Below are 144179 nucleotides of genomic sequence, written 5' to 3'. Positions count from 1 at the left end.
TAAACATAGCCGTAGCCGGCATGGGAGACGACTGAAAACTCGGGCCCCATAAAACGTTTTCCGAGCCCCTTTCGCCCATCCAAAAGTACCCCCAGAGGAAGACTTTGGGTACAAGTGAACTCCCCAGGGGAGCCTTTATGCAGCCCCACATGCAACTGGACCCTCCCTATTCGCTCTTTCACAGCAACACTAAACATAGCCGTACCGGCATGGGAGAAGACTGAAAACTCGGGCCCCAGAAAACGCTTTCTGAGCCCCTTTCGCCCATCCAGAAGTGCCCCCAGAGGAAGACTTTGGGTACAAGTGAACTCCCCAGGGGGGCCTTTATGCAGCCCCACATACAACTGGACCCTCCGCGTTCGCTCTTTCACAGCAAGCCTAAATATAGCCCTGGCCCGCATGGCAGTCGAGTGAAAACTTGGGCCCCAGAAAATGCGTTTTGAGCCCCATTCTCCCATCCAAAAGTGCCCCCAAAGGAAGGCGTTGGGTACAAGTGAACTCCCCAGGGGAGCCTTTATGCAGCCCCACATGCAACTCGACCCTCCGCATTCACTCTTTCTACGCAAGCCTAAATATAGCCCTAGCCGCAAAGGGAGAAGACTGAAAAAGCGGGCCTCAAAAAACGCATTGCGAGTCTCTTTCGACCATCCAAAAGTGACCCCAAAGGAAGGCTTTAGGTACAAGTTAAAGCCCCTTTATGCAGCCCCACATGCAACTGGACCCTCCCTATTCGCTGTTTCCGAGTAAACATAAATCTAAACCTAGCCAGCATGGCAGAAAACTGAAAACTCGGACACCAGAAAATGCCTTACAAGCCCCATTCGCCCATCCAGAAGTGCCCCCAAAGGAAGGCTTTGGGTACAACTGAACTCCCCAGGGGAGCCTTTATGCAGCCCCACATGCAACTGCACCCTCCGGGTTCGCTCTTTCCGAGCAACACTAAACATAGCCCTAGCCGGCATGGGAGACGACTGAAAACTCAGGCCCCAGAAAACGCTTTACGAGCCCCTTTCGCCCATCCAAAAGTGTCCCCAAAGGAAGACTTTGGGTACAAGTGAACTCCCCAGGGGAGCCTTTACGCAGCCCTACATGCAACTGGACCCTCCGTGTTCGCTGTTTACGAGCAACCCTAAACATAGCCCTAGCCGGCATGGGAGACGACTGAAAAATCGGCCCCAGGAAAATGCGTTACAAGCCCCATTCGCCCATCCAAAAGTGCCCTCAAATGAAGGAGTTGGGTACAAGACAACTCCCCAGGGGAGCCTACACGAAGCCCCACATGCAACTGGACCCTCTGTGTTCGCTCTTTCAAAGCAACCCGAATCATAGCCCTAGTCGGTATGGGAGAAGAATTGAAAATACGGCCCCAGAAAACGCATTCAAAGAACCCTTTCGCCCATCCAATAGTGCCCCCAAAGGAAGGCTTTCGGTACAACTGAACTCCCCAGGGGAGCCTTTATGCAGCCCCACATGGAACAGGACCCTCCGTATTCGCTCTTTCACAGCAACCCTAAATATAACACTGGCCCGCATGGCAGACGACTGAAAAATCGGGCCCCAGAAAACGCGTTCCAACCCCTTTCACCCATCCAGAAGTGCCCCCAAAGGAAGGCTTTGGGTACAAGTGAACTCCCCAGGGGAGCCTTTACGCTGCCCCACATGCAACTGGACCCTCCGCGTTCACTCTTTCACCGCAAGACTAAATATATCCCTCGGCGCAATGGGAGAAGACTGAAAAAGCGGGCCTCAGAAAACGCATTGCGAGTCTCTTTCGACCATCCAAAAGTGCCCCCAAACGAAGGCTTTGGGTAGAAGTGAACTCCCCAGGGGAGACTTTATGCAGCCCCACATGCAACTGGACCCTCCGTATTCTCTCTTTCACAGCAACCCTAAATATAGCCCTGGCCCGCCTGGAATTCGAGTGAAAATTCGGGCCCCAGAAAATGCGTTACAAGCCCCATTCACCCATCAAGAAGTTCCCCCAAAGGAAGGCTTTGGGTACAAGTGAACTCCCCAGGGGAGCCTTTATGCAGCCCCACATGCAACTGGACCCTCCGGGTTCGCTCTTTCCGAGCAACTCTGAAGATAGCCCTAGCCGCAAAGGGAGAAGACTGAAAAAGCGGGCCTCAGAAAACGCATTGCGAGTCTCTTTCGACAATCCAAAAGTGACCCCAACGGAAGTCTTTGGGTACAAGTGAACTCCCCAGGGGAGCCTTTATGCAGCCCCACATGCAACTGGACCCTCCGTATTCGCTCTTTCACAGCAACCCTAAATATATCCCTGGCCCGCCTGGAATTCGAGTGAAAACTCGGGCCCCAGAAAATGCGTGACAAGCCCCATTCGCCCATCCAAAAGTTCCCCCAAAGGAAGTCTTTGGGTACAAGTGAACTCCCCAGGGGAGTCGTTACGCAGCCCCACATGCAACTGGACCCTCCGCGTTCACTCTTTCTACGCAAGCCTAAATATAGCCCTAGCCGCAAAGGGAGAAGACTGAAAAAGCCGGCCTCAAAAAACACAATGCGAGTCTCTTTCGACCATCCAAAAGTGCCCCCAAAGGAAGGCTTTGGGTACAAGTGAACTCCCCAGGGGAGCGTTTACGCAGCCCCACATGCAACTGGACCCTCCTTATTCGCTCTTTCACAGCAACCCTAAATATAACCCTGGCCCTCATGGCAGACGACTGAAAATTCGGGCCCCAGAAAACGCGTTACGAGCCCCATTCGCCCATTCAAAAGTGCCCCCAAAGGAAGGCTTTGGGTACAACTGAACTCCCCAGGGGAGCCTTATGCAGCCCCACATGCAACTGGACCCTCCGCGTTCACTCTTTCTACGCAAGCCTAAATATAGCCCTAGCCGCAAAGGGAGAAGACTGAAAAAGCGGACCTCAGAAAACGCATTGCGAGTCTCTTTCGACCATCCAAAAGTGCCCCCAAAGGAAGGCTTTGGGTACAAGTGAACTCCCCAGGGGAGCCTTTATGCAGCCCCACACGCAACTGGACCCTCCGGGTTCACTCTTTCCGAGCAACACTAAAGATAGTCCTAGCTGGCTTTGGAGACGACTGAAAACTCAGGCCCCACAAAATACATTTCGAACCCCTTTCGTCCATCCAAAAGTGCCCCCAGAGGAAGGCTTTGAGTAGAAGTGAACTCCCCAGGGGAGCCTTTATGCAGCCCCACATGCAACTGGACCCTCCGTATTCGCTCTTTCACAACAACCCGAAATATAGCCCTGGCCCGCCTGGCAGTCGAGTGAAAACTTGGGCCCCAGAAAATGCGTTACAAGCCCCATTCGCCCATCCAAAAGTGCCCCCAAAGGAAGGCTTTGGGTACAACTGAACTCCCCAGGGGAGCCTTAATGCAGCCCCACATGCAACTGGACCCTCCGGGTTCGCTCTTTCCGAGCAACTCTGAAGATAGCCCTAGCCGCAAAGGGAGAAGACTGAAAAAGCCGGCCTCAAAAAACAAATTGCGAGTCTCTTTCGACCATCCAAAAGTCCCCCCAAAGGAAGGCTTTGGGTACAACTGAACTCCCCAGGGGAGCCTTTACACAGCCCCACGTGCAACTGGACCCTCCCTATTCGCTCTTTCACAACAAGCCTCAATATAACCCGTGTCCACAAAGGGAGACGACTGAAAAATCGGGCCCCAGAAAATGCGTTTCAAGTCCCATTCGCCCATCCAGAAAAGCCCCCAAAGGAAAACTTTGGATACAACTGAACTCCCCAGGGGAGGCTTTCTGCAGCCCCACATGCAACTGGACCCTCAGTATTCGCTCTATCACAACAACCATAAATATAACCCTGGCCCGCATGGCAGTCGACTGAAAAATCGGGCCCCAGAAAACGCGTTACAAGCCCCTTTTGCCCATCTAGAAGTGGCCCCAAATGAAGGCTTTGGGTAGAAGTGAACTCCCCAGGGGAGCCTATATGCCGCCCCACATGCAACTGGACCCTCCAGGTTCACTCTTTCACCGCAAGACTAAATATATCACTCGGCGCAATGGGAGAAGACTGAAAAAGCGGGCCTCAGAAAACGCATTGCGAGTCTCTTTCGACCATCCAAAAGTGCCCCCAAAGGAAGGCTTTGGGTACAACTGAACTCCCCAGGGGAGCCTTTATGCAGCCCCACATGCAACTGGACCCTCCTTATTCGCTCTTTCACAGCAACCCTAAATATAACCCAGGCCCGCATGGCAGACGACTGAAAAATCGGGCCCCAGAAAATGCGCTACAAGCCCCATTCGCCCATCCAGAAGTGTCCCCAAAGGAAGGCTTTGGGTAAAACTGAACTCCCCAGGGGAGCCTACACGAAGCCCCACATGCAAATGGACCCTCTGTGTTCGATCTTTCCGAGCAACCCGAATCATAGCCCTAGTCGGTATGGGTGTGGAATTGAAAACACGGCGCCAGAAAACGCATTAAAAGATCCATTCACCCATCCAGAAGTGGTCCCAAAGGAAGTCTTTGGGTACAACTGAACTCACCAGGAGATCCTTTATGAAGCCCCACATGCAACTGGACCCTCCGGGTTCTCTCTTTCCGAGCAACACTAAACAGAGACCTAGCCAGCATGGGAGACGACTGAAAAATCGGGCCAAATAAAACGCCTTACGAGACCCTTTCGCCCATCCAAAAGTGCCCCCAAAGGAAGGCTTTGGGTACAACTGAACTCCCCAGGGGATCCTTTATGGAGCCCCACATGCAATTGGACCCTCCGCGTTCACTCTTTCACCGCAAGACTAAATATATCCCTCGGCGCAATGGGAGACGACTGAAAAATCGGCCCCCAGAAAATGCGTTACAAGCCCCATTCGCCCATCCAAAAGTGCCCTCAAAGGAAGGCTTTGGGTCGAAGTGAACTCCCCAGGGGAGCCTTTATGCAGCCCCACATGCAACTGGACCCTCTGCGTTTGATCTTTCCGAGCAACCCGAATCATAGCCCTAGTCGGTATGGGAGAAGAATAGAAAATACGGCCCCAGAAAACGCATTCAAAGAACCCTTTCGCCCATCCAATAGTGCCCCCAAAGGAAGGCTTTTGGTACAACTGAACTCCCCAGGGGATCCTTTATGGAGCCCCACATGCAACTGGACCCTCCGTATTCGCTCTATCACAGCAACCCTAAATATAACCCTGGCCCGCATGGCAGACGACTGAAAAAGCGGGCCTCAGAAAACGCATTGCGAGTCTCTTTCGACCATCCAAAAATGCCCCCAAAGGAAGGCTTTGGGTCGAAGTGAACTCCCCAGGGGAGCCTTTACGCAGCCCCACATGCAACTGGACCCTCCGTGTTCGCTCTTTCACAGCAACCCTAAATATAACCCTAGCCAGCATGGCAGAAGACTGAAAACTCGGGCCACAGAAAAAGCGTTTCAAGCCCCATTCGCCCATCCAGAAGTGCCCCCAAAGGAAGGCTTTGGGTACAACTGAACTCCCTAGGGGAGCCTTTTTACAGCCCCACATGCAACTGGACCCTCCGTGTTCGCTCTTTCCGAGCAACACTAAACATAGCCCTAGCTTACATGGGAGACGACTGAAAAATCAGGCCTCAGAAAACACATTGCGATTCCCCTTTTGCCCATCCAAAAGTGCCCCCAAAGGAAGGCTTTGAGTAGAAGTGAACTCCCCAGGGGATCCTTTATGCAGCCCTACATGCAACTGGACCCTCCGTGTTCGCTGTTTACGAGCAACCCTAAACATAGCCCTAGCCGGCATGGGAGACGACTGAAAAATCGGGCCCCAGAAAACGCTTTCCGAGCCCCTTTCGCCCATCCAAAAGTGTCCCCAAAGGAAGGCTTTGGGTACAAGTGAACTCCCCAGGGGAGCCTTTACGCAGCCCCACATGCAACTGGACCCTCCGTGTTCGCTGTTTACGAGCAACACTAAATATAACCCTAGCCGGCAAGGCAGAAGACTGAAAAAGCGGGCCCCAGAAAACGCATTGCGAGTCTCTTTCGACCATCCAAAAGTGCCCCCAAAGGAAGGCTTTGAGTACAAGTGAACTCCCCAGGGGAGCCTTTATGCAGCCCCACATGCAACTGGACCCTCCTTATTCGCTCTTTCACAGCAACCCTAAATATAACCCTTGTCCGCATGGCAGACGACTGAAAAATCGGGCCCCAGAAAATGTGTTACAAGCCCCATTCGCCCATCCAGAAGTGCCCCCAAAGGAAGGCGTTCGGTACAACTGAACTCCCCAGGGGAGCCATTATGCAGCCCCACATGCAACTCGACCCTCCTTCTTCGCTCTTTCACAGCAAGCCTAAATATATCCCGTGTCCGCAAAGGGAGAAGACTGAAAAAGCAGGCCTCAGAAAACGCATTGCGAGTCTCTTTCGACCATCCAGAAGTGCCCCCAAAGGAAGGCTATGAGTACAAGTTAAAGCCACTTTATGCAGCCCCACATGCAACTGGACCCTCCGGGTTCGCTCTTTCCGAGCAACAATAAACAGAGCCCTAGCCAGCATGGGAGACGAATGAAAACTCGGGCCCCAGAAAACTCATTCCAAGCCCCTTTCGGCAATCCAAAAGTGCCCCCAAAGGAAGGCTTTGGTTCACTTGTAAGTGAACTCCCCAGGGGAGCCTTTACGCATCCCCACATGCAACTGGACCCTCCCTATTCGCTCTTTCACAGCAAGCCTAAATATAGCCCTGGCCCGCCTGGCAGTCGAGTGAAAACTCGGGCCCCAGAAAATGCGTTACAAGCCCCATTCGCCCATCCAGAAGTACCCCAAATGAAGGCGTTGGGTACAAGTGAACTCCCCAGGGGAGCCTACACGAAGCCCCACATGCAACTGGACCCTCTGTGTTCGATCTTTCCGAGCAACCCGAATCATAGCCCTAGTCGGTATGGGAGAGGAATTGAAAATACGGCCCCGGAAAACGCATTCAAAGACCCTTTCGCCCATCCGGAAGTCCCCCCAAAGGAAGGCTTTGGGTACAACTGAACTCCCCAGGGGATCCTTTATGCAGCCCCACATGCAACTGGACCCTCCGTATTCGCTCTTTCACAGCAACCCGAAATATAGCCCTGGCCCGCCTGGAATTCGAGTGAAAACTCGTGCCCCAGAAAATGCGTTACAAGCCCCATTCGCCCATCCAGAAGTGCCCCCAAAGGAAGTCTTTGGGTACAAGTGAACGACCCAGGGGAGCCTTTATGCAGCCCCACATGCAACTGGACCCTCCGTGTTCGCTCTTTCCGACCAGCTCTAAAGATAGCCCTAGCCGGCATGGGATAAGACTGAAAAAGCGGGCCTCAGAAAACGCATTGCGAGTATCTTTCGACCATCCAAAAGTGACCCCAAAGGAAGGCTTTGGGTACAAGTGAACTCCCCAGGGGAGCGTTTACGCAGCCCCACATGCAACTGGACCCTCCGTATTCGCTCTTTCAACGCAACCCTAAATATAGCCCTGGCCCGCATGGCAGAAGACTGAAAACTCGGGCCCCAGAAAACGCGTTACGAGCACCATTCGCCCATCCAAAAGTGCCCCCAAAGGAAGGCTTTGGGTACAAGTGAACTCCCCAGGGGAGCCTTTATGCAGCCCCACATGCAACTGGACCTTCCGGGTTCGCTGTTTCCGAGCAACACTAAAGATATTCCTAGCTGGCTTTGGAGACGACTGAAAACTCGGGCCCCAGAAATTGCATTCCGAGCCCCTTTCGCCCATCCAAAAGTTCCCCCAGAGGAAGGCTTTGAGTACAAGTGAACTCCCCAGGGGAGCCTTTATGCAGCCCCACATGCAACTGGACCCTCCGTATTCACTCTTTCAACGCAACCCTAAATATAGCCCTGGCCCGCATGGCAGACGACTGAAAAATCGGGCCCCAGAAAATGCATTACAAGCCCCATTCGCCCATCCAGAAGTGCCCCCAAAGGAAGGCTTTGGGTACAACTGAACTCCCCAGGGGAGCCATTATGCAGCCCCACATGCATCTAGACGCTCCGAATTCGCTCTTTCACAGCAAGCCTAAATATAGCCCCTTGGCGCAATTGGACAAGACTGAAAAAGCGGGCCTCAGAAAACACATTGCGATTCCCCTTTTGCCCATCCAAAAGTGCCCCCAAAGGAAGGCTTTGGGTACAAGTTAAAGCCCCTTTATGCAGCTCCACATGCAACTGGACCCTCCGGGTTCGCTCTTTCCGAGCAAAACAAAACAGAGCCGTAGCCGGCATGGGAGACGACTGAAAACTCGGGCCCCAGAAAACGCCTTACAAGACCCTTTCGCCCATCCAAAATTGCCCCCAAAGGAAGGCTTTGGGTACAACTGAACTCCCCAGGGGAGCCTTTATGCAGCCCCACATGCAACTCGACCCTCCGGGTTCACTATTTCTACGCAAGCCTAAATATAGCCCTAGCCGCAAAGGGAGAAGACTGAAAAAGCGGGCCTCAGAAAACGCATTGCGAGTCTCTTTCGACCATCCAAAAATGCCCCCAAAGGAAGGCTTTGGGTCGAAGTGAACTCCCCAGGGGATCCTACACGAAGCCCCACATGCAACTGGACCCTCTGCGTTAGATCTTTCACAGCAACCCGAATCATAGCCCTAGTCGGTATGGGAGAAGAATAGAAAATACGGCCCCAGAAAACTCATTCAAAGAACCCTTTCGCCCATCCAATAGTGCCCCCAAAGGAAGGCTTTCGGTACAACTGAACTCCCCAGGGGAGCCTTTATGGAGCCCCACATGCAACTGGACCCTCCGTATTCGCTCTATCACAGCAACCCTAAATATAACCCTGGCCCGCATGGCAGACGACTGAAAACTCGGGCCCAAGAAAACACGTTACAAGCCCCTTTCGCCCATCCAGAAGTGCCCCCAAAGGAAGGCTTTGGGTACAACTGAACTCCCCAGGGGAGCCTTTACGCAGCCCCACATGCAACTGGACCCTCCGCGTTCATTCTTTCACCACAAGACTAAATATATCCCTCGGCGAAATGGGAGAAGACTGAAAAAGCGGGCCTCAGAAAACGCATTGCGATTCTCTTTCGACCATCCAAAAATGCCCCCAAAGGAAGGCTTTGGGTCGAAGTGAACTCCCCAGGGGAGCCTTTACGCAGCCCCACATGCAACTGGACCCTCCGTGTTCGCTCTTTCACAGCAACCCTAAATATAACCCTAGCCAGCATGGCAGAAGACTGAAAACTCGGGCCACAGAAAAAGCGTTTCAAGCCCCATTCGCCCATCCAGAAGTGCCCCCAAAGGAAGGCTTTGGGTACAACTGAACTCCCCAGGGGAGCCTTTTTACAGCCCCACATGCAACTGGACCCTCCGCGTTCATTCTTTCACCACAAGACTAAATATATCCCTCGGCGAAATGGGAGAAGACTGAAAAAGCGGGCCTCAGAAAACACATTGCGATTCCCCTTTTGCCCATCCAAAAGTGCCCCCAAAGGAAGGCTTTGAGTAGAAGTGAACTCCCCAGGGGATCCTTTATGCAGCCCTACATGCAACTGGACCCTCCGTGTTCGCTGTTTACGAGCAACCCTAAACATAGCCCTAGCCGGCATGGGAGACGACTGAAAAATCAGGCCTCAGAAAACACATTGCGATTCCCCTTTTGCCCATCCAAAAGTGCCCCCAAAGGAAGGCTTTGAGTAGAAGTGAACTCCCCAGGGGATCCTTTATGCAGCCCTACATGCAACTGGACCCTCCGTGTTCGCTGTTTACGAGCAACCCTAAACATAGCCCTAGCCGGCATGGGAGACGACTGAAAAATCGGGCCCCAGAAAACGCTTTCCGAGCCCCTTTCGCCCATCCAAAAGTGTCCCCAAAGGAAGGCTTTGGGTACAAGTGAACTCCCCAGGGGAGCCTTTACGCAGCCCCACATGCAACTGGACCCTCCGTGTTCGCTGTTTACGAGCAACACTAAATATAACCCTAGCCGGCATGGCAGAAGACTGAAAAAGCGGGCCCCAGAAAACGCATTGCGAGTCTCTTTCGACCATCCAAAAGTGCCCCCAAAGGAAGGCTTTGGGTACAAGTGAACTCCCCAGGGGAGCCTACACGAAGCCCCACATGTAACTGGACCCTCTGTGTTCGATCTTTCCGAGCAACCCGAATCATAGCCCTAGTCGGTATGGGAGAGGAATTGAAAATACGGCCCCGGAAAACGCATTCAAAGACCCTTTCGCCCATCCGGAAGTGCCCCCAAAGGAAGGCTTTGGGTACAACTGAACTCCCCAGGGGATCCTTTATGCAGCCCCACATGCAACTGGACACTCCGGGTTCGCTCTTTCCAAGCAACACTAAACATATCCCTAGCCGGCATGGGAGACGACTGAAAAATCGGGCCCCAGAAAACGCTTTCCGAGCCCCTTTCGCCCATCCAAAAGTATCCCCAGAGGAAGACTTTGGGTACAAGTGAACTCCCCAGGGGAGCCTTTACGCAGCCCCACATGCAACTCGACCCTCCGTGTTCGCTCTTTCCGAGCAACACTCAACATAGCCCTAGCCGCAAAGGGAGAAGACTGAAAAAGCGGGCCTCAGAAAACGCATTGGGAGTCTCTTTCGACCATCCAAAAGTGCCCCCAAAGGAAGGCTTTGGGTACAAGTGAACTCCCCAGGGGAGTCTTTACGCAGCCCCACATGCAACTGGACCCTCCATATTCGCTCTTTCACAGCAACCCTAAATATAGCCCTGGCCCGCCTGGAATTCGAGTGAAAACTCGTGCCCCAGAAAATGCGTTACAAGCCCCATTCGCCCATCCAGAAGTGCCCCCAAAGGAAGTCTTTGGGTACAAGTGAACGACCCAGGGGAGCCTTTATGCAGCCCCACATGCAACTGGACCCTCCGTGTTCGCTCTTTCCGACCAACTCTAAAGATAGCCCTAGCCGGCATGGGATAAGACTGAAAAAGCGGGCCTCAGAAAACGCATTGCGAGTATCTTTCGACCATCCAAAAGTGACCCCAAAGGAAGGCTTTGGGTACAAGTGAACTCCCCAGGGGAGCGTTTACGCAGCCCCACATGCAACTGGACCCTCCGTATTCGCTCTTTCAACGCAACCCTAAATATAGCCCTGGCCCGCATGGCAGAAGACTGAAAACTCGGGCCCCAGAAAACGCGTTACGAGCACCATTCGCCCATCCAAAAGTGCCCCCAAAGGAAGGCTTTGGGTACAAGTGAACTCCCCAGGGGAGCCTTTATGCAGCCCCACATGCAACTGGACCTTCCGGGTTCGCTGTTTCCGAGCAACACTAAAGATATTCCTAGCTGGCTTTGGAGACGACTGAAAACTCGGGCCCCAGAAATTGCATTCCGAGCCCCTTTCGCCCATCCAAAAGTTCCCCCAGAGGAAGGCTTTGAGTACAAGTGAACTCCCCAGGGGAGCCTTTATGCAGCCCCACATGCAACTGGACCCTCCGTATTCACTCTTTCAACGCAACCCTAAATATAGCCCTGGCCCGCATGGCAGACGACTGAAAAATCGGGCCCCAGAAAATGCATTACAAGCCCCATTCGCCCATCCAGAAGTGCCCCCAAAGGAAGGCTTTGGGTACAACTGAACTCCCCAGGGGAGCCATTATGCAGCCCCACATGCATCTAGACGCTCCGAATTCGCTCTTTCACAGCAAGCCTAAATATAGCCCCTTGGCGCAATTGGACAAGACTGAAAAAGCGGGCCTCAGAAAACACATTGCGATTCCCCTTTTGCCCATCCAAAAGTGCCCCCAAAGGAAGGCTTTGGGTACAAGTTAAAGCCCCTTTATGCAGCTCCACATGCAACTGGACCCTCCGGGTTCGCTCTTTCCGAGCAAAACAAAACAGAGCCGTAGCCGGCATGGGAGACGACTGAAAACTCGGGCCCCAGAAAACGCCTTACAAGACCCTTTCGCCCATCCAAAATTGCCCCCAAAGGAAGGCTTTGGGTACAACTGAACTCCCCAGGGGAGCCTTTATGCAGCCCCACATGCAACTCGACCCTCCGGGTTCACTATTTCTACGCAAGCCTAAATATAGCCCTAGCCGCAAAGGGATAAGACTGAAAAAGCGGGCCTCAGAAAACGCATTGCGAGTCTCTTTCGACCATCCAAAAATGCCCCCAAAGGAAGGCTTTGGGTCGAAGTGAACTCCCCAGGGGATCCTACACGAAGCCCCACATGCAACTGGACCCTCCGTATTCGCTCTATCACAGCAACCCTAAATATAACCCTGGCCCGCATGGCAGACGACTGAAAACTCGGGCCCCAGAAAACACGTTACAAGCCCCTTTCGCCCATCCAGAAGTGCCCCCAAAGGAAGGCTTTGGGTACAACTGAACTCCCCAGGGGAGCCTTTACGCAGCCCCACATGCAACTGGACCCTCCGCGTTCATTCTTTCACCACAAGACTAAATATATCCCTCGGCGAAATGGGAGACGACTGAAAAAGCGGGCCTCAGAAAACGCATTGCGATTCTCTTTCGACCATCCAAAAATGCCCCCAAAGGAAGGCTTTGGGTCGAAGTGAACTCCCCAGGGGAGCCTTTACGCAGCCCCACATGCAACTGGACCCTCCGTGTTCGCTCTTTCACAGCAACCCTAAATATAACCCTAGCCAGCATGGCAGAAGACTGAAAACTCGGGCCACAGAAAAAGCATTTCAAGCCCCATTCGCCCATCCAGAAGTGCCCCCAAAGGAAGGCTTTGGGTACAACTGAACTCCCCAGGGGAGCCTTTTTACAGCCCCACATGCAACTGGACCCTCCGTGTTCGCTCTTTCCGAGCAACACTAAACATAGCCCTAGCTTACATGGGAGACGACTGAAAAATCAGGCCTCAGAAAACACATTGCGATTCCTCTTTTGCCCATCCAAAAGTGCCCCCAAAGGAAGGCTTTGAGTAGAAGTGAACTCCCGAGGGGATCCTTTATGCAGCCCTACATGCAACTGGACCCTCCGTGTTCGCTGTTTACGAGCTACCCTAAACATAGCCCTAGCCGGCATGGGAGACGACTGAAAAATAGGGCCCCAGAAAACGCTTTCCGAGCCCCTTTCGCCCATCCAAAAGTGTCCCCAAAGGAAGGCTTTGGGTACAAGTGAACTCCCCAGGGGAGCCTTTACGCAGCCCCACATGCAACTGGACCCTCCGTGTTCGCTGTTTACGAGCAACACTAAATATAACCCTAGCCGGCATGGCAGAAGACTGAAAAAGCGGGCCCCAGAAAACGCATTGCGAGTCTCTTTCGACCATCCAAAAGTGCCCCCAAAGGAAGGCTTTGGGTACAAGTGAACTCCCCAGGGGATCCTTTATGCAGCCCCACATGCAACTGGACCCTCCGGGTTCGCTGTTTCCGAGCAAAACTAAACATAGCCCTAGCTGGCATGGGAGACGACTGATAACTCGGGCCCCAGAAAATGCATTCCGAGCCCCTTTCGCCCATCCAAAAGTGCCCCCAGAGAAAGGCTTTGAGTACAAGTGAACTCCCCAGGGGAGCCTTTATGCAGCCCCACATGCAACTGGACCCTCCTTATTCGCTCTTTCACAGCAACCCTAAATATAACCCTTGTCCGCATGGCAGACGACTGAAAAATCGGGCCCCAGAAAATGCGTTACAAGCCCCATTCGCCCATCCAGAAGTGCCCCCAAAGGAAGGCGTTCGGTACAACTGAACTCCCCAGGGGAGCCATTATGCAGCCCCACATGCAACTCGACCCTCCTTATTCGCTCTTTCACAGCAAGCCTAAATATATCCCGTGTCCGCAAAGGGAGAAGACTGAAAAAGCGGGCCTCAGAAAACGCATTGCGAGTCTCTTTCGACCATCCAGAAGTGCCCCCAAAGGAAGGCTTTGAGTACAAGTTAAAGCCACTTTATGCAGCCCCACATGCAACTGGACCCTCCGGGTTCGCTCTTTCCGAGCAACAATAAACAGAGCCCTAGCCAGCATGGGAGACGAATGAAAACTCGGGCCCCAGAAAACTCATTCCAAGCCCCTTTCGGCAATCCAAAAGTGCCCCCAAAGGAAGGCTTTGGTTCACTTGTAAGGGAACTCCCCAGGGGAGCCTTTACGCAGCCCCACATGCAACTGGATCCTCCCTATTCGCTCTTTCACAGCAAGCCTAAATATAACCCTAGCCAGCATGGCAGAAGACTGAAAACTCGGGCCACAGAAAAAGAGTTTCAAGCCCCATTCGCCCATCCAGAAGTGCCCCCAAAGGAAGACTTTGGGTACAAGTGAACTCCCCAGGGGATCCTTTATGCTGCCCCACATGCAACTCGACCCTCCGGGTTCACTCTTTCACAGCAAGACGACATATGGCCCTAGCCTCAAAGGGAGAAGACTGAAAAAGCGGGCCTCAGAAAATGCATTGCGATTCCCCTTTACCCATCCATAAGTGCCCCAAAAGGAAGGCTTTGGGTACAAGTGAACTCCCCAGGGGAGCCTTTATGCAGCCCCACATGCATCTAGACGCTCCGAATTCACTCTTTCTCCGCAAGCCTAAATATAGCCCACGGCGCATTGGGAGAAGACTGAAAAAGCGGGCCTCAGAAAACGCTTTGCGATTCCCCTTGGACGATCCAAAAGTGCCCCCAAAGGAAGGTTTAGTTACAAGTGAACTCCGCAGGGGAGCCATTATGCAGCCCCACATGCAACTGGACCCTCCGGGTTCGCTCTTTCCGAGCAACACTAAACAGAGCCCATGCCGGCATCGGAGACGACTGAAAAATCGGGCCAAATAAAACGCCTTACAAGACCCTTTCGCCCATCCAAAAGTGCCCCCAAAGGAAGGCTTTGGGTACAAGTGAACTCCACAGAGGAGCCATTTTGCAGCTCCACATGCAACTGGACCCTCCCTATTCGCTGTTTCCGAGCAACCATAAATATAACCCTTGCCAGCATGGCAGAAGAGTGAAAACTCGGACACCAGAAAATGCCTTACAAGCCCCCTTCGCCCATCCAAAAGTGCCCCCAGAGGAAGGCTTTGAGTAGAAGTGAACTCCCCAGGGGAGCCTTTATGCAGCCCCACATGCAACTGGACCCTCCGGATTCGCTCTTTCCGAGCAACACTAAACAGAGCCCTTGCCGGCATCGGAGACGACTGAAAAATCGGGCCAAATAAAACGCCTTACAAGACCCTTTCGCCCATCCAAAAGTGCCCCCAAAGGAAGGCTTTGGGTACAAGTGAACTCCCCAGAGGAGCCATTTTGCAGCCCCACATGCAACTGGACCCTCCCTATTCGCTGTTTCCGAGCAACCATAAATATAACCCTTGCCAGCATGGCAGAAGAGTGAAAACTCGGACACCAGAAAATGCCTTACAAGCCCCCTTCGCCCATCCAAAAGTGCCCCCAGAGGAAGGCTTTGAGTAGAAGTGAACTCCCCAGGGGAGCCTTTATGCAGCCCCACATGCAACTGGACCCTCCCTATTCGCTCTTTCACAGCAAGCCTAAATATAGCACTGGCCCGCCTGGCAGTCGAGTGAAAAATCGGGCCCCAGAAAATGCGTTACAAGCCCCATTCGCCCATCCAAAAGTGCCCCCAAATGAAGGCGTTGGGTACAAGTGAACTCCGCAGGGGAGCCTACAAGAAGCCCCACATGCAACTAGACCCTCTGTGTTCAATCTTTCCGAGCAACCCGAATCATAGCCCTAGTCGGTATGGGAGAGGAATTGAAAATACGGCCCGGGGAAACGCATTCAAAGACCCTTTCGCCCATCCAATAGTGCCCCCAAAGGAAGGCTTTGGGTACAACTGAACTCCCCAGGGGATCCTTTATGCAGCCCCACATGCAACTGGACCCTCCGTGTTCGCTCTTTCCGAGCAACACTAAACAAAGCCCTAGCCGGCATGAGAGACAACTGAAAACTCGGGCCCCAGAAAACGCTTTCCGAGCCCCTTTCACCCATCCTAAAGTATCCCCAGAGGAAGACTTTGGGTACAAGTGAACTCCCCAGGGGAGCCTTTACGCAGCCCCACATGCAACTGGACCCTCCGTGTTCGGTTTTTACGAGCAACCCTAAATATAACCCTAGCCAGCATGGCAGAAGACTGAAAATTCGGGCCCCAGAAAATGCATTCCGAGCCCCATTCTCCCATCCAGAAGTGTCCCCAAAGGAATACGTTGGGTACAAGTGAATTCCCCAGGGGAGCCTTTATGCAGCCCCACATGCAACTGGACCCTCCGTGTTCGCTCTTTCACAGCAACCCGAAATATAGCCCTGGCCGGCATGGAAGTTAAGTGAAAACTCGGGCCCCAGAAAATGCGTTACAAGCCCCATTCGCCCATCCAGAAGTGCCCCCAAAGGAAGGCTTTGGGTACAAGAGAACTCCCCAGGGGAGCCTTTATGTAGCCCCACATGCAACTGGACCCTCCGGGTTCGCTCTTTCCGAGCAACTCTAAAGATAGCCCTAGCCGCTAAGGGAGAAGACTTAAAAAGGGGGCCTCAGAAAACGCATTGCGAGTCTCTTTCGACCATCCAAAAGTGCCCCTAAAGGAAGGCTTTGGGTACAACTGAACTCCCCAGGGGAGCCTTTACGCAGCCCCACATGCAACTGGACCCTCCGTATTCGCTCTTTCACAGCAACCCGTAATATAGCCCTGGCCCGCCTGGAATTCGAGTGAAAACTCGGGCCCAGAAAACGCGTTACGAGCCCCATTCGCCCATCCAAAAGTGCCCCCAAAGGAAGGCTTTGGGTACAACTGAACTCCCCAGGGGAGCCATTATGCAGCCCCACATGGAACTGGACCCTCCGGGTTCGCTGTTTCCGAGCAAAACTAAACATAGCCCTAGCTGGCTTTGGAGACGACTGAAAACTCGGGCCCCAGAAAATGCATTCCGAGCCCCTTTCGCCAATCCAAAAGTGCCCCCAAAGGAAGGCTTTGAGTACAACTGAACTCCCCAGGGGAGCCTTTACGCAGCCCCACATGCAACTGGACCCTCCAGGTTCGCTCTTTCACAGCAAGCCTAAATATAACCCGTGTCCGCAAAGGGAGAAGACTGAAAAAGCGGGCCTCAGAAAACGCATTGCGAGTCTCTTTCGACCATCCAGAAATGCCCCCAGAGGAAGGCTTTGGGTATAACAGAACTCCCCAGGGGAGCCTTTACGCAGCCCCACATGCATCTAGACGCTCCGAATTCAGTCTTTCACCGCAAGCCTAAATATAGCCCTCGGCGCAATGGGAGAAGACTGAACAAGCGGGCCTCCGAAAACGCATTGCGATTCCCCTTGGACCATCAAAATGTGCCCCCAAAGGAAGGCTTTGGGTACAACTGAACTCCCCAGGGGAGCCTTTATGCAGCCCCACATGCAACTGGACCCTCCTTATTCACTCTTTCACAGCAAGCCTAAATATAGCCCTAGACTGCATCGGAGATGACTGAAAAATCGGACCAAAGAAAACGCCTTACAATACCATTTCGCCCATCCAAAAGTGCCCCCAAAGGAAGGCTTTGGGTACAACTGAACTCCCCAGGGGATCCTTTATGCAGCCCCAGCTGCAACTGGACCCTCCGGGTTCGCTCTTTCCGAGCAACAATAAACAGAGCCCTAGCAGGCATGGGAGACGACTGAAAAATCGGGCCAAATAAATCGCCTTACAAGACCCTTTCGCCCATCCAAAAGTGCCCCCAAAGGAAGGCTTTGGGTACAAGTGAACTCCCCAGGGGAGTCTTTTTGCAGCCCCAAATGCAACTGCACCCTCCCTATTCGCTGTTTCCGAGCAACCATAAATATAACCCTAGCCAGCATGGCAGAAGTCTGAAAACTCGGACACCAGAAAATGCCTTACAAGCCCCCTTCGCCCATCCAAAAGTGCCCCCAGAGGAATACTTTGAGTAGAAGTGAACTCCCCAGGGGAGCCTTTATGCAGCCCCACATGCAACTGGACCCTCTGTGTTCGATCTTTCCGAGCAACCCGAATCATAGCCCTAGTCGGTATGGGAGAGGAATTGAAAATACGGCCCCAGAAAACACATTCAAAGACCATTTCGCCCATCCAATAGTGCCCCCAAAGGAAGGCTTTGGGTACAACTGAACTCCCCAGGGGATCCTTTATGCAGCCCCAGATGCAACTGGACCCTCCGGGTTCGCTCTTTCCGAGCAACAATAAACAGAGCCCTAGCCGGCATGGGAGACGACTGAAAAATCGGGCCAAATAAATCGCCTTACAAGACCCTTTCGCCCATCCAAAAGTGCCCCCAAAGGAAGGCTTTGGGTACAAGTGAACTCCCCAGGGGAGTCTTTTTGCAGCCCCAAATGCAACTGGACCCTCCCTATTCGCTGTTTCCGAGCAACCATAAATATAACCCTAGCCAGCATGGCAGAAGACTGAAAACTCGGACACCAGAAAATGCCTTACAAGCCCCCTTCGCCCATCCAAAAGTGCCCCCAAAGGAAGGCTTTGAGTAGAAGTGAACTCCCCAGGGGAGCCTTTATGCAGCCCCACATGCAACTGGACCCTCCTTATTCGCTCTTTCACAGCAAGCCTAAATATAGCCCTGGCCCGCCTGGCAGTCGAGTGAAAACTCGGGCCCCAGAAAATGCGTTACAAGCCCCATTCGCCCATCCAAAAGTGCCCCCAAATGAAGGCGTTGGGTACAAGTGAACTCCGCAGGGGAGCCTACACGAAGCCCCACATGCAACTGGACCCTCTGTGTTCGATCTTTCCGAGCAACCCGAATCATAACCCTAGTCGGTATGGGAGAGCAATTGAAAATACGGCCCCAGAAAACGCATTCAAAGACCCTTTCGCCAATCCAATAGTTCACCCAAAGGAAGGCTTTGGGTACAACTGAACTACCCAGGGGTTCCTTTATGCAGCCCCACATGCAACTGGATCCTCCGGGTTCGCTCTTTCCGAGCAACACTAAACATAGCACTAGCCGCCATGGGAGACGACTGAAAATTCGGGCCCCAGAAAACGCTTTCCGAGACCCTTTCGCCCATCCAAAAGTACCCCCAGAGGAAGGCTTTGGGTACAAGTGAACTCCCCAGGGGAGCCTTTACGCTGCCCCACATGCAACTGGACCCTCCTTATTCACTCTTTCACAGCAACCCTAAATATAACCCTGGCCCTCATGGCAGAGGACTGAAAACTCGGGCCCCAGAAAACGCGTTACGAGCCCCATTCGCCCATCCAAAAGTGCCCCCAAAGGAAGGCTTTGGGTACAACTGAACTCCCCAGGGGAGCCTTTATTCAGCCCCACATACAACTGTACCCACTGTGTTCGCTGTTTACAAGCAACCCTAAATATAACCATAGCCAGCATGGCAGAAGACTGAAAACTCGGGCCCCAGAAAAAGCGTTTCAATCACCATTCGCCCATCCAAAAGTGCCCCCAAAGGAAGGCTTTGGGTACAACTGAACTCCCCAGGGGAGGCTTTACGCAGCCCCACATGCAACTGGACCCTCCGTGTTCGCTCTTTCCAAGCAACCCTAAATATAACCCTAGCCAGCATGGCAGAAGACTGAAAACTCGGGCCCCAGAAAAAGCGTTTCAAGCCCCATTCGCCCATCCAGAAGTGCCCCCAAAGGAAGGCTTTGGGTACAACTGAACTCGCCAGGGGAGCCTTTCTGCAGCCCCACATGCAACTGGACCCTCCGTGTTCGCTCTTTCCGAGCAACACTAAACAGAGCCATAGCCGGCATTGGAGACGACTGAAAACTCGGGCCCCAGAAAACGCTTTCCGAACCCTTTCGCCCATCCAAAAGTGCCCCCAGAGGAAGGCTTTGGGTAGAAGTGATCTCCCCAGGGAAGCCTTTCTGCAGCCCCAGATGCAACTGGACGCTCCGGGTTCGCTGTTTCCGAGCAACACTAAATAAACCATCGGCACAATGGGAGAAGACTGAAAAAGCAGGTCTCAGAAAACGCATTGCGATTCCCCTTGGACCATCCAAAAGTGCCCCCAAAGGAAGGCTTTGGGTACATCTGAACTCCCCAGGGGAGGCTTTCTGCAGCCCCACATGCAACTGGACCCTCCGGGTTCGCTCTTTCCGAGCAACACTAAACATAGCCATAGCCGGCATTGGAGACGACTGAAAACTCGGGCCCCAGAAAACGCTTTCTGACCCCTTTCACCCATCCAAAAGTGCCCCCAGAGGAAGGCTTTGGGTAGAAGTGAACTCCCCAAGGGAGCCTTTGCGCAGCCCCACATGCAACTGGACCCTCCGTGTTCGCTGTTTACGAGCAACCCTAAATATATCCCTAGCCAGCAAGGCAGAAGACTAAAAACTCGGGCCACAGAAAAAGTGTTTCAAGCCCCATTCGCCCATCCAGAAGTGCCACCAAAGGAAGACTTTGGGTACAACTGAACTCCCCAGGGGAGCCTTTATGCAGCCCCACATGCAACTGGACCCTCCGCGTTCACTCTTTCACCGCAAGCCTAAATATAGCCCTCAGCGCAATGGGAGAACAATGAAAAAGCGGGCCTCAGAAAACGCATTGCGATTCCCCTTGGACCATCCAAAAGTGCCCCCAAAGGAAGGCTTTGGGTACAAGTGAACTCCCCAGGGGAGCCTTTACGCAGACCCACATGCATCTAGACGCTCCGAATTCGCTCTTTCTCCGCAAGCCTAAATATAACCCTCGGCGCAATTGGAGAAGAATGAAAAAGAGGGCCTCAGAAAACGCATTGCGATTCCCCTTGGACCATACAAAAGTGCCCCCAAAGGAAGGCTTTGGGTACAAGTTAAAGCCCCTTTATGCAGCTCCACATGCAACTCGACCCTCCGGGTTCGCTCTTTCCGAGCAACACTAAACAGAGCCGTAGCCGGCATGGGAGACGACGGAAAAATCGGGCCAAATAAAACGCCTTACAAGACCATTTCGCCCATCCAAAAGTGCCCCCAAAGGAAGGCTTTGGGTACAAGTGAACTCCCCAGGGGAGCCTTCATGCAGCCCCACATGCAACTGGACCCTCCGTGTTCGGTGTTTACGAGCAACACTAAGTATCACCCTAGCCAGCATGGCAGAAGACTGAAAACTCGGACACCAGAAAATGCATTCCGAGCCCCATTCGCCCATCCAGAAGTGTCTCCAAATGAAGACTTTGTGTACAACTGAATTCCCCAGGGGAGCCTTTATGCAGCCCCACATGCAACTGGACCCTCCGCGTTCACTCTTTCACCACAAGCCTAAATATAGCCCTCGGCGCAATGGGAGAAGACTGAAAAAGCGGGCCTCAGAAAACGCAATGCGATTCCCCTTGGACCATCCAAAAGTACCCCCAAAGGAAGGCTTTGGGTACAACTGAACTCCCCAGGGGAGCCTTTACGCAGCCCCACATGCAACTGGACCCTCTGTGTTCGCTGTTTACAAGCAACCCTTAATATAACCCTAGCCAGCATGGCAGAAGACCGAAAACTCGGGCCACAGAAAAAGCATTTCAAGCCCCATTCACCCAACCAAAAGTGCCCCCAGAGGAAGGCTTTGGGTACAAGTGAACTCCCCAGGGGAGCCTTTATGCAGCCCCACATGCAACTGGACCGTACGGGTTCACTCTTTCACCGCAAGACTAAATATAGCCCTTACCGGCATGGGAGACGACTGAAAACTCGGGCCCCAGAAAACGCTATCCGAGCACCTTTCGCCCATCCAAAAGTACCCCCAGAGGAAGGCTTTGGGTACATCTGAACTCCCCAGGGGAGCCTTTATGCAGCCCCACATTCAACAAGACTCTCCGGGTTCGCTCTTTCCAAGCAACACTAAAGATAGCCCTAGCCGGCATGGGAGAAGACTGAAAACTCAGCCACCTAAAAAGCGTTTCAAGCCCCATTCACCCATCCAGAAGTGCCCCCAAAGAAAGGCGTTGGGTACAAGTGAACTCCCCAGGGGAACCTTTCTGCAGCCCCACATGCAAGTGGACCCTCCGAGTTCGCTGTTTCCGAGAAACACTAAATATAGCCCTCGGCGCAATGGGAGAAGACTGAAAAAGCGGGCCTCAGAAAACGCATTGCGATTCCCCTTGGACCATCCAAAAGTGCCCCCAGAGGAAGGCTTTGGGTACAAGTGAACTCCCCAGGGGAGCCTTTATGCAGCCCCACATGCAACTGGACCCTCTGGGTTCGCTCTTTCCGAGCAACACTAAACATAGCCCTAGCCGGCATTGGAGACGACTGAAAACTCGGGCCCAAAAAACGCTTTCCGACCCCTTTTGCCCATCCAAAACTGCCCCCAGAGGAAGGCTTTGGTAGAATTGAACTCCCCAGGGGAGCCTTTACGCAGCCCCACATGCAACTGGACCCTCCGTGTTCGCTGTTTACGAGCAATCCTAAATATAACCCTAGTCAGCAAGGCAGAAGACTGAAAACTCGGGCCACAGAAAAAATGTTTCAAGCCCCATTCGCCCATCCGGAAGTGCCCCCAAAGGAAGACTTTGGGTACATCTGAACTCCCCAGGGGAGCCTTTATGCAGCCCCACATGCACTGGACCCTCCGGGTTCGCTCTTTCCGAGCAACACCAAACATAGCCCTAGCCGGTAGGGGAGACGACTGAAAACTCGGGCCCCAGAAAACGCTTTCTGAGCACCTTTCGCCCATCCATAAGTGCCCCCAGAGGAAGGCTTTGAGTACTAGTGAACTACCCAGGGGAGCCTTTATGCAGCCCCACATGCAACTGGATCCTCCCTATTCGCTCTTTCACAGCAAGCCTAAATATAACCCTAGCCAGCATGGCAGAAGACTGAAAACTCGGGCCACAGAAAAACCGTTTCAAGCCCCATTCGACCATCCAGAAGTGCCCCCAAAGGAAGGCTTTGGGTACAACTGAACTCCCCAGGGGAGCCTTTCTGCAGCCCCACATGCAACTGGACCCTCCGTGTTTGCTGTTTACGAGCAACCATAAATATAACACTAGCCAGCATGGCAGAAGACTGAAAACTCGGGCCACAGAAAAAGAATTTCAAGCCCCCTTCGCTCATCTGGAAGTGCCCCCAAAGGAAGGCTTTGGGTACAGGTGAACTCCCCAGGGGAGCCTTTATGCAGCCCCACATGCAACTGGACCCTCTGGGTTCGCTCTTTCCAAGCAATACTAAAGATAGCCCTAGCCGGCAGGGGAGACGACTGAAAACTCAGGCCCCAGAAAACGCGCTACAAGCCCCATTCGCCCATCCAGAAGTACCCCCAGAGGAAGGCTATGGGTACAACTGAACTCCCCAGGGGAGCCTTTTTGCAGTCCTACATGCAACTGGACCCTCCGGGTTCTCTGTTTTCGAGCAAACATAAATATAGCCCTAGCCAGCATTGGAGACGACTGAAAACTTGGGCCCCAGAAAACGCGTTATTAGACCCTTTCGCCCATCCAAAAGTGCCCTCAGAGGAAGGCTTTGGGTACAGGTGAACTCCCCAGGGGAGCCTTTATGCAGCCCCACATGCAACTGGACCCTCCATATTCGCTCTTTCACCTCAAGCCTAAATATAGCCCTCGGCGCAATGGGAGAAGACTGAACAAGCGGGCCTCAGTAAACGCATTGCGAGTCCCTTTGGACCATCCAAAAGTGCCCCCAATGGAAGGCTTTGTGTACAAGTGAACTCCCCAGGGGAGCCTTTACGCAGCCCCACATGCAACTAGACCCTCCTTATTCGCTCTTTCACAGCAAGCCTAAATATAGCCCTAGCCAGCATCGGAGATGATTGAAAAATCGGGACAAAAAAATGCCTTACAAGACCCTTTCGCCCATCCAAAAGTGCCCCCAAAGGAAGGCTTTGGGTACATCTGAACTCCCCAGGGGAGCCTTTATGCAGCCCCACATGCAACTGGACCCTCCTTATTCGCTCTTTCCAAGCAACCCTAAATATAACCCTAGCCAGCATGGCAGAATACTGAAAACTCGGGCCACAGAAAAAGCGTTTCAAGCCCCATTCGCCCATCCAGAAGTGCCCCCAAAGGAAGGCTTTGGGTACAAGTGAACTCCCCAGGGGAGCCTTTATGCAGCCCCACATGCAACTGAACCCTCTGGGTTCGCTCTTTCCAAGCAATACTAAAGATAGCCCTAGACGGCAGGGGAGACGACTGAAAACTCAGGCCCCAGAAAACGCGCTACAAGCCCCATTCGCCCATCCAGAAGTACCCCCAGAGGAAGGCTTTGGGTACAACTGAACTCCCCAGGGGAGCGTTTATGCAGCACCACATGCAACTGAACCCTCCGGGTTCACTCTTTCACCGCAAGACAAAATATAGACCTTGGCGCTATGGGAGAAGACTGAAAAAGGGGGCCTTAGAAAACGCATTGCGATTCCCCTTGGACCATCCAAAACTGCCCCCAAAAAAAGGCTTTGGGTAAGAGTGAACTCCCCAGGAGAGCCTTTATGCAGCCCCACATGCAACTGGACCCTCCGTGTTCGCTCTTTCGGAGCAACCCTAAATATAGCCCTAGCCGGCATGGGAGACGACTGAAAACTCGGGCCCCAGAAAATGCATTCCAAGCCCCTTTGCCCATCCAAAAGTGCCCCCAGAGGAAGCTTTTGAGTACAAGTGAACTCCCCAGGGGAGCCTTTATGCAGCCCCACATGCAACTGGACCCTCCTTATTCACTCTTTCACAGCAAGCGTAAATATAGCCCTAGACTGCATCGGAGATGACTGAAAAATCGGACCAAAGAAAACGCCTTACAAGACCCTTTCGCCCATCCAAAAGAGCCCCCAAAGGAAGGCTTTGGGTACAACTGAACTCCCCAGGGGAGCCTTTATGCAGCCCCACATGCAACTGGACCCTTCAGGTTCACTCTTTCACCGCAAGCCTAAATATAGCCCTCGGCGCAATGGGAGAAGACTGAAAAATCGAGCCTCAGAAAACGCATTGCGAGTCTCTTTCGACCATCCAAAAGTGCCCCCAAAGGAAGGCTTTGGGTACAAGTGAACTCCCCAGGGGAGCCTTTACGCAGCCCCACATGCAACTGGACCCGCCTTATTCGCTCTTTCACAGCAAGCCTAAATATAACCCTAGCCGGCATCGGAGATGACTGAAAAATCGGGCCCCAGAAAACGCATTACAAGACCCTTTCGACCATCCAAAAGTGCCCCCAAAGGAAGGCTTTGGGTACAACTGAACTCCCCAGGGGAGCCTTTATGCAGCCCCACATGCAACTGGAACCTCCGGGTTCACCCTTTCTGCGCAACCTAAATATAACCCTAGCCGCAAAGGGAGAAGACTGAAAAAGGGGGCCTCAGAAAACGCACTGCGAGTCTCTTTCGACCATCCAAAAGTGCCCCCAAACGAAGGCTTTGGGTAGAAGTGAACTCCCCAGGGGAGCCTTTATGCAGCCCCACATACAACTGGACCCTCCGGGTTCGCTCTTTCCAAGCAACCCTAAATATTGCCCTGGCCCACATAGGAGACGACTGAAAACTCGGACCCAAGAAAACGCATTACAAGCCCCATTCGCCCCTCCAGAAGTGCCCTCAGAGGAAGGCTTTGGGTACAACTGAACTCCCCAGGGGAGCCTTTATGCAGCCCCACATGCAACTGGAACCTCCGGGTTCACTCTTTCTCCGCAAGCCTAAATATAGACCTTGGCGCTATGGGAGAAGACTGAAAAAGGGGGCCTCAGAAAACGCATTGCAATTCCCCTTGGACCATCCGATAGTGCCCCCAAAGAAAGGCTTTGTGTACAAGTGAACTCCCCAGGGGAGCCTTTACGCAGCCCCACATGCAACTGGACCCTCCTTATTCGCTCTTTCACAGCAAGCCTAAATATAGCCCTAGCCAGCATCGGAGATGACTGAAAAATCGGGACAAAGAAAATGCCTTACAAGACCCTTTCGCCCATCCAAAAGTGCCCCAAAAGGAAGGCTTTGGGTACATCTGAACTCCCCAGGGGAGCCTTTCTGCAGCCCCACATGCAACTGGACCCTCCGTGTTTGCTGTTTACGAGCAACCATAAATATAGCCCTAGACGGCATCGGAGATGACTGAAAAATCGGGCCCCAGAAAACGCCTTACAAGACCCTTTCGCCCTTCCAAAAGTGCCCCCAAATGAAGGCTTTGGGTACAACTGAACTCCCCAGGGGAGCCTTCATGCAGCCCCACATGCAACTGGACCCTCCGGGTTCACTCTTTCTACGCAAGCCTAAATATAGCCCTAGCCGCAAATGGAGAAGACTGAAAACTCGGGCCCCAGAAAACGCATTGTGAGTCTCTTTCGCCCATCCAGAAGTGCCCCCAAAGGAAGGCTTTGGGTACAAGTGAACTCCCCAGGGGAGCCTTTACGCAGCCCCACATGCAACTGGACCCTCCGGGTTCGCTCTTTCACAGCAACCCTAAATATATCCATAGCCAGCATGGCAGAAGACTGAAAACTCGGGCCACAGAAAAACCGTTTCAAGCCCCATTCGCCCATCCAGAAGTGCCCCCAAAGGAAGGCTTTGGGTACATCTGAACTCCCCAGGGGAGCCTTTATGCAGCCCCACATGCAACTGGACCCTCCGTGTTTGCTGTTTACGAGCAACCATAAATATAACACTAGCCAGCATGGCAGAAGACTGAAAACTCGGGCCACAGAAAAAGAATTTCAAGCCCCCTTCGCTCATCTGGAAGTGCCCCCAAAGGAAGGCTTTGGGTACAGGTGAACTCCCCAGGGGAGCCTTTATGCAGCCCCACATGCAACTGGACCCTCCGGGTTCGCTGTTTCTGAGCAACTCTGAATATATCCCTAGCCGGCATCGGAGGCGACTGAGTACTCGGGACCCAGAAAACCCGTTCCGAGCCCCTTTCGCCCATCCTAAAGTACCCCCAATGGAAGTCTTTGGGTACAACTGAACTCCCCAGGGGAGCCTTTTTGCAGTCCTACATGCAACTGGACCCTCCGGGTTCTCTGTTTTCGAGCAAACATAAATATAGCCCTAGCCAGCATTGGAGACGACTGAAAACTTGGGCCCCAGAAAACGCGTTATTAGACCCTTTCGCCCATCCAAAAGTGCCCTCAGAGGAAGGCTTTGGGTACAGGTGAACTCCCCAGGGGAGCCTTTATGCAGCCCCACATGCAACTGGACCCTCCATATTCGCTCTTTCACCTCAAGCCTAAATATAGCCCTCGGCGCAATGGGAGAAGACTGAAAAAGCGGGCCTCAGTAAACGCATTGCAAGTCCCTTTGGACCATCCAAAAGTGCCCCCAATGGAAGGCTTTGTGTACAAGTGAACTCCCCAGGGGAGCCTTTATGCAGCCCCACATGCAACTGGACCTTCCGGGGTCACTGTTTCTGAACACCCCTAAATATAGCCCGAACCGGCATGGCAGACGACTGAAAACTCTGAACCCAGAAATTGCGTTCCGAGCCATTTTCGCCCATCCTAAAGTGCCTCCAGAGGAAGGTTTTTGTACAACTGAACTCCCCAGGGGAACCTTTACGCAGAGCCATATGCAACTGGACCCACGTGTTCGCTGCTTCCGACCAAGCCTAAATAGAGCTCTAGCCGGCATCGGAGGCGACTGAAAACTCGGGACCCACAAAAGGCGTTCCGAGAAACTTTCGCCTATGCAAAAGTGCCCCCAAAGGAAGGCTTTGGATACAAGTGAACTCCCCAGGGGAGCCATTTTGCAGTCCCACATGCAACTGGACCCTCCGTGTTAGGTGTTTCCGAGCAACTCTAAATATATCCCTAGCCGGCATGGGAGACGACTGCAAAATCGGGCCCAGAAAACGCGTTACAAGTCCCTTTCGCCAATCCAAAATCTCCCCCAGAGGAAGGCTTTGGGTACAAGTGAACTCCCCAGGGGAGCCTTTACGCAGCCCCACATGCAGCTGTACCCTCCGTATTCGCTCTTTCACAGCAACCCAAAATTTATCCCTGGCCAGCATGGCAGACGACTGAAAACTCATGCCCCAGAAAAGGCGTTCCGAGCCCCTTTCGCCCATCCAAAAGTGCCCCCAAAGGAAGGCTTTGGGTACATCTGAACTCCCCAGGGGAGCCTTTTCGCAGCCCCACATGCAACTGGACCCTCCGTTTTTGCTCTTTCACAGCAAGCATAAATATAACCCTGGTCCGCATGGCAGACGACTGAAAAAAATGGCCAAAGAAAACACGTTACAAGCCCCTTTCGCCCATCCAAAAGTGCCCCCAGAGGAAGGCTTTGGGTACAAGTGAACTCCCCAGAGGAGCCTTTATGCAGTCACACATGCAACTGGACACTCCGGGTTCGCTGTTTCTGAGCAACTCTGAATATATCCCTAGCCGGCATCGGAGGCGACTGAAAACTCGGGACCCAGAAAACCCGTTCCGAGCCCCTTTCGCCCATCCTAAAGTGCCCCCAATGGAAGGCTTTGGGTACAACTGAACTCCCCAGGGGAGCCTTTTTGCAGTCCCACATGCAACTGGACCCTCCGGGTTCGCTGTTTTCGAGCAAACATAAATATATCCCTAGCCAGCATTGGAGGCGACTGAAAACTTGGGCCCCAGAAAACGCGTTATTAGACCCTTTCGCCCATCCAAAAGTGCCCTCAGAGGAAGGCTTTGGGTACAGGTGAACTCCCCAGGGGAGCCTTTATGCAGCCCCACATGCAACTGGACCCTCCGGGGTCACTGTTTCTGAACACCCCTAAATATAGCCAGAGCCGGCATGGCAGACGACTGAAAACTCTGAACCCAGAAATTGCGTTCCGAGCCACTTTCGCCCATCCTAAAGTGCCTCCAGAGGAAGGCTTTGGGTACAACTGAACTCCCCAGGGGAACCTTTACGCAGAGCCATACGCAATTGGACCCTACGTGTTCGATGTTTCCGACCACGCCTAAATAGAGCTCTAGCCGGCATCGGAGGCGACTGAAAACTCGGGACCCACAAAAGGCGTTCCGAGCCCCTTTCGCCTATCCAAAAGTGCCCCCAAAGGAAGACTTTGGGTACAACTGAACGCCCCAGGGGAGCCTTTTTGCAGCCCCACATGCAACTGGACCCATTGTTTTTGCTCTTTCACAGCAAGCATAAATAAAGCCCTAGCCGCAATGGGAGAAGACTGAAAAAGCGAGCCTCATAAAACGCATTGCGAGTCCCTATCGCCCATCCAAAAGTGCGCCCAAAGGAAGGCTTTGGGTACAAGTGAACTCCCCAGGGGAGCCTTTACGCAGCCCCACATGCAACTGGACCCTTCGGGTTCACTCTTTCACCGCAACACTAAATATATCCCTGGCCGCAATGGGAGAAGACTGAAAAAGCGGGCCTAAGAAAACGCAATGCGAGTCCCTTTGGACCATCCAAAAGTGGCCCCAATGGAAGGCTTTGGGTACAACTGAACTCCCCAGGGGAGCCTTTACGCAGCACCAAATGCAGCTGGACCCTCCGATTTCGCTCTTTCAAAGCAAGCCTAAATATAACCATGGCACGCATGGCCGACGACTGAAAAATCTGGCCAAAGAAAACGCGTTACAGGCCCCTTTCGCCCATCCAAAAGTGCCCCCAAAGGAAGGCTTTGGGTACAAGTGAACTCCCCAGGGGAGCCTTTATGCAGCCCCACATGCAACTGGAATCTACTTATTCACTCTTACACAGCAAGCCTAAATATAGCCATAGCAAGCATCGGAGACGACTGAAAAATCGGGCCCGAGAACACGCGTTACAAGCCCATTTTGCCCATCCAAAAGTGCCCCCAAAGGAAGGTTTTGGGTACAAGTGAACTCCCCAGGGGAGCCTTTACGCAGCCACACATGCAACTGGACCCTACGTGTTCGCTGTTTTTGAGCAACCTTAAATATAACCCTACCAGGCATCGGAGGCGACTGAAAACTCGGGACCCAGAAAATGCGTTCTGAGCCCCTTTCGCCCATCCTAAAGTGCCCCCAATGGAAGTCTTTGGGTACAAGTGAACTCCCCAGGGGAGCCTTTATGCAGCCCCACATGCAACTGGAGCCTCCGGGTTCGCTGTTTCCGAACAACCCTAAACATAAACCTAGCCGGCATGGGAGACGACTGAAAAATCGGGCCCAGAAAAGGCGCTACAAGTCCCTTTCGCCCACCCAAAAGGGTGCCAAAAGGAAGGCTTGGGGAACAAGTGAACTCCCCAGGGGAGCCTTTACGCAGCCCCACATGCAACTGGAGCCTCCGGATTCGCTCTTTCCGAACAACCCTAAACATAAACCTAGACGGCATGGGAGACGACTGAAAAATCGGGCCCAGAAAATGCATTCCGAGCCCCTTTCGCCCATCCAAAAGTGCCCCCAAAGGAAGGCTTTGGGTACAAGTGAACTCCCCAGGGGAGCCTTTATGCAGCCCCACATACAGCTGTACCCTCCGTATTTGCTCTTTCACCGCAACCCTAAATATAACCCTGGTCCTCATGGCAGACGACTGAAAACTCATGCCCCAGAACACGCGTTCTGAGTAACTTTCGCCCATCCAAAAGTGCCCCCAAAGGAAGGCTTTGAGTACAACTGAACTCCCCAGGGGAGCCTTTACGCAGCCCCACGTGCACCTGGACCCTCCGTGTTCGCTCTTTCACCGCAAACCTATATATAGCCCTGGTCCGCATGACAGACGACTGAAAAAGCGGTCTTCAGAAAACGAATTGTGAGTCCCTTTGGACCATCCAAAAGTGCCCCCAAAGGAAGGTTTGGGTAGAAGTGAACTCCCCAGGGGAGCCTTTACACAGCCCCACATGCAACTGGATCCTCCGTATTCGCTCTTTCACAGTAAGCATAAATATAGCCCTATCCGGCATGGCAGACGACTGAAAAAGCGGTCTTCAGAAAACGAATTGTGAGTCCCTTTGGACCATCCAAAAGTGCCCCCAAAAAAAGGTTTGGGTACAAGTGAACTCCCCAGGGGAGCCTTTACGCAGTCCCACATGCAACTGGACCCTTTGTTCTTGCTCTTTCACAGGAAGCATAAATATAACCCTTGCCGCAATGGGAGAAGTCTGAAAAATCGGGCCCAGAAAAGGCGTTACAAGTCCCTTTCGCCTATCCAAAAGTGCCCCCAGAGGAAGGCTTTGGGTACATCTGAACTCCCCAGGGGAGCCTTTACGCAGCCCCAAATGCAGCTGGACCCTTCGTATTCACTCTTTCACAGCAACACTAAATATAGCCCTGACCCGCATGGCAGACGACTGTAAACTCATGCCCCAGAAAATGTGTTCCGAGCCCATTTCGCCCATCCAAAAGTGCCCCTTAAGGAAGGCTTTGGGTACAAGTGAACTCCCCAGGGGAGCCTTTTTGCAGCCCCACATGCAACTGGACCCTTTGTTTTTGCTCTTTCACAGCAATCATAAATAAAGCCCTGGCCCACAAGGCAGAAGACTGAAAAATCTGGCCAAAGAAAACACGTTACAAACCCCTTTCGCCCATCCAAAAGTGCCCCCAGAGGAAGGCTTTGGGTACAAGTGAACTCCCCAGGGGAGCCTTTACGCAGCCCCACATGCAACTGGAGCCTCCGTGTTCGCTCTTTCCGAGCAACCCTAAACATATCCCAAGACGCAATGGGAGACGACTGAAAAAGCGAGCCTCATAAAACGCATTGCGAGTCCCTTTCGCCCATCCAAAAGTGCGCCCAAAGGAAGGCTTTGGGTACAAGTGAACTCCCCAGGGGAGCCTTTATGCAGCCCCACATGCAACTGGACCCTTCGGGTTCACTCTTTCACCGCAACACTAAATATATCCCTGGCCGCAATGGGAGAAGACTGAAAAAGTGGGCCTAAGAAAACGCAATGCGAGTCCCTTTGGACCATCCAAAAGTGCCCCCAATGGAAGGCTTTGGGTACAACTGAACTCCCCAGGGGAGCCTTTACGCAGCACCAAATGCAGCTGGACCCTCCGATTTCGCTCTTTCACAGCAAGCCTAAATATAACCATGGCACGCATGGCCGACGACTGAAAAATCTGGCCAAAGAAAACGCGTTACAAGCCCCTTTCGCCCATCCAAAAGTGCCCCCAAAGGAAGGCTTTGGGTACATCTGAACTCCCTAGGGGAGCCTTTACGCAGCCCCACATGCAACTGGACCCTCCGTGTTCACTCTTTCACCGCAAGACTAAATATAGCCCTAGGCAGCATCGGAGAGGAATGAAAAATCGGGCCCCAGAAAACGCGTTACAAGCCCATTTTGCCCATCCAAAAGTGCCCCCAATGGAAGGCTTTGGGTACAAGTGAACTCCCCAGGGGAGCCGTTATGCAGCCCCACATGCAACTGGACCCTCCAGGTTCGCTGTTTCTGAGCAAACCTAAATATAGCCCTGGTCGGCATGGCAGACGACTGAAAACTCGGGACCCAGAAAATGCGTTCCGAGCCCCTTTCACCCATCCAAAAGTGCCCCTAAAGGAAGGCTTTGGGTACAACTGAACTCCCCAGGGGAGCCTTTACGCAGCCCCACGTGCATTTGGACACTTCTTATTCGCTCTTTCACCACAAGCCTAAATTTATCCCTAGCCGGCAGGGGAGACGAATGAAAAAGCGGTCCCCAGAAAACACGAGTCCCTTTGGACTATCCAAATGTGCACCCAAAGGAAGGCTTTGGGTACAACTGAACTCCCCAGGGGAGCCTTTTTGCAGCCCCACATGCAATTGGACCCTCCGGGTTCACTCTTTCACCGCAAGCCTAAATATAGCCCGTACCGGCATGGGAGAAGACTGAAAAAGCGTGCCCAGAAAACACGTTACAAGCCCATTTCGCCCATCCAAAAGTGTCCCCAGAGGAAGTCTTTGGGTACAAGTGAACTCCCCAGGGGAGCCTTTACGCAGCCCCACATGCAACTGGACCCTCCAGGTTCACTCTTTAACCGCAGCCCTAAACATAGCCCTAGCCGACATCGGAAAAGGCTGAAAAAGCGGTCCTCAGAAAACGCATTATGAGTCCCTTTGGACCATCCAAAAGTGCCCCCAAAGGAAGGCTTTGGGTACAACTGAACTCCCCAGGGGAGCCTTTATGCAGCCCCACATGCAACTGGACCCTCCGGGTTAGCTGTTTCCGAGCAACACTAAACATAGCCCTAGCCGGCATGGGAGGAGACTGAAAAATCGAGCCCCAGAAAACGCATTATGAGCCCCTTTCGCCCATCCAAAAGTGCCCCCAAAGGAAGACTTTGGGTATATCTGAACTCCCCGGGGGAGCCTTTATGCAGCCCCACATGCAACTGGACCCTCCGGGTTCGCTCTTTCCGAGCAACCCTAAACATAGCCCTAGCCGGCATGGGAGGAGACTGAAAAATCGGGCCCCAGAAAACGGATTGCGAGTCTCTTTGGACCATCCAAAAGTGCTGTTGCCTTCAGGGGGCAGTGGCGACCTGGTTCAGGAACGGCACGGCGGCCAACCCCAGGCCGCTCGGTCCATCGGCTCACAGACACCAATGTGGTGGATGGCAAATGGCGTTTATTGTCGAGTCACATGGGCTTATATACCCGAGGCCCATAGCGTCACTTCCGCTTGCTTACATCACAGGCCACACGCTACTGTCCATCAAGGGATGGGCTCCACCTTTCCGTACAGCACGACATCTTCCGGCCGCCAGACCCTAACTACCCACATTTCCCCCCTCCCTATGCACAACCAAATTAGCTAAAATATAACAATCTTAAGATGTAAACATCATAACTTAACTAAAAAACATAAGGCACCATAACCTGGAGAAAACTAAGAGGTAACTGGTAACCCTGAGTAAATACACTCTTAAAGTAGTTGTTGGTGTTCTACCAACATAATGTTAACTTTCTCTAACCAACTTTTAACAAACAACACAAGCATATTTAGTATACAAGGTCCAAAGATAAGATCACACAAACGCATTGCAGCCCCCCACCCACAGAGGCCGCTTCGCTGGTGTCTGGATTCTGCCAGTGTGGAACTCTCAGGCTTAAACAGGACGCTTGCTGACTTATTGTCTTCTCGTATCGCCGGGGTATACAGATTACAGGGGTGCCCGATGATCCGTTCCTGTGAACAGAAACTCAGCTTTCATTAGTTTTGTTCTGAAGTTGGGGCGTCGGCTGTTTGGAGCTTCTCTGGCCGCACGAGTTGCCATACCTTCGTGGGCCCTCAGGCCCTGGACTTGTGCCTGGGGGGTGATCACTGTTGGGTCCATACCCATTCGCCGCTGCAGGCTAGAGCCATACAGTGTGTGATCCGTCCCAGTTACTTGGGCCAGTTGTCTCTTACAGTTGTCCCCCCATTCTCGTTTAAAAATGATCATCCCACCCCCGTCAAAGATCAGTCTACAAGTTTGTTTTATATCAAACGGGAGCATGTCGTCTCCCCTGAAAACACCATCTATGAGGGTGGAGACCATTGCAGAATGAAGCCCTTTATCCACAATGGCTTTAACAATTACTTGTACATCCTTAGGGTTTGTTGGTGAGTGAACCCTCTGCCCCCCGTCTGTCACCCAGACCAGGAACGCTAGCATGGCCGATAGAGCCAAGATGGTGCACGCAATCTTAAATTTCCTCCAATCCATGAGAGGAAAATATCCCCATCCGAAATAAAGCTGCACCGCGAGGCAGAGAAATTCCTCTCATGGATTCTCATCCCAAGCCAAAACACAGCATTCCACCAGCTACTAGGAAGAAAATTAATTCTGTGCTAACTGAAACCAGGACAGTGGTTGGGAGGGTACCGGAACGTGGAGGTGAGCAGTCAGTCAAGCTCTGCCTCGCGGTGCAGCTTTATTTCGGATGGGGATATTTTTGCTATCTGTCCCCATTTCCTCCTCCGAATGTGAATCGGTATCTGATCCGGAGTCAGAGCTTGACTGACTGCTCACCTCCACGTTCCGGTACCCTCCCAACCACTGTCCTGGTTTCAGTTAGCACAGAATTAATTTTCTTCCTAGTAGCTGGTGGAATGCTGTGTTTTGGCTTGGGATGAGAAGAGTGCTGATAACACCCCGATGCTTTAATTGTTGCAGAGCAGTGCTTATACTAAGCCAAGGACATCTCAGCCTTTTGCTCTGTCCTGCCAGCGGGCAGGCTGGGGGTGCAGTAAGAGCTGGGAGGGGACAGACCCAGGACAGGTGACCCAAACTAGCCAAAGGGGTATTCCATACCATCTGACGTCATGCTAAACAATATATAGGGGTGGCTAGCCGGGGGGAGGGGGCCGGACTGCTCGGGGTTAGGCTGGGCATCGGTCAGCGAGTGGTGAGCAATTGCATTGTGCATCACTTGTTTGTACATACTATTATTACTTTCCTATTATCACCATTGTATTATTATTGTTATTATTTTATTATTATTTTGTTATTATTATTTTCCTGTCTTATTAAACTGTCTTTATCTCAACTCACGGGCTTCACTTTCCATTTCTCTCCCCCGTCCCAGAGAGGGAGGGGGGAGGGTGAGCGAACGGCTGCGTGGTGTTTAGCTGCCGGCCGGGTTAAACCACGACAGTCTTTTTGGCGCCCAACGTGGGGCCCGAAAGGTTGAGATAACGGCAGATCTGATCAGAGTGTGTTAAACTAAAATTGGTGTAAGGATTAGACCTGCTTAATAGTCACTTGTCATAATGCTGATTGCTTTAATCTCAACTCTGCTGCGCCTGTTTTCCAAATTGAGTATTATAGTACATTATTTTCCGTATTTGCTCTCTGTCGTGTTGTTTATTCTCTCCGGGCCCTGGTTTCAGATCATTATGGTGCTGTGTGTTGTAGCAATGGCTTATGAGACGATGAAATATGTGGTCATGACTCTAACTTGTTATTTGTATTCAGTAACATCGTCGACTCTGTACTTTGGAAACTGTATCTTGGAAACTATTAGCAATTATACCTATTGTTTTTTTTCATTAGGGAGTCAATCTGTGGAGGGGAAAGGGGAAGATATTTTTCCTTACTTGCTTACTCTCCCTTTCTCCTTCACCACCCCTGTATCCTCCTGGGTCACTCTGCCTTCCTCCTTCACCACCCTCTTATCCCCTGAGCTTGTCACAATAGCTCTCCAAGATATTGAATATTTCTGGAATACTCAGAATACCATAGTCTTGTTGTTCTGCCTCATGAATGCACTTCAGATTCTGCTTATAGTTAAACAACTACTTATGAAGCTCATCCGGAGATCTGCCCGGAGGCAGGATAGTTGTGGGTGGCAGGGAGTATGGGTGGATATGGGCAGGCATCTAGAGCAGTTGGCACCCCCAGTGTGTTGGAAATTCACCCCTGAACAATGGCAAAATCCTCAAAAACTGGCAGAATGCTTGAAAAAAAGGTGTCATGATTCTGGCAGTTCTAAAGTAACACAAATCATTGTAACGTGCTGGGGCCTGGCTCATGCCTATCGAGCTGCCATTGATACTGCTATCAACTTAGTGACAGACCCTGCGGCCACTCCAAGCCCTGTGACAGATCCAACGGCCACTGTGACCCCTACGGTGGACTCGGCAGCTGCTCCAGATCCGGTTCCTGCAGCCACTCCAGATCCGGTTCCTGCAGCCACTCCAGTCCCAGCTCCTGCAGCCACTCCAGTCCCAGCTCCTGCAGCCGCTCCAGTCCCAGCTCCTGCAGCCGCTCCAGTTCCAGCTCCTGCAGCCGCTCCAGTCCCAGTTCCTGCAGCCACTCCAGTCCCAGTTCCTGCAGCCGCTCCAGTCCCAGCTCCTGCAGCCGCTCCAGTCCCAGTTCCTGCAGCCGCTCCAGTCCCAGTTCCTGCAGCCGCTCCAGTCCCAGTTCCTGCAGCCGCTCCAGTTCCAGCTCCGGCCACTACTCCAGTCCCAGATCCTGCAACTGCTCCAGCTCCAGCTCCTGAAGCTGCTCCAGCTCCAGCTCCTGAAGCCGCTCCAGCTCCAGCTCCTACTGCTGCTCCAGTCCCAGCTCCTGCAACTGCTCCAGCTCCAGCTCCAGCTCCTGTAGCCGCTACAGCTCCGGTTCCTGCAACTGCTCCAGCTCCTGCAGCCGCTCCAGCTCCTGTGGCCGTGTCAGAGAAACGAGCTGTAGCAGTGCAAGTTGACCCTGCAGAGGGTATTCCAACCCCTGTAACGGGGTCAGAGAAACGAGCTGTAGCAGTACAAGTTGATCCTGCAGAGGGTATTCCAATCCCTGTAACGGGGTCAGAGAAACGAGCTGTAGCAGTGCAAGTTGACCCTGCAGAGGGTATTCCAATCCCTGTAACGGGGTCAGAGAAACGAGCTGTAGCAGTGCAAGCTGCCCCTGCAGAGGGCATTCCAACCCCTGTGGCAGACCCTGTAACAAAGTCAGAGAAACGAGCAGTAGCAGTGCAAGCTGCCCCTGTAGAGAAGGTGAAAATATGGTACAGAAATTCAAGTCGTTTAGAACGCAGAGAGTCTTCTGCCAATCCAGGTAAGGCTTCTGCCAAAACTAAGTATAGAGATGACGAAGATGATGACGACGCTGGGCCATCAAGGATTCAGGAGGAGGAAGATGAGGATGCCGAAAGAGCAACAGTAACTACCCGAAGCCTAAACGAGCGCGAGCTACGAGATGTGCGAAAAGATTTTGGTCGCTGTATAGGTGAGCAGCTTGTCACCTGGCTGCTCCGGTGCTGGGACTCTGGAGCCAATTGTGTGGAATTAGACGGCAGGGAAGCCAGACGGTTGGGATCCCTTGCTCGAGACGCCGGCATTGACAAAGCAATTGCAGATGGAGCACGACCCACCAGCCTCTGGAGGCGTCTCCTCTCAGCTGTGAGGGAAAGGTATCCCTTCAAGGAAGATATTTTATGTGTACCAGGCAAGTGGACCACTATGGAGAAGGGAATCCAGTACCTGAGGGAATTAGCCGTACGGGAAGTGATTTATGAGGATCCAGACCAGACACAAACATCCAAAGATCCAGATGAAGTCAAGTGTACACGACCCATGTGGCGGAAGTTTGTACGGAGTGCACCATCATCATATGCCAGCTCATTGGCAGTAATGGCCTGGAAAGAGGATGAGGAACCCACAGTGGATGAAGCGGCTAAACAACTCCGGCAGTACGAAGAAAGTCTCTCCTCTTCCTTACAGGCCTGCGTCTCAGCTGTGGAGAAACTGTCTGAAGAGGTCCACCAACTTAAAGAGAATCTATCTTCCCCCCAACCTGAACCAACCAGTGTCCAACGACCGAAAGAGAACACCTGGGAGAAACTTTCTGAAAAGTTTCACCAACTTGAAGAGAGATTATTCTCCTCCGCACCTGTACAAAGCAGTGTCTCAGCTATCAGGGGTAGGCGTTCACCCACACAAGGAAGACGATATAGTGGGTACTCACCCCGTGCCACCCTGTGGTTTTACTTACGAGACCATGGAGAGGACATGAGGAAATGGGATGGAAAATCTACCGCGACCCTAGAGGCACGGGTACGTGAGTTGCAAAAGAAAACAATCAGGAAAAAAGGATTCTCCGAAAAGTTTGCTGCTCCAACTTCCAGCAGACAATCCTTCAAACACAGAAACGAAGAAGATTCTGACCAGGATTAGGGGGGCCCTGCCTCCAGCCAGGGGGAGGAAAGGGACAATCGAGTTTATTGGACTGTGTGGATTCGATGGCCTGGCACATCACGCGCACAGAAGTATAAGGCTTTAGTAGACACCGGTGCACAATGTACTATAATGCCATCGAGCTATAAAGGACCAGAGCCCATCTATATTTGTGGAGTGACAGGAGGATCTCAGCAGTTGACTGTATTGGAGGCTGAAGTAAGTCTGACTGGGAATGAGTGGGAAAAGCACCGCATTGTGACTGGCCCGGATGCTCCATGTATCCTTGGCATAGACTATCTTAGAAGAGGATATTGCAAGGACCCAAAAGGGTTCCGGTGGGCTTTTGGTATAGCTGCCTTAGAGACAGAGGGCATTAAACAATTATCTACCTTGCCTGGTCTCTCAGAGGACCCCTCTGTTGTGGGGTTGCTGAGGGTCGAAGAACAGCAAGTGCCAATTGCTACCACAACTGTGCACCGGCGGCAATATCGCACTAACCGAGACTCCCTGATTCCCATCCATAAGCTAATTCGTCAATTGGAGAGCCAAGGAGTGATCAGCAAGACCCATTCACCTTTCAATAGCCCCATATGGCCAGTGCGAAAGTCTAATGGCGAGTGGAGACTAACAGTGGACTATCGTGGCCTGAACGAAGTCACGCCACCACTGAGTGCTGCAGTGCCGGACATGCTGGAACTTCAGTATGAACTTGAATCGAGGGCAGCCAAGTGGTACGCCACAATTGATATCGCTAATGCATTTTTCTCCATCCCTCTAGCAGCAGAGTGCAGGCCACAATTTGCCTTCACTTGGAGGGGAGTCCAATATACTTGGAATAGGCTGCCCCAGGGGTGGAAACACAGCCCTACCATTTGCCATGGGCTGATCCAGTCTGCGCTAGAGCAGGGGGAAGCTCCTGAACACCTGCAGTACATCGATGACATTATTGTGTGGGGTGACACAGCAGAGGAAGTTTTCGAGAAAGGGAAGAAAATAGTCCAAATCCTTCTGAAAGCCGGTTTTGCCATAAAACAGAATAAAGTCAAAGGACCTGCACGAGAGATCCAGTTTTTAGGAATAAAATGGCAAGATGGACGTCGTCAAATCCCAATGGATGTGATCAACAAAATAACAGCTATGTCTCCACCAACTAACAAAAAAGAAACACAGACTTTCCTAGGTGTTGTGGGGTTTTGGAGAATGCACATCCCAAATTACAGTCTGATTGTAAACCCGCTCTACCAAGTAACCCGTAAGAAGAATGAGTTTGAATGGGGCCCTGAACAACGACAAGCCTTTGAACAAATCAAGCAGGAAATAGTCCATGCAGTAGCCCTTGGGCCAGTTCGAACAGGACCAGATGTAAAGAATGTGCTCTACACTGCAGCCGGGGAGAACGGCCCCACCTGGAGCCTCTGGCAGAAAGAACCTGGGGAAACTCGAGGTCGGCCCCTGGGGTTTTGGAGTCGGGGATACAGAGGATCTGAGGCCCGCTATACTCCAACTGAAAAGGAGATATTGGCAGCATATGAAGGAGTTCGATCTGCTTCGGAGGTGGTCGGTACTGAAGCGCAGCTCCTCCTAGCACCCCGATTACCGGTACTAGGCTGGATGTTCAAGGGAAGGGTCCCCTCTACGCATCATGCAACTGATGCTACATGGAGCAAGTGGGTTGCACTGATTACTCAGCGGGCTCGAATAGGAAACCCCAGTCGCCCAGGAATATTGGAAGTGATCATGGACTGGCCAGAAGGCAAATACTTTGGGATATCATCAGAGGAGGAGGTGGGTCGTGCTGAAGAAGCCCCACTGTACAACCAGTTGCCAGAGAATGAAAAGAAATATGCCCTGTTCACTGATGGGTCCTGTCGTATTGTGGGGAAGCATCGGAGATGGAAGGCTGCTGTATGGAGTCCTACGCGACGAGTTGCAGAAGCTGCTGAGGGAGAGGGTGAATCGAGTCAGTTTGCAGAAGTGAAAGCCATTCAGCTGGCTTTAGACATTGCTGAACGAGAAAAATGGCCAGTTCTCTATCTCTACACCGATTCATGGATGGTAGCAAATGCCCTGTGGGGATGGTTACAGCAATGGAAGCAAAACAACTGGCAGCGTAGGGGCAAACCCATCTGGGCTGCTGCATTGTGGCAAGATATTGCTGCTCGGGTAGAGAACCTGGCTGTGAAAGTACGCCACGTAGATGCTCATGTGCCCAAGAATCGGGCTACTGAAGAACATCAAAACAACCAGCAGGTGGATCAGGCTGCTAAGATTGAAGTAGCTCAGGTGGACCTAGATTGGCAGCATAAAGGTGAATTATTTATAGCCCGATGGGCCCATGACACTTCAGGCCATCAAGGTAGAGATGCAACATACAGATGGGCTCGTGATCGAGGGGTGGACCTGACCATGGACGCTATAGCACAGGTTATTCATGACTGTGAAACATGTGCTGCAATCAAGCAAGCCAAACGGTCAAAGCCTCTTTGGTATGGAGGACGATGGCTGAAATATAAATATGGAGAGGCCTGGCAGATTGATTACATCACACTCCCTCAAACTCGCAATGGCAAGCGCCACGTACTTACAATGGTGGAAGCAACCACCGGATGGCTGGAAACATATCCTGTGCCTCATGCCACCGCCCGGAACACCATCCTGGGCCTTGAAAAGCAAGTCCTATGGCGACATGGCACCCCAGAAAGAATAGAATCAGACAATGGGACTCACTTCCGAAACAACCTTATAGACACTTGGGCCAAAGAACATGGTATTGAATGGGTGTATCACATCCCCTATCATGCACCAGCCTCCGGGAAAGTTGAACGATACAATGGCCTGTTAAAGACTACCTTGAAAGCAATGGGCGCTGGGACGTTCAAAAACTGGGATACGCATTTGGCAAAGGCCACCTGGTTAGTCAATACTAGGGGATCTACCAACCGAGCTGGACCTGCCCAATCAAACCTGTTACGTACTGTAGATGGGGATAAAGTTCCTGTAGTGCATGTAAAAAATATGCTGGGTAAAACAGTCTGGGCTACTCCTGCCTCAGGAAAAGGCAAACCTATTCGTGGAATTGTTTTCGCTCAGGGACCTGGATACACTTGGTGGGTGATGCAAAAGAACGGAGAGGTCCGGTGTGTACCTCAAGGAGATTTAATACTGGGTGAGAATAGCCCATGAACTGAATTGTACCATGTTAAATAGTATATTATACTGTATGTTATCACTACCATGATTACTATAGGTGACTAATTAGAATGTATGGAAAAAAGTGTAACCTGAGCATGACATAAATGGTATGGAATAAGGGGTGGATAGATGTCCTGGTTTCAGTTAGCACAGAATTAATTTTCTTCCTAGTAGCTGGTGGAATGCTGTGTTTTGGCTTGGGATGAGAAGAGTGCTGATAACACCCCGATGCTTTAATTGTTGCAGAGCAGTGCTTATACTAAGCCAAGGACATCTCAGCCTTTTGCTCTGTCCTGCCAGCGGGCAGGCTGGGGGTGCAGTAAGAGCTGGGAGGGGACAGACCCAGGACAGGTGACCCAAACTAGCCAAAGGGGTATTCCATACCATCTGACGTCATGCTAAACAATATATAGGGGTGGCTAGCCGGGGGGAGGGGGCCGGACTGCTCGGGGTTAGGCTGGGCATCGGTCAGCGAGTGGTGAGCAATTGCATTGTGCATCACTTGTTTGTACATACTATTATTACTTTCCTATTATCACCATTGTATTATTATTGTTATTATTTTATTATTATTTTGTTATTATTATTTTCCTGTCTTATTAAACTGTCTTTATCTCAACTCACGGGCTTCACTTTCCATTTCTCTCCCCCGTCCCAGAGAGGGAGGGGGGAGGGTGAGCGAACGGCTGCGTGGTGTTTAGCTGCCGGCCGGGTTAAACCACGACACGGCCCCGCCCCCCACCCCTGCGGGCGGGCCGCTCCCTGCCTCGTGGCTCGCCCCGCCGCCTTCTCAGCGAGGCGTTTGTGCCACAGGAGCGTTTTCTCGGATGGCCGTCCCGATCGGCTCTCTGCCCCTCTCTCACGCTTCTACCTCCTCCCCGGTCGTCCCCGCAACCGTTCTCTTTTTCGCATTTCCACTTGTTAGTAAAACCTAACGCTTCATCCCCGTTCCCGCCGGAGGCTTCTTCACCCAACTCTTCGTTTTCTAGTTCAGCACCGTTCTGGGGTGCACATGGCCGTGGTCTCTCCCAGATTTCCCCAGGCTCTGGTTCCCCACCGGCACACCTGGCTTCCTCAGCCGAGCCACCCCATAGCTTCCACAACTTTGATACGACCTTCACAAGGGTTTCCATCTTCCTTGTTGGTCGGGGAGCGTCCTCCCCGCCGGGCTGGTCCCGCAGCTCCGGCCGCCGTTCACCCGAATCCAGGAGTTTTCCCGGGTTTCGGCACCACTTGTTGCCTTCAGGGGGCAGTGGCGACCTGGTTCAGGAACGGCACGGCGGCCAACCCCAGGCCGCTCGGTCCATCGGCTCACAGACACCAATGTGGTGGATGGCAAATGGCGTTTATTGTCGAGTCACATGGGCTTATATACCCGAGGCCCATAGCGTCACTTCCGCTTGCTTACATCACAGGCCACACGCTACTGTCCATCAAGGGATGGGCTCCACCTTTCCGTACAGCACGACATCTTCCGGCCGCCAGACCCTAACTACCCACAAAGTGCCCCCAGAGGAAGCCTTTGGCTATAATTGAACTCCCCAGGGGAGCCTTTTTGCAGACCCACATGCAACTGGACCCTTCGAGTTCACTCTTTCACCACAACCCTATATAAAGACGTAGCCGCAATGGGAGAAGACTGAAAACTCATGCCGCAGAACACCAGTTCCGAGCCCCTTTCGCCCATCCAAAAGTGCCCCCAAAGGAAGACTTTGGGTATATCTGAACTCCCCGGGGGAGCCTTTATGCAGCCCCACATGCAACTGGACTCTCCGTATTTACTCTTTCACAGCAAGCCTAAATATAGTCCTAGCCGGCATCGGAGACGACTGAAAACTCGGGCCCCAGAAAACGCATTGCGAGTCTCTTTGGACCATCCAAAAGTGCCCCCAAAGGAAGGCTTTGGCTATAATTGAACTCGCCAGGGGAGCATTCATGCAGCCACACATGCAACTGGACCCTTCGGGTTCAGTCTTTCACCTCAACACTAAATATATCCCTGGCCGCAATGGGAGAAGACTGAAAAAGCGGGCCTCAAAAATCGCATTACAAGTCCCTTTAGCCCATCCAAAAGTGCCCCCAATGGAAGGCTTTGGGTACAAGTGAACTCCCCAGGGGAGCCTTTATGCAGCCACACATGCAACTGGACCCTCCGGGTTCGCTGTTTCTGAGCAACCCTAAATATAGCCCTAGCCGGTATGGCAGACGACTGAAAACTCGTGACCCAGAAAACCCGTTCCGAGCCCCTTTCGCCCATCTAAATGTGCCTTCAGAGGAAGGCTTTGGGTACAAGTGAACTCCCCAGGGGAGCCTTTACGCAGCCCCACATGCAACTGGACACTCCGGGTTCGCTCTTTCCGAAGAAACCTAAACATAGCCCTAGCCGGCATGGGAGACGACTGAAAAATCGGGCCCAGAAAACACGTTACAAGTCCCTGTCGCCCATCCAAAAGTGGCCCCAGAGAAAGGCTTTGGGTACATCTGAACTCCCCAGGGGAGCCGTTACGCAGCTCCACATACAACTGAACCCTCCGTGTTCGCTCTTTCACCGCAAACCTAAATATATCACTGGTCTGCATGGCAGACGACTGAAAAATCATGCCCCAGAACACGTGTTCTAAGTCTCTTTCGCCCATCCAAAAGTGCCCCCAAAGGAAGCCTTTGTGTACCACTGAACTCCCCAGGGTGCCTTTACGCAGCTCCACATGCAACTGGACCCTCCGTGTTCGCTCTTTCACCGCAAACCTAAATATATCCCTAGACGGCATCAGAGACGACTGAAAACTCGGGCCCCAGAAAACGCGTTATTAGACCCTTTCGCCCATCCAAAAGTGCCCCCAGAGGAAGGCTTTGGGTACAAGTGAACTCCCCAGGGGAGCCTTTTTGCAGCCCCACATGCAACTGGACCCTTTGTTTTTGCTCTTTCACAGCAAGCATAAATAAAGCCCTGGCCCACATGGCAGACGACTGAAAAATCTGGCCAAAGAAAACAAGTTACAAGCCCCTTTCGCCCATCCAAAAGTGCCCCCAGAGGAAGGCTTTGGGTACAGCTGAACACCCCAGGGGAGCCTTTATGCAGCCCCACATGGAACTGGACCCTCCGGGTTCACTCTTTCCGAGCAACCCTAATCATATCCCTAGCCGGCATGGGAGACGACTGAAAAAGCAGGCCCCAGAAAACGCATTGCGAGTCCATTTGGACCATCAAAAAGTGCCCCCAAAGGACGGCTTTGGTACAGCTGAACTCCCCAGGGGAGCCTTTACGCAGCCCCACATGCAACTGGACCCTCCGGGTTCGCTGTTTCTGAGCAACCCTAAATATAGCCCTAGCCGGTATGGCAGACGACTGAAAACTCGTGACCCAGAAAATGCGTTCCGAGCCCCTTTCACCCATCTAAATGTGCCTTCAGAGGAAGGCTTTGGGTACAAGTGAACTCCCCAGGGGAGCCTTTACGCAGCCCCACATGCAACTGGACACTCCGGGTTCGCTCTTTCCGAAGAAACCTAAACATAGCCCTAGCCGGCATGGGAGACAACTGAAAATTCATGCCCCAAAACACGCGTTTCGAGCCCTTTTGGCCCATCCAAAGGTGCCCCGAAAGGAAGGCTTTGGGTACAACTGAACTCCCCAGGGGAGCCTTTTTACAGTCCCACATGCAACTGGACCCTCCGTGTTCGCTCTTTCCCAACAACCCTAAATAGAGCCCTGGCCGGCATCGGAGACGACTGAAAACTAGGGCCCCAGAAATCGCGTTACAAGCCCCTTTCGCCCATCCAAAAGTGCCGCCAGAGGAAGGCTTTGGGAACAACTGAACTCCCCAGGGGAGCCTTTACGCAGCCCCACATGCAACTGGACCCTCCGCGTTCACTCTTTCACCGCAAGCCTAAACATGGCCCTAGCCGTCATGGGAGACAACTGAAAAATCAAGCCCCAGAAAACGCATTGCGAGTCCCTTTGGACCATCCAAAAGTGCGCCCATGTCCTCGTTTCAGTTAGCACAGAATTAATTTTCTTCCTAGTAGCTGGTGGAATGCTGTGTTTTGGCTTAGGATGAGAAGAGTTCTGATAACACCCCGATGCTTTAATTGTTGCAGAGCAGTGCTTATACTAAGCCAAGGACATCTCAGCCTTTTGCTCTGTCCTGCCAACGGACAGGCTGGGGGTGCAGTAAGAGCTGGGAGGGGACAGACCCAGGACAGGTGACCCAAACTAGCCAAAGGGGTATTCCATACCATCTGACGTCATGCTAAACAATATATAGGGGTGGCTAGCCGGGGGGAGGGGGCCGGACTGCTCGGGGTTAGGCTGGGCATCGGTCAGCGAGTGGTGAGCAATTGCATTGTGCATCACTTGTTTGTACATATTATTATTATTTCCCTATTATCACCATATTATTATTATTGTTATTATTGTTATTATTGTTATTATTATTTTGTTATTATTATTTTCCTGTCTTATTAAACTGTCTTTATCTCAACTCACGGGCTTCACTTTCCATTTCTCTCCCCCGTCCCAGAGAGGGAGGGGGGAGGGTGAGCGAACGGCTGCGTGGTGTTTAGCTGCCGGCCGGGTTAAACCACGACAGTCTTTTTGGCGCCCAACGTGGGGCCCGAAAGGTTGAGATAACGGCAGATCTGACCAGAGTGTGTTAAACTAAAATTGGTGTAAGGATTAGACCTGCTTAATAGTCACTTGTCATAATGCTGATTGCTTTAATCTCAACTCTGCTGCGCCTGTTTTCCAAATTGAGTATTATAGTACATTATTTTCCGTATTTGCTCTCTGTCGTGTTGTTTATCCTCTCCGGGCCCTGGTTTCAGATCATTATGGTACTGTGTGTTGTAGCAATGGCTTATGAGACGATGAAATATGTGGTCATGACTCTAACTTGTTATTTGTATTCAGTAACATCGTCGACTCTGTACTTTGGAAACTGTATCTTGGAAACTATTAGCAATTATACCTATTGTTTTTTTTCATTAGGGAGTCAATCTGTGGAGGGGAAAGGGGAAGATATTTTTCCTTACTTGCTTACTCTCCCTTTCTCCTTCACCACCCCTGTATCCTCCTGGATCACTCTGCCTTCCTCCTTCACCACCCTCTTATCCCCTGAGCTTGTCAAAATAGCTCTCCAAGATATTGAATATTTCTGGGATACTCAGAATACCATAGTCTTGTTGTTCTGCCTCATGAATGCACTTCAGGTTCTGCTTAAAGTTAAACAACTACTTGGGAAGCTCATCCGGAGATCTGCCCGGAGGCAGTATAGTTGTGGGTGGCAGGGAGTATGGGTGGATATGGGCAGGCATCTAGAGCAGTTGGCACCCCCAGTGTGTTGGAAATTCACCCCTGAACAATGGCAAAATCCTCAAAAACTGGCAGAATGCTTGAAAAAAAGGTGTCATGATTCTGGCAGTTCCAAAGTAACACAAATCATTGTAACGTGCTGGGGCCTGGCTCATGCCTATCGAGCTGCCATTGATACTGCTATCAACTTAGTGACAGACCCTGCGGCCACTCCAAGCCCTGTGACAGATCCAACGGCCACTGTGACCCCTACGGTGGATTCTGCAGCCACTCCAGTTCCAGCTCCTGCAGCCACTCCAGTTCCAGCTCCTGCAGCCGCTCCAGCTCCAGCTCCTGCAGCTGCTCCAGCTCCAGCTCCTGCAGCCGCTCCAGTCCCAGTTCCTGCAGTCGCTCCAGTTCCAGCTCCGGCCGCTACTCCAGTCCCAGCTCCTGCAACTGCTCCAGTCCCAGCTCCTGCAGCCGCTCCAGTCCCAGCTCCTGAAGCCGCTCCAGCCCCAGCTCCTGAAGCTGCTCCAGCTCCAGCTCCTACTGCTGCTCCAGTCCCAGCTCCTGCAACTGCTCCAGCTCCAGCTCCTGTAGCCGCTACAGCTCCAGTTCCTGCAACTGCTCCAGCTCCTGCAGTCGCTCCAGCTCCTGTGGCCGTGTCAGAGAAACGAGCTGTAGCAGTGCAAGTTGACCCTGCAGAGGGTATTCCAATCCCTGTAACGGGGTCAGAGAAACGAGCTGTAGCAGTGCAAGTTGACCCTGCAGAGGGTATTCCAACCCCTGTAACGGGGTCAGAGAAACGAGCTGTGGCAGTGCAAGTTGACCCTGCAGAGGGTATTCCAACCTCTGTGGCAGACCCTGTAACAAAGTTAGAGAAACGAGCAGTAGCAGTGCAAGCTGCCCCTGCAGAGGGTATTCCAACCTCTGTGGCAGACCCTGTAACAAAGTTAGAGAAACGAGCAGTAGCAGTGCAAGCTGCCCCTGCAGAGGGTATTCCAACCTCTGTGGCAGACCCTGTAACAAAGTCAGAGAAACGAGCAGTAGCAGTGCAAGCTGCCCCTGTAGAGAAGGTGAAAAAATGGTATAGAGATTCAGGTCGTTTAGAACGCAGAGAGTCTTCTGCCAATCCAGGTAAGGCTTCTGCCAAAACTAGGTATAGAGATGACGAAGATGACGACGACGCTGGGCCATCAAGGATTCAGGAGGAGGAAGATGAGGATGTCGAAAAATCAACAGTAACTACCCGAAGCCTAAACGAGCGCGAGCTACGAGATGTGCGAAAAGATTTTGGTCGCTGTATAGGTGAGCAGCTTGTCACCTGGCTGCTCCGGTGCTGGGACTCTGGAGCCAATTGTGTGGAATTAGACGGCAGGGAAGCCAAGCGGCTGGGATCCCTTGCTCGAGACGCCGGCATTGACAAAGCAATTGCAGATGGAGCACAATCCACCAGCCTCTGGAGGCGTCTCCTCTCAGCTGTGAGGGAAAGGTATCCCTTCAAGGAAGAACTTTTATGTCTACCAGGCAAGTGGACCACTATGGAGAAGGGAATCCAGTACCTGAGGGAATTAGCCATACGGGAAGTGATTTATGAGGATCCAGACCTCAGACAAACATCCAAAGATCCAGATGAAGTCAAGTGTACACGACCCATGTGGCAGAAGTTTGTACGGAGTGCACCATCATCATATGCCAGCTCATTGGCAATAATGGCCTGGAAAGAGGATGAGGAACCCACAGTGGATGAAGCGGCTAAACAACTCCGGCAGAACGAAGAAAGTCTCTCCTCTTCCTTACAGGCCTGCGTCTCAGCTGTGGAGAAACTTTCTGAAAAGGTTCACCAACTTGAAGAGAATCTATTGTCCTCCCCACCTGAACCAACCAGTGTCCACCAACCAAAAGAGAACACCTGGGAGAAACTTTCTGAAAAGGTTCACCAACTTGAAGAGAGATTATTCTCCTCCGCACCTGTACAAAGCAGTGTCTCAGCTGTCAGGGGTAGGCGTTCACCCACACAAGGAAGACGATATGGTGGGTACTCACCCCGTGCCACCCTGTGGTTTTACTTACGAGACCATGGAGAGGACATGAGAAAATGGGATGGAAAATCTACCGCGACCCTAGAGGCACGGGTACGTGAGTTGCAAAAGAAAACAATCAGGAAAAAAGGATCCTCTGAAAAGTTTGCTGCTCCAACTTCCAGCAGACAGTCCTTCAAACACAGAAACGAAGAAGATTCTGACCAGGATTAGGGGGGCCCTGCCTCCAGCCAGGGGGAGGAAAGGGACAATCGAGTTTATTGGACTGTGTGGATTCGATGGCCTGGCACATCACGCGCACAGAAGTATAAGGCTTTAGTAGACACCGGTGCACAATGTACTATAATGCCATCGAGCTATAAAGGACCAGAGCCCATCTATATTTGTGGAGTGACAGGAGGATCTCAGCAGTTGACTGTATTGGAGGCTGAAGTGAGTCTGACTGGGAATGAGTGGGAAAAGCACCGCATTGTGACTGGCCCGGATGCTCCATGTATCCTTGGCATAGACTATCTTAGAAGAGGATATTGCAAGGACCCAAAAGGGTTCCGGTGGGCTTTTGGTATAGCTGCCTTAGAGACAGAGGGCATTAAACAATTATCTACCTTGCCTGGTCTCTCAGAGGACCCTTCTGTTGTGGGGTTGCTGAGGGTCGAAGAACAGCAAGTGCCAATCGCTACCACAACTGTACACCGGCGGCAATATCGCACTAACCAAGACTCCCTGATCCCCATCCATAAGCTAATTCGTCAATTGGAGAGCCAAGGAGTGATCAGCAAGACCCATTCACCTTTCAATAGTCCCATATGGCCAGTGAGAAAGTCTAATGGCGAGTGGAGACTAACAGTGGACTATCGCGGCCTGAACGAAGTCACGCCACCACTGAGTGCTGCAGTGCCGGACATGCTGGAACTTCAGTATGAACTTGAATCGAAGGCAGCCAAGTGGTACGCCACAATTGATATTGCTAATGCATTTTTCTCCATCCCTCTAGCAGCAGAGTGCAGGCCACAATTTGCCTTCACTTGGAGGGGAGTCCAATATACTTGGAATCGGCTGCCCCAGGGGTGGAAACACAGCCCTACCATTTGCCATGGACTGATCCAGTCTGCGCTAGAGCAGGGGGAAGCTCCTGAACACCTGCAGTACATTGATGACATTATTGTGTGGGGTGACACAGCAGAGGAAGTTTTCGAGAAAGGGAAGAAAATAGTCCAAATCCTTCTGAAAGCCGGTTTTGCCATAAAACAGAATAAAGTCAAAGGACCTGCACGAGAGATCCAGTTTTTAGGAATAAAATGGCAAGATGGACGTCGTCAAATCCCAATGGATGTGATCAACAAAATAACAGCTATGTCTCCACCAACTAACAAAAAAGAAACACAGACTTTCCTAGGTGTTGTGGGGTTTTGGAGAATGCACATCCCAAATTACAGTCTGATTGTAAACCCACTCTACCAAGTAACCCGTAAGAAGAATGAGTTTGAATGGGGCCCTGAACAACGACAAGCCTTTGAACAAATCAAGCAGGAAATAGTCCATGCAGTAGCCCTTGGGCCAGTTCGAACAGGACCAGATGTAAAGAATGTGCTCTACACTGCAGCCGGGGAGAACGGCCCCACCTGGAGCCTCTAGCAGAAAGAACCTGGGGAAACTCGAGGTCGGCCCCTGGGGTTTTGGAGTCGTGGATACAGAGGATCTGAGGCCCGCTATACTCCAACTGAAAAGGAGATATTGGCAGCATATGAAGGAGTTCGATCTGCTTCGGAGGTGGTCGGTACTGAAGCGCAGCTCCTCCTAGCACCCCGATTGCCGGTACTAGGCTGGATGTTCAAGGGAAGGGTCCCCTCTACGCATCATGCAACTGATGCTACATGGAGCAAGTGGGTTGCACTGATTACTCAGCGGGCTCGAATAGGAAACCCCAGTCGCCCAGGAATATTGGAAGTGATCATGGACTGGCCAGAAGGCAAATACTTTGGGATATCATCAGAGGAGGAGGTGGGTCGTGCTGAAGAAGCCCCACTGTACAACCAGTTGCCAGAGAATGAAAAGAAATATGCCCTGTTCACTGATGGGTCCTGTCGTATTGTGGGGAAGCATCGGAGATGGAAGGCTGCTGTATGGAGTCCTACGCGACGAGTTGCAGAAGCTGCTGAGGGAGAGGGTGAATCGAGTCAGTTTGCAGAAGTGAAAGCCATTCAGCTGGCTTTAGACATTGCTGAACGAGAAAAATGGCCAGTTCTCTATCTCTACACTGATTCATGGATGGTAGCAAATGCCCTGTGGGGATGGTTACAACAATGGAAGCAAAACAACTGGCAGCGTAGGGGCAAACCCATCTGGGCTGCTGCATTGTGGCAAGATATTGCTGCTCGGGTAGAGAACCTGGCTGTGAAAGTACGCCACGTAGATGCTCATGTGCCCAAGAATCGGGCTACTGAAGAACATCAAAACAACCAGCAGGTGGATCAGGCTGCTAAGATTGAAATAGCTCAGGTGGACCTGGATTGGCAGCATAAAGGTGAATTATTTATAGCCCAATGGGCCCATGACACCTCAGGCCATCAAGGTAGAGACGCAACATACAGATGGGCTCGTGATCGAGGGGTGGACTTGACCATGGACGCTATAGCACAGGTTATTCATGACTGTGAAACATGTGCTGCAATCAAGCAAGCCAAACGGTCAAAGCCTCTTTGGTATGGAGGACGATGGCTGAAATATAAATATGGAGAGGCCTGGCAGATTGATTACATCACACTCCCTCAAACTCGCAATGGCAAGCGCCACGTACTTACAATGGTGGAAGCAACCACCGGATGGCTGGAAACATATCCAGTGCCTCATGCCACCGCCCGGAACACCATCCTGGGCCTTGAAAAGCAAGTCCTATGGCGACATGGCACCCCAGAAAGAATAGAATCAGACAATGGGACTCACTTCCGAAACAACCTTATAGACACTTGGGCCAAAGAACATGGTATTGAATGGGTGTATCACATCCCCTATCATGCACCAGCCTCCGGGAAAGTTGAACGATACAATGGCTTGTTAAAGACTACCTTGAAAGCAATGGGCGCTGGGACGTTCAAAAACTGGGATACGCATTTGGCAAAGGCCACCTGGTTAGTCAATACTAGGGGATCTACCAACCGAGCTGGACCTGCCCAATCAAACCTGTTACGTACTGTAGATGGGGATAAAGTTCCTGTAGTGCATGTAAAAAATATGCTGGGTAAAACAGTCTGGGCTACTCCTGCCTCAGGAAAAGGCAAACCTATTCGTGGAATTGTTTTCGCTCAGGGACCTGGATACACTTGGTGGGTGATGCAAAAGAACGGAGAGGTGCGGTGTGTACCTCAAGGAGATTTAATACTGGGTGAGAATAGACAATGAACTGAATTGAACCATGTTAATTAGTATATTACACTGTATGTTATCACTACCATGATTACTATAAGTGACTAATTAGAATGTATGGAAAAGAGTGTAACCTGAGCATGACATAAATGGTATGGAATAAGGGGTGGATAGATGTCCTGGTTTCAGTTAGCACAGAATTAATTTTCTTCCTAGTAGCTGGTGGAATGCTGTGTTTTGGCTTAGGATGAGAAGAGTTCTGATAACACCCCGATGCTTTAATTGTTGCAGAGCAGTGCTTATACTAAGCCAAGGACATCTCAGCCTTTTGCTCTGTCCTGCCAACGGACAGGCTGGGGGTGCAGTAAGAGCTGGGAGGGGACAGACCCAGGACAGGTGACCCAAACTAGCCAAAGGGGTATTCCATACCATCTGACGTCATGCTAAACAATATATAGGGGTGGCTAGCCGGGGGGAGGGGGCCGGACTGCTCGGGGTTAGGCTGGGCATCGGTCAGCGAGTGGTGAGCAATTGCATTGTGCATCACTTGTTTGTACATATTATTATTATTTCCCTATTATCACCATATTATTATTATTGTTATTATTGTTATTATTGTTATTACTATTTTGTTATTATTATTTTCCTGTCTTATTAAACTGTCTTTATCTCAACTCACGGGCTTCACTTTCCATTTCTCTCCCCCGTCCCAGAGAGGGAGGGGGGAGGGTGAGCGAACGGCTGCGTGGTGTTTAGCTGCCGGCCGGGTTAAACCACGACAGCCCAAAAAAAGGCTTTGGGTGCATCGGAACTCCCCAAGGGAGCCTTTATGCAGCTCCACATGCAACTGGACCCTCCGTGTTCACTCTTTCCGAGCAACCCTAATCATAGCCCTAGCCGCCATGGGAGACGACTGAAAAAGCAAGCCCCAGAAAACGCAGTGCGAGTCCCTTTCGCCCATCCAAAAGTTCCCCAAAGGAAGGCTTTGGGTACATCTGAACTCCCCAGGGGAGCCTTTACGCAGCCCCGCTTGCAACTGGACCATACTTATTCGCTCTTTCACAGCAAGCCTAAATATATCCCTAGCCAGCCGGAGACGACTGAAAAATCGGGCCCCAGAAAACGGATTGCGAGTCTCTTTGGACCTTCCAAAAGTGCCCCCAAAGGAAGGCTTTGGCTATAATTGAACTCCCCAGGGGAGCATTCATGCAGCCCCACATGCAACTGGACCCTTCGAGTTTACTCTTTCACCACAACCCTAAATATAGACGTAGCCGCAATGGGAGCAGACTGAAAACTCATGCCGCAGAACACCAGTTCCGAGCCCCTTTCGCCCATCCAAAAGTGCCCCCAAAGGAAGACTTTGGGTATATCTGAACTCCCCGGGGGAGCCTTTATGCAGCCCCACATGCAACTGGACCCTCCGTATTCGCTCTTTCCGAGCAACCCTAAACATAGCCCTAGCCGGCATGGGAGGAGACTGAAAAAGCGGGCCCCAGAAAACGCATTGCGAGTCTCTTTGGACCATCCAAAAGTGCCCCCAAAGGAAGGCTTTGGCTATAATTGAACTCCCCAGGGGAGCATTCATGCAGCCCCACATGCCACTGGACCCTCTGTCGTCGCTCTTTCAATCAACGCGAACCAAAGCCCTCTCCGGAATCTGAGACGAGTGAAAAATAGGGCCCCAGAAAATGCATTCAAAGCCCCTTTCACCCATCAAAAAGTGCTCCCTTAGAAAGGCTATGGGTACAACTGAACTCCCCAGGGGAGCCTTCACGCAGCCCCACATGCCACTGGACGCTCTGTCTTCACTCTTTCTGAGCAACCAGAAACATAACCATACCCAGCATGGGAGAGGAATTCATAATATGGCCCAAGAAAATGCGTTCAAAGCCCCTCTCGCCCATAAAAAAGTGGCCCCAGAGAAAGGCTTTGGGTACAACTTAACTCCCCAGGGGAGCCTTCACGCAGCCCCACATGCAACTGGACCCTCTGTGTTCCCTCTTTCTGAGCAACCCGAAACATAGCCCTACCCGGCATGGGAAACAAATTCAAAAGAGGGCCCCAGAAATCGCGTACAAAGTCCCTTTTGCCCAACCAAAAGTGCTCCCAAAGGAAGGCTTTGGGTACAACTGAACTCCCCACGGGAGCCTTCACGAAATCCCACATGCAACTGGACCCTCTCTCTTCGCTCTTTCTATCAACGTGAACCATAGCCCTCCCTGGAATCTGAGACGACTGAAAAATAGCGCCCCAGAAAATGCGTACAAAGCCCCTTTCACCCATCCAAAAGTGCCCCCTTAGAAAGGCTTTGGGTACAACTGAACTCCCCAGGGGAGACTTCACGCAGCCCCACATGCAACTGGACCCTCTGTCTTCGCTGTTTCTGACCAGCCCGAATCATAGCCCCACCCAGCATGGGAAAGGAATTGAAAATATGGCCCGAGAAAAAACGTTCAAAGACCCTATCGCCCATCCAAAAGTGCCCCCAAAATAAGGCTTTGCGTACAACTGAACTCCCCAGGGGAGCCTTCACGCAGCCCCACATGCCACGGGACCCTCTGTCTTCGCTCTTTCTGAGCAAGCCGAAATATATCCATACCCGGAATCGGAGAAGCATTTAAGATAGTGGCCCTGAAAAGGCGTTCAATGCCCCTTTCGCCCATCCAAAGGTGCCCCGAAAGGAAGGCTTTGGGTAAAACTGAACTCCCCAGGGGAGCCTTCACGCAGTCCCAAATGCCACTGGACCCTCTGTGTTCTCTCTTTCTGAGCAACCAGAAACATATCCATACCCAGTATGGGAGAGGAAATTAATATATGGCCCAAGAAAATGCCTTCAAAGACCCTATCGCCCATCCAAAAGTGCCCTCAAAGGAAGGCTTTGGGTACAAATGAACTCTTCAGGGGAGCCTTCACGCAGCCCCACATGCAACTGGACCCTCCGGGTTCACTCTTTCACCGCAAGCCTAAACATAGCCCTAGCCGGCATGGGAGACGACTGAAAAATCGAGCCCCAGAAAACGCATTGCGAGTCCCTTTCGCCCATCCAAAAGTGCCCCCAAAGGAAGGCTTTGGGTGCATCTGAACTCCCCAAGGGAGCCTTTATGCAGCTCCACATGCAACTGGACCCTACGTGTTCACTCTTTCCGAGCAACCCTAATCATAGCCCTAGCCGCCATGGGAGACGACTGAAAAAGCGGGCCCGAGAAAACACATTGCGAGTCCCTTTGGACCATCCAAAAGTGCCCCCAAAGGAAGGCTTTGGGTACAACTGAACTCCCCAGGGGAGCCTTTATGCAGCCCCACATGCAACTGGACTCTCCGTATTTACTCTTTCACAGCAAGCCTAATTATGTTCCTAGCGGGCATCGGAGACAACTGAAAAATCGGGCCCCAGAAAACGCGTTACAAGCCCCTTTCGCTAATCCAAAAGTGCCCCCAAAGGAAGACTTTGGGTACATCTGAACTCCCCAGAGGAGCCGTTTCTCAGCTCCACATGCAACTGGACCCTCCGTGTTCGCTCTTTCACCGCAAACCTAAATATATCACTGGTCTGCATGGCAGACGACTGAAAAATCATGCCCCAGAACACGTGTTCTAAGTCTCTTTCGCCCATCCAAAAGTGCCCCCAAAGGAAGCCTTTGTGTACCACTGAACTCCCCAGGGGAGCCTTTACGCAGCTCCACATGCAACTGGACCCTCCGTGTTCGCTCTTTCACCGCAAACATAAATATAGCCCTAGCCAGCATTGGAGACGACTGAAAACTCGGGCCCCAGAAAACGCGTTATTAGACCCTTTCGCCCATCCAAAAGTGCCCCCAGAGGAAGGCTTTGGGTACAAGAGAACTCCCCAGGGGAGCCTTTATGCAGCCCCACATGCAACTGGACCCTCCATATTCGCTCTTTCACCTCAAGCCTAAATATAGCCCTCGGCGCAATGGGAGAAGACTGAAAAAGCGGGCCTCAGTAAACATATTGCGAGTCCCTTTGGACCATCCAAAAGTGCCCCCAGTGGAAGGCTTTGTGTACAAGTGAACTCCCCAGGGGAGCCTTTATGCAGCCCCACATGCAACTGGACCCTCCGGGTTCACTGTTTCTGAGCAACCCTAAATATATCCCTAGCCGGAATTGGTGGCGAATGAAAACTCGGGACCCAGAAAAGGCTTTACGAGCCCCTTTCGCCCATCCTAAAGTGCCCCCAAAGGAAGGCTTTGGATACAAGTGAACTCCCCAGGGGAGCCTTTTTGCAGACCCGCATGCAACTGGACCCTTCGAGTTTACTCTTTCACCCCAACCCTATATATAGACGTAGCCGCAATGGGAGAAGACTGAAAACTCATGCCGCAGAACACCAGTTCCGAACCCCTTTCGCCCATCCAAAAGTGCCCCCAAAGGAAGACTTTGGGTATGTCTGAACTCCCCGGGGGAGCCTTTATGCAGCCCCACATGCAACTGGACCCTCCGTATTCGCTCTTTCCGAGCAACCCTAAACATAGCCCTAGCCGGCATGGGAGGAGACTGAAAAAGCGGGCCCCAGAAAACGCATTGCGAGTCCATTTGGATCATCCTAAAGTGCCCCCAAAGGAAGGCTTTGAGTACAACTGAACTCCCCAGGGGAGCCTTTACTCAGCCCCACATGCAACTGGACTCTCCGTATTTGCTCTTTCGCAGCAAGCTTAAATATAGCCCTAGCCGGCATCGGAGACAACTGAAAAATCGGGCCCCTGAAAACGCGTTCCGAGCCGCTTTCGCCCATGCAAACGTGCCCCCAGTGGAAGGCTTTGGGAACAACGGAACTCCCCAGGGGATCCTACACGCAGCCCCTCATGCAGCTGGACCCTCCGTATACGCTCTTTCACAGCAAGCCTAAATATAGCCCTGGCCACATGTCAGACGGCTGAAAATTCATGCCCCAGAACACGCGTTTCGAGCACCTTTGGCCCATCCAAAGGTGCCCCGAAAGGAAGGCTTTGGGTACAACTGAACTCCCAAGGGGAGCCTTTTTACAGTCCCACATGCAACTGGACCCTCCGTGTTCGCTCTTTCACAGCAACCCTAAATAGAGCCCTGGCCGGCATCGGAGACGACTGAAAACTCGGGACCCAGAAATCGCGTTACAAGCCCAGTTCGCCCATCCAAAAGTGCCCCCAAAGGAACGCTTTGGCTATAATTGAACTCCCCAGGGGAGCCTTTATGCAGCCCCACATGCAACTGGACCCTCCTGGTTCGCTTTTTCTGAGCAACCCTAAATATAGCCCTAGCCAACATGGCAGACGACTGAAAAGTCGGGACCCAGAAAATGCGTTCCGAGCCCCTTTCACCCATCTAAATGTGCCTCCAGAGGAAGGCTTTGGGTACAAGTGAACTCCCCAGGGGAGCCTTTACGCAGCCCCACATGCAACTGGACACTCCGGGTTCGCTCTTTCCGAAGAAACCTAAACATAGCCCTAGCCGGCATGGGAGACGACTGAAAAATAGGGCCCAGAAAACACGTTACAAGTCGCTTTCGCCCATCCAAAAGTGGCCCCAGAGAAAGGCTTTGGGTACATCTGAACTCCCCAGGGGAGCCTTTACGCAGCTCCACATGCAACTGGACCCTGGTGTTCGCTCTTTCACCGCAAACCTAAATATATCACTGGTCTGCATGGCAGACGACTGAAAAATCATGCCCCAGAACACGTGTTCTTTCGCCGATCCAAAAGTGCCCCCAAAGGAAGCCTTTGTGTACCACTGAACTCCCCAGGGGAGCCTTTACGCAGCTCCACATGCAACTGGACCCTCCGTGTTCGCTCTTTCACCGCAAACATAAATATAGCCCTAGCCAGCATTGGAGACGACTGAAAACTCGGGCCCCAGAAAACGCGTTATTAGACCCTTTCGCCCATCCAAAAGTGCCCCCAGAGGAAGGCTTTGGGTACAAGTGAACTCCCCAGGGGAGCCTTTATGCAGCCCCACATGCAACTGGACCCTCCATATTCGCTCTTTCACCTCAAGCCTAAATATAGCCCTCGGCGCAATGGGAGAAGACTGAAAAAGCGGGCCTCAGTAAACATATTGCGAATCCCTTTGGACCATCCAAAAGTGCCCCCAATGGAAGTCTTTGTGTACAAGTGAACTCCCCAGGTGAGCCTTTATGCAGCCCCACATGCAACTGGACCCTCCGGGTTCGCTGTTTCTGAGCAACCCTAATCATAGCCCTAGCCGGTATGGCAGACGACTGAAAACTCGGGACCCAGAAAATGCGTTCCGAGCCCCTTTCGCCCATCCAAATGTGCCTACAGAGGAAGGCTTTGGGTACAAGTGAACTCCCCAGGGGAGCCTTTACGCAGCCCCACATGCAACTGGACACTCCGGGTTCGCTCTTTCCGAAGAAACCTAAACATAGCCCTAGCCGGCATGGGAGACGACCTAAAAATCGGGCCCAGAAAACGCGTTACAAGTCGCTTTCGCCCATCCAAAAGTGGCCCCAGAGAAAGGCTTTGGGTACAAGTGAACTCCCCAGGGGAGCCTTTACGCAGCAGCTCATGCAACTGGACCCTCCGTGTTCGCCCTTTCACCGCAAACCTAAATATATCACTGGTCTGCATGGCAGACGACTGAAAAATCATGCCCCAGAACACGTGTTCTAAGTCTCTTTCGCCCATCCAAAAGTGCCCCCAAAGGAAGCCTTTGTGTACCACTGAACTCCCCAGGGGAGCCTTTACGCAGCCCCACATGCAACTGGACCCTCCTTATTCGCTCTTTCACAGAAGCCTAAATATATCCCTAGCCGGCATCGGAGACGACTGAAAAATCGGGCCAAAAAAAACGCTTTAAAAGCCCCATTCGCCCATCCAAAAGTACCCCCAAGGGAAGGCTTTGGGTACAACTGAACTCCCGAGGGGAGCCTTTTTACAGTCCCACATGCAACTGGACTCTCCGTATTTACTCTTTCACAGCAAGCCTAAATATAGTCCTAGCCGGCATCGGAGACGACTGAAAAATCGAGCCCCAGAAAACGCATTGCGAGTCCCTTTCGCCCATCCAAAAGTGCCCCCAAAGGAAGGCTTTGGGAACAACTGAACTCCCCAGGGGAGCCTTTACGCAGCCCCACATGCAACTGGACTCTCCGTATTTACTCTTTCACAGCAAGCCTAAATATAGTCCTAGCCGGCATCGGAGACGACTGAAAAATCGGGCCCCAGAAAACGCGTTACAAGCCCCTTTCGCTAATCCAAAAGTGCCCTCAAAAGAAGGCTTTGGATACAAGTGAACTCCCCAGGGGAGCCTTTTTGCAGACCCACATGCAACTGGACCCTTCGGGTTCACTATTTCACCACAACCCTAAATATAGACGTAGCCGCAATGGGAGAAGACTGAAAACTCATGCCGCAGAACACCAGTTCCGAGCCCCTTTCGCCCATCCAAAAGTGCCCCCAAAGGAAGACTTTGGGTATATCTGAACTCCCCGGGGGAGCCTTTATGCAGCCCCACATGCAACTGGACCCTCCGGGTTCGCTCTTTCCGAGCAACCCTAAACATAGCCCTAGCCGGCATGGGAGGAGACTGAAAAAGCGGGCCCCAGAAAACGCATTGCGAGTCTCTTTGGACCATCCAAAAGTGCCCCCAAAGGATGGCTTTGGCTATAATTGAACTCCCCAGGGGAGCATTCATGCAGCCCCACATGCCACTGGACCCTCTGTCGTCGCTCTTTCAATCAACGCGAACCAAAGCCCTCTCCGGAATCTGAGACGAGTGAAAAATTGGGCCACAGAAAATGCATTCAAAGCCCCTTTCACCCATCAAAAAGTGCTCCCTTAGAAAGGCTATGGGTACAACTGAACTCCCCAGGGGAGCCTTCACGCAGCCCCACATGCCACTGGACCCTCTGTGTTCCCTCTTTCTGAGCAACCAGAAACATAACCATACCCAGCATGGGAGAGGAATTCATAATATGGCCCAAGAAAATGCGTTCAAAGACCCTTTCGCCCAACCAAAAATGCTCCCAAAGGAAGGCTTTGGGTACAACTGAACTCCCCAGGGGAGCCTTCACGAAATCCCACATGCAACTGGACCCTCTGTCTTCGCTCTTTCTAACAACGCGAACCATAGCCCTCCCTGGAATCTGAGACGACTGAAAAATAGCGCCCCAGAAAATGCGTACAAAGCCCCTTTCACCCATCCAAAAGTGCCCCTAAAGGAAGGCTTTGGGTACAACTGAACTCCCCAGGGGAGCCTTTTTGCAACCCCACATGCAACTGGACCCTTTCTTTTTGCTCTTTCACAGCAAGCATAAATAAAGCCCTGGCCCACATGGCAGACGACTGAAAAATCTGGCCAAAGAAAACACATTACAAACCCCTTTCGCCCATCCAAAAGTGCCCCCAGAGGAAGGCTTTGGGTACAAGTGAACTACCCAGGGGAGCCTTTACGCAGCCCCACATGCAACTGGACCCTCCGTATTCGCTCTTTCACAGCAAACCTAAAAATAGCCCTAGCCGCAATGGGAGAAGACTGAAAAAGCGAGCCTCATAAAACGCAATGCGAGTCCCTTTGGACCATCCAAAAGTGCCCCCAATGGAAGGCTTTGGGTAAAACTGAACTCCCCAGGGGAGCCTTTACGCAGCCCCAAATGCAGCTGGACCCTCCGATTTCGCTCTTTCACAGCAAGCCTAAATATAACCCTGGCAGGCATGGCAGACGACTGAAAAATCTGGCCAAAGAAAACGCGTTACAAGCCCCTTTCGCCCATCCAAAACTGCCCCCAAAGGAAGGCTTTGGGTACATCTGAACTCCCCAGGGAAGCCTTTACTCAGCCCCACATGGAACTGGACCCTCCGTGTTCACTCTTTCACCGCAAGACTAAATATAGCCCTAGGCAGCATCAGAGACGAATGAAAAATCGGGCCCAGAAAACGCGTTACAAGCCCATTTTGCCCATCCAAAAGTGCCCCCAAAGGAAGGTTTTGGGTACAAGTGAACTCCCCAGGAGAGCCTTTATGCAGCCCCACATGCAACTGGACCCTCCGGGTTCGCTGTTTCTGAGCAACCCTAAATATAGCCCTGGCCAGCATGGCAGACGACTGAAAACTCGGGACCCAGAAAATGCGTTCCGAGCCCCTTTCACCCATCTAAAAGTGCCTCCAGAGGAAGGCTTTGGGTACAACTGAATTCCCCAGGGGAGCCTTTATGGAGTCCCACATGCAACTGGACGCTACGTGTTCGCTGTTTCTGAGCAACCCTAAATATACCCCTAGCCGGCATCGGAGGCGACTGAAAACTCGGGACCCAGAAAATGCGTTCCGAGCCCCTTTCGCCCATCCTAAAGTGCCCCCAATGGAAGGCTTTGGGTACAAGTGAACTCCCCAGGGGAGACTTTACGCAGCCCCACATGCAACTGGACCCTCCGGGTTAGCTCTTTCCGAGCAACCCTAAACATAGCCCTAGCCGGCATGGGAGGAGACTGAAAAAGCGGGCCCCAGAAAACGCATTGCGAGTCCCTTTGGACCATCCAAAAGTGCCCCCAAAGGAAGGCTTTGGGTACATCTGAACTCCCCAGGGGAGCATTCATGCAGCCCCACATGCCACTGGACCCTCTGTTGTCGCTCTTTCTAGCAAGGAGAACCATAGCCCTCTCCGGAATCTGAGACGAGTGAAAAATAGCGTGCCAGAAAATGCATTAAAAGCCCCTTTCACCCATCAAAAAGTGCTCCCTTAGAAAGGCTATGGGTACAACTGAACACCCCAGGGGAGCCTTCACGCAGCCCCACATGCCACTGGACGCTGAGTCTTCAATCTTTCTGAGCAACCAGAAACATAACCATACCCAGCATGGGAGAGGAATTCATAATATGGCCCAAGAAAATGCTTTCAAAGCCCCTTTCGCCCATAAAAAAGTGCCCCGAAGGAAGGCTTTGGGTACAACTGAACTCCCCAGGGGAACCTTCACGAAATCCCACATGCAACTGGACCCTCTGTCTTCGCTCTTTCTATCAACGCAAACCATAGCACTCCCTGATATCTGAGACGAGTGAAAAATAGCGCCCCAGAAAATGCGTACAAAGCCCCTTTCACCCATCCAAAAGTGCCCCCTTGGAAAGGCTTTGGGTACAACTGAACTCCCCAGGGGAGCCTTCACGCAGCCCCACATGCAACTGGACCCTCTGTCTTCGCTGTTTCTGAGCAGCCCGAATCATAGCCCCACCCAGCATGGGAAAGGAATTGAAAATATGGCCCTAGAAAAAACGTTCAAAGACCCTATCGCCCATCCAAAAGTGCCAACAAAATAAGGCTTTGCGTACAACTGAACTCCCCAGGGGAGCCTTCACGCAGCCCCACATGCCACTGGACCCCCTGTCGTCGCTCTTTCTAACAACGCGAACCATAGCCCTCTCCGGAACCTAAGACGAATGAAAAATATGGCCCGAGAAAATGCGTTCAAAGCCCCTTTCGCCCATCCAAAGGTGCCCCCAAAGGAAGGCTTTGGGTACAACTGAACTCCTCAGGGGAGCCTTCACGCAGCCCCACATGCCACTGGACCCTCTGTCTTCGCACTTTCTGAGCAAGCCGAAATATATCCATACCCGGAATCGGAGAAGCATTCAAAATATGGCCCCAGAAAATGCGTTCAAAGCCCCTTTCGCCCATCCAAAGGTACCCCAAAGGAAGGCTTTGGGTACAACTGAACTCCCCAGGGGAGCCTTCACGCAGCCCCACATGCCACTGGACCCTCTGTCTTCGCTCTTTCTGAGCAAGCCGAAATATATCCATACCCGGAATCGAAGAAGCATTTAAAATAGTGCCCCTGAAAATGCGTTCAAAGCCCCTTTCGTCCATCCAAAGGTGCCCCGAAAGGAAGGCTTTGGGTAAAACCGAACTCCCCAAGGGAGCCTTCACGCAGTCCCAAATGCCACTGGACCCTCTGTGTTCTCTCTTTAAGAGCAGACCGAAACATAGCCCTACCCAGCATGGGAAAGGAATTCAAAATATGGCCCCAGAAAACGCATTGCGAGTCCCTTTCGCCCATCAAAAGTGCCCCCATAGAAAGGGTTTGGGTGCAACTGAACTCCCCAGGGGAGACTTCACGCAGCCCCACATGCAACTGGACCCTCCGGGTTCGCTGTTTCTGAGAAAACCTAAATATACCCCTAGCCGGCATCGGAGGCGACTGAAAAGTCGAGACCCAGAAAATTCGTTCCGAGCCCCTTTCACCCATCTAAAAGTGCCTCCAGAGGAAGGCTTTGGGTACAAGTGAACTCCCCAGGGGAGCCTTTACGCAGCCCCACATGCAACTGGACCGTCCAGGTTCGCTCTTTCCGAAAAACCCTAAACATATCACTAGCCAGCATGGGAGACGACTGAAAAATCGAGCCCCAGAAAACGGGTTATTAGACCCTTTCGCCCATCCAAAAGTGCCCCCAGAGGAAGGCTTTGGGTACAAGTGAATTCCCCAGGGGAGCCTTTATGCAGCCCCACATGCAACTGGACCCTCCGGGTTTGCTGTTTTCGAGCAAACATAAATATAGCCCTAGACAGCATTGGAGACGACTGAAAACTCGGGCCCCAGAAAACGCGTTATTAGACCCTTTCGCCCATCCAAAAGTGCCCCCAGAGGAAGGCTTTGGGTACAAGTGAACTCCCCAGGGGAGCCTTTTTGCAGACCCACATGCAACTGGACCCTCTGGGTTCGCTGTTTTCGAGCAAATATAAATATAGCCCTAGCCGGCATCGGAGACGACTGAAAAATCGGGCCAAAGAAAACGCGTTACAAGACCATTTCGCCCATCCAGAAGTGCCCCCAAAGGAAGGCTTTGGGTACAAGTGAACTCCCCAGGGGAGCCTTTTTGCAGACCCACATGCAACTGGACCCCCAGGGTTCGCTGTTTTCGAGCAAATGTAAATATAGCCCTAGCCGGCATCGGAGACGATTGAAAAATCGGGCCAAAGAAAACGCGTTACAAGACCTTTTCGCCCATCCAGAAGTGCCCCCAAAGGAAGGCTTTGCGTACAACTGAACTCCCCAGGGGAGCCTTTTTGCAGAACAACATGCAACTGGACCCTCTGGGTTTGCTGTTTTCGAGCAAATATAAATATAGCCCTACCCAGCATCGGAGATGACTGAAAAATCGGGCCAAAGAAAAGGCGTTACAAGACCATTTCGCCCATCCAAAAGTGCCCCCAAAGGAAGGCTTTGGGTACAAGTGAACTCCCCAGGGGTGCCTTTATGCAGCCCCGCATGCAACTGGACCCTCCGGGGTCACTGTTTCTGAGCAACCCCAAATATATCCCTAGACGGCATGGCAGATGACTGAAAACTCATGCCCCAGAACACGTGTTCTGAGTTCCCTTTCGCCCATCCAAAAGTGCCCCCAAAAAAAGGCTTTGGGTACAAGTGAACTCCCCAGGGGAGCCTTTACGCAGCCCCACATGCAACTGGACCCTCCTTATTCGCTCTTTCAAAGCAAGCCTAAATATATCCCTAGCCGGCATCGGAGACGACTGAAAAATCGGGCCAAATAAAACGCTTTAAAAGCCTCATTCGCCCATCCAAAAGTGCCCCAAGGGAAGGCTTTCGGTACATCTGAACTCCCCAGGGGAGCTTTATGAAGCCCCACATGCAACTGGACCCTCCGGGTTCACTCTTTCACCGCAAGCCTAAATATATCCCAAGCCAGAATGGGAGAAGACTGAAAAAGCATGCCCCAGAAAACGAGTTCCGAGCCCCTTTCGCCCATCCTAAAGTGCCCCCAATGGAAGGCTTTGGGTACAAGTGAAATCACTAGGGGAACCTTTACGCAGCCCCACATGCAACTGGACCCTCCGTGTTCGCTTTTCCCGAGCAACCCTAAATATATCCGTAGCCGGCATGGGAGATGACTGAAAAATCGGGCCCAGAAAAAGCATTACAAGTCCCTTTCGCCCATCCAAAAGTGCCCCCTGAGGAAGGCTTTGTGTACAAGTGAACTCCCCAGGGGAGCCTTTACGCAGCCCCACATGCAACTAGACCCTCCTTATTCGCTCTTTCACAGCAAGCCTAAAAGTAGCAATAGCCGCAATGGGAGAAAACTGAAAAAGCGAGCCTCATAAAACGCATTGCGAGTCCCTTTCGCCCATCCAAAAGTGCCCCCAAAGGAAGGCTTTGGGAACAACTGAACTCCCCAGGGGAGCCTTTACGCAGCCCCACATGCAACTGGACTCTCCATACTTACTCTTTCACAGCAAGCCTAAATATAGTCCTAGCCGGCATCGGAGACGACTGAAAAATCGGGCCCCAGAAAACGCATTGCGAGTCTCTTTGGACCTTCCAAAAGTGCCCCCAAAGGAAGGCTTTGGCTATAATTGAACTCCCCAGGGGAGCATTCATGCAGCCCCACATGCAACTGGACCCTTCGGGTTCACTCTTTCACCACAACCCTAAATATAGACGTAGCCGCAATGGGAGAAGACTGAAAACTCATGCCGCAGAACACCAGTTCCGAGCCCCTTTCGCCCATCCAAAAGTGCCCCCAAAGGAAGACTTTGGGTATATCTGAACTCCCCGGGGGAGCCTTTATGCAGCCCCACATGCAACTGGACCCTCCGTATTCGCTCTTTCCGAGCAACCCTAAACATAGCCCTAGCCGGCATGGGAGGAGACTGAAAAAGCGGGCCCCAGAAAACGTATTGCGAGTCTCTTTGGACCATCCAAAAGTGCCCCCAAAGGAAGGCTTTGGCTATAATTGAACTCCCCAGGGGAGCATTCATGCAGCCCCACATGCCACTGGACCCTCTGTCGTCGCTCTTTCAATCAACGCGAACCAAAGCCCTCTCCGGAATCTGAGACGAGTGAAAAATAGGGCCCCAGAAAATGCATTCAAAGCCCCTTTCACCCATCAAAAAGTGCTCCCTTAGAAAGGCTATGGGTACAACTGAACTCCCCAGGGGAGCCTTCACGCAGCCCCACATGTCACTGGACGCTGAGTCTTCACTCTTTCTGAGCAACCAGAAACATAACCAAACCCAGCATTGGAGAGGAATTCATTATATGGCCCAAGAAAATGCGTTCAAAGCCCCTTTCGCCCATAAAAAAGTGGCCCCAGAGAAAGGCTTTGGGTACAACTGAACTCCCCAGGGGAGCCTTCACGCAGCCCCACATGCAACTGGACCCTCTGTGTTCCCTCTTTCTGAGCAACCCGAAACATAGCCCTACCCGGCATGGGAAAAAAATTCAAAAGAGGGCCCCAGAAATCGCGTACAAAGTCCCTTTTGCCCAACCAAAAGTGCTCCCAAAGGAAGGCTTTGGGTACAACTGAACTCCCCACGGGAGCCTTCACGAAATCCCACATGCAACTGGACCCTCTCTCTTCGCTCTTTCTATCAACGCGAACCATAGCCCTCCCTGGAATCTGAGACGACTGAAAAATAGCGCCCCAGAAAATGCGTACAAAGCCCCTTTCACCCATCCAAAAGTGCCCCCTTAGAAAGGCTTTGGGTACAACTGAACTCCCCAGGGGAGCCTTCACGCAGCCCCACATGCAACTGGACCCTCTGTCTTCGCTATTTCTGAGCAGCCCGAATCATAGCCCGACCCAGCATGGAAAATGAATTGAAAATATGGCCCTAGAAAACACGTTCAAAGCCCCTTTTACCCATCCAAAAGTGCCCCCAAAGGAAGGCTTTGGGTACAAATGAACTCCCCAGGGGAGCCTTCACGCAGCCCCACAAGCAACTGGACCCTCTGTGTTCGCTCTTTCTGAGCAACCCGAAACATAGCCCTACCCGGCATGCGAGAGGAATTCAAAAGAGGGCCCCAGAAAACGCATACAAAGTCCATTTTGCCCATCAAAAAGTGCCCGCAAAGAAAGGATTTGGGTACAACTGAATTCCCCAGGGGAGCCTTCACAAAGCCCCGCATGCAACTGGACCCTGCGTGTTCGCTCTTTCTGAGCAACCCGAATCATAATCCTACACGTCATGGGAGAAGAATTCAAAACATTGCCCAAGAAAACGCGTTCAAAGCCCCTTTTACCCATCCAAAAGTGCCCCCATAGAAAGTCTTTGGGAACAACTAAACTCCCGAGGGGAGCCTTCACACAGCCCAACATGCAACTGGACCCTCTGTCTTCGCTCTTTCTGACCAACCAGAAACATAGCCCTACCCGGCATGGGAGAAGAATTCAAAAGAGGGCCCCAGAAAATGCATTCATAGACCCTTTCGCCCATCCATAAGTTCCCCCAAAGGAAGGCTTTGGGGACAACTGAACTCCCCAGGGGAGCCTTCACGCAGCCCCACATGCAACTGGACCCTCTGTCTTCACTATTTCTGAGAAACCCCAATAATATCCTTCCCCGGATTCGGAGAGGAAATCAATACATGGCCCGAGAAAAGGTGTTCAAAGCCCCTTTCGCCCATCAAAAATTGCCCCGAAAGGAAGACTTTGGGTACAAATGAACTCCCCAGGGGAGCCTTCATGCAGCCCCACATGTAACTTGACCCTCTGTCTTCACTCTTTCTGAGCAACGCAAACCAAATCCCTACCCCGAATCTGAGACAAATTCAAAAGAGGGCCCCATAAAACGCGTACAAAGCAACTTTCGCCCAACCAAAAGTGCCCCAAAGGAAGGCTTTGGGTACAACTGAACTCCCCAAGGGAGCCTTCATGCAGCCCCACATGCCACTGGACCCTCTGTCTTTGCTCTTTCTGAGCGACCAGAAACAGGGCCCTACCCGGCATGGGAGAGGAATTCAAAATATGGTCGAGAAAATGCATTCAAATCCCCTTTCGCCCATCCAAACGTGCCCCAAAAGGAAGACTTTGGGTACAAGTGAACTCCCCAGGGGAGCCTTCACGCAGCCCCACATGTAACTTGACCCTCTGTGTTCGCTCTTTCTGAGCAACCCCACAAATATCCTTCCCCGGATTCAGAGATGAATTCAAAAGAGGGCCCGACAACATGGTTTCAAAGATTCTTTCACCCATCAAAATGTGCCCCCTTAGAAAAGCTTTGGGTACAACTAACCTACCAAGGGGAGCCTTCACACAGCCCCACATGCAACTGGACCCTCTGTCTTTGCTCTTTCTGAGCAACCCGAAACACAGCCCTACCCGGAATCTGAGACGAATGAAAAATATGGCCCGAGAAAATGCATTCAAATCCCCATTCGCCCATTCAAAAGTGCCCCGAAAGGAAGGCTTTGGGGACAACTGAACTACCCAGGGGAGCCTTCACGCAGCCCCACATGCAACTGGACCCTCTGTGTTCCCTCTTTCTGAACAACCCGAAACATAGCCCTACCTGGCATGGGAGAAGAATTCAAAAGAGGGCCCGAGAAAATGCGTTCAAAGTCCCTTTCGCCCATCAAAAAGTGCCCCCTTAGAAAGGCTTTGGGTAAAACTGAACTCCCCAGGTGAGCCTTCACGCAGCCCCACATGAAACTGGACCCTCTGTGTTCGCTCTTTCTGAGCAAACCGAAACATAGCCCTCCCCGGAACATGAGACCAATGAAAAATTGGGCCCCAGAAAACGCTTTCAAAGCCCCTTTCACCCATCGAAAAGTGCCCCCAATGAAGGCTTTGGGTACAACTGAACTCCCCAGGGGAGCCTTTACGCAGCCCCACGTGTAACTGTACACTCTGTGTTTCCTCTTTCTGAGCAACCCTTAACATAATCCTACCTGGAATCTGGGACGAATGAAAAATAGGGCCCCAGAAAACGCATTCAAATCCCCTTTCGCCCATCCAAAAGTGCCCCCAAAGCAAGACTTTGGGTACAACTGAACTCCCCAGGGGAGCCTTCACGCAGCCAAACATGCAACTGGAACCTCTGTGTTCTCTCTTTCTGAGAAACCCCAAAAATATCCTTCCCCTGATTCAGAGCGGAATTCAGAAGAGGGCCACAGAAAATATGTTCAAATCCCCTTTGGCCCATCAAAAAGTGCCCCCTTAGGAAGGATTTGGGTACAACTAAACTCCCCAGGGGAGCCTTCACAAAGCCCCACATGCAACTGGACCCTCTGTGTTCGCTCTTTCTGAGCAACCCAAAACATAGCCCTACCCGGCATGGGAGACTAATTTAAAAGAGGGCCCGAGAAAATGAGTTCAAAGCCCCTTTTGCCCATCAAAAAGTGCCCCCTTAGAAAGGCTTTGGGTACAACTGAACTCCCCAGGGGAGCCTTCACGCAGCCCCACATGCCACTGGACCATCGGTCTTCGCTTTTTCTGATCAACCAGAAACATAGCCATACCCAGCATGGGAGATGAATTCAAAATAGGGCCCCAGAAAATGGGTTCAGAGACCCTTTTGCCCAACAAAATATGTGCCCCCTTAGAAAGGTTTAGGTACAACTGAACTCCCCAGGCGAGCCTTCACGCAGCCACATATGCAACTGGACCCTCTGTCTTCGCTCTTTCTGAGCAACCCAAAACATAGCCCTACCCGGATTCGGAGAAGATTTCAAAATAGGGCCCCAGAAAATGCGTTCAAAGCCCCTTTTGCTCATCAAAAAGTGCCCCCTTAGAAAGGCTTTGGGTTCAAATGAACTCCCCAGGGGAGCCTTCACGCAGCCACATATGCAACTGGACCCTCTGTGTTTGCTCTTTCTGAGCAACCCGCATCATAACCCTACCCAGCATGGGAGAGGAATTCAAAATATGGCCCGAGAAAAGGCGTTCAAAGCCCCTTTCGCCCATCCAAAGGTGCGCCCAAAGGAAGGCTTTGGGTACAACTAACCTACCAAGGGGAGCCTTCACACAGCCCCACATGCCACTGGACCCTCTGTCTTTGCTCTTTCTGAGCAACCCGAAACACAGCCCTACCCGGAATCTGAGACGAATGAAAAATATGGCCCGAGAAAATGCATTCAAATCCCCATTCGCCCATTCAAAAGTGCCCCGAAAGGAAGGCTTTGGGGACAACTGAACTACCCAGGGGAGCCTTCACGCAGCCCCACATGCCACTGGACCCTCTGTGTTCCCTCTTTCTGAACAACCCGAAACATAGCCCTACCTGGCATGGGAGAAGAATTCAAAAGAGGGCCCGAGAAAATGCGTTCAAAGTCCCTTTCGCCCATCAAAAAGTGCCCCCTTAGAAAGGCTTTGGGTAAAACTGAACTCCCCAGGTGAGCCTTCACGCAGCCCCACATGAAACTGGACCCTCTGTGTTCGCTCTTTCTGAGCAAACCGAAACATAGCCCTCCCCGGAACATGAGACCAATGAAAAATTGGGCCCCAGAAAACGCTTTCAAAGCCCCTTTCACCCGTCGAAAAGTGCCCCCAATGAAGGCTTTGGGTACAACTGAACTCCCCAGGGGAGCCTTTACGCAGCCCCACGTGTAACTGTACACTCTGTGTTTCCTCTTTCTGAGCAACCCTTAACATAATCCTACCTGGAATCTGGGACGAATGAAAAATAGGGCCCCAGAAAACGCATTCAAATCCCCTTTCGCCCATCCAAAAGTGCCCCCAAAGCAAGACTTTGGGTACAACTGAACTCCCCAGGGGAGCCTTCACGCAGCCAAACATGCAACTGGAACCTCTGTGTTCTCTCTTTCTGAGAAACCCCAAAAATATCCTTCCCCTGATTCAGAGCGGAATTCAGAAGAGGGCCACAGAAAATATGTTCAAAGCCCCTTTGGCCCATCAAAAAGTGCCCCCTTAGGAAGGATTTGGGTACAACTAAACTCCCCAGGGGAGCCTTCACAAAGCCCCACATGCAACTGGACCCTCTGTGTTCGCTCTTTCTGAGCAACCCAAAACATAGCCCTACCCGGCATGGGAGACTAATTTAAAAGAGGGCCCGAGAAAATGAGTTCAAAGCCCCTTTTGCCCATCAAAAAGTGCCCCCTTAGAAAGGCTTTGGGTACAACTGAACTCCCCAGGGGAGCCTTCACGCAGCCCCACATGCAAATGGACCCTTTCTGTTCGCTCTTTCTGAGCAACCAGAAACATAGCCATACCCAGCATGGGAGAGGAATTCAAAACACGGCCCAAGAAAATGCATTCAAAGCCCCTTTCACCCATCCAAAAGTGCCCCCAAAGGAAGGTTTTGGGTACAACTAAACTCTCCAGGGGAGGCTTCACACAGCCCCACATGCCACTGGACCATCGGTCTTCGCTTTTTCTGACCAACCAGAAACATAGCTATACTCAGCAAGCGAAATGAATTCAAAATAGGGCCCCAGAAAATGGGTTCAGAGACCCTTTCGCCCAACAAAATGTGCCCCCTTAGAAAGGTTTAGGTACAACTGAACTCCCCAGGCGAGCCTTCACGCAGCCACATATGCAACTGGACCCTCTGTCTTCGCTCTTTCCGACCAACCAGAAACATAGCCCTACCCGGCATGGGAGAAGAATTCAAAAGAGGGCCCCAGAAAATGCATTCATAGACCCTTTCGCCCATCCATAAGTTCCCCCAAAGGAAGGCTTTGGGGACAACTGAACTCCCCAGGGGAGCCTTCACGCAGCCCCACATGCAACTGGACCCTCTGTCTTCACTATTTCTGAGAAACCCCAATAATATCCTTCCCCGGATTCGGAGAGGAAATCAATATATGGCCCGAGAAAAGGTGTTCAAAGCCCCTTTCGCCCATCAAAAAGTGCCCCGAAAAGAAGACTTTGGGTACAAATGAACTCCCCAGGGGAGCCTTCATGCAGCCCCACATGTAACTTGAACCTCTGTCTTCACTCTTTCTGAGCAACGCAAACCAAATCCCTACCCCGAATCTGAGACAAATTCAAAAGAGGGCCCCATAAAACGCGTACAAAGCAACTTTCGCCCAACCAAAAGTGCCCCAAAGGAAGGCTTTGGGTACAACTGAACTCCCCAAGGGAGCCTTCATGCAGCCCCACATGCCACTGGACCCTCTGTCTTTGCTCTTTCTGAGCAACCAGAAACAGAGCCCTACCCGGCATGGGAGAGGAATTCAAAATATGGTCGAGAAAACGCATTCAAATCCCCTTTCGCCCATCCAAACGTGCCCCAAAAGGAAGACTTTGGGTACAAGTGAACTCCCCAGGGGAGCCTTCACGCAGCCCCACGTGTAACTTGACCCTCTGTGTTCACTCTTTCTCAGCAACCCCACAAATATCCTTCCCCGGATTCAGAGATGAATTCAAAAGAGGGCCCGACAACATGGTTTCAAAGATTCTTTCACCCATCAAAATGTGCCCCCTTAGAAAAGCTTTGGGTACAACTAACCTACCAAGGGGAGCCTTCACACAGCCCCACATGCCACTGGACCCTCTGTCTTTGCTCTTTCTGAGCAACCCGAAACACAGCCCTACCCGGAATCTGAGACGAATGAAAAATATGGCCCGAGAAAATGCATTCAAATCCCCATTCGCCCATTCAAAAGTGCCCCGAAAGGAAGGCTTTGGGGACAACTGAACTACCCAGGGGAGCCTTCACGCAGCCCCACATGCCACTGGACCCTCTGTGTTCCCTCTTTCTGAACAACCCGAAACATAGCCCTACCTGGCATGGGAGAAGAATTCAAAAGAGGGCCCGAGAAAATGCGTTCAAAGTCCCTTTCGCCCATCAAAAAGTGCCCCCTTAGAAAGGCTTTGGGTAAAACTGAACTCCCCAGGTGAGCCTTCACGCAGCCCCACATGAAACTGGACCCTCTGTGTTCGCTCTTTCTGAGCAAACCGAAACATAGCCCTCCCCGGAACATGAGACCAATGAAAAATTGGGCCCCAGAAAACGCTTTCAAAGCCCCTTTCACCCGTCGAAAAGTGCCCCCAATGAAGGCTTTGGGTACAACTGAACTCCCCAGGGGAGCCTTTACGCAGCCCCACGTGTAACTGTACACTCTGTGTTTCCTCTTTCTGAGCAACCCTTAACATAATCCTACCTGGAATCTGGGACGAATGAAAAATAGGGCCCCAGAAAACGCATTCAAATCCCCTTTCGCCCATCCAAAAGTGCCCCCAAAGCAAGACTTTGGGTACAACTGAACTCCCCAGGGGAGCCTTCACGCAGCCAAACATGCAACTGGAACCTCTGTGTTCTCTCTTTCTGAGAAACCCCAAAAATATCCTTCCCCTGATTCAGAGCGGAATTCAGAAGAGGGCCACAGAAAATATGTTCAAAGCCCCTTTGGCCCATCAAAAAGTGCCCCCTTAGGAAGGATTTGGGTACAACTAAACTCCCCAGGGGAGCCTTCACAAAGCCCCACATGCAACTGGACCCTCTGTGTTCGCTCTTTCTGAGCAACCCAAAACATAGCCCTACCCGGCATGGGAGACTAATTTAAAAGAGGGCCCGAGAAAATGAGTTCAAAGCCCCTTTTGCCCATCAAAAAGTGCCCCCTTAGAAAGGCTTTGGGTACAACTGAACTCCCCAGGGGAGCCTTCACGCAGCCCCACATGCAAATGGACCCTTTCTGTTCGCTCTTTCTGAGCAACCAGAAACATAGCCATACCCAGCATGGGAGAGGAATTCAAAACACGGCCCAAGAAAATACATTCAAAGCCCCTTTCACCCATCCAAAAGTGCCCCCAAAGGAAGGCTTTGGGTACAACTAAACTCTCCAGGGGAGGCTTCACACAGCCCCACATGCCACTGGACCATCGGTCTTCGCTTTTTCTGATCAACCAGAAACCTAGCTATACTCAGCAAGCGAGATGAATTCAAAATAGGGCCCCAGAAAATGGGTTCAGAGACCCTTTTGCCCAACAAAATATGCGCCCCCTTAGAAAGGTTTAGGTACAACTGAACTCCCCAGGCGAGCCTTCACGCAGCCACATATGCAACTGGACCCTCTGTCTTCGCTCTTTCTGAGCAACCCAAAACATAGCCCTACCCGGATTCGGAGAAGATTTCAAAATAGGGCCCCAGAAAATGCGTTCAAAGCCCCTTTTGCTCATCAAAAAGTGCCCCCTTAGAAAGGCTTTGGGTACAAATGAACTCCCCAGGGGAACCTTCAAGCAGCCACATATGCAACTGGACCCTCTGTGTTTGCTCTTTCTGAGCAACCCGCATCATAACCCTACCCGGCATGGGAGAGGAATTCAAAATATGGCCCGAGAAAAGGCGTTCAAAGCCCCTTTCGCCCATCCAAAGGTGCCCCCAAAGGAAGGCTTTGGGTACAACTAACCTACCAAGGGGAGCCTTCACACAGCCCCACATGCCACTGGACCCTCTGTCTTTGCTCTTTCTGAGCAACCCGAAACACAGCCCTACCCGGAATCTGAGACGAATGAAAAATATGGCCCGAGAAAATGCATTCAAATCCCCATTCGCCCATTCAAAAGTGCCCCGAAAGGAAGGCTTTGGGGACAACTGAACTACCCAGGGGAGCCTTCACGCAGCCCCACATGCCACTGGACCCTCTGTGTTCCCTCTTTCTGAACAACCCGAAACATAGCCCTACCTGGCATGGGAGAAGAATTCAAAAGAGGGCCCGAGAAAATGCGTTCAAAGTCCCTTTCGCCCATCAAAAAGTGCCCCCTTAGAAAGGCTTTGGGTAAAACTGAACTCCCCAGGTGAGCCTTCACGCAGCCCCACATGAAACTGGACCCTCTGTGTTCGCTCTTTCTGAGCAAACCGAAACATAGCCCTCCCCGGAACATGAGACCAATGAAAAATTGGGCCCCAGAAAACGCTTTCAAAGCCCCTTTCACCCGTCGAAAAGTGCCCCCAATGAAGGCTTTGGGTACAACTGAACTCCCCAGGGGAGCCTTTACGCAGCCCCACGTGTAACTGTACACTCTGTGTTTCCTCTTTCTGAGCAACCCTTAACATAATCCTACCTGGAATCTGGGACGAATGAAAAATAGGGCCCCAGAAAACGCATTCAAATCCCCTTTCGCCCATCCAAAAGTGCCCCCAAAGCAAGACTTTGGGTACAACTGAACTCCCCAGGGGAGCCTTCACGCAGCCACATATGCAACTGGACCCTCTGTGTTTGCTCTTCCTGAGCAACACGAAACATAGCCCTCTCCGGCATGGGAGAGGAATTCAAAATATGGCCCGAGAAAACGCCTTCTAAGCCCCTTTTGCCCATCCAAAAGTGCCCCCAAAGGAAGGCTTTGGATACAACTGAACTCCCCAGGGGAGCCTTTACACAGCCCCACATGCCACTGTACCCTCTGTTTTTGGTCTTTTTAAGCAACCCAAAACATATCCCTAATTGGAATCTTGACGAATGAAAAATAGTGCCCGAGAAAATGCATTCAAATCCCCATTCACCCATCCAAAAAGTACACCCAAAGGAAGGCTTTGGGTACAACTGAACTCCCGAGGGCAGCCTTCACGCAGCCCAACATGTAACTGGACCCTCTGTGTTTGGTCTTTCTGAGCAACTCGAACCATAGCCCTACCCCGAATTTGAGATGACTGAAACATACGACCCCAGAAAAGGCATTCAAAGCCCCTTTCACCCATCAAAAAGTGCCCCCTTGGAAAGGCTTTGAGTACAACTAAACTCCCCAGGGGAGCCTTCACGCAGCCCCACATTTCACTGGACCCTCTGTGTTTGCTCTTTCTAATCAACCCGAAACATAGCCCTACCCGGCATGGTAGAGGAATTCAAAATATAGCCCAAGAAAATGCGTTCAATGCACCTTTCAACCATCAAAAAGTGCCCCCTTAGAAAGGCTTTGGGTACAACTGAACTCCCCAGAGGAGCATTCACACAGCTACACATGCAACTGGACCCTCTGTGTTTGCTCTTTCTAATCAACCCGAAACATAGCCCTACCAGGCATGGGAGACAATTTTAAAACAGGGCCCCAGAAAACGCATTCAAAGACCCTTTCACCCATCCAAAAGTGCCCCCCAAAGGAAGGTTTTGGGTACGACTGAACTCCCCAGGGGAGCTTTCACACAGCCTCACATTTCAACTGGACCCTCTGTGTTCACTCTTCCTGAGCAACCCGAAACATAGCCCTACCAGGCATGGGAGAGGAATTCAAAATATGTCCCGAGAAATCGTGTTAGAAGCCCCTTTCGCCCATCAAAAAAGTGCCCCCTTAGAAAAGCTTTGGGTACACCTGAACTCACCAGGGGAGCCTTCAGGCAGCCCCACATGCAACTGGACCCTCTGTGTTCTCTCTTTCTGAGCAAACAGAAACATAGCCCTACCTGTAATATGAGACGAATGAAAAACAGGGCCCCAGAAAACGCAATCAAATCCCCTTTCGCTTATCCAAAAGTGCCCCCAAAGGAAGGCTTTTGATAAAACTAAATTCCCCAGGGGAGCCTTCATGCAGCCCCACGTGCCACTGGACCCTCTGTCTTCACTCTTTCTGAGCAACCAGAAACATAGACATACCCAGCATGGTACAGGAATTCAAAATATGGCTAGAGAAAATGTGATCAAAGCCCCTTTTGCCCATCAAAAAGTGCCCCTTTAGAAAGGCTTTGGGTACAACTAAACTCCCCGGGGGAGCCTTCACAAAGTCCCACATGCAACTGGACCCTTTTCTGTTTGCTCTTTCTGAGCTACCCGAAAAATAGCCCTACCCGGCATGGGAGAGGAATTCAAAATATGGCCCGAGAAAAGGCGTTCAAAGCCCCTTTCGCCCATCCAAAGGTGCCCCCAAAGGAAGGCTTTGGGTACAACTAACCTACCAAGGGGAGCCTTCACACAGCCCCACATGCCACTGGACCCTCTGTCTTTGCTCTTTCTGAGCAACCCGAAACACAGCCCTACCCGGAATCTGAGACGAATGAAAAATATGGCCCGAGAAAATGCATTCAAATCCCCATTCGCCCATTCAAAAGTGCCCCGAAAGGAAGGCTTTGGGGACAACTGAACTACCCAGGGGAGCCTTCACGCAGCCCCACATGCCACTGGACCCTCTGTGTTCCCTCTTTCTGAACAACCCGAAACATAGCCCTACCTGGCATGGGAGAAGAATTCAAAAGAGGGCCCGAGAAAATGCGTTCAAAGTCCCTTTCGCCCATCAAAAAGTGCCCCCTTAGAAAGGCTTTGGGTAAAACTGAACTCCCCAGGTGAGCCTTCACGCAGCCCCACATGAAACTGGACCCTCTGTGTTCGCTCTTTCTGAGCAAACCGAAACATAGCCCTCCCCGGAACATGAGACCAATGAAAAATTGGGCCCCAGAAAACGCTTTCAAAGCCCCTTTCACCCGTCGAAAAGTGCCCCCAATGAAGGCTTTGGGTACAACTGAACTCCCCAGGGGAGCCTTTACGCAGCCCCACGTGTAACTGTACACTCTGTGTTTCCTCTTTCTGAGCAACCCTTAACATAATCCTACCTGGAATCTGGGACGAATGAAAAATAGGGCCCCAGAAAACGCATTCAAATCCCCTTTCGCCCATCCAAAAGTGCCCCCAAAGCAAGACTTTGGGTACAACTGAACTCCCCAGGGGAGCCTTCACGCAGCCACATATGCAACTGGACCCTCTGTGTTTGCTCTTCCTGAGCAACACGAAACATAGCCCTCTCCGGCATGGGAGAGGAATTCAAAATATGGCCCGAGAAAACGCCTTCTAAGCCCCTTTTGCCCATCCAAAAGTGCCCCCAAAGGAAGGCTTTGGATACAACTGAACTCCCCAGGGGAGCCTTTACACAGCCCCACATGCCACTGTACCCTCTGTTTTTGGTCTTTTTAAGCAACCCAAAACATATCCCTAATTGGAATCTTGACGAATGAAAAATAGTGCCCGAGAAAATGCATTCAAATCCCCATTCACCCATCCAAAAAGTACACCCAAAGGAAGGCTTTGGGTACAACTGAACTCCCGAGGGCAGCCTTCACGCAGCCCAACATGTAACTGGACCCTCTGTGTTTGGTCTTTCTGAGCAACTCGAACCATAGCCCTACCCCGAATTTGAGATGACTGAAACATACGACCCCAGAAAAGGCATTCAAAGCCCCTTTCACCCATCAAAAAGTGCCCCCTTGGAAAGGCTTTGAGTACAACTAAACTCCCCAGGGGAGCCTTCACGCAGCCCCACATTTCACTGGACCCTCTGTGTTTGCTCTTTCTAATCAACCCGAAACATAGCCCTACCCGGCATGGTAGAGGAATTCAAAATATAGCCCAAGAAAATGCGTTCAATGCACCTTTCAACCATCAAAAAGTGCCCCCTTAGAAAGGCTTTGGGTACAACTGAACTCCCCAGAGGAGCATTCACACAGCTACACATGCAACTGGACCCTCTGTGTTTGCTCTTTCTAATCAACCCGAAACATAGCCCTACCAGGCATGGGAGACAATTTTAAAACAGGGCCCCAGAAAACGCATTCAAAGACCCTTTCACCCATCCAAAAGTGCCCCCCAAAGGAAGGTTTTGGGTACGACTGAACTCCCCAGGGGAGCTTTCACACAGCCTCACATTTCAACTGGACCCTCTGTGTTCACTCTTCCTGAGCAACCCGAAACATAGCCCTACCAGGCATGGGAGAGGAATTCAAAATATGTCCCGAGAAATCGTGTTAGAAGCCCCTTTCGCCCATCAAAAAAGTGCCCCCTTAGAAAAGCTTTGGGTACACCTGAACTCACCAGGGGAGCCTTCAGGCAGCCCCACATGCAACTGGACCCTCTGTGTTCTCTCTTTCTGAGCAAACAGAAACATAGCCCTACCTGTAATATGAGACGAATGAAAAACAGGGCCCCAGAAAACGCAATCAAATCCCCTTTCGCTTATCCAAAAGTGCCCCCAAAGGAAGGCTTTTGATAAAACTAAATTCCCCAGGGGAGCCTTCATGCAGCCCCACGTGCCACTGGACCCTCTGTCTTCACTCTTTCTGAGCAACCAGAAACATAGACATACCCAGCATGGTACAGGAATTCAAAATATGGCTAGAGAAAATGTGATCAAAGCCCCTTTTGCCCATCAAAAAGTGCCCCTTTAGAAAGGCTTTGGGTACAACTAAACTCCCCGGGGGAGCCTTCACAAAGTCCCACATGCAACTGGACCCTTTTCTGTTTGCTCTTTCTGAGCTACCCGAAAAATAGCCCTACCCGGCATGGGAGAGGAATTCAAAATATGGCCCGAGAAAAGGCGTTCAAAGCCCCTTTCGCCCATAAAAAGGTGCCCCCAAAAGAAGTCTTTGGGTAAAACTGAACTCCTCAGGGGAGCCTTCACACAGCCCCACATGCAACTGGACCCTCTGTGTTCGCTCTTTCTGAGCAACCCGAAACATATCCCTACCCGGCATGGGAGACAATTTTAAAACAGGGCCCCAGAAAACGCTTACAAAGTCAATTTTGCCCAACCAAAAGTGCCCCAAAGAAAGGCTTTGGGTATCACTGAACTCCCCAGGGGAGTCTTCACACAGCCCCACATGCAACTGGACCCTCTGACTTTGCTCTTCCTGAGAAACCCGAAACATAGCCCTACCCGGAATCTGAGACCAATGAAAAATTGGGCCCCAGAAAACGCATTCAAAGACCCTTTCGCCCATCAATAAGTTCCCCCAAAGGAAGGCTTTGGGGACAACTGAACTCCCCAGGGGAGCTTTCACACAGCCCCACATGACACTGGACCCTCTGACTTCACTCTTTCCGAGAAACCCGAATCATAACCCTACTCGCAATGGAAGAGTAATTCAAAATATGGCCCGAGAAAATGCGTTCAAAGACCCATTCACCCATCCAAAAGTGTCCTTAGAAAGCTTTTCGGTACAACGGAACTCCCCAGGGGAGCCTTCACGCAATCCCACATGCCACTGGACCCTCTGTGTTCGCTCTTTCTGAGCAACCCCAATAATATCCTTCCCGGGATTCGGAGAGGAATTCAAAAGAGGGCCCCATAAAATGTGTAGAAAGTCCATTATGCCCAAGCAAAAGTGCCCCAAAGGAAGGCTTTGGGTACAACTGAACTCCGCAGGGGAGCCTTCACACAGCCCAACATGCAACTGGACTCTCTGTGTTCTCTCTTTTTGAGCACCCCGAAACATAGCCCTACCCGGCATGGGAGAGGAATTCAAAATATGCCCCAAGAAAACGCCTTCAAAGCCCCATTTGCCCATCCAAAAGTGCCACCAAAGGAAGGCTTTGGGGACAACTGAACTCCCCAGGGGAGCTTTCACAAAATCCTACATGCAACTGGATCCTCTGTGTTTGCTCTTTCTGAGCAACCCGAAACATAACCCTACCCAGAATATGAGACAAATGAAAAATTGGGCCCCAGAAAATGCATTCAAAGACCCTTTCGCCCATCCAAAAGTGCCCCCAAAGGAAGGCTTTTGGTACAACTGAACTCCCCAGGGGAGCCTTTACGCAGCCCCACATGCAACTGGACCCTCCTTGTTCACTGTTTACGAGCAACCCTAAATATACCCCTAGCCACCATGGCAGAAGACTGAAAACTCGGGCTCCAGAAAAAGCGTTTCAAGCCCCATTCACCCATCCAGAAGTTCCCCCAAAGGAAGGCTTTGGGTACAAATGAACTCCCCAGGGGAGCCTTCATGCAGCCCCACATGCAACTGGACCCTCTGTGTTTGTTCTTTCTAATCAACCCGAAACATAGCCATACGCAGCATGGGAGAGGAATTGAAAATATGGCCCAAAAAAATGCATTCAAAGCCCCTTTCGCCCATCCAAATGTGTCCCCAAAGGAAGGCTTTGGGTACAACTGAACTCCCCAGGGGAGCTTTCACACAGCCCCACATGCAAGTGCACCCTCTGCTTTCACTCTTTCCGCGAAACCCGAATCATAACCCTACTCGCAATGGGAGAGTAATTCAAAATATGGCCCGAGAAAATGCATTCATCCAGCAATATTTTAAGTCTCCAAAATTTGTCCGAGCACTAAGGAAAACTAATCTTGAGTGTTCCCAATAATGCATCTTTGAACAATATCCTTAGAACAACATTCTCCTCCTCCTCTGAGCCACTTGTATTTTGAAGACCAGCCCTATCCAGAGAGAACTGCTACACAGAAATGCTGCTTTACTTTATTACTTTTTCAGACTGCATTTCAAATTCCTGCTCCTGGCAGTGGTTCTATTCTAATGGTACGTAACGGTTCACAGAAGCAGCTAAAAACCTTGACAATGCACAAGTAGAAAATAAACACACACCGAGAGCCAGATTTCTGATAGTGGCTGTCAGAAGAGCTTCAGCACTCAAGCAAGAGGCATCAGTTCTTTGTTTTCATTTAAATTAGTTTTTAGGGATGGATGAAAGCACTCCAAGTTCATGGAAAGGAAGGAGGAGAAAGCATATTTAATATCTAGCTGTTACCTCTCTCAGTGCTGGTCTGTTTAGGAGGTAATCCCAGCCTGTCCTTCAGAGACTTGGCAACTTGAACTGCAAAACAGAAACAGAACGAATTAGGGAGGCTGCATAATGTCAACTTCAGGTTCACAGTTCAAAACAAGACAGGAAAGGTAACTTTGAATCCCAGTGATTACGACCTCAGCCAACATGCAAAAAGAAACATCACTGGAAAAGGACAAACAGAAAGACTAAATACAAAACCCAGGAATCCAATCCAGATGCCCGTTTAGTACCTGTATCTCTCTTGGGTGCTTTGTCAGCATTTCCCAGAGCCTCTACCTTCTTCTCCAGCCTTTCAGCAAGGCTGCGCTTCACTGGAACGGTGCTTACATCATCTTCAGAGAAAACAAGGAATATTGTAAGAACTTTTCTCTGCAGGAAGGTTTGAGAACAGTCAACAATAAGCTTCTATTTTTCAAGCATATTTTCATAGAATTGCCTTTCAGCTGCTAAATGATTTTTTTTTATTTTTTTTTTGCCATTTCTGCAGTCAACACAGATCTCCACTGCAATCATTTCATACCTCAAAAATACTCTTTAATGCAGTCATATATAGAAGGCAGCATCTACGTAACAGCTCATAAAAAGTTCTTACCCGCGGAGGCTTTCCGTTTTCCTTGTCTATCAGCAAGATCTAGTCGAACCACAGGTTCCTCCCCTAAAACAAAAGGGAATTTTTTTTTCTATTTCACAGAAACCAGTAGCCAACAGAAATATTATGTTAGCCCTTGTCCAAAAAACCCCAGTCAGACACTGTTTTGACAGCTAAACCACATAAACTCATATTTTAACTATAATTAACATAGAAAAAAAATATTAAGAGTCTCAGTGCTTGCTTCAAATTCCAGCTGAGATAGTAGAGCATGAATCTGAATCTGCTTGACAGCTATACTTTGTGCAGAACAAAGCTGCATAAGCAAGCGGAATATTATTAGGTACAAATGCTGAGAAATAGTCCTTTCTAAGGTGAACGTCTACGAGTAAAAGTACTTCCACACTTTTTTCCCTTTAAAAGGCATTTGCACAGCTCTAAACAATTTATACACAAACTCCTGTCATACTGTGTCCACACCTGCCACTGTCAGCCTCTTTAATGCTTCAGAAATTGCTTCTTATATAGCACTGTCTTCTACAGCTCTTTCTTCTCGTTACTCTTCTGTTTTTCAGTTACCCCCTATTTGCATACTGACACTTTTTTTTTTCTCCTGCCACTGCACTTAACCTGAGCACCAAATCTTTCCAGTACAACCAGGGACTTGAAGCATAAAAGCACATTTTGAACAGAAGGCAGCACCAGAAGGCTAACACGGGTGAATTGTTTTAATTATTGCTTAACCCTCCAGTTTAGGAGTAATGAAATCAAAACAAAAGCATTCCTTACTACCTTTCTTGGAAGACAGTGTCACAGTTCTCACCACTGTCCGGACATTTTCCTTTTCTGGAGCAGGAAAAATCATAGAATCAACAGGACGAAGAGAAGATCTTGAAGAACCTTCTGTTCAGAGCAACCAAAACATAAGGAAGTTTACCCAGCATAAAAAACTATCACAAAGAACAAAAAACTTTAAATTATTTGTTACTGTCAAAAATACAGCAAGCAGAGCATGTAAATAAAAGAGACAACTAATTTGCCTCTGGTTGCCCTTTGAACTCCCATTTAGAATACCAGCTGGCTGAGAATCAGGTTGCTTGATGCCCCCAGCTAAAAATGGAAGTCTGTCCCTCAAGCAGCTCCCAGTCACCATCACCTGCCGTGAACAGGATCAGAAAGTAGGGCATATTAACTCACCACCGTGTCTCTTATTTTTTTCCTTCATCTTCTGCGATTTGATTTCCTCAAGTGTTTTTATTCCAAAATTCAGATTGCCCTCTGAAAACAGGAAACGGTTCATGAGACAGGCTTAGAGGCACTCACGGAGGACCACAGGTCCTCAGGCTTCTTAGCGCTCAGGAACTTTCTGAAGTATTTAGAATAAAGCCTGTCAACACTCCTCACAAGTGAAAGAGCCCTACAACCAATGGCATTTTGCCCCTCCTTTCATCCTTCAGGGTTAAAAATGTAGTTTTAATTTTAATCCATTTACACCATATTAGATCCCTCTATCGTTAGATATGGCTTATCAACAGTGGTTGCAAGGCTGCACGTGCAGCCATTTAAACTCCATGCTGTGGCCCTGGTTTGTTCTCCAAAAGTAAAGAAAAGGAGTTCACCTTTCTGACCCAATGGGCACATGATGGTATTAATGGCAGAAATGAGATCATGGAAATAACCGAGTCCATTCAGCACCCTTACATTTTGTTGTGTTTTTACACCACACTGCTTTTGACTTCACTGTCAAGTTCTTCTGATTTATCCTACTAAGGTGCTGGAATACCTTGTTTAGTAGTAGTAGAACTGCCTTTCCGAGTGGAAATCACCCATAATCCATTTTTGCCTTCCGCAGCTGGTTGCTGGACGGGAGTTTTAGTTTCTTCTCCTTCCTCAGAAAGTTGGTCTGAAGGGGAAGAATCTATTCAGTTATGCATAGACCAGATTGTTCATGATTACGTAGCTCATGCAGTGACACTTCAGCCCATGGTTCATATAAAAAATTTTGTTGCTGTTTTGTTTTGTTTTTTAAACAGCTACACAGACCTGATGAACTCCTAAGTAGAATACACTAGGACAAAACATCTAGGACTCTAGATTCTCTCTGCAGCTTTAACTACTACACAACACATTGCTCTTCAGACAGAAAAAAGAAATTTCCTTCCTAGTTTCACATAGAACTTTACACAACAGACCAGCTAAAGCCAGGAGTGGTTCTAAGCTTTCCTCCAACGTTTCAGGTTCTGTCCACTGACTGCCAGACAAAGCCACCAGTGACCTGGCCAGACTGCCTGCCCTATCGCTAGTCAGACCTCAGGTCATCTGTGATTTATACATTCATTTACAGCACAGATTCCTTCAAGAACCAAAGATTTAACACATTCATTTACAGCACAAATTCCTTCAAGAACCAAAGATTTAACACAATCATTTACAGCACAAATTCCTTCAAGAACCAACACATGCTCACCATCATCATCTTCACCATCATCTGCAGCATTGATTACAACTGGAGGGTGTGTAGGGCTTGGGACATTTTCAGAGTTTTCCACTTTCATCACCCCCTTAGCTGTGGAGAGGTATTTGACTGGACAGAAAGTTTCTTTTGCTGCAGTGACATCTGAGCCACTTTCAAATCATCGTCCACGGACTCAGGTGGACTTGGCAGTGTAGCTAGAGGAAGAGGAGGATCATTGGTAATATGGCAGTTTAAAACTTTGACCACAATGCAAAGAGATGGTAGGAAAGGCAGATAACCCGCACAGACAACAAATTCAGCATCTCCTTTTGCCCATCCCATCACTGTTTACACCGGGAACAATGACTTCCCTTCGAACAACAACACATCTCCCTACCACCCAGCAAAAGATGAAACAACAGGAAGCAAACTGCAAGGCAAACATCACACAAAGCAAAGAGAAGCTGAGCACGAAAGCAGAAAACAAACATCAGCAGTACACTCGGTTTAACTGACCACCTATGACTGCAGACCTTTTCCTGCACTCACAAATGAACAGTTACCTGATGCCCCCTACAGGACTGGCACCCACTAAGTAATACTCAAAATTAATTCTTCAGCGCTTAAAGAAAAAGGACCTAAACTCACTCTTGCTTGGTGGTAAGAATTGTCCATCGATGTAACGTCCCTTTGCATGATGAAAAGCACAGTTGGCTTTCTGACAGCCTCCCGGCTGGTTCTCCCAGTAGCAAGGAATCTCACTGCGCTTTTTCTGAAGACAGAAAGAAAGAAAAGCTCGTGATAACATGCACCTGAGGCTTGCAAAGAGATGCACAGCTCCAGATCATGACAGCTGTCACAACACAGTGCTGAAACATCATTCCAAAGGTCAGTTTCTCAGTTAAGTGTAGTATTTCTGGGCATATTCACAAAGTTTGCATAAACTGCAACCACGATGCACATTTAGATTTGTCATGATTCAGTTTGCGAAGACAGGCACGCTCAGACATCAGTTGAGGGTGGGTTAAACTAATACACCTAGGATTATACTAGGATTATTCAGAGGGAAAAAGAACATCCGAAATTGCCTAGGTTAACCCTGTCTAGAACTACTTCTTGGAGACTTAGTTCTTCTGCACCTTTAACTTTCCCCACTTCCTACCCCAGGCAGCTAGAACAGCGTTATCTGAAGGACTGTGGGTCAGAAGAGACCCGATAGTTCATTATCAAGCCTCCTCCCATGAGGATAGAACAGCCTGTTTATTACCCCCCTGCTCCAGCAGGTTTTAGCAGTCTATTTAACAGCTATTCTGCATCTGTTGAGAAAACTGTCAGCATCTAATAAAAAATATATATATATATATATTTGGCTAAGGCATACCTAAGGCATTGATTTTATTTCCCTCTGCTTCCTCCCACCCCCTCTCTTGGTAACAGAAACCAGTATGACTTGGAAGCAAACAAATCTATCCTGCAAAAGCACAATCAGTACACCTACAGCACTGAAAAAGGCTTTTGTTGATTTATTTTGAGAACACATCGTTAGGCACTCACGTCAATTTCCATGTGTCTGAATCGGCAGACATTCCTGAAACAACGACCCTCCTGCCACAGCTTGCAGACCGTCTCATTGCCCAGAGCAGCTTCGCAGTGGCGGTAGGCACATTTGTCTCCCTGGAACCAAAAGGAAACCAACAAGGAAAATATAGTACAGCCTCAAAAATGCCATGCTGCTGCCTAATGTTGCCACAACTGAATTCAGAATCTATCTGGTTCTCAAGTTAACCAAAGACCAGTGTGCTTCCTCCTCCTAATCTACTCCTTCCTGAAAAAAATGGGGAAAAAAAGCAAAGCAAAGGAAAGCCAGCCATACCTTGGTACAGGTAGAATAGAAATAGAAGTAGCAATTGTCTCCTTGTTTAGACATGCCGACGAGTTCTGCTAACAAGCTCGGGTTCTCTCCACAGGGACTTCCTCTGCTCTTGGAGAGAGCTGTCTTCACCCTTGCTTGGGCTGAAAGTTTTCTACTGGCTTGTGATCAGTGAAATCTTCTTTTTAAAAGTAACCCTAAAGAAAGTAACAAGTGAAAAATAATGAGGAACGAACAGTTTTCCAGCTTTCTTCAGTTAATCAAATCAAGTTATCAGTCTCTCGAAGAGAGCAAAGCCTTTTTCCCAAATTCTGGAAATACACACCAACAAGTGGCATAAGCTTTGCCTTTGCTGAAGGAAGATAAATAACACAAAGAAAATCTGTCTAGTTTGTTTTACAGGCTTGTCTTTCTCAGTATGGAACAAACGGACCTCCCTGGTCTAACTTTGCAGTTGGCTATTCTGCCTTTGTCCTGGAGAGAAGAGCAAGAAAGGAACAAATCTATTTTTGCACTCCAAAAACGCGTTAGAGGAGGATTATCACACCTACCTAAGGGTACTTCCTTGTTTGTTTATAAAGCACCAAGTATTTCTCTTAGACAGTCTCTGTTGCTGGCTTGTTTTGTGCCTTCCATTTATAGTAAAGATATTCAAGATGCTTACCCCACCCTTCTTTTTTCTTTTTTTTTTTTTTTTTGTTTTTGTTTTTTTAAAGAACAGTGGAAGTGGAGAGTCGGATGACAAGCAAGAACAAACACCAGAAACTCCTTGTTCGCCCCTGCTTTTTAATCACCCAGCATCACCCCGGCTGCAAAACAGCCTCTGCTGATTTACCTGCTTGTTAAAGCACCCCACAGGCTGCAAGTACGGTGTGCTAGGTGTCAAGTTCTATTTAACGGTGCACAGGTAACCATTCGTCTTCCCACAGTCGAAGCACAGAACAGCCTCTTGCTAACAGAACTCATCCCTGCTGCTGCAAGAAACCTCATGGCCTGCAGGAAAACCTCAAGCTAAGAGTTCCAAAGCAAAAGCAGAAAAAGCATGATTTGTACTCTTTATATTTGAGTGAATTCTAGCTGCTAAACGCTGCCTACATCTGAGGGCACGTTCTGAGGCTGGGGGGAAGGACACTCAACACCCACTGACAGCAGGAGTGCAAAGATGCCAGCCAAGAAGGCAAAGGTTAGAGCTGAACGCTGCCTCAGCTTCCTCCAGCAGCCAACCTTTCACCACGCTCTCTGAGACTCTGAGCCCTGAATTGGCAACATGACTATTTTTTTCCACTATTAAGCTTTTCATTAGTGCTTTTGGTTTGTTTGTGGGTATTTTTGTTTGCTTTTTTTGTCTTAGTTTCCAATTTTTATGGAGCAGTGACTTTAGCTGGAAAGAAGGGAGAAGCCAAGTATTTCTCAGTGAGACGATAACAATTCTGTCTCTGTATTTGTAGAAAGAGACTGTTTGGCTGGTACAGGATACTTCACTGAGACTGTATTCTAGATAAACAGAAAACCTGACTGAAGAAATCTGTGTCCTTCCAGATTCCTGGGCATTTAAAGCGGTGACTCCTGAACGTTCTTGGGAAGAAGACCAGCAACAGATAAGTGATGAGAACACTGTACAAGTCCCTACGGAGACAGACTACATAGTTATTGTGGATCGCTATGAGCTCAAAGTATGTCTAATTTCACCTTTTTTTTAATGCTCAAATAGGACATATTCCTGCGTCATGTAAAATTGCAAATTAAGCCCATTGTTAACCAATGCCAATTAAAACAATTAATTGGAAGGACATACAGACAGTGAAATAATTCAACCTGTAATGCACTGTGACTGTTTAGTTTCCACACCTCATGTAGATTTCTGTAGGCTACCATTTGCTTCTGGTCATCTGTACTTTAGTAGACAGATTCTTTGCCTAATTTTTCAGACAAAAGGCCTTGCTGAATTTTAAAATACCACACTGACAACCTGCTAGTACTATTATGGATATCATTTTAATGATTCATAATTCTTATGATGGGTTTGAGGGCTTTTATTTGGGGATTTTTTTTCATGCTTTGATGTATTAAGAACCTGAAAAGGATCTTTATTTCTTGCAGTGATGATTTTAAACCTGAAGTTAGCAGGTTGACGTAAACTAGCTAGCCATGGAGAAGCGACTACTTTTCTGAAATTCCTTGAAAGTGCAGTATTAGAATTTCTTATATTGTGTGTGTGTATATATATATATATATAGATATAGATATAGATATAGATACATGAGGGAGGCAGAGTTTGCTGATAAGATGATAAGCAGCATTATTTCCAGGGGGCAGTAGTATTTCCATTTGGTATGGCTGCTCCCTAAAGCTACATGCTTGCAGGCTCACACAGGTAATGGACAGCTGTGGCAGTGGAAGAAAGTGCTGCCACTAGCTTGTCACTGTTGCTGTGCCAGAGATTATCATCTCTGCATCTTTGGTAATAGAAATGACTGTGTGAGAGAGAGGTGATTGCTACAAGCAGTTGCTTTGCTATTTACCCACCCCTGAATTTAAAGGTAGGATTGAGCAAACTAATCCACCTTTGCTCTGGGCGTTTGAGCAATCTGTTCTGCCAGCAGAGTTGTAAGCATGGCACACGTGGGTAAAGGTAATCACCTAAGGGTGCTTCCTTTTCCAGCTGGCATAGCTGTATCTACAAGATCTGCAGCCTTTTTACAGTGCTGCAATGCTTCTCTAATGAAATGCAACAGTGGCTTTGCTGTGGCAGCAGCTGTCCTACAAAGAGGATCGTGTCATTCCCTGCTGCTTTGGGAGCAGTCGACTTGCAATTACAACCATTGATGTGATAGATTGGTTAGTAGTAAAAGATTGTCCGAAATTTCAGCCTTTCCTTTCTCTGAAATATGAAAAATTAACTCATTTTCCCTGCTGAAATCTCATGGGATATTTAATCTGTTCTCTGAAGTGTCACATTTTATTTAATAGCGTAAGAAAAAGTAGGCTCTCACTTGTATTGTTACTGTTCAACCTCCGAAAACATATAGAGCGTATTCAAAGGATCTTGTACTATTCTAAAGTTGTTGTTTTGCTCCATTGTTGTCTTCAGAAACTGTTATGCTTTGTCACTGAGATAACGAAGGGATTTGACATTTATCACCTGGAAAAAGTATATGGCGTCATTAATCAGTATATTTACAACCATAGAGAAGACTACGACAAAACCGATTTGGTGGAGGTAATTTTTGTTTTGAATTCTAGCACTTTCTGTCACTGTTACGCAGTATTTGTGTGTTCTGGGGTATCGTGGTTGTTTAGCATTGCTCTTCACTGCTTAGCTGTCTGTGCACAGACAACAACAGTACGACTTCTCCCTTTCAGTCTGGAAGACGTTTATCCATCTTGCAAAACCATTGTTATATTTGGCATAACTGTTGGCAGTTTCTGCAGGAAAAAGCTTGAATTTGAAGACAATGGGTCCACCCACACAGCCCTTTCAAAGCAGTTAACCTTAGTCTGTCAGTAGTTTTCCTTGGGAACCATTTTGGGAGCGGGAGGACTACGAAGGGAAGGTGCTTTTCTAAGTCTTTCACTCGCTCTCTCCCTCTACAGCCAGTCATGCACGGTGATAGCAGTTGTTCCATCCTTGGAGAGAAATTTAAGTATATAACAAGAGTTTGAGACTTCTCTCTAGTCACACTCTAATCTCTTTTTAACTAATGCGCTTGAGCATCTGTAATTGGGGAGATTTCTGCCTGTGCCAGTTTTACACTGAGTCAAATTCTCTGGTCTCTTCCTGTAAAAGATGATTTCGGAGTTGTCCGAACTCCTCAGAAATCTGTGTGAGGCGTCCATGGTCCAAGTCAGGTGTTCCCAGTATACGCTTGGATATTCACTCTTCACGTTGAAGATCCTTGAACCCATTTATCTTAGAGTTGCTTGTGCTTGAGAACAGATGAAATTTGTTGTGCCGATCAGTCTGCCTTGAAAAGAGAGTGCCTCTTTTTTTTAGGCACTGGTCATCTCGATCTCTTCTTCCACATCTGATAAAGAGTTAGAACAGACACTCTGTTCTGCCTGTGAGAGGATTATTTAGATTCAGGGAGGCCGCTCCTGAAAAAAAAAAAAATGAGATCTTTTAGCTCGAGAAGGGATTTATTTATGTTATCTCATGGCCTGTGAACTTTTGTAACTTAACATTTAATTTAAGTGTTAAAAGTTAAGTAGCTTTCTTGGTTTTCTATTTCTTCCTTTAGCTTAGGCAAACAAATCTCTCCTATTCAGAGTGCACTGTACAAGTTAGTCAGGAGCGTGCTCTACTAAGAGAGAGAGAGAACTGAAGGAGTAATTATTCAAAGTCCAGAAATTAACTTGAGCTTGTTGTGGCTTCTCAGCAACTGTTTCTTCTTTCTAATTGTTGTGAAACCACTGCTGAGAGAGATCCATATAGTTGATATCCTCCTCTCTATTTTGGATGTATAAGGATGCCTCTGAAGCTAGAAGGGGTAATAGGCCGTTGTGATGGTGGTAGCGCACTGTTTCACTGTTTGCTAAATATTACTAACCATGTATTACAAATTATTTATTTTTATAGTAATAGAAAGTGTTCTTAAGCTTTCATTTGTGCTTACTGCTATTTTAGTAATAGGTAGTAATGGTAATAGAAGGATGGTTGGACTAGATGATCCTGTGGGTCCTTTCCAACCTTGTATTTCTATGATTCTTTCATGAGGAAGCTGTAGACTGCGATGAGGTCTCCCCTCAGCCTGCTCCTTTCCAGGCCGAACGGGCCCAGTGCCCTCAGCCGCTCCTCATATGTCTTCCCCTCAAGGCCCTTCACCATCTTTGTAGCTCTTCTCTGGACACTCTCCAACAGTTTAATGTTCTTTTTGTACTGTGGTGCCCAGAACTGCACACAGTGCTCGAGGTGAGGCCGCACAGCGCGGAGCAGTGCAGGACAATCACCTCCCTCAACCGACTAGCAGTGCTGTGCTTGATGCACCCCAGGGTATGGTTGGCCCTCCTGGCTGCCAGGGCACACTGCTGGCTCATACTCAACTTGCTGTCAACCACGACCCCCCTAGATCCGTCTCTGCAGAGCTGCTCTCCAGCATCTCATCGCCCAGTCTGTACATATAACCAGGGTTGCCCCGTCCCCGGCGCAGGATCCGGCACTTGCTCTTGTAAAACTTCATGCGGTTGGTGATCGCCCAGCTCTCCAATCTGTCCAGATCTCTCTGCAAGGCCTTTCCACCCTCAACAGTCAACAACTTCAAGTTTAGTGTCATCAGCAAATTTGCTCAAAACACCTTCTAGTCCTCCATCCAAATTGTTTATAAAAGCATTGAAAAGAACTGGCCCTAAAACGGAGCCCTGGGGGACCCCACTGGTGACCAGCCACCAGCCTGATGTAGCCCCATTTACCATAACCCTCTGAGCCCTACCCGTCAGACATTGTTCACCCATCGTATGATGTTTTTTATCTATGCTTGACATTTTTAATGGGATTGTGTATATGGTTTGCTTTTCTTGTTCTCTAAAATGACTTTCTGAGAAATCCTTTATATAATGAACATGAAGTTGAGGAATCACAGACAAGACAGGTGACAAGAACTTCTGAGGTGCTCAAAAGAGTACACACCATAAAAATATCCATTTCTGCTTCCTAGCTTTTTTCCTAATCTGTTATAAGTGCATTGTCATCTTTCTCCCGTGACTGCATTCTACAGGGCTGAGTTTTTGGGATGCTAGCTAGCACTCCTGAGCACATTACTTCAGGTTTCTAGGCCAGTCTAATAAGCGTCTTCCACCACTGAGGCACCAGTATGAATATGAACCAGTCCTTTTTGTTAGAATTGTAGGGGTTGGAAGGGACCTCCAGAGATCATCGGGTCCAACTCCCCTGCCAAAGCAGGTTCCTTAGAGCAGGTTGCCCAGGTAGGCATCCAGATGGGCCTTGAATATCTCCAGAGAAGGAGACTCCACAACCTCCCTGGGCTGCCTGTCCCAGTGCTCCGTCACCCTCACCGTGAAGAAGTTCTTTCACATGTTGGTGCGGAGCTTCCTGGGCTCCATTTTGTGGCCATTGCCCCTTGTCCTGTCCCCACAAACCACTGAAAAGAGGTTGGCCAAATCCCTCTGTCCACCACATCTCAGATATTTATACACATTGAGGAGATCCCCTCTCAGTCTTTTCTCCAGGCTGAACAGCCCCGGGTCTCTCAGCCTTTCCTCACAGGGGAGATGCTCCAGGCCCCATTATCGTCTTTGTTGCCCTCCGCTGGACTCTTTCCAGGAGACCCCTGTCTTTTTTGTACTGGGGAGCCCAGAACTGCTGGACACAGTGCTCCAAGTCTAACTTTTCTCAATTGTTTCAGGATCTATCTATGCTATATAAACCATGGAGTTTTCTAGGCAAACACTGGCAAATCGTGAGCCAGGTGCAACTCAATGCTGACGTTTCCGTCAGTGTGTTGGGGGTGGCAGCTTTTTCCAAGACTGACCTACGCCTGGCACCTAATCTGCGTTTCAGTAGATGTACAGAAGGGAACAAAGAGCTGTGTTGTTAGCACTGTATTTAAAAAGCTACCGTGAAGAAGGTGCCTGTGTTGAGCGGACAACAGGAAGCTTTCATTGCATCTCCAGGCAAAGGAGAGGAAAAAAAAATATCACTGAGGCAAAAATGTGTTTCTTCTTATCCACTTCAAGACGATGTTGAAAACCTGGTATCCTAAATGCATCTTTACCTCTGGAACCACAGTCAGCTCATTGCATTGCAACTGGAAAATTTCGTACTTAAAAGGGAATGACAGGCAACGAGGAAGCAGGAGCGTTCCTGGCATCAAAACTTTTGCTCTTCAAAGTTTTGGGCAAACTTCTCCCCGTTATTAGTCTGGAGAGAAGAAGACCTTCACAGTTAAATATATATAAAGGCGTAAATCTCGGTTGTACATGAACAGCTGTCACAGCTAAGGGTTCCCAGAAGCCCCATTCTGGTTTTTCTGACTTGGGGAAAAGATCAACTTTTAGCGTCTGAGGTAAAAACATTGCTAAAAGCAGCGGTATGTGGAAACACAGCGTATTGAAGAGAAGTACGTAGTGGGAGTTAAAGCGAAGCGTAGACTAAGATATCTGGACACGTACTGAAGGAAGAGCTCCTCTTTATTCAACTTGGAGGTGGAAAAAAAGGGGGTTGGGGGTGGGTTTTTTGTTTGTTCGCTGTTTGTTTGTTTTTTCTCCAAAGGTTTTGGGGGTGTCCCAGCCAGCCCCGGAGGGCATTCCTCCCTCAGCACCGGGCACCTGAGGGGAACTCGGGGCTGGAGAAGAAGCCGAGGTCGGGGAGCCGGGCGCCCTCAGCGCCTTTATGCCCTGAGCCGAGGTGAGCCGAGCCGGGCCGGGCCGGCCGCCGCCTGCCGGGCGGAGCGGCTCCGCCCCGCTCCCTGCCGGGGGAGGCTGAGGCACCGCGGCCCACCGCTGCCCGGCCCTGCCCGGCTCTCAAACCCTCCCGGGGACGGGGGGGGAGGCTGCGAGGCGCCGGGACGATGCGAGTGGGCGCCGTGGGCTCCGAGGCGAGGGCCCGGGCGGCCGGCGGAGCTGGGACTCGGCGACGGCTCAGCGCCCGCCCCGCCGGCAGCGGACGACTCCCGGAGACGCAAAACGGCAGCGGCGGAGGAGGAGGCAGGCGGCGGGGCTGAGAGGAGAGGGGGGCGAGGCGGCTGCGGGAGGCGACCCCAAGCGGCCACGGGAGACCCCCGGGGAGAAGGCGAGGCGCTCCCACGGCCGGCCCTGAGGAGAGGGGCGGCTGCGAGCACCCCTTCCCCGGCTCTGTGAGGGGGGAACGGGGCGCGGTTGGGCTGTGACAGAGCAGGGGGTATGGGGGGCACACGGGCAGGGCGAGCAACTTCGCTTTCCGTGCCTTGAAACGGGACGGAGCCAGCCGAGACCGGGCTCCCCCCCCCTCTATATATACACACACGTGCTCGGTGTGGCGGTGGGAGGGGTTCTTCCTCTAACTCTTCCTCTAACTCTTCTTCTTCTTCACCTCCTGTTATAAATTAGACCACACAATTTACTGGTCTATTGAAAACTATTTTATTAATCAAGTAAGCAGACACATACAAAACAGCGCTGGGCGGCTGGGGAGTCTCTGCTCCGCAACAGCACGCAACTTCCCTTTCCAGGGTTGCTGTTTTATAGCAGTTGAATTTCAGCTTATCAGGACTTGTTGAACTGGCTGAGGCTGCGCAGTCTATTGTTGAGAGGGGGGTCGTTATTCCTCTGCTCCGTGTTCAGGTGGGGGTAGTGAAGCAGCAAAAAGGATGTCTTGAGATAAGGAATTTCACAGAGTCTGTTTAACTCAAGGATGTTCACCCAACACCCACTCCTGCTTCCTCCCTTATCAAGGCAATTACATTTTACAACCTTCTCTCCCCAACAGATTCTCCAAATTCCTCAAAGACAATGAACAAACCCCCACTAATTTACCACATCTCCTTCTCCATCTCCTTCTTCTCCTTCTCCATCTCCTTCTCCATCTCCTTCTTCTCCTTCTTCTTCTCCTTCTTCTTCTCCTTCTTCTTCTCCTTCTTCTTCTCCTTCTTCTTCTTCTTCTCCTTCTTCTTCTCCTTCTTCTTCTTCTTCTTCTTCTTCTTCTTCGTCTTCTTCGTCTTCTTCGTCTTCTTCGTCTTCTTCATCTTCTTCTTTGTTTTCTTAGTCTTCTTCATTTCTTCTTCGTCTTCTTCTTTGTTTTCTTAGTCTTCTTCATTTCTTCTTCGTCTTCTTCTTTGTTTTCTTAGTCTTCTTCATTTCTTCTTTGTCTTCTTCTTTGTTTTCTTAGTCTTCTTCATTTCTTCTTCGTCTTTGTCTTCTTCTTTGTCTTCATCTTCTTCGTTTTCTTAGTCTTCTTCGTTTCTTCTTCTTCTTCTTCCTCTTTCTCTTCCTCTTCATCTCCTTCTCTGTTTTCTTAGTCTTCTTCGTTTCTTCATCTTCTTTGTCGTCTTCTTCTTTGTTTTCTTAGCCTTCTTCATTTCTTTTTCTTTGTATTCTTAGTCTCCTTCTCCTTCTTCTCCTTAATTATTCTTAATATTCATCCTCGTCTACATTTTCTTCTCCTTCTCCTTCTCCTTCTCCTTCTCCTTCTCCTTCTCCTTCTCCTTCTCCTTCTCTTTCTCCTTCTTCTCCTTCTTAATTATTCTTAATCTTCATCCTCGTCTACATTTTCTTCTCCTTCTCCTTCTCCTTCAATTATTCTTAATCTTCATCCTCGTCTACATTTTCTTCTCCTTCTTCTCCTTCTTAATTATTCTTAATCTTCATCCTCGTCTACATTTTCTTCTCCTTCTTCTTCTTCTTCTTAATTATTCTTAATCTTCATCCTCGTCTACATTTTCTTCTCCTTCTCCTCCTGCGTCATCATCTTCTCCTTCTCCTTCTCCTCTGGCGTCATCATCTTCTCCTTCTCCTTCTCCTCCAGCGTCATCATCTTAAGTATATATATTGGGGTTCTATAGCCCCAGGATCCGTTTTCTGCCCACATAGCTGGATCATAATAGGCAAACGCCTTCAATCAAGGGGTTGGGCCCGCTTTCAGGGTCAAATCAGGCTTGTGTTACCGTTCAGCCTGTCAGGGTGACCCAGCTCCTGGAAAACGAATCACAATTGTATATAGGTTTAAAAAAAAAAGAGGTTCTTATATTATTTTCTCGGGACAACCTGACCTTAGTGTGGGAGAAGTCCAGTCGAGGCCCTCTCACTCAGCAGTCAATACCCATAGGGGTTGCCTCCCTTGGTAGACCATACACACCTCAGTGGACGGTCCTGCCCCGGTCTTGCCTTCTCCCTTTCCTCCCTTCAGGGTTGTTCCCTTTATTTAGCATCCTTAACTCATGCAGAGCTTCGTTGCCAGAATACTAGTTCTTCCTTAGCTTGAGTTTCAGTTCCCAAGGAGCGGACTCAACCCTCCAAGTTTCAGTAGTTACTGGTCCTTTTGTTCTGGATGCGTGGGTCCAACCTCTTTCTGCTGTTCTCACAGCTGTTTCAGTAGTAAGTAAAACAAGGTACAGTCCCTCCCATCAGGAATTCAATGATTCTTCCCTCCAGGTTTTTTTATTAAGACCTTGTCTCCTGGTTGTATCTTATGAATAGCAAATCCTAAAGGTGGTGTTTGAACCATCATTCCAATTTCTCTTAGCTCTTGTAATCTCCTTCCAATAGTAATTATATATTTCTGGATGCTACGATCCTCAACTACATTGTTCCCTAGAGGCATCCCTTGAGAATAAGGCATATCATACAACATTTCATATGGTGATAATCCAGTCTCACTTTGTGGTTTAGTTCTTATGTTTAAAAGTGCCAATGGTAAGCATTTCATTCAGGGCATTTGTGTCTTGATCATTAATTTAGCCAATTGTTGTTTTATTGTTTGATTCAGTCTTTCTACTTCCCCTGAGCTTTGTGGGTGCCACGGAGTATGGAGTATGGTAATAATTTTATTATTTTAGAAGTAAAGTGTGTGCCCTGGTCAGAATCAATGTACTGGATTATCCCATATCTAGGTATCAGGTGTTCTAATAGAATTTTTACCACCACTTGTGCCATAGCTCATGCTACGGGATAAGCTTCTACCCATTGTGTTAAATGATCTACTATTACCAATAGATATTTTATCCTCTACTTTGGGCAATTCAGTGAAATCAACTTGTACTTTCTCAAAAGGCCTATGAGCTGTTTTGTTTTTTTCTCCCTCCCGTGGCTGCTTGTTGAAACAGTTTCTTATGTATCTTCTGATACGTTATGCAATGTTGTGTAATTTGCTTTGCTATTTCAAAAAAAAACCAATGCAACCAAATTGTTTTAGTAAATGATCACTTAACGCCTTTGTACCCCAATGTGTTTGTGCATGCAAACATCCCAATATTTGCTTCGCATAAGCTTTTGGCAATATCTCTCGCCTGTTTGGCAGTGTCCATTTTCCTTGTTCTAATTTAGCTCCTATTTTCTCCAGTTTCGTTTGTTTGTTTTGTTTTCCATTGCATTTCATAGTCGGTGCAAAAATTCCATAGGGATTTCTTTTGGATCTTGTTGGAACAGATTCTCAATTCCCAATTTAACCAGATTTTGGTATTTACCGTTCATTATTTCCGGGGTGACTATAGTCTCAGCGTGGGGTCAGTCAGGGGAATGCAATCGTCAACAGTTCCCTGAGCAGTCCCATTGGCAATCTGGGCTCACTCATAAACTCAGATTGTTTTAAGGGTTAACTGCTTTTCTGTTTCCATGACAACTCTCTCGGACCCATCATGGTCCCCCTGCCCCAAAGGGCTCACATGGTGATTTTGAGATCACATTCTCCTGTTGAGGCAGAACTATTAACATTCCTACATCCTCTTTCCCTGCTCATTCAGCTTCAAACAGTTCTGTTAAATACTGCATGCCACACCTTTAACACCTTCAACAACCCTTTTAACCCTTCCTTTATCTTTCTCCAGCCTGTACTTTTCTCATGCCAACACCAAAGGCTAAGTCAGGGGCCAACTTAATTCCACTCCTTTTTCCACTAAAATGCTGAAACAACGTATCAGTATAACACATTTCATCCTGTTTTCCTTCTCTCCTCAAACACAACATTAATTGCAAGATAGTGTTATAGTCGATTGATCCATAAAGTGGCCATTTAGTTTATATAGTGGCCACCATTGATTGCAATACTTAGTGAAAGTCTTCTTGCTTTCTGTGCCCCCAGTTCTAACAATATCCTTCCAATGTGCCAATATGCACCCGAGGAGGCTTTCTTTTAAAACGTCTTTGTTTTGGATATTACTCATTTCCTTGATTTCCCATTCCCTTTTATTTGTTTGTTTATTTATTTATTTATTTATTACTATTCCTTATTAGTTACTGTCCTTTGGTGGGGCATCTGGGGTCAGGTCTGGGGTGGGGCTTAGGGTTGGGGCTTGGGGTTGGTGCTCAGGGATGGGGCTTGGGGTTAGCTCCAGGTCCTGTGTTAGCTCCGGGGCTCGGGCTTGGGGTCAGCTCCATGGTCCAGGGCTCATGTCTGGGGTTTATAGTTAGCTCTGGAGTGGGGACTCTGGGGTCGACAGTCTGGGGTCAGTTCTAGGGTCAGAGGCTCAGAGTCAAGGCTTGGGGTCAGGCTTAGGGTTGGGGCTCGGGGCAAACTCTGGGGTCAAGGGCCCTGGGCTCGGGCATGGGTCCAGGTCTGGGGCTCAGGGTCAGAACTGGGTGCAGGGCTCTGGCGTTGGGTCTGGGTTGGTGGCTCAGGGGTCAAGGGTCCGGGGTTGAGGATTCAGGGTGTGACTTGGGGTTGGGGCTCAGGTTTGGGACTTGGGGTTGGGTCCAGTTCTGGGGGTCAGGGTAGGGGGATCAGGGGTCGGGTCTGGGTCAGGGGCTCTGGGGTCTTATTAGCTCCAGGGTCAGGGTCAGCTCTGGGGTTGGGAGCTTGGGGTTGGGGCTCAGAGTTGGGGGTCCAGGTCCAGGGCCTGTTCCAAGGGTTGGGGGCTTGAGGGTCAGCTCCTTGGTAGGGATTCAAGGTCAGCTCAGGGGTCTGGGGCTCAGGTCCATGCCTCAGGATCAGGTCCAGGGCTGGGGTTTGGGTTTGGGGCTCAGGGCTGTGGCTTGGGGATGGGGCTTGGGGTTGGGGCTCAGGGTTAGCTCCATGTCCAGGTTCTGTTCCAGGGGTCATAGTTCATGGTTATCTCCAGGGTTGGCAGCTCAGGGTCAAGGGCCTGGTTTGGGGTCTGGCTTCGGGGCTCCAGGTCCAGGGTCCATTCTTAAGTTGGGGGCTTGAGGTCAGCTTTGGGGTCAGAAGCTCGGGGTCAGCTCCTGGGTCAGGGGCTCGGGGTCAGCGGCTGGGTCGGGTCTTCAGGTCAGTTCCAGGGTGGGGACTATGGGGTCAAGGGTCCAGGGTTGAGCATCTGGGATCGATGGTTTGAGTGTACAGGGCTCAGGCTCAGGGTTTGGGCTCGTTGTTGGGATTAGCTCCGGGTCCAACTCCAAGGTCCATTTCAGGGGCCTGGGTCAGCTCCAGCTTGGCCTGAGCTTTGGGCTCAGCTCCGGGTCCAGGGCTTGGGGTCAGCTTTGGGGTGGAGGGTCCTGGGTCAAGGGTGCGGGGTTGGGACTCGGAGCTGGGGCTCTGGACTGGGGCTCAGCGTTGGAACATGGGGTTGGTGCTTGGGGTCAGGGCTTGGGGTCAGATCTGAGTCTGGGTCCTCAGGTCAGGTCCAGGTCCATGGCTCAGGGTCAGGTCCAGGATGGAGGCTCCAGGGTCGGGTCTGGGGTGGGGGTTCTGGGTTCGAAGGTCCGGTGTCTCTGGTCCAGTTTTGAGGCTCGGAGTTGAGGCTTGTGTTTGGGGCTCAGGTTTGTTTCTCCAAGGCCTGTTATCTCACCAAGGTGATCAGCTCCAGGGCAGACGCATTCTGCAGTGGAGCGGGGATCAGGACAGGCAGGGCTTTTTCTTTCCAGCATCGAGGCCGCTCATGGCAGCTGAGGGAGCTGCCAGGGCCCAGCAGCCCTCACAAGGGAGGCTGATGAGGCATAGGCGGAGCCAGCAGCGCCCCCTCCCCTGATGTTAAAAAGCAGCCCCTAGGGAGTGGGAGTGACCAGGAGCGCAGTGACCAGGACGGGCAAGCACATCAGCATGTTGTGGCATGGCAGTTTGCGCAGCAGTTCACGCAGTCAGGGCACACTCAGGCAGGGCAGAGCGTTCCGCCCCACTCATAAGAACAACTCATCTACCTATAGGTAAAACGCCATGGTCTACACTAGGTAGAAATCTCTTTCTAGAAAGTCTGTGGCCACCCAGACTGAGTGCCCTATCAAAAATGCAGCAGTTCAGGTCTCTGGATGCACGGAGTGCCTGAGCCTGTTGGTGCCATCTGAAGTCGGCAGAGATACCATGTGTTTGAGGTGTGAGCAGGTGGATGACCTGGTCATCCTGGTGGCAGAGCTCAAGGAGGAGGTGGAGAGATTAAGGGCCATCAAGGAGTGTGAGCAGGAGATAGACTGGTGGAGCAACTCCCTGCCAGGCCTGAGGGAAAGGTACTGGGGTGAGACACCCCAAATGGGGATGGACCCCCTGCCCTGTCACTGTCAAGCAGAGGGAGGGGACCTAGGAGACGAGGAGGAATGGAAACAGGTCCCTGCTCAGCGTCGCAGGCAACCTTCTTCCCTACCGGCCCTGCCTCTCTAGGTGCCCTTACACAGGTTTGAGGCCCTGGAGCTTGAGAGACAGGTGGGTGAGGATGAGGTGAAAAGTCTACCCAGGAGGATGCCTAGGGCAAGGAAGTCAACTCCATGCCTCAAGTCTACCTCCACTGAGAAAGAAAGAAGGGTGATCATTGTAGGTGACTCCCTTCTCAGGGGAACAGAGGAACCCTGTTTTTTTGTCAGCCTGACCCTGCCTGTAGGGAGGTCTGCTGCCTGCCTCCCTGGGGCCAGGGTCAGGGACATTGCAAGAAAACTTCCCAACCTGGTTTTCCCCGCTGATTACTATCCTCTTTTGATAGTCCAGGCTGGCAGTGATGATTTTGCAGAAAGTAGCCTGAAGGCTATCAAACGGGACTTAGGGGACTGGGACGAATAGTAAATGGAGCGGGAGTTCAGATGGTGTTTTCCTCCATCCTTACAGTGGCAGGGAAGGATACAGAGAGGACACGGAAAGCACTGATAAACACATGGCTCAGAGGCTGGTGCCAACACAGAAATTCTGGTTTGTTTTTTTTTGACCACAGGGCACTTTACTTGGCACCTGGTCTGATAGCTGCAGATGGGTTCCACCTATCTCTAAGGGGAAAATGGATGCTAGCCCAGGAGCTGGCAGGGCTCATTGAGAGGGCTTTATACTAGGTAAGAATGGGGGTGGCGATGAAATAAGGCTTGATAGAGGTGTGCCAGGGGGAACAATGTCAGGGCTGGGGGAGAAGGCAATGGCCCAACTGAAGTGCAACTACACTAATGCACGCAGCATGGGCAACAAACAAGAGGAGCAGGCAAGCTATGACTTGGTTGCCATCACTGAAATGTGGTGGGACGACTCCCATGACTGGAGTGCTGCAATGTCTGGCTATAGGCTCTTCAGAAGGGACAGGCAGCACAGAAGGGGTGGCGGTGTGGCTCTCTATATCAGAGAGTGTTTTGATGCTGTGGAACTCGAGGCTGGGAATGATAAGGTTGAATCCCTATGGGTTAGGATCAGCGGGAAGGCGAACAAGGCAGGCATCCTGGTGGGGGTCTGTTATAGACTGCAAAACCAGGATGAGAAGACAGATGAGGAGTTCTACAGTCAACTAGCAGAAGTTGCAAAATCGTCAGCACTTGTTCTCATGGGGGACTGCAGCTTCCCAGACAGATCCTGGAAATGCAGTACAGCTCAGAGGAAGCAGTCTAGGAGGTTTCTGGAGAGCATGGAAGATCAGTGTCAAGGGTCTGGGGTTGAGGGTCCGGGGTTGGGGCTCGGGTTTGGGGTTTGGGGTCAGCTCTGGGGTCGGGGTCAGCTCTGGGGAAACCTTTGCTTGGCATGCCTGTCTGCAACTTAACTGTGGGTCATCATCTCCTTCCGACCTTCTTCTCACTGGGTCAGTCTTCATGAATTTTTATTCCTCTTTGGTAGTTCTTCACCAGCATACCACCACCACACCTCCACACACACACAACCGAGGAGAGGGTTTTACAGTTTTAAAGACAAACCATTGCCAGTGGCGCAGCTGTATAACAAAGTCCACTCCTCCTTAAGCATTTCCCCTTCAGCAGCAGGCTCAAGGAGAAAAACACCTGGTCCTCGTTATGTTAACCCTCACCCCTAAAGCGATGTAGTCAGTCTTGATATGCTCACTTTCCTGGCAGGATTCTCAGTGCCCATGTGGGCAAGAAGTGGGCTAGCAGCATAGAAGGACTGAGCAATCGCTCCCTAGGGTCTCAGATCCAACCCACAAGAACCAACAAACCTCCCCTACAGAGCGACTCTAGTTGCCAAATAGCCCCTCTGTCCCCTATAGGATGCAATATATGTAACTAAGTTTAATACTAGGCAATACTGGCTTTAAAATATATATAGAGAGAACATTAGATTGATAAAGCCAGTTTCACTATATTTCTAATTGCAAACATTTATTTAAATACATAACTAGTATATACCCTCACAACAGACACACTCTTTTTGATGACATTATCTGTCTTTGAGCTTATGTGTGACATCATGGAAAGATGCTTCTGCTTTAGTTCCTCAAAACTTGTTGGACTGGTCAGTTTTAACCATATTGGAAGTGGAGTAAAAGTCAGAAAGGACAATGGTATTAAACTTAAATTGAAATGAGTCAATCATTCTTCCTATGATGGTCTCTTCCACCAATCCTAACTTTACTCTTTTTTCTACCTCTCTTTTCTTCTTTTCCTTCTCTTCCATTTTTCTTTTTGCCAATGATGTTCTTTTTGCATTCTGCAGTGCTTACAGACAGCACTGTTTCACCTGTACATTTCTCTGAAAATTAATGGATAAAGTATGTAAGTTAGTAACACGAAGTACAATATTTGTTTGGGTAAGCTTTGTTTTCTTTGGAACAATAAACTGGGAATAAGTAGAAGACTTGAGAATGTTCCTATTTTGGCACTATTTTATCACGTATGATGTTAACAGACAACTCTAAGGGAGCTGTGGCTACCTATTTACATACCTATAAACCTCCTAGCAAACTGATCACACACAGGTATGCAACTGACACTTGTTTCTTCTTGTAAACATATCTGAGAAAGTGCTAATCCTGTGGTTAATACTATTGGTTACCTCAGGACTCTGTTAAACATCAAGAGTTTTCCAAATGAGGTACAAAATAAATGCAAGTCACCCTGCAATGAAAAGTACAGGAAGCAGGAAACAGGGCACACGGAATCAAAGGCTTTTAGAGCAACAGAAATGCTCAAACTGATCTGAGTTAGAGAGTTTTAAGTCTTTTTAAATTGGAGAGAAGATTTGGAGAGAAGAAACAAAACAAAAAAAAATCCACCATCATTACTCTCCAAAAGATTTATAGGAGTTCCAGTTAAAGTTCCTGTGAAACTGAACTTATACTAAAACCCTTCCATATAGATTTTTTTTTAATGAAAATATATATATATACATGGGAATAGCCAGGTGCCTTTAATAGTGATGCTATAAACCTCTAGTCTAAGTAAGCTTTTAAGCTTTAATCCTTACTGTCATTTAAGACAGCTTTGGGACAAACAATAAATATAAATCTGTAATTCTCCCACCAAAATAAACATTAATTGATGATGATACAAAGCTGGGAGGAGTGGCTGACATGCCAGAAGGCTGTGCTGCCAATCATCGAGACCTGGACAGGCTGGAGAGCTGAGCAGGAAGAAACCAAATGAGGTTTAACAAGAACAAGTGTAGAGTCCTGCACCTGGGAAGGAACAACCACATAGAGAGGAGATCTGCGGAGAAGGACCTAGGCATCCTGGTGGACTACAGGTTGGCCATGAGTCAGCACTGTGCCCTGGTGGCCAAGAAGGCCAGTGGGATCCTGGTGTGCATTACAAGGAGCATGGCCAACAGGTCAAGGGAAGTGATCCTCCCCCTCTACTCTGCCCTGGTCAGGCTTCACCTGGAGTACTGTGCCCTGGTCAGGCTACTCTGCCCTGGTCAGGCTTCACCTGGAGTACTGTTTCCAGTTCTGGGCTCCCCGGTACAGAAAAGACAGGGATCTCCTGGAAAGAGTCCAGAAGAGGGCCACAAAGATGGTATGGGGCCTGGAGCATCATCACGATGAGGAAAGGCTGAGAGACCTGAGCCTTGAGTAAAGACTGAGAGGAGATCTTACCAATGTTTATAACTACCTAAAGTGTGGGAGACAAAGGGATATGGCCAACCTATTTTCAGTGGTCTGTGGAGACAGGACAAGGGGCAGTGGCCACAAAACAGAGCACAGGAAGTTCTGCAGCAATATGCAAAAGAACTTCTTCATCGTGAGGGTGACAGAGCACTGGAACAGGCTACCCAGAGAGATTGCAGTCTCCTTCTCTGGAGATATTCAAGACCTGTCTGGATGCCTACCTGGGCAACCTGCTTTAGGGAACATGCTTTGACAGGGGGGATTGGACCTGATGATCTCTGGAGGTCCCTCCCAACCCCTACAATTCTGTGATTCTGTGATTCCCTCAAGCTCAGATTGAGTGTGGTCACAGTTATAGATAAGCTATCAAATCCTCTTTAGCAGCAGTAAAACAGCATGTAAAGACACTTTGGCATATATAGGGGATAGACTATATCAATGATTAAATGGGATGATACACTTCTATATAAATCTACACATTACTTTGAGAAAGCTGCTGAACTGTATGTGTACAATGTTTATTTAGTTGGGCATTTTGGTGGATACCTTAATTAAAACCAGGGCAGATGGAAAATGCTTTATACAGGCCAGAAATTTAAGAATTCTTAATATTTACGTATTAAGATTAAAAAAAAAAAAAAATCCAACCAAAATCTTACTAGGGGAATTGAAAAGTGTTGTGATAATTTTCCCTTCATTAATTCCATTGTTCTATCTGTGTGCTTTCTTTTCTTTCTACTTCCTTTCATATTCAATTTCTTTTTAATCACAAAAACACAGTATGTTTGAGGTTGGAAGGGGCCTCTTGAAATATTTTAGTTCACACACATACACCCCAGTCAAACAGGGTCATCTAGAGCAGGTTGCCCAGCACTCTGTCCCATCAGGTTTTGATAATCTTCAAGGATGGATAGTCCACAGCCTATGCTAGTGTTTGGCCACCTTAACAGTGAAAAATGTGTTTTCTTGTGTTGAAATGGAATGTCATGTGTTTTGTGTCCATTGCCTCTGGTCTTCTCACTGAGAATCACTGAAAAGAGTCTGGCTTTGTTCTTCATTTTAACTTCGTAAAATATCAGGTATTTATTGTTAAGATCCCACTTCATCTGTCTCATTTTTAGGTTGAAGAATCTCACATCTCTCAGCCTCTCTTTATATGGCAGGTACTCCAAGCAATTAATCAATTTAAGTGGTTCTTTGCTGGAGTCATTCCAATAAGTCCATCTTTCTTGCACTGGGTTAATAAGTCCACAGTTCTTGCTCAGAACTGGACACAGCACACCCAGATGTGACTTCAGCAATGCTAAGTGTTGGATCACCTCTCTCAACCTGCTAGTGATGCAATTCCTAAAGAAGCCCAGGTCTTCTTTGCTACAAGGACATACTGCTAGTTCATGGTCAACTTGTGCAGAAGGACCCCTGTTGTTCTTCTCTGAGGAGCTGCTTAACATCTAGTTGGCCCCCAGCATGTACTGGTGCATGGAGTTATCCCTCCCTAGATACAGGACTCTGCATTTCCCTATGTTGAATTTAATTCTCTGCCCATTTCTCTAGCCTGCTCATGTCCTTCTGAACAGGAGCATACCACTTAATGGATCAGCCACTCTTCCCAATTTTGTATCAAATGCGTACTTCTTAAATCACAGAATCACAGAATCACAGAATTTCTAGGTTGGAAGAGACCTCAAGATCATCAAGTCCAACCTCTGACCTAACACTAGCAGTCCTCCACTAAACCATATCCCTAAGCTCTACATCTAAACGTCTTTTAAAGACTTCCAGGGATGGTGACTCCACCACTTCCCTGGGCAGCCCATTCCAATGCCTAACAACCCTTTCAGTAAAGAAGTTCTTCCTAACATCTAACCTAAAACTCCCCTGGTGCAACTTTAGCCCATTCCCCCTTGTCCTGTCACCAGGCACGTGGGAGAACAGACCAACCCCCACCTCGCTACAGCCTCCTTTAAGGTATCTGTAGAGAGCAATAAGGTCGCCCCTGAGCCTCCTCTTCTCCAGGCTGAACAAGCCCAGCTCCCTCAGCCACTCCTCGTAGGACTTGTTCTCCAGGCCCCTCACCAGCTTCGTCGCCCTTCTCTCAAGCACCTCCATGTCCTTCTTGTAGCAAGGGGCCCAAAACTGAACACAGTACTCAAGGTGCGGCCTCACCAGAGCCGAGTACAGGGGACAATCACTGCCCCAGCCCTGCCAGCCACACCGCTTCTGATACAAGCCAGGATGCCGTTGGCCTTCTTGGTCACCTGAGCACACTGCTGGCTCATATTCAGCCGACTATCAACCAATACTCCCAGGTCCTTCTCCGCCAGGCAGCTTTCCAACCATTCCTCTCCCAGCCTGTAGCTCTGCCTGGGGTTGTTGTGCCCCAGGTACAGGACCCGGCACTTGGCCTTGTTGAACTTCATGCAGTTGGCCTCAGCCCATCGGTGCAGCCTATCCAGATCCTCCTGCAGAGCCTTCCGACCCTCGAGCAGATCAACACACGCACCTAGCTTGGTGTCATCTGCGAACTTACTGAGGGTGCACTCAATGCCCTCGTCCAGATCATCGATGAAGATATTAAAGAGGACCGGCCCCAGCACCGAGCCCTGGGGAATGCCATTAGTGACCGGCCTCCGACTGGATTTGACTCCATTGCGAATCTTTGGGCCCAGATACCCAGCCAGTTTTTAACCCAACAAAGCATATGCCAGTCCAAGCCAAGAGCAGCCATTTTCTTGAGGAGAATGCTGTGGGAAATGGTGTCAAAAGCCTTGCTGAAGTCAAGGTAGACCACATCCACAGCCTTTCCCTCATCCACCAAGTGCGTCACTTCATCATAGAAGGAGATCAGGTTCGTCAAGCGGGACCTGCCTTCCATAAACCCATGCTGACTGGGCCTGATCGCCTGCTTGCCCTGCAAGTGCCGCGTGATGACACTCAAGATAATCTGCTCCATGAGCTTCCCTGGCACTAAGGTCAAACTGACAGGCCTGTAGTTTCCCGGGTCTGCCCTCCAGCCCTTCTTGTAGATGGGCGTCATATTTGCTAGCCGCCAGTCAGCTGGGACCTCCCCCGATAGCCAGGACTGTTGATAAATGATGGATAGGGGCTTGGCCAGCTCCTCTGCCAGTTCTCTCAGTACCCTTGGGTGGATCCCATCCGGCCCCATCGACTTACACACATCCAAGTGCCATAGCAGGTCACCAACCATCTCGTCGTGGATAGTGAGGGCCACATCCTGCTCCCCATCCCCTTCCACCAGCTCAGGGTACTGGGTATCCAGAGAACAACCGGTATGGCCGCTAAAGACCGAGGCGAAGAAGGCATTAAGCACCTCCACCTTTTCCTCATCTTTTGTAACAAGGTTTCCCCCTGCATCCAGTAAAGGATGGAGATTCTTCTTAGTCCTCCATTTTGCGTTGATGTATTGAAGGCGCACTCTGTCCTGGCATTGAATCACAGAATCAATCACAGAATCACAGAATGAGCAGGGTAGGAAGGTGTGGTACAATTGCCTGAAGTAACTAGGAAAATAAAACTAACATTCACATTTTAAAGAAAATGTACAGCACTGAAGAGGCTTTCAGGGTAGGGCATAACTGCATTACCTGAGCATTCCCTAGGCTCCCAACCTTAGATGCTATCGCGCTGGGGAAACTTGGTGTGCTAGCCCTAAGGAACAGCATGGAGCGTAGAGTGGAGTGGAGACACCACGGCTAGGCTCTGTGACCAGGTGGGGACTTGGTTGTTCTTGTGCACACCAAGACCAATAAGCTGCATTTTTTGCAACCCTGAGCCAAGGACCTGTCATGCTTTGACAAATGCTGTACCCTAGTGTACTTTTGCTCACTATAATATCATTATAATACCAAAACACACCTCCATCCCAAAAGTTACCCACCTCCAAGGTGCAACCACCCCTCACTGAGCATGCTCTATGAATTTCTCGGAGCCTATTACTTTAAATAGAGATGGGAGAACTTTTCACCAATCATAACTAAGATATGCTTGACTAGAGCCACTCAAGCTCCACCTAAAAGATAGAAAATAATATAAATTGGCCTAAGAGAGAGGGGATGTTAGGGAAGATACCACCGTCATGGGAGATACCATCCCGAGGATGGGATACCATCCAGGCAGATACCATACTGAGGACCTCCTGACTCCTGGGATTAGTCAACAGGCTGAGCCTCTCTTCCCCCCCATTGGAATGCTTTTGATTTGAACACTTGGTTATACTGTGTCTCTGTGGAAACTTAGGAATCTCTATAGAGTCTTTGTGCCTTTTTAATTTCGAGGCCTCGCACCTGTGTCACCTGTGTATTTCATGCATGCTAGCTTGCTTTTGCAGACAGTATTGCCAGCAATCCAAAGAATCTGTGTACCTGTTGCTGTAATAAATTGCACATGATTGCATTGTTCCTAGCCGTGACAGTTCTCATTAAACAAAAGTAGAGTAAGGGTGGTTATACGTTATTGGTGAATCCATGACCGTGGTAGTTCAGGGCTCTGAATCCAACTGGACCCCTAACGGGTAATGAGTTATTGGGGAATCTGTGATTGTGATAGTTCAGTACCCTGAATCCGACCGGACCCATACCGGTTAATCAGCTACACCCCTTAACATGACAGAAGGGACCTCTGAAGATCATCTGGTCCAACCGTCCTGCCAAGCAGGTCACCTAGAGCACATTGCAAAGGATGGCATGTAGGTGACTTTTGAGTAGCTCCAAAGAAGGAGACTCCACATCCTCCCTGGGCAGCCTGTCCCAGTACTCTGTCACCCTCACAGTAAAGTGCCCTCTCATATTCAGTCAGAACCTCCTGTGCTTAATTTTGTGCATATTTCCTATCATCCTCTTGTTGGGCACAACTGAAAAGAGCTCCATCCTCTTGACACCCTCCCCTCAGATATTTATATATATATATATAATATATATTTTATATAATATAATATATAAATATAAAATATATAATATTTTATATAATATATATTATATACTATATATTATATAGTATTATATAATTATATAGTATTATATATTATTATTATATATATTTATTTTTATATATTTATTTATATATATATATATATTTATATTTGTTAATGATATATTAATATCCCCTCAGATATATTAATCTCCCCTCAGTCTCCTCCAGGCTAAAGAGGCCCAGTTCTCTCAGCCTGTCCTTGTGTGACAGGTGCTCCAGTCCTCTAATCATTTTAGAAACCCTCCTCCGAACTCGCCCGGTAGTTCTATGTCCCTCTGGTACTGGGGAGCCCAGAACTGGACACAATACTCCAGGTGTGGCCTCACCAGGGCTGAGCAGAGTGGGAGGATCACCTCGCTTGACCTGCTGGCAACACTCTACCGAATGCAGCCCAGCATCCCATTGGCCTTCTTGGCCACAAGGGCACATTACTGACTCACAGTCAGCCTGCTGCCCACCAGGACTCCCAGGTCCCTCTCTGCAGAGCAGCTCTCCAGCAAGTCAGCCCCAGACTGTACTGGTGCTTGGCATTATTCCTCCCTAGGTGCAGGACCCAGCACTTGCCCTTGTTGAACTTCATGAGTTTCCTCCCAGCCCATCTCCCCAACCTGTTCAGGTCCCATGGCAGCACAGCCTCTAGGGTATCAGCCACTCCTCCCAGCTTTGTGCCATCAGCAAACTTGCCGAGGGTGCACTCCATTCCTTCATCCAGGTCGTTCATGAATAAGTTGGAAAACTCTGGACCCATTACTGACCCCTGGGTGACACCGGTGGCTACAGGCCTCCAACTAGACTCCGCACCACTGAGCACAACCCTCTGAGCTCTGCCATCCAGCCAATTATCAATCTACCTCACCGCCCATCTAGGCTGCACTTCCTGAGCTTATCTATGAGGATGTCATGGGAAACAGTGTCAAAAGCCTTGCTGAAGTCAGGGTAGATCACATCCACCGCTCTCCCCTCATCTACCCAGCTAGTCATCTCATCCCAGAAGGCTATCAGATCGGTTATGCATGATTTCTCCTCGGTGAATCTGTGGTGACGACTCCTGATCACCCCTTATCCTCCACATGGTTGGAGATGACCTCCAGGATGAGATTCTCCGTCATCTTTCCAGGGATGAGGGTGAGACTGACTGGCCTGTAGTTGCCTGGGTCCTCTTTCTTGCCCTTTTTGAAGACTGGGATAACACGGGCTTTCTTCCAGTCCTCAGGCACCTCTCCTGTTCTTCATGACCTTTCAAAGATTATGGAGAGTGGCGTAACAATAACATCACCCAGCTCCTTCAGCACCCGTGGGTGCATTCCATCAGGGCCCATGGCTTTGTGGATGTTGAGTTTGCTTAGATGATCTCTGACCCAATCCCCTTAGACCAAGGGAAAGTCCTCCTTTCTCCGGATTTCCTCTCTCATCTCCAGGCCTTGAGACTCCTGAGGGCTGATCTTAGCCCTCCTGATCCCTGCATACTCTGACATTTTCCCCATATTCCTCCCGAGTGGCCTGTCCCTTTTTCCACATGCTGTAGAATTCTTTCTTCTGTCTGAGCTTTGCCAGGAGCTCCCTGCTCATCCATACAGGTCTCCTGCTCCCTTTGCTTGCCTTCTTACTCACAGGGATGCACCGATCTTGAGCTTGGAAGTGATGCTGGAATACTGACCAGCTGTCTTGAACCTCCCTTTCCTTCTAGGGTCCTTACCCATGGGATTCTTCCAAGTAGACCCCTGAAGAGGCCAAAGTTTGCTCTGCTGAAGTCCAGGGTCACAAGCCTACTTTTTGCCCTGCTTCCTCCTTGCAAGATCCTGAACTCCGCCATACCACAATCACTGCAGCCAAGGCTGCCCCTGACCCTCACATCTCCAACTAGTCCTTCCTGATTTCATTAATACAAGGTCCAGCAGCACAACTCTCTTTGTTGGCTTAGGTCATTAACGTTGGCATTAAGGTTGGCATTGAGGTCATTAACGAAGACATTAAATACTCTTGGACCCAGTGCCTACCCAGGCGGCACTCGTAACTGGCCTCTATCTGGACTTTTTCCACACTGATCACCATACTCCAGGACCAGTCATTCAGCCTGTTTTCGGTCCACCTTACTGTCCACTCATCTAACCACTTCATCAATTTGTCTGTGAGGAGACAGTGTTAAGCCCTAGTAAAGCCAAGGTAAACAACCTCCACTGTTCTCCTCTCATCCACCAAGTTCACTGTAAAAAGCTATCAGGCTGGTTAGGCACAAGTCTCCCATTTGTAAATTCCCTGCTGACTAGTGATGATCACCTTCCTGTCCTCCATACATCTGAAAATGTTTTTCACCTTCAGCTCCATGAGCTTCCCAGGGACTGAGAAGTGAATGGCCTGTAGTTCCCTGTACTCTCCCAAGCACATGAAAACATAGCAGTAAAGATACTCGATAATACAGCTGTTGTATTTCTCATTCCAAGCAATTGCAGATACTAGCGCATCATACATTATAAAGGCAGTGTGTAAGTGAGTGAAAAGTATTTTCCAGAAAAGAATGAAACTGAAGTTTTAATTGTGTGCAGTAGGGTGGCAAAACTTTAGGAAAGGACTAAAAGAAAACAAATTCATTTGATTAAATTGCAAATGAAATCTCCTCATAGTAAAATTTCATTTATTCTCATATAATCTCTGAATCTACACCACTGATATCTTATCTTAGTAAAACTGCCAGAAGATATTCAGAGCCCCATACTGGTAAGTATCTATGTTTGATGTAATTTATCTTTAGTTGGACAGGCCTCACTCCCCCTAGTACACAAGTTTTACATGTATCCAGACAGCCACTGAAAGACAGATCATTCATAGAATGACAGTAGTTCTGCATTCATTTTCATACTTGACAGATTCCTCATTCACTATATGTGAACATCTGATATAGATAAAGTAATATAATTTCTTATATCCACCATGCTTGTCTTCTACTGCTACATAGCATGTCATTTGTGTAATGTGGCCTCATTTTTTTTTAATCATTTTAATCAACACGTGGTTTCTAAGATCCACAGTAGCGTGGCATCGACAATTCCATACATAAAATCAGAAATCCCATTGATACCTATTCTAACATACACATAGAGGTTATTAAGAGACAGTTTGTACATAAAGTCCTACTCTGTCTCACTTGTTAGATTTACCATGGTCCTTCAGCCTGGAGAGTTGCCTGTTGATGTCTGCAGTAGCTAACCTTAGTCTTTGGAAGAGTATTTCCTTTGCTCAGCACTCACCTTACAGGTTCTTCTCTCTTGAAATGAGAGCAATGACACTGTAGCAGCTCTCTTAAAGTCGGTGGTTTTCAAAACACAGTTATTCAAATGAATTAATCAAACCTTCTTGTTTAAATTTCTTCATAAAACACATCTTACAGATTCATTACAAGGAAGACATGTCCAAGTCAGTACATATGTACAACACACTGTACTCATATAATAATGACATTCAGACCTACCCAGCAATCCCAAGCACTCATGCCTATGCCGTTCATTCCAGGATTTCCTTCTGCAAGTCTCACTGCAAGTGAAAACTTCATGACAACGCATGCAAGGTGACAGCTGAACACCAACAGAACGTCCACATTGATAGCAGTATTTAAAGAATGGCAGCCTAGAACAAAGGTAGTTGTCAAATAAAAAAAATAGTAGTGTTTGTTTAGTCTTTTTTCTTAACCTGGTAGCATGTCTATTACAACACAATTAAATCCAAATGGAAACAAGATAGAAACAAAAATGTCATAGTACTCAAGGACAGGGAATCAGAAGACTGCAGCTTATCACAGGACTCTGCGGGGAACAGGCTGCGTACCAACAGTAAAGCAAGCCCCCCAAAAGCCAAGTGTTCTAGTGAGAAACATACCCAAGCCTTTACTAAACCAGCAACTACATCCTGTACTACATTGTGTGCTTTAATCTACTCATGACGCTGAGTCCATTTTCAAACTGGTAGGCAGGACAAATTATATATGGTCGGAGATAATGAAGCTAAACCGGCAAATTTGAAAAACCCTTATATAATATACTGGAAGATTGCAGAGACAAAAGGGACACCCATAGGCCACTGCGCCACAACAGTTATTCCAAAGCTGGAACAGAAAACAAAGAGTGCTTGGGCTAGGTCTTTCAGTAAGAATGGGAAGCAGACTGTTAGATGTACTTGCAAGCTTGGCTATGTACTTAGAATCTTTTAAAAATATTTAAGAACCCTTTACAGCACAGATTTCCATAGTATGGTCTGAGCCAAATAGTTCTATGCCTGTGAAATTTGACAAGACCAGATATAAGATAAAGCCAAAAGTTAACCATGCAAAAACTTTAATTCCTGTGATACTATTACATTTTTTTAAAGGTTAAGATACATCTAAATACTTTATAGTTTTTACAGGCAATATTGAATACATTGTATATACTACCAAACTTTTATCTTACAGCCTTCCCACTGTGTGATATGGTCTCTATTAAATGCATTCCTTTATTCCTCCCAATAGCTAGAAGTTTCACTGAGATTTCATCTCTCTGCAAGTCATTGTTGAAATCTATTCATGAAATCTTTGTATGCTACTTTAATGTTCCAGATTTTATTTTAAATCATTTTATTTTCTTCTAGCAATCTCTTCACCTTATACTATTATCTGTCCATCATGTTGCAACAGAAATGCTACCTCAAAATTTCTCTCTTCAAAAGTGGCACAGTTCCTGATACCTATGTTACCTGCTCTTGATTCAAATACTGAGACAAAGTTGAGAATCCTGTGAATTCCCTGCAGCAGAAGAAACTGATGACAGAATTCAGTATCCCTTAGGCACATATTTCCATTACTATTCAAACTTTTGTTACTGAACTGTTTCAAGAATGTTCCCAAACAGTACAAGTCTCTCCTGCAATTTCCTGTAGAGTCCAGAAAAACGATACAAAATTTGTATGTGCCTATTTCTTAGCATTCGCATGCTACTTTGGGATACTGTTGGTGTGAATTGGTTTAAAACACTAGGATACACTGCTTCCTACAATAAGACTGAGTATTATAAAGGCTCTTGTGATGAACTCTGAAGCTGAAAAGGAGCGATGTGATCACAACTAGGAAAGAAGCTAACTTCACCTGACAAGACTAGATAGACTAGAGGGGAAAATTAGAAAGGAGAACAGCAGGGTGATGACAGTCTCTGCGAGGAAAAAATAGAGCCTAGTCATTTCTTAGAACTGTCAATACTTATGTGCAGTATCTCTGTCATACCTCACTTCTTCCACATGATGGCTCCTCTCTTTCATCTTTGAAACACATGCATGAATGACTGAATCCACTAGAATAACATAAGGAAGAGGAGAGAAGAGAGCAAAAATCAGTACTCCAACTTGAGAATTAGAATACCAGTCACAAAATCCACCTTCGTTAGAAGTCTATTTGGCTCACCGGACATTACCAGATGAGCCGTCTACTGTATAAAATTTGAAGATACGTAATAAAATGCACATTACATCAATGAATCAATCATAGGATATGGATATAGGCTGGAAAACACCCCTAGGATCATCAAGTCCAGCCACCAACCTAGCAGTACCTAGTCCATCACTAAGCCATGTCCCTAAACTCCATGTCCACACTTCTCTTAAGTACCTCCAGAGATGGTGACTCCACCACTTCCCTGAGCAGCCTGTTCCAATGCCTAACCACTCTTTCTGTGAAGAAATTCTTTCCAATCTCTAATCTAAACATCTCCTGATGCAACTTGAGGCCAATTTCCTTGCATCCTATCACTTGTCACCTGACCAAAGGGACTGACACTCTCCTCACTGCAATCTCCTTTCAGGTAGTTGTAGAGAGACACGAGGTCTCTGCTCAGCCTCCTCTGCTCCAGACCAAACAACCCCAATTCCCTCAACCACTCCTCATACATCTTATTTTCTAGTTTATTCACCACCTTTGTTGCTGTCCTCTGAATGTGTTCCAGAAACTCAGTATCTTTCTTGTAGTGAGGAGCCTAAAACTGAGCACAGCATTTGAGGCACAGTCTCACCAATGCCATGTACAAGGGGATAATCACTTCCCTAGTCCTGCTGGCCACACTATTTCTGAAGCAGGCCAGAAAACCCTTGGCTCATATACAGCCAACTGTCAACCAGCAACCTCAGGCCCTTTTCTGCCTGGTAGCTTTCCAGACACTCAGCCCCGAGCCTGTGTTGCTGCATGGGGTTATTGTCACCCAAGTGCAGCACTGGACATTCAGCCCCGTTGAAGACCATGCAGCTGGACACGACCCATCCATCTATCCAGGTACCCCTGCAGAGCCTTCCTATCCTCAAGTAGATCAACATTCCTGCCCAACTTTGTGTTATCTGCAAACTTACTTAGGTACACTTGATCTCCTCATCCAGATCACTGAAGAAAAAGCTAAATAAAACAGGCTCCGATCATGAGCCCCAAAGAATACCACTGGTGACCAGCCACCAAGTGGATTGAACGCCACCCACAACAACCCTTTGGACCCCACCATCCAAACATTTTTTTTACCCAGTGAACATGACATCTGTCCAAACCATAAACCATGCCTCATCCACTAAGTGGGTCATCTTATCATTGAAGATCAGGTTAGGAATGTCAGAAGCCAACAAAAAAGAGCCAAAGTACTTTTGAAAGAAGAAACCACACAGATAATTTACCTTTACTTCCTGCTGGATGCCAAGCCACAGTATCTCAGGTTATTCTGAACTGCAAAGGTAACAATCTGATATTCTGAGGGCACTTCCCAAGTGTGATATATATACCTCAAAGTCTGGTATACCGAGATCAGGATTCCAAGCCTGGTTTCACCACATATTTGAGCACTACTGAGGAAGTCACTCAGATCATCTTAATGTATATATTCATTTTTGCCACTCTAGTAGAAGAGCATTAAATACAACCAAGGTCTTAGGAAAACAAGCTCCCTCAGTCACTCATTAACACATGGTAATAGATCTCGTATAGGAATTCACAAGGAAGAAGGAGCTAAGCTCATATTGAGATTTCCTTCACTGTGCCTTGTTTGTTCTTTTCAATGTTTGTAGAACCCTTAAACCTCCTTATCAAATATGTAAGGCAGTTTTAATTGTTATCTTTTCAGACAATACTGGAATTATAACAGTAAATTCCCCTTCACACCCGTTGATGCTACCCTTAATCTTGAAATACTCCTAGGCTTGAACTAACATTTCTTGGATCTTCTCAGCTCTTCTTGATCCCACTCCTTCTCTTTCAGGATGACACGCTCTCGGAGCTTTGCTGTAATGTGTTCCAGCAGTGCCTGGCGTGTTTGAAAAACTTCCTGCTCAGATGCTGACAGTATGTGGTATGGTGTGTTAGCAATTCTCCTATCCTGAAACATACTCCAAGTTAATTCACTAATGTATGGGAACACAAATCTAAATAACGTTTTTTTCAGAGTTAAAGCCAACCCATTCCAAAAGTGCAGTATCATCACTGATGGATCCTGGTTTGGAGCTCAGTCTGTGATATAGGCACAGGACATGCCCAGTTTAGAAGTTCTAGTTATTTCAATTATCAGTTTGGTGAGTGCTCAGTAAGTCAACTAAAACAGTTTTCAAATGTTTCCTTAAGGGGGAAGCTGCCCTCATCTTGCAGGGCTCCTCTCCCAGCACTTCTGGAAGCACTGAGAAGTTTCCTGGAAATGAAAGACATCTTGTCCACTATTATATTTCTGCATTTGCCATACTGCTTCACTGTAGTAAGTGACAACAAGAAGAAAAAGAAGAAACTAAGTCCAGAGCCAGAAAAAAAAATAAGGTACCTGGATTATGGTGACTGAGTTTGCTTATGATCACAGCTATAAACTGTTTACTTTCCTGTTTGAGGATCAGATTACAAGCAAAAGAATCAAAATTAAATTTCTACACAGCATACTGGTACAGGATGCAAAAAGCCTCATGTTAGCTCCAAGCAGGCTGCTCGGTGAACAATGTGCAGTGGTGGATCCCACAGTCACAGAGCTATATTAGCTAGCTTGGAGGCAGCTGCAATACTACAAGGTACGTACACACTCTCACTATTACTTTTGTTTTTCTCAGAACAAGTACCATCCCAGAGATAATCAATCTGTTTATCATGTAAGCTTTTTTTAAGAAGAAAGCTATAAAAAAATCTTTCATGATCCAAGGCATAATTGCTTCTAATCAGAGCTGTCAGAGAATCCCAGGCTTTTTAAAGGGTTGTTTTTTGAAATAAATAGGTTGAGAAAAAATAATAAGGCAGAAATTTATTAGTTATACTTCACAGTAAGATTAGTTAGTATTAGTTATATTACAGTAAGATTCCTTTTATAGTGAATTAATAAATGATTAAGGCTCACTCTAGTAATTCCCTTTATTTAGTAAATATATACATAAATTACTTTATATATAATATATAAAATTATACATATTTTAATGTATGTTTTATTCAAATACTCTTTTGTAAACACATTATTTTAAAGTTTGATTGGTATTGTCTTTTCATAGCTTATAACACACCTCAAATTATCATCATAATATATGCACACTATATATTATCATAGTATATAAAATAATCATATTTTTATATAATTATAATATATCATATTTTCTCATGGTTTGATTGTAGCCTCGTGAACATGACATCTGTTTTTAATGGCTGGTTTTAGGATTAGAATTAACTTTTTTCAATTCAGTTATGAATGGAATCTTGCTATACCATTTGACAGCACAGATTATCTTCACAGGCTAACCTGCTAGAGGTATTCAGACTTTAAATGATTAAAGTTCAGAAGCAAATGAAAGGCATCTCATGACATATGTGGAGAGGAAGCAAATTTCCAGTGAGCATTTCTGAAGAAGATACCAGACAAATCGTAAGGACACAATGGACCCTATATATGAATGGATGCAAAGAACACAGTATTTTCCAATATTTAAGTCATACCTGATAATATTTGTAATAGGCAAAGTCGACAGCTGTTCCCACAGCTTTTTTCTGTCCTTCCTGAAGAGTAACTGGTGCAAGGATATCTGCACCAGCTTCAAGCAGCTTATCAACCTGATGAAAACAAATCATCATACATCCAAGCATAAAGAAAAGCTTCCAACAAAAATATCACAGCTGAAAAGACAGGACTGAGTATCAGAGCTTGATCTCTATTTGTGAGACTATTTTGTGCATCAAACCATGCATTTCTTCTGCTCCTTTAAAGCTGTTGATGGATTGACAATCTAAATGTGTTTTATAAGTAAAGCCTTCTTTCAGGCAGTTGCTATTTGTTTCTGGGCATCTTAAAATCTTGCAGCAACAGACGAAGCAATCGCTTCTTCTGCCAGACCCCTCAACAGCAGGCTTTTTTACCTCCATTCTGAATAGAATCAGTTCTGTGCTCCCTGGGATGAGAAGACAAACTCCAGTTTTCACAAGGTCAAACACTGCCATTGACTTCAACAAAAAGTGCGCTTATTGCAAGTCATATTCACTAGTTTACAGTAACGCAACATCTCTCTCTTCATGTGGATGCTTGGTGTGTTTATAAAAGCAGATAACAGTCAGATCTGATACAATCACCCCATTTACCTTTAATGTAGTTTTTGCTCTTCTAAACAAAGACGAAACATTTACTCAAACATGAAAATGAATTTCCATTCAAACCCCCTGTTCTACAGGACAGAAGAACAGCATTAGGAATAAACAAAAATGAATTGTTCTTCAAAGAAGCAGTTTATTCATTAAACAGTAAAGGAACACAAGGTAACTGATAAAAATCAGTGCTTTTTCTGAAATTAAAAAAAAAAGTGCACTCACCAAAGCAATCCTCTGTGCTGTTGTTCTCTGTTGTTCATACGTGGTACTGACAGCTGCACAGAGAGCATTTTTTACCACGCCACTTAATGTCAGATTAGGGTCAGCCCCATGCTTGAGGAGTTCAACCACTGCCTGTGAATGTGCATATGCAAATGTGAAAAATTAGTGGATCAAGAAGCCATTTTTGATAGTTTCGCAGCACAAAAGTGAGAACCTAGCCACATCAGTCCAGACCCTAAAGCTTTCCAGTATTTAACACAGCATGCTTGGAATATCTGCTAGTACATGTCACAGATTTGTGATGTACAGTCCACACTGGTGAGGCCACACATGGAGTACTATGCCCAGTTCTGGGTTTCCCAGTACAAGAGAGATCTGGCGCTACTAGAAAAAATCCAACAAAGGGCCACAAATATGAGAAAGGGTCTGAAGCACCTGCGGTAGAAGGAAAGGCTGAGTGAACCTGGTCACTTAGGCTTAGACTAGAGGAGACTCAAGGTGTACATAATAATAGATAATGTCTATTTATAGAAGACAGATCCAGGCTCTTTTCAGTGGTGCCCAGTGCCAGGACAAGAGGCAATGGGCACAAACTGGAACACAAGAGATTCTATCCAAACATCTGGGAACACTACTGTGCAGGTGACAGACACTGGCACAGATTGCTCAGAGAGGTTGTGGAGTTTCCCTCCTTGGAGATAATCAAAAGCCACCTGGGCAAGCAGCTGTGGGTTCTGTCTGAGCATGGGGTTGGACCAGATAACCTCCAGCAGTCACTTCCAACCTTAACTTTTCTCTCATTCTGTGATACAGGAGCATACAGAAGCATGATTGAAAATGTCATCATGAGATACTTACCAATAGTGAAAAAGACAGAAAAGCATAGCATTAAAAATTACCTGTTCTAACAAAGATATATATATTTTTAAACACTTTACCACAAAGATAAGGATTAGATAGGTTGGTCACTTATATTCTATTAATCATTACTTCATCACATTAGCTTCTGAGAAGGCAGGAGAACCAGTAGCATTTGTTGGCTATGGGACTATTTTAATGGGAAATCCTAAATTTCAATTATTGTGTTGCAAGAAAACACTTTTTTTTTTTCCTGAAAAATACCAAAATGTCTTTGAAAATTATGAAGACAGTGTCAGGAGCTCCCAATTGAAAGATTTCAGACAATTTATTCTATGTTGTATGCAGTTGTAGCTATTTCTATTATATCTACTTCCATAGTCCACAATCTAACTCCATATTACGTTGCATTCAGTTTAATTTTTATAATGTATTGTTTTCCAGTGAAATTTGTATCATTAAAGAATAGTAAAAAAACACACAACAAATCTTTCCTATCATTTGTCTTGTGTATACTCTAAAATGTGATAGACTAAAAGGTAAAATGTTGGTTTCATCAAAAACATTGAAAAGGGTTTCCCCCTAGGTTTGCTTGTAGCTGTGTTTCCAAGATAATTCTTCTCTAGGTTATTAGTGTGCTTTTCTACTGGTGAAAGCAAGTAGAGAAGCAGAAATCATACCTCTACCCTGATCCTTGCAGCTGATTTCAACCACTAGGCTGCAGTCATGCTTGCTCCCTCAATGTCCTTCCCACAGCCTTGTGTGGTGACTGCACAGTAGCTGAGCTCAGTAGGGGTGTCTGGGTGCCACTCATTCTTTGCTTTATGTGTGTCCAGAAGCCCAGACACACAGAACTCTAATGCAATAGAGGCAGACATTGCTTGCAGACACGTCTGCTTCATTAGCCAATTTGCTTGTACGTCTTCTCTTGCACTATGCTGGCTGCTGTAGACCTGCTCTGAAGGGCCCAGTGTGGGCAAAAGGCAGTCAATTCCTTGCTCCAGGAAGACTGGTGCTAACTTCAGACATTGAATTCCACTGTGTGAACTACAGTCCTCATCTGTGGAGTGCTAAGCCTCATTACATCCCAAAACTTTTCTAAGTCTGCTGATCTATGAAAAAAACAATGATCAGACTTCTTAATAAAAATAACTAATTTTTGTCTTCTACACAGAAGAAAGTGTTCTGACATTTGGTTGGGTTGCTCTGGGCAGGGAGACAGCATGTCAGAAAATTGCATGTTCTTGTAATTCATCAAAGAGAATACACTTCTCCAGATGTCCAGGCCTTCTGAATCCTACCCAAATATTTCTGGCTACCTCATCCTATGGTCATTTAGGACTCCTCTATTTCAGCTCATAAAGCACCCATAGGTTTAAAAGTAAAGTAAAAACTTCATTTTCACTGGAAATTTATGATTGCAAGCACCATTCATTATGCAGTTTGGCTGTCATCAGAGAAGGCAGACAGAAATGAAGAAGTACGTCAAAAAATTAAGGAACTTAAAGATACTCACCAAGTCATTCCCACTGGCAATTGCTAAGGAAAGTGGTGAATGGCCACTCCACAATATGTTTGGATTTGCCTTATGCATTAAAAGGAGACGGATAACATCTCTGGCATGCTTTGTAGGCAGGTAAGGTGGAAAAAGGTAGAATTAGATCATAATGAAGTCAACTTTTTAATATTAAATAAACATCATAATAATAGTATAATTGATAAAATGAGCCATATAAAACATTCAAAATTTTCACCTAAACAATGATGTTATAATAAAAATACACATCCATTTTCTTATGGCTGAGAGCCCAAGCACAGTGATGTTATACGTAAAACCTCTTTGCAATTAGGTTACCAAACCACATCATCTCCTGCTACAAGAGTGAAGGTATGTCTCTTGTCAAATACCATACTCCAAGTGTATGCATCCCAAATCTGCTAGAAAAATCTTACTATAATACGAAAACAAATGCACACAGGTTAGTGAATGCCAAAACTAAGACCATCTAACTTCAAATTGACCTTGTGGATGATAAAAGTTAATGGCCAAGTAAGACATGGAAACTCGACTAAAAGAGTTTCCCTTCTCAAATGGAAATCCAAATCTTAAGAAAAATTTTCCCCCCAAATGCTAATACATTTTTAATCTGTACAATATTTATAGTTCAGTAGGAGAAGAGTTTACTCCTTGAATTCTGTCAGCAATAACAGATGAGATGTCTTCACTACTACTACTAATCATGCCTGACCAATCTGGTGGCATTCTATGATGGAGTGACTGCACCAGTTGACAAGTGAACACTGACCGATGTCATCTACTTTGACTTCTGTAAGGCCTCTGACACAGTGCCACATGACATCCTGATCTCCAAATTGGAGAGAGATGGATTTGAAGCGTGGACCATTCAGTGGATAAGGAATTGGCTTGAAGGTCGCGCCCAGAGAGTGGTGGTCAAGGGCTCCATGTCCAGGTGGAGGCCAGTGGCAAGTGGTGTCCCTCAGGGGTCTGTCTTGGGAGAAGTACTCTTTAATACCTTTAACAATGACATTGACAGTGGCATTGAGTGCACCTTCAGCAAGTTTGCAGATGACACCAAGTGGTGCAGTTGATACCAAAGCATGAAGAGATGCTGTTCAAGGGGATCTGGACAGGCTGGAGGAGTGGGCCTATGTGAACTAAATGTGGTTCAACAAGTCCAAGTGCAAGGTGCTACGCCTGGGTCAGGACAATCCCAGACCAGAGTACAAACTGGGAGAAGAACTCATTGAGAGCAGCCTGTGGTGTAATTGCCTGAAGTAACTAGGAAAATAAAACTAACATGCACATTTTTAAGGAAAAGGTACAGCACTGAAGAGGCTTTCAGGGTAGGGCATAACTGCATTACCTGAGCATTCCCTAGGCTCCCAACCTTAGATGCTATCGCGCTGGGGAAACTTGGTGTGCTAGCCCTAAGGAACAGCATGGAGCGTAGAGTGGAGTGGAGACACCACGGCTAGGCTCTGTGACCAGGTGGGGACTTGGTTGTTCTTGTGCACAAAGCTGCACTTTTTGCCACCCTGAGCCAAAGACCTGTCATGCTTTGACAAATGCTGTACCCTAGTGTACTTTTTGCTCATTATAATATCATTATAATACCAAAACACACCTCCATCCCAAAAGCTACCTGCCTCCAAGGTGCGACCACCCCTCACTGAGCATGCGCCCTGAATTTCTTGGAGCCTATTACTTTAAATGGAGACGGGAAAACTTTACACCAATCATAACTAAGATATGCTTGACTAGAGCCACTCAAGCTCCACCTAAAAGATAGAAAATAATATAAATTGGCCCAAGAGAGAGGGGATGTTAGGGAAGATACCACCATCAGGGGAGATACCATCCCGAGGAAATACAACATCCTTAGGACCTCCTGACTCCTGGGATCAGTCGACGGGCTGAGCCTCTCTTCCCCCCACACTGGGACGCCTTTGGGTGAGATCTGAATATTTGCTTATAAATCTCTATAGAGTCTTTGATCCTTTTAACGAGTTTTATTTCTAGGCTGCACACCTGTAACATCTATAACATCTGTAACACCTGTAACACCTGTGTATTTCATGCATACTAGCTTGCTTTTGCAGACAGTCACTATCGCTGGCAATCCAAAAGAACCTGATTATCTGTTGCTGTAATAAACCATACTTGATTGCATTGTGATAGCTCTCATTAAGTGCAACTAGGGTGAGGGTGGTTATCCGTGATAGTTCAGTGTTCTGAATCTAACCAGACCCCCAGACGGTTAACGCGTTTTTGGTGAATGTCTGAACGGACCCCCAGACCGTTAATGCGTTGATGGTGAATGTCTGATGGGACCCCCAGACGGTTAACGTGTTTTTGGTGAATGTCCGACTGGTTCAGTACTCTGAATCCGACCGGGCCCGTAACGGTTAATCAGCTACACCCCTTAACGCGACACAGCCCAGCAGAGAAAGACTTGGGCGTTCTAGTGAATGAAGCTTGACGTGAGCCAGCGGTGCATGCAGCTCAGAAGGCCAACTGCATCCTGGGCTGCATCAAAAGAGGAGTGGCCAGCAGGTCAAGGGAGGTGATTGTCCCCACTTGAAGTACTGTGCCCAGATTTGGTGCCCCCAGCATGAGAAGGATGTGGACCTGTTAAAGCAGGTCCAGAGGAGGGCCACAAAGATGATCAAGGGGCTGGAGCACCTCTCTAATGAAGAAAAGCTGAGAGAGCCGGGGATGTTCAACGTAAAGAGAAGGCTCCAGGATGACCTTATTGTAGCTTTTCAGTACTTAAAGGGGGCTTACAAAAAAGATAGAGAGCAACTTTTTGCTCAGTCAGATAATGATAGGACAAGGGGGAATGGTTTTATACTAAAAGAGGGGAGATTTAGATCAGAGGTTAGGAGGAATTTCTTCACTCAGAGGGTGGTGGGGCACTGGAACAGGTTGCCCAGAGAAGCTGTGAATGCCCCATCCCTGGAGGTGTTCAAGACCAGGTTGGTGGAGGCCCTGGGCAACCTGGTCTAGTGAAGAGTGTCCCTGCCCATAGCGAGGGGGGGGGGGGAATTAGGTGATTTTAAGGTCCTTTCCAACCCGAGCCATTCTGTAATAGTGAGTTTTCTCATTTGAGATTAGCTTAGAACTACTCTCTATGAGCAGAGCCTCAGATGCTATGCTCTTACCTCACTGTTATCCTCTCTTTCACATGCAATATGCAGTGCACTTCTTCCACCTTCTTCAGGAACAGGACCACTATTGGAAGAGAAGTATTGTTGTGGCGGTCCTGCTTCGTTTTTCAGTTGCAAAGTGACACCACCTGACAAGTTGGCTTCCTTGTCTTGAGGCTGATGAATCTAAGTGAAATTAGGTGCACATTTGTAACATATCTTAAAGACAAGTTAACAGAAAATAAACCTGCTTGGTCAATCATTGGTCTGGATGTAAAATCATGAATAAGACTTGTTCAGCCCCACAAAATCCACAGCTCCGCTTTTCCTACTTTCTTCCTGACATTCATGTTTCAACTGCCAGACTGCTTTAGGACTGCACGCTAAGAAGTTTAATAAAACCACTTGAGGAATCTAAGGAAAGAAAATTTTAGAGATATAAGTTAATAGCTTACTGGGCCAAATGATACAGTTTAGGAAGTGGGAGAGAAGAAGCAAGCACAAAGGGCTTTCCTTGAGTCAAACTCATTCACATGTCATTCACTTAAGGTCTATGAATACCAGCCAGTACCAGCCAGACCAATACAAAAGAATATATTTGAGAAAGTAAATCTTGCCTACACAATGTCTGGGAATTCTGCAATTGAATACTGTTTCTACTTAAGAACAAGCTACTGAAATACAAACTGAAAAAAAAAACTATCTAAATCCCTGTGCTGCAGACGTTCACCTTAGTCCTTGTCACAGTAAGAAAAAAATCTATCAGTCCAGTTATATAAGCCAACTCCTTTTTTTAAGTAACTGGGGCAAAATGGTATGCCAGGGACCTGGCCAACAACATCACAAGGCCACTCTAGTTATCTCTGAATTTTCATGGTGAGCTGGGAGGGTTACTAATGGCCAGCAAATAGAAAACATCACTCTTATGGGCAAGAATGAAGGGAACAATAGGCTGGTCAGCCTCACCTTAGCCTATAGGAAGCTGACAGAAAAATCTTTCTGAGAAACCACCTCCAAACATATTCAGGATAAAGTGACTGGGAGCAATCACCATGGATTTGCAGTGGGAAAACCATGCCTGACAGACATGATAGTCTTTCATGACAAGATGAGCAGCTCAGTGAAAGATGGAAAAACAATGAATGTTATTTATCTTGATTACAGCAAGGCTTTCAATAATGTCTCACAGACAGTGAGGTGGATCATGGCTTGTGATCAGCAGCTGGAAGTCCAGCTGTGCTGTATCCTCGGGTGGTTACCAGGGCCAATACTATATAACATCTTCATTAATTACCTTGATGCTGGGACAATGTGCACACTCAACAAGTAAACAGACAATACAAAACTGGAAAGAGTGGTTGATACACCAGACAGTGCTGCTGCTACTCAGTGGGAACTGGAGAGGCTGAAGAATTGGGCAGAGAAGCATGCCAACAAATTCAGCAAAGGGAAATGCAAAGTCCTTTACCTAAAGAAGAATAACCCAAGGAACCAGTACATCATGAGGACCAAACAGATGGAAAAAAAAATAAATAAACTTTCCAGAACAGGACCTGGAAGTCCTGGTAGAATGTAAACTGAACATGAGCCAACAATGTGCCCCTGCAGCATAGAAGATCAACAGCATCCCAGTGTGCACGAGGAAAAATGTTGTGACTGAACAGGTTGCCTAGAGAACTTGTTCTTGGAGATTCTCAAAAAACAATTGGACTAGATACTGAGCAACCTGCTACAATTGATCCTGCTTTGAGCAGGGATATTGTACTGCACAATCTTCAGAGGTTCCTTCCAACCTTTCAACTGTTCTAGTAAGATAATTCCATCATCACAGGACTTCAAGAAATTTCTCAGGTAATAAATGCCAGAAAAAACATATTTTGCTGGTTATAGCTCCAGCAGCAGTAGAGAGTTATCATCACAAATGACAACTCTAACTAAAAAGTTCTATACTACAAAAAAAGCATATTGCTGAGCTGGCTTTCTGCAATTCTGGAAGCATAGTGAATGCTCCAGGAACCCAACAGAGGCAGCCTAGATTCAAGGAAATGAGACATAGACAGACAGACAGACAGCAATAGCTCAGCTCCATGGAGATGAAACAAGCAGGTCTCATCATACGTTTTTGTTGTCATTATGTCTTCAGACACTTCTACTAGAGCACAAAAGAGATTTGTGATTTCTTTTTGGTATAAGACATGACAGCAAAATACTCTAGTGCATCAAAACAGAAGAATGCATTTACTGCAACCCAATACTATTGACCTCAAATGGATTTTTCTTATTTTTTAAAGGTTATTCCAATAGACTGCAAAGATTTCACTGTGAAATCAAGCAGGCAGAAAGTTCAAATCCCTGCTTAGGTCCTGTGCAGTCTGAATATCAACAGCTGAAAGAAGATGAGATCAGAAAGCAACTCACCTTGTCTGGACCATAAACCTCGTTTCCATCTTCTGCCCTTGCGTCAAGATCTAGGACAGAATTTAGGAGGTATTGCATTATCTGGACTCCTTCCTCCCCAGGAATTGAGGCAGCTATGTGGAGAGGAGTTAAACCGCCTAACTGAAAACACAAAAACAGCATTAAGATGTAAAGCATAAAGCATAAGCTTAAAGCATTATGTTTATCACAAACAGAAATTAAGCACCACCAAATATTATTTTTTTTCTGATGAATAAAATAAGTTCACTCTTCCTATGTGTTGCGTCTCACTAACAGTTACCATAAACCTAGAATCTAGCACTACAGAACTATGGAACACTAGAGGTCCCAGACACTCAGCTTGGATGTAGATGATAACAGCTTTACCAACTTGAGGAACAGTTCCACAAGCATTCCCCAGCCACTCACAAGCTTGGCATCCAAGGAAATGTATTGAGAAAAAAAAAAAGAAAAAAAAAAAAAAAACCAACTCTGAGAATAAGAAACGTTGAGTTCTTCCTACTAAAAAAATATTTGAGATAAACAGTTTAAAGAGCTTTCTCTCCATTCTAAAGCTGATTCTAAGACTGAAGGTATTTTACCGTAGGGCACTAAAGCTGCAGCATGCATCTAGAACACCCCCAATATGAATTATAATCCAGTAAAACCTTGGATGGAAGCCGCACATCAGTCCTGGCTCCCCTCTCTACAAGGAGTTTCACTGCCTCTGCATCTGCAGCTTTAACAGCAAAGAACAGAATGTGTGGTGGAACCCAGGCTACATTGGGATCTGCACCTCGGCGAAGCAGAAGTTGGATTGTCTCCCATCTCTTCTGTTGCCTAGAATTGACATGAAAAATACCAGAATAACTTATTAGCAACTTTCAAGAAAAATGTCAAATCTACTGGACTAAGATGACCCCCAGGTAATAGAAATGAAAGCTGTCACTTTGCAGAGGCAGGACGTGGCACTGTTTAGGGAAGCATCACAACTGTCCTACACCACTCAGGCAATGGTATTATGACCTGAAGAGGGAACAAACCTACCAGTGTATCTCAGCCCTCTAAGCTAAAGGGGCAGCATGCAAAAGCAGTCCCTGTGGTCATAAAAACCCCTTGCATGGGCATCTATAGGCAAAGCTAGGCAAATTTCTCTGTACCCCCACCAGTCACTCACATGTGACATGTAAGCATTGAGTTTTAGACTTGTTTAAATCAAAGAAACAGACTTATATGTCCTGTAATCAAAATTTCATTAGAAGGTTCTTTCCTCAGTAATACCTCATTCATCCATCCCAAGAAAACAAAGCTATGTTTCCCTTAAACAAAAACTGGAGCAAGAGCTATGTTAGACTAGAACAGAATATTTCAGGAGGCTTACCTATGATTGCCTCTGCATTTTCATGTAGTCTAACTATCCACACACCCCAAAGAAAAACATGACTCCACCAAAAACATTTAAAAAAATGGTGGGCAAACAACACTTGGAAGTCACTTAGAAACTCTATCACAAAGTGTTCTCAGCAGAGACTTATATTCTCAGGCACAGTATTAATTCAGTTTTACTCAGTTCAATGGATCTTTATATTCCAGTGAAGAACATGCAATACACACAATGTTTCAGATAAGAATAATTATGGGAGGACATAACACAGAAGTAAAATATAAGGGGTCAAGGCCACCAGGAATTTTCAGTTTCAGAGTTTCAATGTAGCAGAATGACCTACAGTGGCATAAAATGAAACACAAAATTTTTGTCATCTCCAGTGATCACTCTGGTCACAAAGCAAAAGGCAATTATGTGGCCCTTTCAAGAATCTAAATGACTAAATAACTAGACTATGTTTCAGGTGATAGTGTCGAACAGACGTTTGCAGAAAACAACCAGGAAGTTCATGTGGAGTCAAGACTTCAAGAAGTGAAAGTATTTGTTTCCTTCCCCCTGTCAATACTACACTGTAAGTGTGCACTGCATACTTAGCATCTTTTCACTTTTTGCTAACAAGAAACCTTGTCTTGCTCAAGCACAATGTCCTTTGATTGAAAACACTTTTCTTCTGCTATCTTTGCCCACTGTCTGCCTGAGTTACCTTGGAGTGTATAAACAATGAGGGCTTCTACTGACATGAAAACAAGATCTACCTAGTGAAACATGCAAAAAAATATCTTTCCCTGCAACGGATGTACCCTTCTGTGAAACAGTGAAATACTGTTACCTTCTTTGTACAAAAGGTTTTTTATGAGGGTTGATCTCCTATTTACAGTGTATGCGACTTACTTTAAGATTATGCCTTCAGCCCCAACAACTGTTTCTGAGGATTCTGATTGTTCACTCCTCTTAAGATTTAAAAAAAGAAAGAGGTTACAAAAATGAAAAAAGAAAAAAAAAAAAGACTTCTTCTAGTGACTCAGCATATTAACACATTAGAACAGTAACACACTGCAGCATACGATTATAATGGAATCCAGTTAATAAGTGCTAGAGAACATAGGGAGAGACTCTTTATCACAGAATCACAGAATGCTTGAAGTTGGAAGAGACCTCTGTGTCCATCTGGTCCAACCGCCCTGCTCAAGCAGGGCTACCTACAGTTGCTTGCCCAGGACCATGTCCAAGCAGCTTTTAAAGATCTCCATGGAAGAGACTCCACAATCTCTCTGGGCAGCCTATGCTAGTGCTCCACTACCTGCACAGCACAGAAGAGCTTCCTGGTGTTTAGGTGGAACCTCTTGTGTTCCAGTTTGTTCTCATTGCCTCTTGTCCTGGCACTGCGCACCACTGACAAAATCCTGGCTCCATCCTCTTTGGCACTCTCCCTTCAGGCATTTATAGACACTGATGAGATCCCCCTGAGCCTCCTCTTCTCCAGACTTAACAGTCCCAGCTCTCTCAGCGTATTCTCATACGAGAGGTGCTCCAGTCCCTCCCTTCATCATCTTGGTAGCCTTTCCCATATGCCTATGTCCCTCTTGTACTAGGGGAGACGGGATGGGACAATGGGATACAGTACTACTGCTGCAGCCTCACCACTGCTGAGTTTATCAGGGAGTGTAGCAACAGGACAAGGGTTAATGGTTTTAAACTAAGAATAGTTATGTTTAGATTAGGTGTAAGGAAGAAACTTCATGATGAGGGTGGCGAGGCACTGGAGCAGCTTGCCCTGAGAAGTTGTGAATGCCCCATCCCTGAAAGAGCTCAAGGCCAGGCTGGATGGGACTTTGGGCAACCTAATCTGATGGAAGTCGTCCCTGTCCATGGCAGCGGGGTTGGAACTAGATGATCTTTAATCTCCCTTCCAACCTAAACCATTCCATGATTCCATGATCCAGCTCAGAGAAAAAGTGAAAGCAACATTTATTTTTCCTTGCTGAATCTCAGAGACTGTGACAGGCAGAATTAAACACAGAAAGATCCTCTATCTATTCTCAATTACTTTGTATTACCTACAAAATGAGAGGTAATAGCTTCATATTTGTTTCTGTTAAATTTTGAGCAGTTGCTTTGTATTGATCTCTTACTCCCCTTCTCCCTTTCCCATAAAAATATGGCTACTTTAGCAATTGGCCACCACTTAGATATACTCCTGGAAATGGAACAAGGACTTCTGAGCAACCAAAGATTATTCAGTCCTTAATTTCCAACAAGTTTGCACAGTATATGGGCCACTATCTTTCTAATCTCTTTTGAAAGTCTCAGTAGCACACTTCCATTTCTAGCATTCACTGAAGTATCTCTACCTGCTCATACCCCTTTCTTATCTATTATCTCATCCTGGCTAGTAATTCCTGACACTCCTTGTTTTCATATCCTTTACTATTCCCAGGTTTGCACTATTATTAAATGTATATTATGGTCTAGATAAGAAGATTCAGAGCAGACATTTCTCTTTGCAGCAGGATGAAGGCTAGGGAGGCTAGGGTTCCTTTGTGAACCCCTCCTCGCCCCCCTCCTCAGAGTGATCAGGAGCCTTCCGACAGTACAATTGCTTTTTACTAGCCACCTCAATGATGACAGCAGGATTTTATAGTACTAGGAGAATCACCTACCTCCTATTGTTCTAATTACACTTTTATGAATCCCACCAATTGCCCTGCTGCATCTTCATTGTCTTAAACACCTAGAAAACATGGCCTGACATCTCTGCTATTGAAACAGTGCTTTATTTCACTTGCAGAGTTACTTGTTACTGCAGTGGAGCTCAGTGCTTTGAGTTTGAAGTCAGCATTAAGAGTATGGATTATTCTGCATCCTCAGAGTGCAAAATGCACAAGAGTTATGATTTTTCATATGGAGTACACACAGTAATTTTAAAAATCAAGCTTACAACTTGAGAAGATAATACATTATATTCTGTCCTTTTCAGTAAGAAGCAAACAAACCTTGTAACTGTGCAAGTTCCTCTCAGCAATATTACCCTTAAAAGATTCTTCTGGATAATAGAGAATAAAACACATGGAGAGAGCAGATAATCCTTCATCACTACACTTATTCACATCCGCTCCACTATCAAGAAGAAGATTGATAACATCATTGTGGGAATGAACCTGTAGAGGGGAAACACCCATATTTGTACACATATGTACACACTTCTAGCTTTTGACATGAAAAAAAAAATAACAGTTTTAAAGTAGTGCTAATTTAGCTAATTCAAAATCGTATTTCCCACAAAATAGAAACTCAGTATTGAACTAGGTCTTCAAGATTTCAGAATACATGTTTCAGCTAAATTCCATTTTCAAGTACACTTCTTTTTTCTTCCTTCTTTAAGAGAATACAGAAAGAGACTAGATGTTTACAGGAGAAATAGTGTTCTAGATTACTATCTTGATTTTACTAGCAATTTACAATGAATGCCAAGTATGCAAGTAGCAAAAAAGGCACAAATAAAAAGATTGGGGAAGCGAGATTTCATGCCCCTTCTACAGGAATTGAAGTTGTGCTTGCATGGTTTCAAGCCACCATCAAAACCATTTCAGCAAAACCGGAACTGTCTGAATTTGATTTTGGCGAGGAGAAAAAATAAGGGCATCATCATATCCAAGACCATACATGATTTTAGGTATGTACATACCTAAAATCAAGCTTCACATTTGAAATCATTCCTAATATTTAACCAAGGTCTTATTTTAGATAATTTATTTCCATGGGTTTTGGCATGATACCAGGCATTACAGATTCTACTCATGCCAGAACTCTTCTCTGTTTTTCTTGATTACTGAACATTCCTTTCATATCATGTAATGAAACAACAACAAATTTATCCAGCCTACTACAGCAGGAATTTTGTCATTGCGTGGTAGAGTCATGCTTAGTCTTACCGCAGCAGCAGCAAGTGCTGTGTATCCATGTCTATCAGCTACATCTGGATGAGCAAGTTCATTCCTCAGAATTGCATAGACCCCATCAAAATCTCCTCTTGCTGCCTTCTGAATTAAGTGTTCTGCAGCAAGTTCCCTGGGGCCTGAAGGCCCATGACTACTGCGGATTCCATTGAGAATGAGGTTGATATCTGAAATGAACTCCACTTGACAGTGCCTAGAAAACAACAAAAACAAAAACAAAAGCACTGCACAACTAAGCAGCTAGGTATTCTTAGATCGCTAGCACAGTTAAAGAAAAAAACACATAAGAAGAAAACATGGAGATGATAAGGATGGACAAATAAGGCCAGCTATAATTAAATATAAATATCTATTTCAGATAGCACAAGCTTGCTTACATTACAGGAAAAAAGGCAAACCAGTGTATTAAGTGTTAGCAGCAGCACACAGATTTTAACTACAGAGGAGTTCAAATATCCAACCATCAAAACATCTGCTAAAAGAAGAAAACAAAATCTAATTTCCAAGTATTTCAATGAACCAATTTATCATGTACACACAGGATAACTGTTCACAATTAAATTTTCATCACTTGCTTTACCTAGGACTACAAAATATGCATTCCTGGCTTGTGTTTCCATCAACAAAGCAAAGAAGAAAATACTCCACTGGCTGAAAGAACACTTCCACATACAAGTACAAAGTTACTTATAAATACCGAGGTTCAGTCAGCAGCTGTATTAACTGTAGACTAGCTGCAGCACGTTTTGTATTGCCTTGAGGAGAAGAGTCAAGACAACCACTAAAAGGTATGAGCGGCCAGATTCACAATTCTTTGGAAAATCTGCCACTATGTTTCCATCTCTGCACAAGACACTGCGCTCTCTAAAGAGAAATGGTCAGCTCTCATAGGAGACAAGGGCTGTGAAGACCTAAGTCCTTTCAAAACTGGACTTCCAGGAATTCTGAGAAGCAAATAATTAATTTTTTAATGCTATTTTTATAGCTGTTACCAGGATAAAACCAATGTTTGACATAAAGGAGTGAAATTTCATTTAATTTGTGAACTGAGAATTGATTATTGTTTGTTTGTTTGTTTTCTTTTTTTTTTTTTAAATCCTCATTGCCAACTTGTAATCTCAAGATCATAAAAAGAATCTGTAGTACATTTTCCATCATGCAACTTAAATTTGAAAATAATGAACACAAAATAATGCAGAGAAGAAAAAAATCTAAAAATCTATATAAAATGAACAAATCATCAACAGTTACCTGTGCTTATAAGCATGCATTTGCATTCTAACCAGCAAAGGTGTTACATTTGCAACAGGCCAGTGGTCCTCCTCAGGCAGCTTTGTGGTGTTCTGAAAATACCAAGCATCACATTCTTCCAGGAAGGAGTGAGTCAAAGCAAGATGATCTGTGTTATGAGAATATGCAAAGACTCCTTCAGGAAAAATATCCTTATCATCAAAAGGGAGATGTTTATAGCTATGGAGAAAAGGGTCCTCCTTAACAGAAATATACTTCCTTTGAGACCTGTCGTCAATATATCTGCAGTGTTCTGGATAATCCAAGACAGAAAAATAACCAGGTACTTCAGCACACAGTTTAATTAGATGATTCCCATGCCACAAGCCAACATCCTGACAGCCATCTGGATAGCTTTCAATCCCTGGTCCAAACCGCTCATCGCATTTGTACAGCCCCTTTTCGGAAACAAGTACGTTAGTATCAGTCAGAGATCAAACAAGTTGTACAGAAAAGTCTGGTTTCTCCTTAGATTAATCTGTCTAGTTCTGGTCTTGGTGACCCAGTTCCTATTGACAGACTGCTGAAGCCATTCTGAACTGCAAAGCCCTCACATTCTCTTTGGTATATATTAGATATTAAAAGAAAATTTTCTAGGCATCAGTTTTTTAGTTCTGGACAGATGGTATCACATTTTATCCTTCAGTATTTCCCTGTGCAAAAGTTCAGTACACCCGAAGATGAGCAGTGGAAATGAGTGCCCTAACCCACTGGAGATCAAAGCATGAAGCTTTTTCTCTCATCCACAAAAATCTTAAGGGAGCTGCTTGAAACATACCAACAAACAAACAAACAAACAAACAAACAAAACTGACTTTGAAAGGCTAGGAAATTAGGAAATCACAGTAGCAACATAGTATTTTTCCAGTTACCTGAAATTTTTTGCCATCCTTCCATTCCAGGGTCCCATAGCCTTCCACATGGCCAAGATAGAATGCTCCTGTGAATTTGGAACCATCAGGCTGGTAGCAAATACCCTTCCCATGGCGATGGTCCATGTAGAACTGTCCCACATATCTCTGTAATCCACAACAAAGGAAAAAGATAACAAGGATGATATAACTGAGTGGACAGAAATAAGTGTTGCCTCCTTAACTGAAACAGAGCAGGACTAACAGGGTGAAGGAGATCAATATATGAAAAGATCTCAAGATCTCAAGTCCATTTTAGTCACAAGCTTCAGAAATCAGTCAGGATTTACCAATTGCTCCCAGAAACTGTTTCAGCATGCAGCTAGCCATCAGCAGTCCATCTACTTCAGCAGATGTATCTCAGTGTCCTTGGATATACACTGTCAAGTGATGCAGGTTAAACCAGCATCTATTCAAGTGTTCAACAGCTTTCATAAGGACTTGCATGCCAAAACATATGCAGTGGGAAATTCTGCATTCAAAGCAAATTGGAAAGCAGTAGAACTGTGAAAATACAAGTTTGGCTCAAAACCAAGCTATTATGAACACACTCTAACACAGAAAAATCTAGCAAAACCAAATGAAAAACATCTCACCAAAAAAACACCTAGCTATGTGCTTGCAAATGACTTATTAATGAAACAGAAGGAAAGAGTTCCACATATGGAGAATGCTCCACATATGTTCCTAATTCCAGATGATGAAATTATGTTTGGCATGTGATTGTGACCAAGGGCTCAGAGAGCATGTGCAAGGAGATGACCTGGGTTCAGAAAACAAACAGAGGCAATTGGTTAGCCTCTTTCTAGGGCACTCAGCCCCTGATATCGGAAAGAAATTGTCTTAGGTTGCAGGATAAACTTACAACAGTCAGGAAAAATGGGGACCTGCCTAGCAGGTCCGCTGGTTGAAATAAAGCTAGGGAATGAAGAAGTGAAGCTTGAATTTTTTGTTGGTTACGGGAGCTTCTTTCTCTGTGTTAATTAGTCTGTAAATGTAATAGGAGCAACTGGCCAACAGGAAAAGGCATTTTTTTGCAATGCTTGAAATTTAAATTGGGAAGAATGATTGGAATTACAAAATGAGAAAAACAGTCAAGTTTGGTTCATGGTACTAGATTTAAGGGATGCCTTTTTCTGCCTGCCCATGGCAACTGAAGACCAGAAACTCTTTGAGTGGGAAAATAATAATAGAGGATGGAAAACTCAGCTTTCTTGGACAGTGTTACCACAGGGGTTCAAGAATAGCCCCACCATATTCAGGAACTGTGATCTTGACATTTGAAAGACCCCCTTCAGGAAAAGGGGGCACTGTTGCAATACACAAATGATAGCTACTGAAGAAGAAAAGGAATGTGTATTGTATATCCCAACTGTTGAGGGATTCTTGAAACAGCAAGGAGGCCATGACTTGCTGCAGCTGAGCAAACCAAGCTACCAGGATGACTACAAGAAGTTCCCATGACAGTGTTCCCACATCGCCCAATTGAGGAATTTAGAAAAATATTGTTACCAGTAGCTGGCTTCAAGGACGGGATCTACGTGACTGCTAATCACAAGGGTTTTTTTTCTTGCAGGTGGGGTTGTTTTCTTGCAGTTGTTTGTCTGAGTGCTTTTGACCAATAATATTGTGTGAGACACTATCTGCCCCTGTTAAGTTTGTTATAAAAGTCAGGCTATTCAGGTAATAAAGAGAGAGCACGATCTGACCATACTAGTGTCCGTCGTGTTTTCGGCCGTTCTTCCTGCAACAGTTTTTTAATCCAGAATGGTCTCTCAAGCGTGTTGAATTGCTAATACAAATTAACATCTCAGCAGTTCAACCAGCCTGCTCTCCTTTCCTAAATATATCATTTGAAGAGTAGACAATATGGTCACAAAAGCAAGCACACCTCAGGGGCAGGACACAAAGAGACTTAACTGGAATGCTAGGAACAGGATTAGGAGTTTTAAATGGAATTTAATATTCAGAATATTCAGAAATATTAATGAATAAGCTAGCCACAGCAACAAGTGATTAGACAAAACTAAAACAGCCCCTACAATCATCCTTACTGGCATTGGGAACTAGCCAATAGCAAGTTTCAAAGGTGTTACCGAGATGGGAAAAGGCTGAAGACCAACACCACAAACTAATAACAGATGCACTTAGTATGGTTCAAGATAAGGTATCTTTAGCTCTTAGTTGTACACAAGCACAGTTATGGATGCAGGCAACGGCTGCCTTGATCATCGGAGAAGGAAATGAAGGCATTTTTCCAGTTGAAGTCCAAAAGACTGTTTGGGACAATGCCAATGATTTTGAGAAGTTCCAATCTTGGTGGACTCTGGTAAATTTTACCTATGATCCCATTGTTAACACGACTACTGCCTTTGTGCTTACTGTAAGTAATGCCACAGTTTATGTTATTCACCCCATCATTGCACTAGGATTAAACCATGAGGAGACAGTTCTCTATCCTTCGGAGCATAGAACATGGGCACAGATGGAGAATGGGAAATGGCAGTCTGTAAATCTAGAATCATGTGTTACCCAGCAACAACAAGGATTTATTTGTGAAAGCAACACAATTGATGCTCAGGATGTATGTCTTGACATGGAGCAAGCTGTTTGCCACTTTGAAATTCATCCAAATACTAGTCAAAAGACTGTGCTTGCATATATTGGTCAAGGCTGTGTAAGTTTAAGAACTGCTTGTGCTTTTGTAGAAGTAGATAAGGAAAACATAACTCTCCCTAGCAAAAATCACTCTAACTTTTGTATTTGTAACTTTGTTAGAATCGCCGAGTGTGATTTTCTATATTTGGCACCAGTGGTATCCCACCAGTTGATCAAGTCTAACAACACAATGTATCACAAGTTATTACCTACACCTATTGGGATGAACCTCACATTAGTGAAGCAACTAGTTAAACACCAAGACCTGATCAAAATTTTAAAAAGCAGTCAGGAAAATGGAAAGAAGACTCTAATCACTGTCCACCATGATACAAAGGAAATAAGAAGAGTTTTGCAAAGAGTAAAACAAGACACAAATTACAACTGGTGGGAGGCACTCTTTGGATGGTCGCCAACTGCAACTGGGATTTTGAACACCTTGAGACACCCAATTATTGTTTTGCTGATAATAGTTGGTGTAAGTTTAATATTGTCTTTTGTAATACTTGTTTGGAATTGGAAATTGTTACAACAAATGGCTATATTAGCTTCCTTGACAAAAGTACATGGCGAGGCATTGAGGAGTACATATCATAGAGACTGGGAAGAAGAATTTTTGTATTAAGTAAAAGAATTTACTAGATTTTCCAAAAAAGGGGGGACTGAAACATGGGATTAGAAATTAGAGAGAGATTGATTAAGAATCAATATGTAGGCAACACTTATTGCTTAATATGTGCTACATTTGCGATGTGCCTGTGCTGCGCTTAGGCCTCCAGATAACAGGAGCCCCTGGGACCCCAAGAACCAGATCAAACCAACCTTATGGTTCAGACCATGGCCCCTGTGACCAAGGGCTCAGAGATAGGGAGGACGGTTCTTAAAACGGCAAGAAAAAGAATGTCAAACATGCAAGGCCTCGAGATATCAGGAGCCCCTCAGACCCGGAGAACCGGACCAAACCAACCTTATGGCCCAGATTGTGACCAAGGGCTCAGAGAGCATGTGTGAGGAGATGAGGTGAAAAGTTCAACCCTGATGAAGACATCTTACTTCATCCTCACGACCCTCAGCGCCCACCACCAGAAGGCACTGCGCAAGCGCAGAGGGGAGGAGTTTATGGAAATGACTTCTTGGAGCTAATTTTAATACTAAGTAGGGACAGGTTATGAATATGTATAGGCATACTGGGAAACCTCATGCATATGTAAATCTTTACTGCATATAACTGAAGCAAGTTGCCATGTTAGAGGCACACGACTTTGGTGGGACTACCCCCCATGCCACCCAACACTGAATAAACATACCTACTTTACAGTCTTACTGATTGTGGAGTCAGCTTTCCATGAGTCAAATCCACCTGGTGAACGTGCTCTCAGATGTTACACAGACACTAGGAAAGCAATTGCCTTACTCAGGAATAAGCTGAAACTACTTAGTTTGGCAGAGTTACATCAAGGAAAACCTGCATTTCAGAGACACATCTCCTTACAACAAAGTGATGCCATGAAAGCATTACCTCCAAAACACCACCTTGTATATTTCATAGCTGGAAGGGGCTACTCTGCAAAGCACGGAACTAAAACAAAGGGGGGACAGGAGGACAGAGGGCTTTACTTGGCTGGCTCCGGGCAGGGCAGGGCAGGCCCCCGGCACGCTGCTACTCGGACGGAAAAAACGAAGGCGCCTCCGCCCACCCCTCTCCCCTCGGGACCGCAGACGAGTACCCCGGCAGCGCCGTACCTCGCCGGCCCCCGGCCCGCAGAGCAGGCCCCGGCCGCCACAGGGGCCGCATGCGGTCGCCCCCGCCTCCTCACCGCCGCCGGCCACCGGCTGGCCGGCAGCTCGCCCGGCATCGGTCGCCATGGCGGCCCGGCGGGAAGGCGAGCAGAGAGAGCGGCACCGCCAGCGCCCCGGCCCTCCGCAGCGCCCGGGCCCGGCGACGCCGCGCTTCGGCCGTGAGGGGGCGTTGCCACGGAGACCCCGGCGGGCGGGCACCGGGGGAGAGGCAGCGAGCGGGACCGGTCCGAGCGCCTTCGGACCCCGGTGGGCCCTGCCAGCAGAAGGGCTTCCCCGCGTTGCGCCGGCCAGGCTCAGCCACCCTGGCACTCGCGGCGTTTTGCCAGTGTCCACACGCAGCCTGTGGGAGGCCCGAACTCCTTCCTAGCAGCCAGAGCCCCACGCTGGCGGGGGCTGGCTCTGAGGAACGGTTTCTGAGAAAGGCACCGTTCAAACACGCCACGGCACACAAGCAGCCCCTCACTTGCTGGGGACAGGGAACAAGAACTTGGCTTGGCACGGTGCGGTCCGGCAGGTTGCCGAGAGAAGCACGGGCCATGACAGGTAAGGCAGAAAAACAGCACGCAGGTGCTGCATAGGAGAACGCTCGGGGGCCGGGATTATTTCCCTGGGTGGACAGACAGCCAACAATTCTGTCCCGGCCCGTCCTGGTGCAGACCCAGCCTGGTCCCTGCTTTCACAGCTGGTGCTTGTCCCCCTTCCCCCTGCACTCACACCCTCGTGGCACTTTTGCCAGACTTTTTCAACCCACGTGTGCGGGTATCATATCAAACCCATGCAATGTGCTTGAATTGAGTGATGAACTTCAAGCTTGTGTCGTTGATTAGAGCAGGACTAAGAGCAGAGTGTAAACAGCTGTCTCAGAAATACACAAAATCTGTAAGCCCAAGGTATCAGATGTCCATACCAGCAACCTCTTCAGAGACATGACTGACACCTCGTTCACCACCAGCACAGCACAGGGGTTCCCACCTTACCCTGTTGTGTTGCTCTTCTCACCCATCAGAGTTCTGCTGTGGCTAACAGATTTTTGCCAAAATGCTTTTTTTCCTATCGTTGCTACCTACTTAGAATCACTTGACCATGTGTGTGGAAGAATGTCTGCTCCTTTTAAAATAAGAAAGAGAGGAACCTATAAACAAGACCATACAGGAACACAAACCTAACTGCTCCCTTATCGGGAGGCAGTGGAGAGAACCAAACACAGTTGTATGAACTGATGCGAGAATGTGAGAGGGTAAGAGTATTTATTACAGCAAGGCTATCTGATTGGGCATCTTGTCAATTAGCAAACTATGGGAAAAAGTGGAAAACATTAAAAAAAAAAAAAAAAAAAAAGTGAGATTCACAGACCTGGCAAGAAAAGCATGGAGGCAATAGCAAGAGGCAAGCCTCCTAGTCACACTAATTGATGGACTGGTACAATCTACAGGTACGCCACTTCAGGAAGATCAATCCGGACTTTGCAGCTGGTAAGGCTGTGAGTGAGGGGGACCCTAGATGGAGAGGTGTGGGAGAAACAAAAAAAAACTGTACAAACTGATGAGGGGATGTGCAAGACAAGGAGGAGCAAGGAGGTACAAATTGGATGTGGGCAGAAAAGGATGTAAGAGGGCCAGCTGCATGTAAAACTGGGCCAGTCATGCATGTATGGCTAAGCCTTGCACCTGATCACTGCAGTCTGTCCTATATTCTTATTAAATCTTAACTAACTGCATATCTGCATATTCACACGGTCTAGCCTACCTGTGTGCGTGCTGCAAGGAGTCAGTACCAGCTACTGGTGAGACCTGTGTGTAAGTGAAAATGGGTTGCCAGGTGCTGGAGCCAGACTGGGTGTCTGTGCACTCTGGATTCTGGTGTCCGCTACAGTCGCCAGTGGGGATCTTTAACTCCCAGACAATGTGGTGGGAACAGTTTGTGTCCCCAAAACCAACTCCTGTGGTGGGCCCATGTAAGCGAAGTGACTGAGGAACTCCACACTGACAGCAGGACCACTGGTCACAGCTTGTGTGCCTGGTGTCAGCTGCTGGGGAGTGCAAATGTCTGTATCTTCCTCAAACCTGGTGTGGATGGGATACACATGTGTGCTTAAGCTGGTTTGCTGGTAAACTTCAGCCGGTAAATAGAGGGGTCTCAGGTCCATACCAAGGTATCAGGTGGCGAGAGGACCATACTGGTACGCCTTGGGGGAACCTGCACGTGTAGAGTGCATGCAAGATGATCCTGTGAGTGTTTGCAGAAAACATCAGGCTGGTCTAGCCAGTGAGTAAGGGACCCAAGATGCAGGTAAGAGAGCCTTAGGTCTGGACAGGGGTACAGGTCAGGCAGAGTGGCCATTCCGGTACTTGAGGCATCTGTGAATGTGTGTTTGTGAATCCTGAGTCATGTTTGTACTTGCAATAGTGATATTTTACCTCTGCCGGCAGAAGAGGAGAACAGATGTTTGTTTGATGTTTGTCTGTGTTTATGATAGTCCTGTGAGTAGGTGCTGTTGAAGGCTGCACCTTGTCTGCTGCAGTCTGTCTGACCAGCTGTGTCCATGTCCTGTCTTGTGTGTGCACGTGCTCAGCTTCACTATAGGCTGAATTTGCAAACAAGAAATCAGCAGCAGTGTCCCTTGGCCTGGATAGAGACCCTGGGGCTCCAGGCACCAGGTTGGGCTCCAGTGGCAGAGCAGGAAGGGACAGGGACAGGGCTACTAGAGGAGGCAGCCAGGGTCTTAACATCACGTGCTTACCAAGAGCTCTAAACCTAAATGGTAACCATCAAACCAGGAAGAGGTCTTGGGAAAGTTCCTATATGAACTGAAGAGGGGTTTGGGTTTTGGGAAAATTAGCAACATTGCAAGGAGCATTTGAAGCAGGGGAGTGCTGGTGGGAAATTGTAGTGGCTGCTCGAGTGAAAGAAGATGATTTTAGCAGGTAAGGAGAATATTCTGAGAAGGAGTGATTACAGTAAAACTTACAGGCTTCTCTTAAGTTTCTGTTCAGGTACTACAAGGAGGACCTAGATGTTCCATTCACATTTCATAACACTAGGAAACCCTAGAAATTGGAGACAAACATAAAACTGTACTGTCTTGCAGCCTAATTATAACACTTTAATTAATTCCTCCTGAGTACTTGCTCAAGTCTTGTACCTTTGAACTAATGGACGTTTCTTACAAAACAAGCTAAGGATGGAGTTTAAATCCTGTAAAACACTAGGACCTGCTATCTCAAAAAGCCAGTTTTTCTTAGATAACTGCAATTACCATTTTTATTGAATACTGCATTGGTACTTTATGCTCAGACAAGGTAGACAACCTTCCTTTGAACCCTTTAGAGTGCACTTCACTTGTGGAGTTCACTTTTGTGGCAGACGGTTGCTATTTAGTTTTCAGGTCCTTTGCAATCTTTAAGAAAATGCCCACAAAAAGCTCTCACTGTTTAAAAAAAATAATAAAAAAATAAAAATAAAACCACTGTATTCCTATTTTAAAAGAGAAATTGAGGTGTTCCAAATGAAAAGCAAATGTAGCTATGAAGCAGTGTGCATTTTGTTGCACAGGCTCACAGGCTGAACTGCTGAAGCTTGGGCAGATGGAAGCTAAATCTTACTGACACCATCAACTTGACAAAAGCTGCTTCACTGGCATTCCTCTGCTTAGCTGCAGCTCCTAAAGAGCACATATCTTCTCCAGTGAGAGGTCTCATACCATGCTATTAATGGATGCCATACACTTATGCTATCTAGTTGGCTTCATTTTTCAGTACTTTGGTATTGTTCCTTCTATAATCTACTTCTGTGTCACTGTCTTTTGGTGATTTTTGAGCACTGTAGTAGAACCAGACCGCTGGATAATATCAGGTGACGTTTGTTTTCACCACCAGTCCCCAGTGTGAAGAATTCAGCAGGGCTGTTAAACAACAGAGAAATAGCAGCTTCCATTACAAAAAGTAGAGGAAAATTAAATGCTTATTCCAAAACATACTGCATACAGCAAACCCTGTTTTCAGGTTACTTTTCTCTTTCAATTCTAAAGAGGAGATAGGCCTTGCAGTTACCCTGGAAGTGAATAATTTTGTAATTTACACCAAAATAAACCCATAAAGTTAAGGACAGTGAGCAATTCTAGGCATGGTATGATTTTCAGTTTCGTGGCAAGTCATTATTATTCCTGCAGGGGTCAGTATACCTTTCCACAGAGCAACGAGTGGGACTGCAATTCTTGTTCTGTAAAACAGTTAATTCCTACTTAAAAGAGCAGTAAAATTCAGCATAGACCTACTGTGAAAAAATCTGAACTAAGGTATAACAACAATTGATGAAAAAACATGAGAAGAAAAGACACCAGAGGGAAGAGGCAGTTGGAAATCAGTATCTCTCAATCCAGATGTTAACCATCTAATTAGATGCACTTAGAAAACTATGATCTAACTGCTGTCATGGAAATGTGGTGGGATGAATCACACAGCTGGAAGATTGGAATAGATGGTTACAAGCTTTACAGGAGAGATAGGCAGGGAAGGAAGGGTGCGGGCATTGACCTCTGTGTTAAGAAATTGATAGATTGTGAAGAGCTGCCTCTGAGAAACAGCCAAGAGCCCATTGAGAGCCTGTGGGTAAAAATTAAGGACCAGATCAACAAAGGACATCCTGTGGTTGGAGTCTACTACAGGCCACCTGACCAAATGGAGCCTGTGGACGAGGCCTTCTTGCTCTAACTACAATGAGCATCATGCTCACGGGCTGTCATCCTCCTGGGGGATCTCAGCCACACAGATGTGTGCTGGGAAAGCCACATGGCAAGCAGTAAGCAATTGAGGAGGCTCCGGGAGTGCACTGAGGACACCTACCTCATCTAGGTATTAGACAAACCAACCAGAGGAGAAGTGTTACTGGACCTGGTGCTCACCAGTGCGGAAGAGCTCATTAAAGAGGTTAAGATTGGAGGAAGCCTGAGTTGCAGTGACCATGTCCTGGTTGAGTTTGTGATCTCGAGGGATATGGACCTACCTAAGAGCAAAGTCAGGACCATGAACTTCCAGGTGTTCAAAGAATTAGTGAATGAGAGCTCATGGGACATGGTCCTCAGAGGATCTGATCAGAGCTGGCAACTCTTTAAGGATATTTTTCTTACTGTACAGGAGCTCTCTCTTCCCATATGTAATAAATCAAGCAGGCAAGGTAGAAAACCAACATGGTTGAACAAGGACCTGCTTGTCAAACTTAGGCAAAAAAAGGAAATGCACAAACAGTAGAAACAGGGCCACGTGCCCTAGGAAGAGTACAGGGATGCTGTCTGGATGTGCAGGGATGGGATCAGAAAAGACAAGCCACTGACAGAACTAAATTTGGCAAGGGATGCAAAGAATGACAGGAAGGAGTTCCACAGGTGCATTGGCCACAAAAGAAAAACTAAAGTGAGCGTTCTG

General features: G+C 48.2%; 1 protein-coding gene and 1 pseudogene across 2 annotated transcripts; both read right to left on the bottom strand.

The window, feature by feature from the left end:
- Positions 1-81200: 81200 nt before the first annotated feature.
- LOC137843787 (zinc finger CCCH domain-containing protein 11A-like) lies at positions 81201-86832 on the bottom strand (annotated as a pseudogene).
- A 15180-nt stretch (positions 86833-102012) lies between these two features.
- LOC137843734 (ankyrin repeat and MYND domain-containing protein 1-like) lies at positions 102013-139132 on the bottom strand. 2 transcript variants are annotated; one of them, XM_068659316.1, is made up of 16 exons: positions 138703-139132; positions 134263-134409; positions 133352-133788; positions 132077-132293; positions 131138-131302; positions 129036-129094; positions 127426-127597; positions 126758-126898; positions 124355-124525; positions 121188-121295; positions 118814-118945; positions 117950-118063; positions 116207-116372; positions 114254-114320; positions 112475-112629; positions 102013-102665 (listed from the first exon to the last, which is right to left on the bottom strand). In XM_068659316.1, the coding sequence occupies exons 1-16, from the start codon at positions 138823-138825 to the stop codon at positions 102502-102504; spliced, it is 2538 nt and encodes an 845-aa protein (XP_068515417.1). In that variant the 5' UTR covers positions 138826-139132; the 3' UTR covers positions 102013-102501. The 2 variants fall into 2 exon arrangements, with proteins under 2 accessions (XP_068515417.1, XP_068515415.1); XM_068659314.1 differs by lacking the exons at positions 102013-102665; positions 112475-112629; positions 114254-114320 and having other exon boundaries at positions 116232-117855.
- Positions 139133-144179: the final 5047 nt, after the last annotated feature.

Source organism: Anas acuta, chromosome 23 (genome assembly GCF_963932015.1).
Source record: "Anas acuta chromosome 23, bAnaAcu1.1, whole genome shotgun sequence".
Lineage (NCBI taxonomy): Eukaryota > Metazoa > Chordata > Aves > Anseriformes > Anatidae > Anas > Anas acuta.
This window is presented reverse-complemented; position numbering and strand designations above follow the sequence as displayed.

Excerpts from the sequence above, each read along its gene's own strand:
- LOC137843734 (XM_068659316.1), bottom strand. The coding sequence starts at position 138,825 with ATGGCGACCGATGCCGGGCGAGCTGCCGGCCAGCCGGTGGCCGGCGGC. Across the intron at positions 132,294-133,351 it reads ATGCATGCTTATAAGCACAG|GCACTGTCAAGTGGAGTTCA; the intron begins GTAACTGTTGAT and ends GTTGTTTTCTAG. Across the intron at positions 118,064-118,813 it reads CAGCACAGAGGATTGCTTTG|GTTGATAAGCTGCTTGAAGC; the intron begins GTGAGTGCACTT and ends TGTTTTCATCAG.